The sequence below is a fragment of the Melospiza georgiana genome, chromosome 1, assembly GCF_028018845.1.
Source record: "Melospiza georgiana isolate bMelGeo1 chromosome 1, bMelGeo1.pri, whole genome shotgun sequence".
NCBI lineage: Eukaryota > Metazoa > Chordata > Aves > Passeriformes > Passerellidae > Melospiza > Melospiza georgiana.
In genome coordinates this window covers 64,171,496-64,315,674 of record NC_080430.1, presented here as the reverse complement: position 1 = coordinate 64,315,674, position 144,179 = coordinate 64,171,496, and the positions used below count along the sequence as shown (strand labels likewise).

Genomic DNA, 144,179 nt, shown 5'->3' with positions numbered 1-144,179 from the left:
GGTCAGTGCAAGCACAAAATGCCTGCTTCTCTATTCATTCCTCTAGCTCCTGACTAAATGCTGAGTCAAGTTGAAGGGCACAGACCATATTCAGACCGTTCATCACCACTGCCGCAACCATTTCTGGCCCTTGGTTTTGCAGGAAACCCCAGGCAGCAGATTCTCTGGGTCAGTTGTAGTTCTCTTGAAATTAAACACCAAAATCTGAATGCCTAGAGCCACTTTAGAGGACTTCTGAATGTGGTCCTGACTCCTGTGAAGGGTCTTTGGTGACCTGGGGCTCAGGGACCTCTCTGTTTGCAGAGATGCCGTTGCTGGCTGCAGTCTGGGCGAGTCAGAGCCACCAAGAGCTGTTTTGTTGAGGTCCAAGACCTGAACACACACCCTCAGCCCCATTTTCCCCTGCTGTGTCAGCCAGTATTTATGAGAGACAGTGGGAAAAGCATCCTGATTGACAACCCCCTCAGGGAAGGAGAGGAGAGCTGTATTGTACCAGCAGTGAGTCATCCTGCTCAGATTATTTTCCCCTCCTAAAAGGCTAAAGATACTTCAGTGATGTAAACTCAGGCTGGAAAAAAAAATTTAGGATGATGATGAAGATGGTTTTAAGCCTTCACTACTGGCCAAATGTGTGATTTTTTTGGGCAGTCAAGAGAGAAGTAATGAGACTAATGGCCCCCCATGTGATTGTCCCTACTTGGGGTCCCCTGTCTCCCCATCACAGCCCCATGCCAGGGACCAAAGCATGCAGAGTCAGTGCAGGGCACACAAAGGAGAGCCACACAGAGGCTAGGAGAGATGCAGTGTGGATTGTAAAAAAAAATTATGCCCCAATAATAGAGAAACACACAGACCCTTGGTTCGGTTCACAGGCTGCAGTGCTCTAATATAATTATCCTGATTTATTTCAAGGAAAGGGTCACTTTATGAAGCGACTGTGTCTAAACTTTGTTCAGATAAAAGGCCTTTAACAAAAGGCAGGCTTTGGGAAAACAAGCAAAACTCAGGCTGTGCACTCAGTAAGCACATTTTCTAGTTTTCAGTCAAGAAGTCATTGGCAGTGTCAGTGCTTGAAAACTGCATGGCTCAGACATTTCTAAACCCTTTTAATCCATCACAAAGGGCTCCCTTGATTGTTGCTTTGTTTTTCTGCTGCTGCCCTACAGTATGGCTGCCAGTGTATATTCCTGATAAGCAGTGAGCTATGCAGATGCTGCTAGGTTTCCCTGCTCTCTGTTCCACTCAACCTGCCAATGCCTGTGTGAGGGACACAATCATGTGTCACAAACAACCAGAGGCGGTGACACTCCATCCTCCTCTTGTAGCCCAGGAAACTTAAAAGAATACAAGATTAATTTCCATGGGCTGCATGGTGCCACCCATAAAAGTCCCTATTGCTGTGAACGGGAAGTTCTGCTTAAAACCTGAGGACACAATGAAACCCCCACAGTATTAATGCCATTTTAATTCCCCCTGGATTCAGAATCTGGCATTACTAATGCAATTAATTCTGGTAAAAGAGAGAGAGCACCAGCCCCATGCATCTGAATATATACTTAACACACAATCCACCCTGAGATGTATGGGGGAGCTATGTCTCTTTCCTTGTGTGACAGAAACCTCAGCACAGCCTGTTCTACTCAAAAAAGCACCACGAAAGTCCAAGGGATGCATTCAAAACCATCAAAAATGGAGCAGGTCTCATGGTAAAAAATGGCTCTCAGCACAGCAGCAAGGTGACAACCCAAGTGAAACTCTGTGTGGATCCCCTGGCAGACCTGGGCCACGCCAGGTACAAGCACTTGCTGGAACAAGCTACTAGGGGAACTAAGGGACATTTCAGTTTGCAGCAAACAGGCTCACATTCACAGTTCTGCTTCACCTCTGAAACCTCTTTTAAATGCAGTGCATTAGGCAGCAGCCCCATGGGGGATTGAAAGACTCTGGGGCCCTGGGGTTGTCTGAGCTCGGTGCACTGCCAGGAAAATACTAGCAGAGAAAACATCTGAAAAGAGACCAGCGTGACAGGCACCCCACCAGCAATTGTGTGCATTTATCCCAAAAAGGAGCATGGATAAGAGGGGGCTACTGCTTCACCCCAGGTGCAGATTTTGATCAAGAGTCTGGGAAACTGAGCTGTTCAACTCAAAGCTCCCCCTTTGCTCACTGCAGCAGGTACATATGCTCAGGATGCTCAGGCTGTCCTTTATGGCTGGCTGGAAAATGTTGTGGTTTTATCCGTAGGACAAGAGCACCTGCTGAGATTGGCCATGAACCAGTTTTTCCTTCCCCTTTCTCCTCGTCCTGAGAGGAAAGAGATTACATTTTCACCTACAAACATTTTTTTCCCCCAAATCATGGCTGCACAAAGAGAGGAAAAGCAGAAAGATGCTCCATATGAATTAGGGTCCTTGCAAATGTTTCCTTTGACCTGGGGACAGGGGAGATGTACTCATGTCTGAGCTGCAGGACAGAGGACTGATCAGGGAGTACAGCAGGAAAGCAATCAGGGATGCACAGAATCGGGAGGAAGAGCAGAAGATGAGGGTAGGGGGAGAGAAATGAGGAAATGAATACAATCTGCTGATCTCTGAAGATCCTGGTGAAACATGAATGGGCCCTGGGTTAAGGAACATCTGTGCATGGTGAGGGCTAGATGATACTGGGAATAAACACAGCAAAGAAGATGAGAGTGAACACATGCCTTATGTTCAAAATCCAAATGGAAAGACATTTACATGTCACTATTTTAATAGCAGATATTAAACATCTAACATTAACAACAAGAAATAGACACCCTATCAATTTTTAATAAATACTAATGACCTCTTATATTAAATTTCTAAGCTTAAAAATATCATCAATATAAAACACTTTCTGAGACACACAAAATCCTTACCAATCTGTATTAATGCCACTCATTGCAATACCTGCAATGTCAACTTCCACAGACATTTTTTGTTTGTTTGACTCCCCCCTGGCATTGCCATATGCCTCTCCCCTGCAGCTGCTCCTTCTGCAGCCCCATCATTTCCAACCAGCCCAAAGCACCTAACAACAAACACCACAGAGGTGCTCAAACCTACACAGCTCTTCACTGCATGACACCTTACCAGCAATGGGGTATAGGAGGGTTAAAACCCTGATGTGTTTTATAACTTACAACCTTCTGAATGGCTGCAGAGCAAACATCATATTTAGGAAGAACAGCTGGTCTTTACCTTTTCATTAGTAACCAGCAGCCTCAGCCTTTAGTCCATCTTTTGTTTTGAAGCAAGAGGATGTATTAGAGAGGATATGAAAATGTTACCAGAATCACTACAAGCAGCACACAGAGAAGCTCAAGTGTGTCAACCCCCAAATCCTTATCTTCTCTCACCTTTGAATGCTCCTATCTTATTTTTCACTCTGTCTGCTAAATGCATTTACCCCATTACAGCTGCAAGCTCTTTCAGACAGGGGCTGCGTCTTCTTCTATTGTACTCCTCTTTCAGACACCCAAGGTAAGGTGAGCGCTTAATTAATATGAAGTCACAATGATATGAAACAGCACACAAAAAATATTTCTCCAAAGAATAGAAGACTTGGCAGAGTAAATCTACTAAAAACGTAAGATTTTCATTAGGGTTTGTTTTTCTGGTTTTGGAGGAATATTCTGTACCACAGTGTATTGCCTGGCCTGACCAATGAGTATTAACTAGAATAAAATGGTATTTTTAATTTCCCCTGACAATAATTGGAGCAGCCTATGATCTCAGCAACCCTCTGGGTATATTCCTAAGGTCAGAAAAAGAGTGTCACAGCCATGTTGCTCTTTTATGCCACTCCCTACACATCTTCGGGGAAAGCTACTAATCCACTTAAACAATTACCTTTCAGAGGAAGAGGCAGAGGACTTTGTACGAGGATACCTAATAAACGACTCAGCCTGTGAAATATTTGAAAAGCTCACAGAGCAAAGAAGTGGAATACAGCTATTATCTGACATGTAGCACCAATGAATAAAATCGTCACCAGACTGAAACCGCTCAGTATTTTTATTCATGTCTGCACTGCAAAGTGGTTGAAGCCTAAAACTAATGAAGGAAATAATATGCAATTCATCATGGTGTAGAGAGAGAAAGGCAGATGAACATAACTCCTGACTCGTGTCACGTCAGTGCCTTTCAAACTTCTCTTTGTGGCAGCTTTTGGGAAGGAACCATATTCTCTGTGCCACATGCCAGCTCTCTTTCATCCTGTGAAAGAGGCATGTCCCCAAACCCTGCTCAGGCTGCGAGCAGGAAATCCTCTCGGTTTCTTACTGCTCGCAAGGCACATGCATACAAAATAAGGAAAGATAATCAGTAATCATGCCTAACTTTGAGTTAATGGGGCATAACACTGGAGGCGGATCACTAAGTAGCTGTTCCACATAGTGGAGCTGGGAGTCAGATGCAGAATGCTGCTGTGCCTGGGAAGGGATGATGGGATGCAGTTACAGCACCTGCCTGTGCTGGGACCACATTGCCTCAGCCCAGCTTGCCTGGCTCTCCCAGAGAAAAGCTCGAGGCTGGGAAAAAAGCTTCATTCTTTGTTGTCCACCATGGACTTTGCATTTCTGCTAGGGGGTGAAAGCTCTTTCTCCTGTCTTCCTGCATTCTGCACTGGGAAAGTACTGGAGGCAGGAGGGACTGTGACTCAGTTTGGGGCTCTCGGGCTCAGACGGAGGGGACCCTGCAGAGGGCAGGTTATAAGAGTCCCGTTTCAAGGGATGTCTGCCTGCTGCCAGCACACAGTGCTTGCAATCAGCTGAGCAGGGGTCACTGCCCCAGGGGAGGGATCGCACCTGGGGACAGCACTGAGTAAGCTGGAGCATTGGGTTTGCTGCTGGTCGCAACTTCACAGCGCACACACACACTTTAGCTTTTTCTGTCTTAAATAGCTGAACTTACTGCTTTGCCTGGGTATTTGGGCACTGTCAGTGGGCTTGCAGCTGCAGATTGGCACCTCTAAAATTTCAGTCATGATTTCAGTCAATTTTCACATTTCCAGAATGGAGCAGTACCTCATAAAGCACAGATCTAATGCATATAACACCAATTTGCTGAATGTCAGTGTATACTGACCTTCTATTACAAACACTGGCAGATGGCCATTCCTTTAGTACTCAAGAGTTGCTTGAATAGAAAATCAAGTGATGGCTTAGCCTGTGTTTCGCCTCTGCATCAGTGCCCATAGCAACACATAGTGGTGTAGCTGCCTGAATGCAATGCCTCTGCCACCACCAGCTCCTTTCCAGCACAGCAAAGCCATTGGTGATCCCATGGCTACGATATCCAGCTCTGTCAGAGCTGCTAAATAGCAGGAGGGACCTTCTGGGAAGAGGATGGGAGCACGCGGGCTGCCAGGCAGGAAGCCTCAACCCAGCCATCCCGTAGAGCAACTGCTGCCTTGTGGTGCCACTGGGGCAAGGAGACACAGGCAGCCTGGAAGTAATGACTTCCAGAAATGGATCGTAAGTACAATCTAATGGCAAAGGAAAAAACTGCCTGAAGAGCCAGAGAATGCAGGGCTGGATCAGACATCAGTTCTGCAGCCTTGTGTGTGTGGCCAACCTCTGCACAAGTACCAGCTTCCTCCTTCCTGTGTCCACAAAAGCTGTGCAGGTATCTTCTAATAGCCCAGCCCTAATGTATTCAAGGTCTTTTTCCTATCCACCCTACAAGGCCTATTTCCAGAGCAGAGAGCCTGGCAGTGCCCAAGAACAACAAGTGTCCCAGTACAGGTCATGCACACTGTGTGTTGCTCCAAATACATTCCTTCCCTTTTCAGCATCCCTCAGGTCTTCCCTTTCAGAGCAGCCTGCACATTTTGGAAATTTTAAGTGTGCTGTGGGTGTTTTGGGAAATTGGATGTAGCATGGTGAGTAGCCAGATGTCGTGGCATCCTGCACTCCTGGCTTTTTCCCTCCAGGACTCTGCTTTCTCCCTCCCATGGGGAGGTGCTCAGAGGTTCAAGGCCAAAATGGATGATGCTCCATGCATCCAGCTGAATTCTCTCATTTAGGGGTGCAATCTGCATTTCTGTGTGCCAGAGCAAACCTGTGGTTGAGTTTGTGAGTCTGCTGGAAGGGCCACCAGAGTCTTCCAAGTGTTTTTGGTTGGTTTGCAGAGATGCTCAGGACCTCAGGGATGTTCCCTGCCAGACTTCTGGTTCTTTTAATAGGCTGTGAAATTTTGGAATGAAACTGCTTAAGCCTTCTGACAACACAACACATCTCCAGGTGCCTTTCTCCACAACAAACATCCATTGTAGGGCCTTCTTCCCTTACAATGAGGATTAGTTTTAACCCTCACAGCAGCCTAATGGAAAGACCCTGCTGCACTTCAAACGCCAAACGCTTGCTGAAAGCTTTCCTTTGTTAGCGCCTCCTGCTTTAGTCACCACCAGCTCCTGAAAAGATTCCACAGAGTTAATGTTTCCACTTCTTTTAATTCGCTCTCAGTGATGACACAGCCATAACACAGCTGTGTTCCAGCTCAAAGGAGCCGAGTGTGGATGCTGCCCACTGCTCCTCGGCCCCGGCTCCCTCCCTGGCTCCTGAGTGGGGCTGGTGCTGTTGGGAGGATACTCTGACATTTTCCAATCTGGGGTGGAAAGTTCTTTTAGAGGAAGCCTCTTCTGTTTTATTTTTCCCCCTCATTATTTCTTCTTCTTTTTTTTCTTTTCTTTTCTTTTTTTTTTTTTTTTTTTAATTTGACATTTTCTCTGTGAAAAGCTGACCTAATTTTCTGGGAATAATGTAAATGGTTATACACTCAAAGCATTGCGCTGGAGAGTTTATAGATAAAGCTGAACTATTTTATGGTTCAATTATCACAAAGTACAGGGGATCCCTGTTGCATTAACACTTCATGAAGATATTACAGTGGGGGCTTCCTTGCTCTTTTGCATGTAAGTTAGGATTTGCCAGTAAAAGCTTCACTGCAGTTCTGTCACTACAAAATCCATTAGCCCTGCCAGTTGTAAAAGACAAGTTAAAGACATTTTCCTCAACGACTGTATCTGGTGTTAGTAATCATACCAATTCCTTGCCCTGTTCTGAAGGAAGTTTTAAATTGTCTATTCTGATACACAAAAGATAAGAGTTATTATGAAGAAGAATTATTCTGGGACAAGAACGTGCAAAGAAAAGGCCGTGAAGCAGTGGCAAAAAGGGTTGGCAGTGACACAAGGGCTGTGGCAGTAGCTGGTGCCATTATGCTGCTGGGCTGGTGTTAGGACAGGGGTGTCCAGGTCATCCCGACAGGAGTGGCACACAGGGGGCAGTCCCTTCCTGCAGCAGGATGAGGGACACGCCGTGCTGGCAGAGCCCTTCTCCCTGTTGCACGGGCTGGGGAGAGGACTGCAGGAGACTCCCACCAGCTCCACCATGCCTGTGCAATCATCTCGATTAGGCTGTGGTAACCTGTGTGTCAGAGCAGGGTGGAGTGCACCAGGTTCACTCCACCAAAGGGCCAAGGTAGTGTTTTGGGTTCCAGCCTTAATGAACTAGATTGAAAATGTGGGGCAGGAGGGATCAAATTGTCTGGCCTATTCTAACTTTTCAAGAGTTTTATCTTTAGGGAACTGAGCTGTAGAAATCTCTGAGACCCTGCTTGGGTGCATTTCCCTATTGACCAAACCAGGTGTGCAGTTCCATGGTAGATTTGCAGTTTCAACACCACATTTTCTGACATTTCCAGTTTGTTTTTTTCCCAAAAGAGCAAGGTTTTTTTCATTTTTTTACTTCATATGTTTTGTCAGTCAATGCCTTCAGCAAGCTGGACCATGCGGTGCTCTTCAAAGGAATAGATGTACCACAGTGATCTTCCCTGGTGGTATCTGAACCAGCAGCTTTGAGTGTGGGTTGGGTCTGGCTTGCAGCTCTCCAGCCATGTCTGGCTGCCGTGGAGATTCGGCTCATGCTCTGGAAGGAAATTGTTCATCTGTTGCTGGTGTGTGCTTTCATTTCTATAAGAGTCTAATTAGGTTCAGTGATTAGGAGTGCTAATAGGCATAACAATCCCTCAGAAATTTACCTTTCAGAAAAAGAAGGGCAGCAAAAATACCCAGCAAAGGAAGAAAAGGAAAGTGAGGAAAACTTAAAAAAAAACTCAAACAAAAAAAATCCTAACCATTTAATGTGGGATAAAATAAATAAATAAATAAATAAATAAATAGCCACTATGCAAATGCCTCTACCTGTCTGAGATTGTTGTAAAGGCAAATTAGCTAATTGCTGCAAAGTGCTTTGAAAATGAAAAGGGATATATAAGAGGTGATTATTATTATTCACAACAATCTGGTAGGTGAAGGCATCTGTCTATTTTGCTTTTTATGTCCCCAGAGCTTTCCCAAAGCAACATTAGAAGAAAGGAAAAGACCTAAAATAGCAGAAGAACAATCCCAAAATGGAGAGAAAAGGCCTGTGACATTTGTGAATAATAAAAAATAATAAGCTACAGATCAGTTTAAAAAATACCATCAGGAGTTTAGGGTAAGAAAGCTACACTGAGGTGTATTTGAACTGATCTTAATGGATATGGAGATCATTAGCAGTGTGCTGATACTGCTGAACTGACACGGAAAATATTAATTTAAATAGGAATATCTTACATTAAGTCTATAACTGCATTAAGATGCAAATGAGTCAAGCTTCCATGCCCTATGCTTTGGCCCTTTTGGTACTAGGCAGGGCATCTGTTTTATGTCAAAACTTACACAAATTACAAAGGGTAAAGTTTTTATCCCATCACAGGATCTGATGCAATTCTGCAACCTAAAATGTTCAAGGATGATGTAATGAGAGTTATAATTTAGCCTGAGACTAAAACACACATTTATCTCCAGAAGCTGTAGAATAGCATCCAAGCCTCTGAATACTTATATTATGTGTTAACTCCCCTTGCACGGGCAAACCCCAGGGAGCTACTCTTGTGCTTATGCTAAGTGCATGCAAAAGTGCTAGCAAGATCACTACACTAATTTTCAGCATCAGAAAGTAAAATAATGCCTATACTGAGGCAAGACTCCTGATAAGTCTGTGAACTACAGCATTTCATAGCTGTGGAAGAATTAACTCATTTTTCGCCTTTTTTTTTTTTTTTTTTGCCTTCTTCTCAATTATCACTTGCTCTAGCTATGAATCACTTCAGAGCTCATTCCTTAAAGGTATCCAAAATTCCCTCAGGTGTTTTGACATAATTCTATTACATCTTATTTCTGTTTAATATCAAATTTTTTCCTGCATGTTTAAATAAACCTGGAAACCTTTTTAGGGAGCACAGCTTAATGGGGAACTAAGAACAGCCTCGCTGAATGTCACCATCTTACACATGTTTTATTATTAATGGTAATTCATGCAGAACCAGCCACTTCACAAGGAGAGACTAAACACTTACATAAAGCTAGGTGCTTCTCTCTGACCTTAATTTGTTTCTGTACTTGAACACTGGATTCCCTTTCAAAAAATAATTATTCCCATAAAGATTAAAAACCAATAACCCAGTCTCTTTCTGTGAGAAAAACAAATGGAAAGGCTTGAGTGGGAATGCTGGAAATACTTTCTTGGTGGCTCTTCCAATAAAGTACATTGTAAGAGGTCTTCTCCTGGGTCAGGATGTGTGTGTATGGAGAGAAGGGATATGGAGGATGGAGCCTGTTTGTTCCTGTGTGTTTCATGGCATTTTATGTCTTGTCTGTAATACATTTTCTTACTGCTTCTGCTGTAAGTTGACAGGATGTCAGGGACGGCCTTCCAGTATGAAAAGCAGGCACCTTCTGCTGTTTGATATCTTCTACCCAGAGTGGAGAGACTGTGGGGTGTTCTCTCATTTCTGAGGCAGTGGCCCATCTATCCAGGCAGGGGCACATCTTGGGCTTTGCCCTCTGCCTGCAAGATCCACAGACCTACAGGCGCTTCTGGTGGCTCATAGTCTCTCCAAATTTGCCTAGAGATGCAGGAATAGTAAAAGAAATAGGGACAGGTTAGCTGAGACAAGATTTCCACCTCACCTCTTTCAAAGTTGGTGTTTGCTTGGGTGATTCACACGCCCTTCTGAGTGAGCAGTGAAAACACTCATTGCAGTGGTCCGTGGTGATTCCCAGCACTGGTCATGAAGGACACATCATTTCAGACAGACACGCAGAAATGGAAGGTTTGGCAGGAAATCCAGATATGACTTAACTGAAATATCTACATGTCAATAAAATCTGGATATCATCAGTTCTTAAAATGTTTCTCCCTCCTCCCACCTCTACCATAGTTCTTTCCCAAATAACCAGTTAGCTAAGTCCAGGGATCGCAGGGAACTTGGTCAAGTCAGTGGCAAAGGAAGGGTATCCAAATAATAAGTCTGCATGGAGACTGTGTTTGCACCATTTTTTCCTCTGCTTTTGGAAAAGGTGGATGTATTCACTGTGGGGAACAACTGCAAAAGGAAGAATATTAAATGACAAAGGTGCCAAAAACCAACAGGAAAGAAAAGCAAGAATTCTTGGATTATAACAACTTTTCCATAAAGAAATGTATATAAAAATCACAACAGTGCATGATGGCTTTTTTGGTCCTTTGGTATTACATATCTGTTGGCATAAAAAAGAAAGCTGTGATATAAATCTGATGCTGCTTGTCAAGACACTGGAATATTATTCTAATGAGGCATCTACTATATCCTTTTCAGAATCCAGACATCCATCAAAGCCAATGATTGAAAGGGATAGATTCGACTTTATATTGCTAGGCACTGTATTTTTTGGAGAAAAGTATTACTATTTTTTTGTTCTTTTTCAGGAATGCAAAGCTGGAACTTGAACAGGAAAGAATCTGACATTTTGCAAGTACTGGAAGAAGTGCTCCTAGATACATCTTGAATTTTCCATCCTAACTTTGTGGCATAGTCACAGGTGTCTGCTCTGAGCATGCAGCGAGTATTTCTTGCCTTGCTAGCAATTAATGAGCAGTACAACAGCATTGCACTGACATTTATCTCTCCAAAACTTTGCCCTTCCACATCTAACTACACCCTTTGGGTGGTAAGTAGGTTTTTATTGTGTGAGGAAAAAAAAGAAAAAGGAAATTGGAGGGCTGAGCCAACACAGATGCGCTAAGGACAGTGAGAACTCCCACTGAGGGATGCAGCATGAGCAGCACAACCAAAAAGTCTTGTGTGGCAAGCAAGCCTTCATCTAAAATTCTTTGGAAACTGAATAAGCAGGATTAATTTCCCTATCAATCACAGAATTGGCTGGGTTGCTGAGCCCCATAGCCCAGGTCCTCATTCCTCACCTGGTCTCTCTGGCTGTGAAACTGGAGGAGCACGCAGCTTCATGCCTCTCTCTTCTCACCTGCAGAACCTGCTACCTATCCACCTCACAGTGACATTACAAGGCTAATTTAATCACAGCTATAGGGGCCTTCTGAGACAGCTGGAGAGAAGGTGCTGCAGCAGTCACCATGCCTTTTGTTGTCATTAGAAGTGGCATTTGAGTGCCAGCTGAGGACTGCAGGAGCTGCATCCAGGCATCAGCTGCGGCTATATGTCATAATGACCCAGATGATGAGAGTGACTGAATGGGGAACAATTTTGGTGACCTGCAAAAGAGCTACATTAAAAATGCAAGCTCTTGTGCAGCCAGAATTTAATTCACTGCCTGCAGAACCCAAAATCTTCTCACATCTTCTCATAAAGAGGAAATTAATTAATGCTTTTTCTTCAGAAGTGCTTTTGCTTTTGAACAAACAAACCGAGAGAACAAATGAGACTGATAAAGTTTCTTGGAGGATCATACTAGGAGGATAGAAGGCAGCAGAGGTGACAAGGAGGCTTCCAAAACCCAGGAAAAACGTTTTGACTTTCCTTCTTCTTTGGTCTCTTTACCCTTCTCCCCCTGCTCTTGCTATTTTTGAGAGCAGCAGAGCCCCATGTCTCTGGCACAAAATCTTTGAGGTCATCTTGTGAAAGTGGGTGGCCTTATCATCCACCCACTGCAGCCCAGTTATCCCATCCACTGCCTCCCATCCCACATTTTCCATGATTGAGGAGCCATAGAGAGGCTGGAGTTTGTTTCAGAAAGTGGAACAGCACGAGGACCCATGCCTATGGCAGAGACAGCTTGGAGACACCTTCCCACTTCCCTCACCCAGCTTCTTCCATGGGATCTAACAGAGAGAGCTGTGTGAATAAATATTGATACTAAACATAGTCAGGAATGAGAATTCACGATCTAAAATTACACAAATATTTGGGAATTTAGACACTATAACTCAAGTGGCACTTAATCTCCAAGTGCAACCAAAAATATGTAACTCCTCGGTTTACTAGCAGTGTCAGCTCCCCAAGTGTGGAGCTGAATAATTTAGAGTGGAAGAGAAAAAGAGAATGGCTGAGCATGGATTTTGCTGAAGAGGAGAGGAGCTCCCCTTCAGATTCATTGGTGACTTTTCCTGGCTGGATGGGGAAGGGAGGCTCCAGGTCACCTTCAGGACAACCCCCATAAATGCAGAGAAAAAACAGCCACACACGCATACCCCATGGCCCTTCAGCCTCCTGACTGCAGGCTCAGGAGAGAAAAGAGGGGCACGGAGGGAGAGGAATGGGGGGCATGCAGGAGTGCATGGTGCTGTAGCCTTCCCGTGGCCGGGGAGGCTGCCCAACACCTGCCACCAGCCAGGCTCAAATCTGAGAACTACAGCTGTAGCATAAAGGCGGATTATCGCCCATCCAAACCAAATTCAATTATCATATCTATGCTGCTTCTCTATTTCTGTAACTGGAAGGCTATTATTAGGCTCCCTCCCTCTCTCCCTCCCTCTCACTCCCTGTTTTTAATACATCTCCAAGTAATGCTGCTGTAAAACATTCAGAAAAGTAAACATTAGCTTTAGGCCATTTGATTATCAGTTTTCCAGAACACTTCGTTCTGCCCTGTGTTACTCCATACTCCTTTAATACCAAAAAAAAGAGATGGACTGAGATGAGTTTAATGAATCCACACTATAGCAATTCCTCTCTCTGTCTCCAGTGATGGCTCTGGCTCTCTCTCACAGTGACAAAAAAAAAAGCCAGTTTATGCTTGGATGGAAAAGAAGTGAGGAAATAGGTTTTCCCTGTGGGGAAAAGAAAAAAAAGGATACTAAATTTCCTCCTGTCCTAATTGCTAAAATATCTCTTAGCAGCTTTCTATCTGTACCCCCATTAATGACTACGTCTTTTCCCATGCTAGAAATGGGAGGTGGTTGGGTGGTGAGAGGCTGAGTGTGATGCAGTCCCTGAGATGAGGGAACCAGTCCTCAGCATAGGGAGTCAACATCCCAGAAACACATTCACTGCTGGTGACCTTTCTGATGCTGTTCATTTACACCACAAAGGGCATTGTCTTTCCCTTGGGGTCTCAGGACAGGGGTGGGACAGGGATGGATAGCCCTTCACACCTCCTGCAGAGCTCTGTGTCTTTTGTGCCAAGGGCTGACGCCTTAATCCAGTGAGAACCTTGTGGGTTTGTGGTATACTTCTTTCTTCTGTTAAACACACATTCTAAGCAGGAATTGCCCCTCACAGGCATGGTGAAATAAAGTCTCTACACCTAAGCTGTAGGAACACAGAAATGGAAGTGTTAGTAAGAGATGAGTTAATCCTTTGGGCACGTGATACACCTTTGATGCTTTTTAACATGCCCATGTGTGAATAAGACAAAAAAAGGGCAAAATCTTTGCTCAGTTCTTGTGGGGTTACCATAATATATGTAATTAATCATACTCTTATACCCCAGCTTTTTGGTTGTAACAGGTGTTTTTAGCATCACAACCTTTATTTCAAAAGCTGCTGTATGACTTAAACACCCTTATCTCTATCTTCCACACAAATCAGAGTTTCATAGATAATAAAGCAGTTGGGCAAAACTATGAAGATTGAAGAGGTAGAGGTACTTCTGTACTCTTGGGAATTAACTAGGAGCAAAGGGAGGGGCTCTGGCTTCTGTGCTATGAATTCCATCCCCCATTAGCATCACCGGTTCAAGACATGACTCAGGGCCACACAGAGGTTGGGTGTGCTGAGGTCTGGGGTGTCACTCAGCTTACAGAAACATCCTTCCTGGTCCATAATTAAGAGAATTTGGCTCACTGACCTATCTCAGATGAATCTCTCAGGCCACAACCCTGAGCACACAGATTTCTGCCTCTTGCAGTGACTGGCACCAAATACTCCACACCAAGGGAGGTGTGAGCCTTCTGCCTCACAGACACAGGAACCTGCTCACTGCAATGGGCAGGTGTAAGCTGTGTGGGAAACTGAGAAGATGAAAACTTAGTTATTCCCTGCTTCATTCTGCTGAGCTGCAAATATTGTGCAAATATTGTAGCCAGCCTTTCTTAAAATTGATTTTTAAAGCTTTTGGATAAGATTCTTATTTACATCATTCTGATTGTGCAAAGGGACAGAACAGAGCCAAGTTTTTTAATTAACAACTCATATAGCAGAGAATTCAGCCTGAAATGCAGAAGTACTTCCTCTCTCGTATGTTTTGGCCACGTGCAACCATAACACCATATAGCATTACTGATAGTTGCATGACCATGCACCAGAGCAAAGTCTCCTGGGATGCTAATTGGTCTGTAGGATTGGTGCTTGACACCCTGCTCATGTCTGTAAACTAGGATGAGGCCTGGGGCTTAGCCACACACCATTTGTTAAATACTGGAGTTTCTTCATTTCCTTTGTTTTACTAGCACTGATTAAAAATTTAGCAGTGATGCTGTGCAAAGGTGAGCCTGCAGGCACCGCATTAGAGAGCCACCTTCGAAAACAAAGGCACAAAGAGCAGCTGGGGGGGAGATAGGGATGTGGACCTGGATCTTGGCGGCAGCAGAAAACACCCAAGGGAGACACAGAAACCATCTCTTGGTGGGAGAGGGATGGAGGGAGAGAGAATTGTGACAGACTTTGGAGAAGAAATGAAATAACTGAGAAATGAGCATTGTGAGCTGACCTGCTCTGAGGGCTGAGGGCTGGGGTGGGCTTCACCCAGGGTTGGGGCACCTCTGCTGGCCCTGCCACCTGCAAGAGGGCACTGGCTGGACACCCTTCCACCAGCACTTAGCCTGGCACAAGGTGGGCTGGTGGGCACTGGGCAAGGAACAGCCTGTCCCACAGGTGTCGTGTCTGGGGGTGAATTCATGCTATTTTCCTTAAATCTCAGAGCTGTTTCAATTTCACGTAGCAGGAGAAGCCTAACAGCTGGTGTAGTTTTTCACTTGAGCTGTTTAATGTGGCGTCTGTGACTCAGTTTGCACCAGCAAAAATTAGGGTTAGGCCAGAATCAAACCATCCTTGTAAGCAACAACTTCAGGTCACTCCTGAGCATCCCTGCTGTGAGGAGGGGCTCAGACTTGTTCAAGCTGCTACTTCTCTATCTGGCAAACATACTGAAGGAAGTTTGTTACCTGCTAATGCAAAGAGGACAAAAAAAAAAAAAAAGGGAAGAAACACAGAAAAAAAAAAGGGAAATAGGGAAGTGAAGTATCTCAGTACTGTTATTTTGCTGTGATGTTTGTCATCGTCCAGTTTCCTTGCTGAGAATGATAAGAGATCACAAAATTGCTAATTCTCACTGGTATTTTCTCGGCAGCATTTCCTGCAGAATGCGAATGTCTCTTTTCTTGTAGGCAGATGGACAGAGCCTGCAGGATCACATTTACTGGAGAGAAACCAGCTTTGAAAAGTTTCAACAGCCGGCATGGTATCTGGTCCATCTCTATTGAAATGAGTTCATTATCATTCATTTTTTGCCAAATGCCAATCAGTTCTTAAATCACTCTTGAAATTAGGATGTTAGGGAAAAAAAATCTAAAAGTCTCCACAGATACATTTTCAACATTTGCAGGAATATTTTAGAACTATTTCTCCAACAGTTGATGCTATATAATTAATGTATAAAACAAAACAGACACAACAGACCTTCCAAAAAGTGGTGGGATTTTTCATTATGTGGGTGCAGAAAGAAAGCAGCAAAAGTTCAGCAATTCCTTCACCTACTCATTTGCTAATGTATCACATTTCAGATGAGATGGAAATTTATTATTTTGAGAGACTGATCCTCAGTACCCATCCATTCTTTTTTTTCAAAGGGCTACACAGTTTTTCTGCAGAGATTCTGATTTTGCACTCAGAAATTTATCTTCTTCCTAGGGCTGGTCCTCTTAAACAAGTGTTTGTTAACATATCATGAAGAGACTCACATTCAGACTGTCATACTGTTCTACCAGATTAAAGTATTTGCATATTTTCCTGCAAAATAAACCCATTGTCACAGTGGATTGATAGGAAATAAAGAAGGCAGAAAAATGCAGATTTTAGCATGCAAGCCCATGTCTTTCACCTATTGTATAATTGGTTTGTGTTAGCTGATTAGTGAGTATGATGGCTTGGGAACACAAAGTTTTGCCACTCCTTCCCGTTTTAATGGTAGCAGATACACAAATGAAATGAAAATACTCTTAACTGTGTGCCTTAAATAAAAACTTGAATTTTAGCAAAAGCAACACCCCAGTGGATACAAGGTCTCCCAGTGTATTGTTCCACACAGATACTAACAAAGGGAAGGCATTAAGTGTCCGTGTGCTCCATGTCCCTTCCCTGGCTCATCTGTGAGTGCTCAGGTTCCTTATCATGTTTGACAGCCACATGGCACCTCTGACAGACACATGGGAGGTCATGTCTAAATTCATCCTCTGAATTTTTCTACCTGGGATCAATAACATCACTCATTCTTTGGGTGTATCTATGTACAAATACACAGAGGCAGCAACCCTTCACTGATGGGAGCCAAATTTCTCCAATTTGTCCAGATTGGCTGTTGGAGCCCAACAGGACACAAGCCACAGCACATCTCCAGCTTAACATGAACCACATATTAATGTAGGGAAAAGCTATGAAAATTCTTGAAAGGATATTGATTGTGACACAAATGTCTGACTGAAGATGCTGTGATACACAGATGAAATTACTATCCAGGCTACTTTAAATGCAAGGAGCATTGCCAATAGCCAAAACTTTTTGTCCCTAAATAAATGAGGTTAGAATGGACTTCTTCCCAAGTGAGCAGCCTCATGCATTTTGGTTTTTATTGCTTTCCTTCTCTGTGTTCTCTTTCTTGTTCTCTGTGATCTCTTCTTTCTTCTTCTTCTTCTTCTTCTTCTTCTTCTTCTTCACCTCTTTTTTTCATCTTTTGGTGTCAAGCAAAATAAAAGTAGATAAACCATTAAATAGGAGAGAAAAGTATAAAAAACCATGAGAATTTTTTCACAGCCACCACGACAATTTGGAAGAAAAAAAGGCCAAAACATTCTCTTTTGAAATGCTTGAGAGTAAAAAAAAAAAGAATCCCATCCGTTTTCATTCAACCCAAACATTTGCACTGATTAACGAGAAGATTTGCAATTCTGTTCAAAAGGTGTAATGCAGGCTAACATTACACCTCCGTGGCATTGGCTTTTCCACAGTCACGATGAGAGTTTTAGTCTCCCTCCCACAAATATTCAGCAACAAGAGAAAATGGTTTCCCCCCCACTCTGTGCTTTGTTTCCCTCAGGTGTCACATAGTTCTCCTTTGTTTTAATCCAGCAGTACCTGCACCCATCTCTGTGCCATCTCTAGTGTCATCTCACTTCCTCATCTGTGCTAATAAGGAACATTTAGGAGCGGCTCCGGTGCTGGCACTGCATTAATGAAGCACTAACATTTGTCAGGAGAGAGACTCAGCGATGTTGACAAGTGACTTTGCTGATCAGAGGAGCACAGTTGGGTTGGAAGGAACCTGTGTTCTTGAAATGTGGGAGGTGAATTATCTCAGTATTCAAAAAAATAAACAGAGACAAGTTTGATGAGTTTAAATTCACAGAAGAGCTTTTTAATATTTCCTGAGGTTCTAATCAAAGAAGCATCTTAACTGGTCCCAAAGGGAAATGAAAGATGAAAGGAGCTGACACTGATGCCCACTCTACCTTGCCTGGCTGCTACCGGGTGTTTTTTTTTTATTCTTTTCTTGCTTGTTACTAAAAATATCTCAGCGGGTAAGAATTAACAGTAGGATATTAATGCAAAGTCACAAATAAAAATCCATGGCAAAATGTAGCATACCTTTAAAATTTTAACATCTAGAAATTTTAAATCGAGGAAATTGACATAGATCGGATGAAAGAAGATACAGCACCTCTAGCTTATGCCAACTAAAAATAAGAATTATTAATGAAGCTGGGCTTTCTTCTGCTGTGCACATTAATTATTTATGATAATAATACTCCGCACTGCCATATTAAAGAATTTTCTTCACCCAGCTTCCCAGAAAACTCCATCTTCTGAAACCCTCAACATGTTAAAAAACACAAAAGAATGAATTCCTTTCAGTGTATTTATTATACTGGAAGATGAATATAGTCTTGGGTTATTAAACTGGAATGAAAAACACATCTTATTAGAACTTACATGGTGATTTTTATTCTCACTAGTTTCATATAAACTTAATGATGCAGACTGCATTTTTATGCTCATCTATTTTAAAATGGTGCCTGGAGCAAAAGAAGCTTCCATTAATGCCAGTTTGGTATTTCAAATACAATTTGATGTAATTTACTTCAAATATATGTGAACAGAGAAGGATAATGTTGAGAGTATTTGCTGGATTCAGATCTGGGTTAGCTTATGGCAGTGATTTGTTAAAACACAAGTTTTATGAAACAGAAGAAAAAAAAGAAAAGGAAAATGAAAGTGTTTTTCAAAATATAGGGTAAAATTAATATCTTCATAAAGATATTGAGGGGGAAATTTATTTTGAATTGTCAGAGTTTAAATAATTTGTTCTGAAAATAACGTTGTTATTATTTAGAAATAAACAAAAATGAAACTCATTTACTAAGAGTATTGGACCACATTATTTTAGAGCTGTTGTATTTGTTGTGATCAATCTAAAATAGACTGAGACTGATTTTTTTACATGTCTCCATTCATTTATTTCCAATCCAAGTTTCATGTAGCTGTACCCTTTGTTTTTTCTTATAGCAGAGGCACTCGTACTTGAAAGCACACAGAAGCATCTGCAGAATGTGGGATATGGCAGGGGCAGGGGTCTCATGCAAGGAGAGGAGGTTTTACAACTGAGGAATGCATACACAAAAAAACACAATTCATGATAAAAAATGTGTGCTTGAGAATGGTAAGGGTCTGTGTGTGTGAATGTAATATCCTACTATAAATTCACACTGTGCTTCTACACAGAGCACCACGCTTCCAGGGTATCTTGCTGTGTCAAGGGACAGCATTCTGAAGCAGAAAACATTGCAGCAGGTGCAAGGTGCTGGTTCTGCTCTCCTCCTGCAGCTGGGATCCCCTGGCAGGGGTTTGCATCCCCTGCTGCACTGGGACACCCATCATTTCCACAGGCAAGGAGAAAACACAGTTATTGCCTCCCTGCTTTTATTGCATTTCTGCCTGTGTGTTTTTCTTCCTTGTTTTTTCTTTTCCAGGGGTTTGCAGGGAGGGAGGGTGAACCTGAGATCAAGTAAGTGGCTTAAGGGTAAGATTATAAAAGCATTGGTGAGATGTAGGCACATGACCCCTGTGAGGAGACTTTATGCCTAGCTCCTCTAGGGCATTTGTTAAGGCTTACTCCTCCTTATGAATTTCCTGAGCCTCTTTCACACTCTGTCCTTCTGAAGATAAATGCTACCCCTACCAGAGCCCATGGCACTGTAGCCTGTCAGCAGGTGGTCACAGCTCTACCCTCTTCTCATGGCTCTGCTGCAGAAAACCCTTGAAATTTTGGCAGCACCAGTTGCCCCGAGTGGGACATCTGGGAATGTGGTGAGCAGCACCAGTGATGGACAGGCATCCCCTGCAGGGCAGTGCCTCTGAATGGGGGGCTACACAGTGCAGGGTGGCCAACACAGCCCACCACCTCACTTCTGCCTGGGAGACTGAAGAGAGCCTGCCCCAGAACAAGGACCCTCATCCCAGGTGGATTAGAGCTCTTTCTGGTTTATTTCCATGAAGTAAATAATCAAGGACATTTCTAAAGGAATCTGATGGAAAAAAATATTCCTAATTGGTTTTTAGGCAAAGATTGGACAAAGAGCTGTTTCTGGAGGAAATGTGTCACAGCACCATTTCATAAAGCAACAGCAGCATTATGAATGTGTTCATAAGCTTCTGCATACACATAGAAATTGTTATAAGCAAAATGAATGCCTAAGAAAATTAATGAGCATATTTAGTATTTAGTAATAGACTGTGTTTCCTCTGCCTGGGACAATGCACAGCACCTCATGAGCTATACCATTACAAAGATTTTAAAAATCATAAGCATTTCAAAGCCACATGTTGGATTTTTTTTTTTGTCTTAAATCCAGGCATTAATGCTTTCAAACCAGCCAACCCCATTACCTGAAATGCAAATCTTCATTGGTGCAGTTCTTTGTTTAGACAATGGCAGAGGTATGGCCTGTGCTAGAGAGACGTTTAGTGTGCACTGGAGAAAGGTGTTAAGAAAAATCATGGTATTAAAAAATAAAAAGAAAAATACCACCTGCTTGTTTAGTTTGAGATTTCATTTTTGTAGAAACTGTACCCATTTTGACCCTCATGAGTCAGTGACAGCACATACAGGCAAGGAGCAGGGGATGAATCCTGTGCTGGGTCCTGTCATTTGCTCACTTGTGGTCCTGACAGTGAGGGCAGTTCCTGGATCAACAAATAACCACTGAACTGTGGCAGATTTTCTGAATTCGGTGATTACAGAGTCTTCGAAGTCAAAAGGAGATCACAGCTTGGGTGAAAATGCTGGTGGAGGTCAGCTGTATTAAAAGTGATTATGTGTTAGTCCCTCACAGCTCTTGCTCAAAAACCAGGCAGTCAGCTTGAGGGATATTTTGACCTTTTCCACTTTCCATCTCTCTGTTTCTGATAAAACAAACAGGATGACCTCTGCAGCACATGCTTCTCAAGCTGGTCTTAGACTGACACATATACCAAAGGCATGAGACCTTTCCTTTCATCTTTTCTGAAATGGTCAGGTTTGAGATTGCTACTGGAGAAAACCTTTCCTAGAGTGAACCTGAACACATCATCACTACCCTATCTGATATTTAGAAAGCACTCGTTCTCACAGGGCAGACTAATAGGTACTTTGAGCTACCTTTCAGCTATCAATGAGTTTCTCTACAGACTTCTGGATCCTGAAACAGGTACAGCACCTGCAAGATGGCTTTTGTTGCTTTGATTTTATTTTTTAAAAACAGGAAAGAAAAAACAATCGAATAAAACACTGCATTCATGAAAACAGTCCAGCACTGTTTCACTCTAAATCAGCTGTTGCTGATTAGATCTTTAATGTAATGGATCAATGTCTCAGCTGACACAAACAAACTTCACTGCCTTGTCTCACACCAGCTCAGGTTCTGGTGCAATGTCTTTGCCAACATCATAAACACTCGCTGGATGCTTCCAGTGCACTCAGCAGCTAGCACCTGCTGGGCCACACAGCAAAACATACCCACTGGCACTCACTCCATTTCCGGAAAAATCAAGGCAGTTTGAAAGGAAATAAAAAACCCATGTAGCCTGTATATAAATAAATAATATTAAGCCTTACTTTGTCTGTAATTAAAGAAAGGAATTCTCTACAAAGCATCCACACACAAATGACTTGATCATTCAGTATGCTTTTCTAGCTTACTCTGATCCTATATGTTGTCCCATCCTTCCAACAACCAGCTCCATTGCCCACCAGGCTGGTGGCAGCAGGTGCACAAGCAGTTGCTCAGTCCCATATCGATGCTTCTGTCCGCTGGAAGGTGCCAACCCCATCCCAGGCTGGCAGGGAGATAAAAGGCATAAGAGACTTCATGCACCAGGGTTTTCTGGGCTGAAATATGCAGGAGAATGCATATCCATACATGAAGATTGATGCTGCACTCTGGATCCATCTTCACTTTTTCCACCTCCTCTTGCCTAGCTGTCATGTTGGAAAATGAACTGGAGAGCAGAGGGCAACTGCTCTTGGGCCTTAACAAATGCAAAATATAGAAAGACTTGAAACTTGTGGCACTTCCTTTTGCCTTTACAGTTAAAATCCCTACTATGAAGGGGCAGAGGTGACATTCAGGTATTGGAACCCAGGTAGAAGTCTCTTCTTCCCTCCTGGAAGATAAACAAAGTGAGAAGTAGGGGAAGTGAGAAGTAGCAACATATCACTGCCAATTTATGGCACTTGAAAGAAAAATCTAATCCATGATTTACTCATTTAAGTGCAATTTCAGTTCACCTACAATGTCATGACCTTCTTGATGATAGTTTTATATGGCATGTGGCATAGACAGAATGAACCTCTTGCATATGTAGAAATGGGTTAAAAAATGAATGTTCTGTCCACCCTACTTTACTACTGCTGTGATTTAGTAAAAGACTAGTTGCTGTCAGATCCAGTAATTTGAGTCTCATCTTACAACGAAGTATATATGCTGATGAAAAGCTGCTTTAGCAGCAGAGAGACTGCTAATTGTTTGATTATACAGGTCTTCACATTAATGAAGCACTATTCCATGGATTTGGAGCATGGCGTGCAACCAAATTACCACCCCAGCACTCAAGCTGTGAAATCTGATTATTCATTAGCCAGTCAGTGAGTGGTACAAACATCTTTTCTTTTTTCAAACCGTCAAAGGAGAGAGACTGCTTTTTTTTTTTTTTCCCCACTCTTCCCTCTAAGAATATAGGGGTTTGGACTTTTGTCAATGATAGCAGCTTACTTAAGAATTTAAGGATAAACATGTTATGTAAAGGGGGCCTCATTTTTCTCCTAAGTGTGCCCTTCTTGCATAATTTATCCCTTATGTTTACTTAGTCCTGGCCTCCCCAGAGCCTGTCACTAACAGACAATTGTGGTGGATTTAATGAATTGAGAGTAGGCTACTCCCTCCTTAATTGACAGGAGTTACTAAAAGATAAGGGGTCAAAGTGGGGAAAGCTCACAATGTATCTTCCTCTACCTGACTGAAGATGGATGGTGGTGAAAGTAATTTTCAAACTTATTTCATCATCATTGTTTTATAAACTTGGATTTTTTTAAGGAGTAATTTCTCTCTCACATAAACAACGCGATGGAGAAAAAAAAAATTGGATGTTATTAGCAAAAAGGTCTTCCTTCCTTCCTTCCTTCCTTCCTTCCTTCCTTCCTTCCTTCCTTCCTTCCTTCCTTCCTTCCTTCCTTCCTTCCTTCCTTCCTTCCTTCCTTCCTTCCTTCCTTCCTTCCTTCCTTCCTTCCTTCCTTCCTTCCTTCCTTCCTTCCTTCCTTCCATCCATCCATCCCCTGCCCACAGCTGACCTAACCTGACAGAGATTCCAGGTACAGCCAGCCTGTTTTGTACAGTGAATGTAGCTGGGTTCAGTTACAAAATGAGCGGTGTGGAAATCCTTCCTCACATGGTGGAGAAGTACTGACATCTCTAGCAAATGGGATTATCTGTAATGAGATTACATACAAAGAGATTAAGATGTGAACTGACACTCCTAGGAGATACAAAAGAGGCTCCTGAGACAACAGAGAAATGAGGTGTCAGAAGCAGAAGGTGGAATTGCTTCCTTGAGAAGGTTTTTCATGATAATGATAATGATCTTACCCGTATAATAGCGCCTTTCATCCAGAAAGATCCCCAAAGAGCTGTACAAATGCCGTACACTAGTTCTTTTCAGACCATCATGGAAATGCTTCCACCTCTGGTCGGAGTACAGCAGCTGTTTAACCACACACAAGCTCACCTCACACAGCAGTGCTGGGCAGGAACTATTAAGATAAAGGCAGATCTCAGGAAAAATTCTGGACACCAAAATATAACTACATAAATCTGAAGTCTGAGTCATTCCACAAAACTGTATTTGGGATTTGAGTTGCCATTTCTTTGCTTTTTTTCCCCTTGCTTTTTGCTATTCACGCTGACATGTTTAAATAAGAATATTGAATTAGTTTTTCAAATGTTCATTAAAAATGCATCTGTTTTCTTCCTCAAAAAATGTGCTGGAAAAATAAAAGACCAAAGCAAATATGAAAGAACAAAGATGTCGAAATTTTGGTTGAAGCTTCAACCCTATTTTAGGTTGCATCTGACTGTGCAGTGCATCAAGTGGCCATTGCCAGGCAGATGATAGACAGATGAGACCTGTGCATGCCTGATGGTGGACGCAGTTTTATAAACAAGATATCTCAAATTTGAGTGACAGGGCTGTGATTGAAGCCACCCAAACCAGTGCAAACTGAGGAGAGAACTCTTCCAAAAGCAACCTTTGAGGCTGGGGTGCTTCATTTTTCATCTCACAGTACACTATGGTACCTACTGAGCCTTTTAACTTCTCTCTGTAAAGCTGCCTGGCAACAACTTCACATGAAAAGCCTCAGAACACAGGCAGTAGGTGTTGTCCAGAAGAAAAAAAGTTATTAAAAAAACCCTTCTGTGCCCGCTCATAGCTCATCAGAAGAAATATCTGTGCTTCAGGCATGGCTTGAAGACATGAGTGCAGCATAGGCGCCTCAGATAAAGCGCCTCTCTCACTCTCTGAGTGCTAAATTACCATCCTTGTTCTTAGTAGATTTTATTAGTCTTCTTGTCAGTCTTATAAATGGAGTTTAACAGGAAAACAAAATGTATTTAGACAATATGGTCTATATGGCTTTGCAGCTAAACAAGTCTCACTGTCAGATTCTTTCAACTCTCTGGCAAAAAGGAAAATGAGACGCTTTGCTTGCTCCTCCGCTCCCATGTTTGCTCTGCCAAGCAACCACCAGCACCAATGCCCAAAGGAAAACTTGCTTTCAGAGAGGGGGCTTAGTACTAACCCTGGATATTATTCTCCTCCCTCCAGCCTTCAAGTCAAGCAGCCTTAAGTCAAGATTGCTCCTTCACTGTTTGCCAGGTACCAGGGGAACTGCTAACTGCTCACTACAGACCGTGGCACATCCTCCAGTGCCTGTCTCTTCCCTGTGAAGGAGCCCTGGGTCCTGGCCTCTACCAGCACCTGACAGCCCTGCCATGACTCCACAGCTCTGAGAAAACCCCTCTGTGGCCCAGTGTCCCTGTCTGCAGCATGGATAATGATGCTACTTATCCTGGTAGGGGTGGCTTTTATTTCTCTGTCAGTCACAGCGCACAAAAGAAAAATATGCATCTTTGTAGCATCCCTCAGGCATCACAGACTGTTAAAACCAATACAAATTACAACTATTTCACCCACTGCTGCTGCCACTGGTAAGCTACCACTAACATCCTGAGAGCACTGTATGAACGGGAGATCTCCTTTGCTCCTCTACATTTGAACTATATCCTCTCACCCTGGATGAAAACTCACAATTTGTTGATGCTAACAATGCTGTCCTCATAAATTAAATAATTCTATCTTTTTAAATTTTTTTTTTAACCTGAATTTTTTTTTGGGTACTAAGATTAGTTTTCTAAAGACACTTGCCAGTACAAGCATGTAATTTTAGGCTTTAGGGTCTTTTTCCTCTACCTTTATAAGATTATATTGGCAAAACCCCTATGTTTGTCTCACTTGTCCTGAAATAAAGCTGCTTTGACTGATGTGGTTTGGTTCACATGAATGGCACATCCAGACTCCTGACATTATTTCTTTTCTGCCACAGGCTGTAGCTACCCAAGGAAAGTTTTGCTCACCCAATCATCCTGATGAGACCCACCCTAGGATATGTAAAGGGCTAAAAAGTCTGGCTCTAAACTCCCCCATGGAACTTCCCCATTTGGGACTTCTCCAGGAGGAATTAGGTGGGGAAATCAGCCTCTTGCCTGATTCAGTCTGGTGAGCATCCGAGGCAGGATATATAGCACAGCCTCTCAGCCAGCTCAGGTGCACCATTACCTGCCCCAGTAAGGAGATATTCCTGTCAAAACCTATCATCCTGTCTCAGAGTGGACAGGAATCCATTACTCACTGAAGAGGGTCCTGCTTATCACTCTTGCTCTGCAGCATTCAGTAATTTTGATCTCTGTCTGGGCTACCAACAAGCACTTCCAGTCCAAAGCAAGAAATGCAGCAGCTTTCATCACCCGCACAGAAGCTTTCATTTTAAAAATAATGCCTTTCAATGTCAGCTTGGCCAACAGCTGCTTCTAGAAGATTAGAGCTTTTCTCTGCCTTCTCTGGCAACCCAGATGGATTTGTTTGCCTAGTTTACATTGCACTGCATTGTTCAGCTATCTGTAAGCGTGATCAGTGCTGGCTTCCAATATTTCAAAGCCTGTGGCATCATCATCATCTAATACCAATTATGGGGGAAAAAAGCCTCTTCCAAGTAGCAGCTGTTGAGTTTGGGAGGGGTGATGGGGTACTCTTTGTTCTCTCACACTTAATCAGCAGGATGAGAGGTATTGGAGCTCACATGACACAGCACTTTTAGGACAAGAGACTACATCTGGTCTATTCTCAGGATTTTCCTGGGTACCTATCCCAACAGGGTCTGCAGAGGCACTACTTCTACATCAGGATGATCATGGCTTTCCAGGATCATACAATATAGCAAAACTAACTTTTCCTGGCTGGCTCCACGTGCTTTTCATGTCAGGTTCACACCATACTACACGACATCCCGATCGAAGTAAATTAACTAATGCACAATTGTTTGAGAAGAGAAAATTACTTTGGAGGTTTCAGCAACCTTTTCATGCTTCTGTTTATCCCTCCAAGCTCTCTTACATGAGCAGCATGTGCTTAGATGTCTTCTGCCACACATTCAGGGAGGACAAACAAGCACAGATTCTGCCAGGTCCCCCCAGAACTTCTGTTTTTCTGCCTCCAGCTCAGCAGCTAAGTCAATATATTAAGAACCACCATCAGCAGTCTGCTTTTTTGGAGCTGCTGAGCGCCCACAAGTCCCAGAGATATCACGTACAGATGCTCCCTGCTCAGCTTCTTACCCAAAAGTTTTCACAGCTTTATTATCTTGCTTCTTCCCCAGTCTGCATTAGCTTGTGGGCGTTGACATGTGTACTTCACTGCAGAGAACACAGTCCAGTCACTCTGCAGACGCAATCCATGACAGATCAAAATGCCTGTAACAATATGGATTTTCCTTGCCTTCAACTTATGTCACAACAAAGCTCTTCATGAGACATTTGGCAGAGATGTTGCTCAGTCAAGAAAACATTTCATAACTTGGGGACAATAAACAGCCCTATTGCATATGCTGCTACTTCTTTGTTTTGTTTACAAGACATTTAACACAAGAATATCAGCTTCTCTGTGATTCTTCATTTTTCTCATTATTTCCAGATGTTAGAAGCAATTATTTCTACCTGAAAATCAACTGTTTTAATGCATATCCATGCAAGGCACAATATATTTTGAACAGGCAAAGGCAAACTGCGAGGAAAACACTCAAGCATTGGAGATACAGACTCTAAATATGTGCAGCTCACAAAATGAGATTGAAATTTTGGATAGGAATCAGTGTTCAATCTGGGGTATCATTTGCACCACCAGATGTCATGAAACTTGCTATTCCACATTCCTTATTCTGGAAAGTGCTACATCTGGCTCAGGAACACATCAAAAGCTATGTCTACACAGCGTTTTGCAGGCAGACTCAAGCTTGATTTGACCACACTCCAAACCAGCCAGGAAACATGTGGCTACACCAGTACAGTGCCAAACCTCAGAGAATCTGCCCAGATGAGAAAAAGTGTGTACGAGAACAGTCAGAGCTCAGAGTAAGTGTCAGCTTCCCTGCAAAAATGTGTGGTTACAACAGGCTCAAATTTTCAGGAAACCTCCATGGGGTTTTTTGTTTCACTTTCTCCATATACGTGGCTGGTAGCTACAGTAAAGAAATTTTCTTCTCATAAATCAGTAATTTTCCCTAAAATTCTTTTCTACAATAACAAAAGGTGTTTTTATGGAAAGCTGTGAGAGCTTGACCAGCAAGCACCTGATCCATGGGAGCTCTCTTAGCAAGACCCACAGATGGGAGAAATCCAGGACATACAACCTCAGTTCAAAACAGTGGGAAGAATTAGGGCCTTTGAAACTCTTTGTCCCGTAGCTCTCAATTATTTGCTGAAGTCTTTCAGATGTTTTGGAAGCAGATGCTTTTTTTCAGGTGTTCAGGTAGTGTTTCAGGTTGGTTTCTGAAAAATCATCAACAAGTTACACATAAGAAGTTGGACTGTGGTGAAACAAAACAAATTTGGTTTGGGTGATCTATTCCTCATCATAGCTAAATTACTATTAGTCTTTAAAAAATGTATGCCAAAACTCAGTCCCACTAGTTTAATGAGACTGAAAAGTTATGATTTATGCAAGCTCAGTTTCCACATAATATCATGCAGACTGCATCTATTTATCACCTATTTCATGTGTTTGCAAGCAGTTTGAGTTTTCCTTTTCCTCCCAGATACTGCATTTGGACAGAAGTCAAAAGTTTATTTAAAACATGAGAGAATCTCTGTAGAAGCAGAGAAGCAAAGTCGTGTCATGTCCTCAGTTTTGTCATGCAGTGAAGCAGCATCCAGGCCTAGAGCAGATGGGAAATCTTAGTTTAGGCTATTTCATGGAGTCTGCTCAGGCTGCTGATGGGCTCCAACAGCTTGAGATCCACCTGATTTCTGATGATCCTCCTGCAATACTCCCTTTATGGGAGAGATGAACTTCTTCCAGTTCCATGAGTTTTCCAAATGCATGCCAAGCACTTTGTAAGTTGCTAGTGAAGAAACTGTGACCCGACCCAAAACCGCTCTTTGTATGAATGCAAACCGCGGAACACCAACCAGATGGATGATGTTTGAAGGACTGTAGTGGAGACATTTTGGCTTTCCACAACAATGAAGCACAGCCCTTTTGGTCTCCATGTAGGGAAGTCAACAGTCTGATCTCCCCACCTGTGTTTAGAAGAGCACTTTTGCCTCGTGAAACGAGCTTGGTGTGTGGGTTTGTTTATGCAGACTTGAGCATAACTTTTTTCCTCGGGTGAGAGCTCTTTGCCCAGACTCAGACAGTACAAATGCATGTGATTTACAATGAATTCAGTGGGAAGTCAGCATCTGGATCTGCAGAATTTCAAATTATTGCTTAATACTGAGAATGACGTGCCTCAGCTTTTGAAGTGTTTTGTGTGAGATACCCAAAGGAAATTTTCAGACTACTGAGTTATCATTGCTGAACTACTGCAGCTATTATCTGGCCTAACATTTCACTGTAATGAGGTCATATTTAAGTTACCAGCAAGGAGGGTCTTGCAAGATCTCCTTAAATCAAAGAACACCAAAAACAGCTCCATATTTTGTCACTCCAGTGGTGGATTTTGCAAGTAATCCATTTCTCCTCCAGCCCAACCATCCCCAGACACTGGATAATATAACTTGCACTTATCTCTGCCTTAAACTTGCTACCTGCCATTATTACACTTGCAGCAGCATTTTATTGATCAAGCCTCTTGGAAATGTGACATTCCCAGATAAAATTTCAGCATGACAGAGGCAGCATAAAGGAACTAGTCATGCCAAGGCAGAGCAGTTTTGTTTCTTACTTATGGAGTCACCATTAACGTACTACTGTCACCTCTCTCAAATTTAAGGGCCCTAAAAAACAATGGCAATGTGTTGCCATAGAGAAGGACTGTCCAGAGTTCTCTGGGTGACACTAAACAGTCCATGTCTTTATTATACTGGTGGGAGACTTCTCCTAAGGCAAATGAACAATAATTGCTACCAGTACCAGCAACATCTCAGCAAGCACCAAAGATTAAAAGAGGCATAGGAGACATTTGAAGACACAGATGGTACAGAAGGGGAATTTGACCATCCTTTACAGTCATTTTCTGGCATTTGTCTCCAAGATAGGGGGAGCAAGCATGCCCGCAGCTCAAAACTGTTGTCTCAGGCCCAGGTGAGTGGCACAAAGGGAGATGCAATGCTTCCTAGCCCCAGGACCATCAATAAAGTACTGAGCTTGGATTTACTGAACTTAAAGCATCTTAGAAGTGGTAGAGATTCTGTGCTCTTTCAGGAACTCCCCAAGACAACCAGAAACCCTCTCATGCAGTGGAAGATCTCTTGAGGTAGGATGTCTAGGAAGAGGACAGGGGCTTTTTACTTCTGCCTATGAGGAAAAAAAAATGGAAAGACCACTTGAAGGGCTCCTTTACTTGTCTCAGGCAAGTAAGGAGTGAGATCCTGTTGAACAGCTCTCAGCAGAAGACAGCAGGAGTCATACGATAACATATTACAGGTCCATCTGCTCCCAAGAAAGTTATGTTCAGTAGGTATTTACAGATCTAATTTCTCTCTTCAGCTCTTTTTCATCAGGATAAATGTTATGAACTTTAAGAGGTATGAAGTTGAGAGAGTGGGGGAAAAAGAAATATAGATTAATTTCAAGGTAAAAAAGTACACTCCATCCTCAATTCACTCAGCTTAAGTACTTCATGAAAGTATGAACAGCTGGTGATATTGCATATTGCATCATCTACACCATGGTAGGGAGGTAGAGAGACGTGGATAATAACAAGAGGCTTTGGGACTTAACTGAGAATTAGCATGACTTTGTGAATATAAGTCAGCTATCTTAGTATAAGGGTAGATTTTTTACTAAAGTTCTCACTTTTTTATTTGACTTTTAGTCACAGTGCTGGTTATTATAATTTCGTTTTAAAGAGAAAGGCAAGTCATCTCTCCAATAGAAACAAGAACAATGCCTCTTACTGGAGTTCCATGAATCCACTTCGATGTCACTTGAAAGACTCCCGAGGAGTCAAGCTGCTTGGTTTCTGTGAGACAGCCCAGGAGTCTCTCTCTGTCCAGCTCACGCAGCTAAGTTAAGCTCTTATTAAACTCAGTTGTTATTTTTCTAACAGATTCTTAATTACTGTTTTTTGAAGCAACAATCATCCCACGCTTCGCATTCGCTTTGTTTCTCCACCTCTTCGTGCGGTGCAAGCATGTGGGCAAAGCGTGGGAGGCTCCAAGAGCCCAAGCAATTGAAAATTGATGTGGCGCTTTAAAATAAAGGAATGATCCTTATTATAAGAGGGGAAAAACAAAGTAGCACACTGAGATAAACAAAGACGCACAGACAATGCAAGGAAAATAATATTAGCAGCTGTTGAGCCAGCCGTTAATGATCTGTTTTATATTTAAATCTATCGCTTGAATGTTGGAGCCAGAACACCAAGGAGCGAGAAAGAAGCTGGCAGCAGCCATGCACTTCACTTTTATTGCTCTGACTCCAGTCATTGATGTTGACTTTTTAAGTTATCTGTATGAATTTTTTTGTATGCAAATGGAGTGCTGAAGGAAAAGCAGCGCTGATGGCACTGGGAGAGGGAAGGGCTCTCCTCACAGACCAAGCGCAGCAAACCCCTGAGTATTGTAAATCAAAGGCGACTCCAACGTTGATGAGGGAGAGAATGATGCATCTGACTCCATTGATATCAGAAGGCTAATTACTTTATTAAATTATACTATGTACATGTTTTCTAAGCTGAATCTGCCATGCACTCACTCTTGCTCACAACTGCTCACACTGCACTCATCTCTCATTCTCTTGGGACTGTCCCGTGACAGTCCAACACACACACACACACACACACACACACACACACACACATTTCTTGGCCCTGACAGGCCAAGGGAACAAAACATCCTCACTTTGGATAAACAGTTTGCATATTGCATTCTACTTTAGCACAACACAGACACAGCAAGAGAGATAAGAATTGTTATTCCTTCTACTCTGCTTGTCTCACAGCTTCTCTCTGTTCAGAAGGCATGTGAATGCCACACCTGAGCATTGCAGCTCTTCTGAGGAACAGCACTCAGAGCTTGTAGGACCTGGACCAAACCCTTTGTGCAAGAACCATGCAGGAGGTCAAAGACATCGATGAGCAGCTCCCTGGCTCTATTTTGGCTTGGCAGGCAGACTGGCATCTCTGCTTTTGGGACCTGTGCAGCTCATGCTGGATGACAGGCACAAGAACTGCTTTTGTACTGATTCCTCCCCTCAAACCATACCTCAGTTTTCGGCAACAGATTACACCAGACATGTTTATTGCAAAGCAACATGATGGATAAAAACTGGAGGCAAAAATCCTCCCTCATGCATTGTTCATTCAGGGTCAAACATTCAATTGCAAACCTGCAAGCAGCCACAAAAGAACTAAATGTCATGCTATATCTCAAGATCAAACCTCAGCTAATTTAGACAACACCAGAGAGGGCTGGATCTCGTTTCACCCTACTCCAACACAGATCCTCTCCTCCTGCACCCCTGTGAGGAGGAAACCAAGTGCTTGAGTCTGCACAGGGCTACAGTGCCCTTTGCTCAAGTTCTCCCCCAAGGCAGGGGGACCTGAGAACCTGTCACATCCTGCAATATTGCACCAGGTGTTTGGACTAGACGCATCCAGTGGAGGCAGTCAGCTTGGCTGCTCTTCCAGGGCTGAGTTTCTTGGTTTATTCCAGGTTTCTTGCTTTGAGTTTCCTCTTGTCTTGCATGAGATGACTTCCCTGTCCTGACTCACCTGCTCCTGGAGCAGCTCCTAACTATTGGCCACATCCTCCTCTTCTTTATATTGACAATTTCATTTGCATTCCCTAACAAACGCAGCACTTCTACCTTTCAGGATATTTCCTGCTTATGCTATATTCAGTACTTTGGCAAAACCTCATAAATCAGCACTCCTGAGGAACAGACACTATCCAGACAATCCTTAGGTAACACAGCTGTCTGCTTGCTGTCAGCCTGACATAGACATGGAACAGAAAAAAATCAACCTAAATGGAAAGGGCATTGTTCTGACATTTTCCCCTGCACTTCTCAGTATCCAAAGGAAGAGTTCTAGGCTGCTTACAACTTTTGACTTTGCTGCACACTACCTGGATCAGACTGCTGCTGCCAACTATCTTCTGTGCCTTCAGTGGCAGAGATGTCCTCCCTAGATCATTTTAGGATCATTTAGATACTGATTCTCCATGAAATTATTGGATCTGTCAGGCTGTTTGGCTCTGACTGTCATAAAAATGTCATAATAAACTATTATGCATACTAATATTTCACTCCATTGTACCACCTATGCAGTTGCTTTTAGGTTATTTAAAAACAAAAACTTGATCAAATTCATTCCTGACCTACTGATTTTGAATCAACATATGTGTTTCAGTTAAGGCAAGACAATTTCACCCAAGACACGGTCTGGATGCAGAAAGATTTGGGGCAAGTTCCTACATGCCCTACTCCACTGCCTGTCCAGATTAACCACCTTGGGCTTCTGTGCAGTCCTGAACCAAACAAATTGGATCCAGCATGAAGTCAAGCACTTTATAGTTGCTCACCTTGACACTACAGGTACTTTTAGCCATCTCATTGAAATCTTGCCACTGAAAGATACCAAGGTTGTCTTAAAAAAACATATATTAGCCATTACATAGCTCCCATCCTGATTTAAATATGTATTGATGCCAGTAACAACCCTGATGTTATTGGTCCAGAGTCTTCTTCAAGTTAAAAGTAATTTCAATCGCCTGGATGGAGTAATCTTTCCATACTGATCTTCTCCCACTTTACTGAAGGTACCTCACTTTTCAGAAACAAGAAAGCCTTAGCCAGCTTTAAAAATTCTTCTAGTCTGAATTACATATAACTGCTAATTTTAAAGTATATATTAAGTTTTAATGTTTTTTAGCATTGAGCAACACCACTTCTGACCTTACATGTGTACTCCAGCAGCATAGACAAAACAGACTCACAGCTCTTTGATTTCCCCCTTTCCATAGCCTACTAGATGCCTGTGTTTGCAATTATCTCCCAGTGAACAGTCATGTAAAGTCAAAGGAAACAGAAAACAGATCTGTGATTTGATCCTTGCAGTCACCACACTTCAACAACACATTGCATTGCAATTCACTGTTGTGGATGCTAGTACTTGGTTGTGAACAATTGGGACATTACTGCATCCATTATTTATTAATAACAGAAGCGTGTATCCTTTTTTTCTTCCCTTTCTTTCATCTCCTACCCTTTTTATGATAATTAACAAGGCAATAAACATGTAAAACTTAAAAACCACAGAAGTGGAAAACTGATAAAGGCCTCTGAAATGATACCAAGGAAAAAAAAAGAATCAGTGAACCAGAAGAACATATAAAGTTATTGCCATTGAGCATTGCAGAGAGCAGAAAAATTGCAATAATAATAAATAACGAGGTCAATTAAGTTTTCTAGCAAGAACTGAATCCAAGGTGAGCTCAGCTAACTTGAAAAACCAGCCATAGATATAGAATGGTTTGGGTTAGAAGATAATCTAGTTTCAACCTCTTTGCCATGGGCAGGGGTGCCATCCACTAGACCTGGCTGTTTGAAGATTCATCCAGTCTAGCCTTGAGCACTTCCAGGGATGGGACATGCACAACTTTGGGCAACCTTGCAACTGTCACAATAAAGAATTGTTCCCTAATACCTAATCTAAACCCACCCTCTGTCAGTTTAAAGACATTTCCCCTTGTCCTGTCACTGCCTGCCCTTGTGAAAAGCTGCTCTCCTACTCTCCTACAGGCCCGCCAGGTACTGGAAGTTGCTGTAATGTCTTCCAGGATCCTTCTCTTCTCCAGGTAGAACGGTCCCAGCTCTCTCAGCCTGCCTTTGTGGGAAGTCCTCCAAACCTCCTCTGATCATCATTGTGGTCCTCTTCTGGACTGGCTTCAGAGGTTCATGTTCCTCTTATGCTGCGACCCCAGAGTGGGGTCTCAAGAGAGTGGAGTAGAGGGAGGGAATTGTCTCCCTTATCTTGCTGGCCACACAGAATGAAGTTGGCTTTCTGGGCTGCAAGCGCTTATGGCTAGGTCATATCCAGCCTTTCATCCACAAACACCCCCAATTCCTTCTCCAGAGGCCTGCTCTCTATCCATTCATCCCTCAGCCTGTATTTGTGCTTGGAATTTCCCCAAACCAGGTGTAGGACCTTGAACTTGGCTTTTTTGAGCTTCACGAAGTTCACACAGGCCCACCTCTCAAGCCTGTCCCTCTGGATGGCATCTTTCCAACATGTCATTGGCATTCTTTCCAACACGTCAACTAGCCACACAACCTGTGTTAGCATGTAAGCAAAAGGAGAGGTTCCTTATGCTGGAATAACAGATGCCATTCAGGTTTAGGGAGAGGGGAAAGAGACATATTTTTTCAGGCACTCAGACATCCAAGAGTGTTAGCAGCTGTACCCAGCATGGAGAGGCAGCCTGTGCTCCCTCAGCAGCAAACATTCCACCCAGCCTGGCTCACAAGGACCAGGTCCTTCCCCACCCATGTGCTTTGAACACTGCTCTGAAATTAGCAAAGCACAACGTGAAGAGGTGGAACAGCAGCATTACCCGGAGAGTGAGGGGGGAAATTCAGTCTATGCTGTGAAAATAGAGACAGCCCAGAGAGTACTGAGCTCTTGAGTAATTCTGCTGTGATGAGCATTAGCTTCATCTGTCTGATTAGCTACTGCCCTGCCACCCCATGCCCAGGTGAACATGTATTAGCACACACAGACATGTGGGTACACACAAGCCTCTGCATCCTGCCAGCTGAAAGCAGGAGCTTCTATATAAAGTACATACACCGAGGTCTTAAGTTCAGTTTAATGAACCATCATGACTAAATTTGGCAAGACTTCCTGTCTTGCTTCTTTTCTGTACCTCAGACTGTTTTGATCCATTTGTGAGAAATTTAGTTTTGGCAAGAGGAATTCCTTTTTCACTGCCAGTGGTTAATCTGCTCTGTGACACATTCATTCAACCAGAGAAAATCCAATATTGACATTTGTACCTTGGGGGGAAAAGAGGTTAAACACTGGATGTAAAATAAACTGCTGGACTGTGCCAAGCCTCTGTGTAATATCTATATCATGTATAGGCAAGTTTCTTGCCCTTAGAATGCAGATGCAGCTCCATCACATCTGGATTGCATTATTATTCCATATAATTGGTCAAATGGATGCTGTTTGACAACATCTGGGAGTGTCTCTGATAGCTCAACTCAGTTGCTCCAGCCTCTTGGTACTCCACTGAGAACAGATGGTTCACATACTGCTAAACCTCTTTCTTGTTTCCACCTGCTAAATAGGATTAAAAGGCAGCTTAAAGTACAGTAAATACTCTCACAATATTAATTTTGTCTATAAGAAATTACTGTCTTGGCCACAAGAAGGTTTGCAGTTCCTGGTAAAAAGGAGATGGTCTGTATGGCCAGGTGTTCACATGTGGGAAGGACTGACCCCAAGAGCCCCACTAAAACATCTTGTCAGTGTTGCTCATTTTCATTACTGCTGTGTCTAAGAATCAGCCACGAAAAAAAATCCCATTGTGCAAGGCAGTGTGCAAACACAGAGTGTGCTGAGACCCTGGCTCCAAAGAGTTCAGAGTCCAAAGAAGTCCTCATTGCCCTCTTCCCACCTATTTTTTAATTTGATTTCTAGAGCTGGGTTTAAAAGTCCTAAAATCTGAAACCTTTGCATACCTTGTGCAATGCTTTTGTCTGGGAACAGCCTCACTGACTTCAGGAGACCTGTTTCTAAGATGCATGTGCTTTTGGTTTAGGCACACATATATATACTGTTGGATGTGTATGTATAGCCTGCATTTCAGATTGTAGCAGGCATAAATGTTGGTCTAGAGAATATTTCACAGAGGAAGATCAAAGCGTACAGTATTAAATTCTCCCTCTCCAAAACTAACTGTGTTTGATCTTGTGTTTGTAATGTAGGGTGCAGTGCTGCCAAAAATAAACAGGATTTCTCAAAGGTCATATGTTTTTCAACAAAGGCAGCAATATAATATTGCAATAATGATCAGAACTGGCTGAGATTTAAATCTTGATTAAGTATTGCAAAGTGTTTCTCTTAACTTTTAAACTTTGGAATGACCAACTGACTCTTTTTACACTTTGTCATTAAAAAGAATATGGTGGAAAGGTTGAAAGTAACCTGCCATTCACATTTAGCCAAGTTTAGACAGAAATCTGAGAACCAGACAGAGATGGAGACAAACCACTACTGCTGATTATTCTGACTGCTGACAAATAGAAACTAAGAGCTTTCATAATCAATTAACTTTTGAAATGCCTTATTTCCCTTATATCTAGAACTTCAAAGAAATGATGGCATCACACAGGCTGCAAACATCCACTGCTTGCCTAAGAAGTTCTTTACATTTACTGAGGCCAGTGAAGCCCACCCTGATCTTTGCATAAGACAAATTTAATAGAGCAAGAAATGGCATCCTGACAACTATGTTTTCCTGATATAGTCATTTTGGTAAAAGAAATAACAGAGAAAAGCAAGGTGAACATCAGAGACTGCTAAACTCAGATGTGCAACTAATGATTGGAAAAAAACTTTTTACAGCTGTAAATTTGAATTCCAAATAAGGAAATACCAACCACACAGAGCTGAAGTAATGCAATAGTCAATTTGGGGGTTTTGTCCAACCAGAAGTATAGGCATACCTTTAATAAAGAAATCGTGGCCAAAAAAGCTGAGAGAAATCACTCAGAAGTAACACCCAAAATCAGTGAGAGGAAAACCACTGACCATTATTTACCTAGACAACAAAACAGTTTTGAGGAAGTATCGTACAAAAAGCTGATTCATGAGAGGATAACTACCATCTACTCAAAAGCATAATGTTTTCATTCTCAATCGAAACGCATTTTACTTGATTACAAAAAAAAAGAAAATTTAAAATAAATTAGACTCTGTCCTACAAAACCTTCACAATAGAAACGTGTTTCAAGGGATTGCCCTGATGATCAGCTTGTTGTAGCTCAAGTGAAGACATCTGTAGCAACAGAAAGAAATAAGACCATGATTTGATCTGCAACACATACAATGGTGTGAAGATCAAAAATTTAAGAAAAACTTTGTATATGAAACCAGGTGAAATAAAGTGTATGTAGGCAAAAATAGAGAGAAGCAGTGGATGCATCTGGTACTGAGGACAAAATCACAAGTCCAGAACAAAGCAGCAAAAACATCACACTGGTTAAACATGGATGAGACTGGTAGGGTACTAACATCCTGTCGTGGCACTTAAAAATGACGAAAAGTTGTGTGCTCTGCTAGACATGGGATGTGAATCAGCAGGAGTGCTGTGCAGCAAGGATCACAGACCCAAGGTCTTGTGTTTGTGGATGTTAAGTAACCACACATATGTTTCTGAGGGACTATGCAAGCAGCAGAGCAGACAGCACATCCCCAAAGCTGCCCTTTTGTTAAACATAAAATTATATCAGGCAGTCAAAATCACTGCGCCACAGTGTAGGCTCAGTCACTACATCCTTACCTACTGGCAAGGCCACAGCTGGAGGAAAAATCCCCCTAAATCACCCTGGCACAAGCCAGCGGTGGATCAGAGCTCTCTCCTCTTCACTTTATAGTCTCCTCATCACTTTATTGTCTCTGAAAGAGATATTTTTGTGTCCTTTCATCTTATTTCCTCTGGTTTATATTCACAGTCATGTACAGCTTTGTCAGTGAGGAATGTAAATACATATACTTTTGTGTATATTTAGTTTCGCTTCTACCAGAGATCAAGGATTTGGTTTCATCAGAAAGTTGTCCCAGTGCCATAAAGGGCCAAACAGCAAAGAAATGATATCTGATCCATCCTGTATTACCCTTTAATCTGGAGTCTATTCCATAGACAGAGAAGGTACATTAACAATATTATCAGGGTGAATCTGTGCTCCTAGGTACTCAGCCACTAAAACTTCAGTCTTTAGAAGAAAGAGGTTAATATCTATTATTATCCCAGAGCTCCTGTTAAATCAGATGCAGACATGGCTTCCATCTACCTTTAAGGTTCCCCTTCATGTGCAGGGAGCATTTATTATCAGCATCGGCTTCATAATCTTGGGATGGAGGCTCATCTGGCTCTAGTGTCTTCTTCATCTTCATTAACTCTTAATTTCATTATCACCTGTCCTGGAATGACCCTGGGATCACTCACTACTTCTTTCTTTCTCCTCTGGGAAATGAATTTCTGGTTTTGTTCTCAGCTACTGAACTGCTTTTGTGAGCCCTGCAGCAAATAATTAATATTAGCAGTATCCCCCTCATCTCTCACAAATCTGGGTGCCCCACCCCATCCTAAAAGCACTGCTGGCTCCTTGACTCATCTTTCTCTTTCTGATATACGTGTTTTTAAAAGCCTCTGGAATATTCCACTTGGCTCAGTACTCTCATTTCATCCCTCGTGTGAGCTTTTCTCACTTTTTTTTTTTAAATCCGTTTATTAACCTTCCTATTCCTCACCTTCCCTTCTTGCATTTGATGTTCAGCAGCTCTCAGAAGTCTTTTGCATTACATAAGGACCAATTTTTCCAGTTAATTATTCAACCCCTTCTCATGCTTCTTCCCTCCCCCCCAAACAAAAGTGTTATGAAGGTGGGCTTGGGATGACAGGGCATTGCTGGATTGAAGAAACAGCCTGAATTAAAAGTCTTTTCACAAAAGAGAGGTCTTGACTGAAAGTCTCAGAGGGCCCCCCTGACTGGAGGGAAAAGTTCCCTAAAAAGCAGGCACACCAGCTCCTCTCCCTGGCAGCAGCAGAGGACATTGTTATCTGATAAGGTAGCAGGGCAATAACATTTTATTTCTGTCCAGCACCTAATGAACGGGGCTGTTTGGCACAAAACAGAAACATAAAATGGGGGCAGAATGACAGAAACATATAGTGGGGAAGGAATGACAATGGCCAGGAGAGGAGAGAGAGAAGGAAAGAAACCTTTTCTTCAGCTCTGTGTCTTTGATGCACATCTGAGGTAATAAATGGGGATTTTTGTGATCTAGATGCATTTTAATAGATTTTCACTCATAACTGCATTGGAGAGGCTGCAAACTTAGATTCATGTATGGCTTCACACTGCCCCTTCACTGCTAGCAGCCTTGGGAGAACAAAGTCTCCACCGTGGACTGCTGCTCCTGAGGAGCACACGGGCTCCCTGAACAGAAACAAAGAGGAAGAGCGGGATCCTTTGCACAAACAGGGGGAAAATGGAGCAATTGTGCTGCACAACATGAGGCAGGAGTGGAAGTTCAGTGGCTGGCAGCAACCCGCAGCCACAGATCTTTGGAGAAATAAATCCTGGCACCAAGAATTTGGGAGAGTCCAATAAAAAAACGTGGAAGCAAAGGCAGAAAACTCTTTCCTCCCGGTTGTGTACATGTGTCCACACATCCAGCATATGTTAAGCCTTTAAATGAACATTTGGCCGTGAAACAGTAGCTATGGCAATAGGCAGGCACGGATTTATGTACTGTACATACATATCTCGTAGAAAAGCTCTCTGTTTCTGAACCGGACTGGCAGCTGCTTGAAATTTTCCCCTTCCCTTTCCCTAAGGTCTCAGGTGTGGGATTCATGAGCCAGTGTCTCAGCTAGAACAGGTGTCTATCGCTGTGTAAATAGCAATTAGGCCCAAATTTCAGACTTTTTTCAAATCCCTATCTGAGGAAAAGCCCAGGAATAAATAGTTGCTGTAACGGCCAGGGGTATTGTGTAGCATTATAGCCTCCAGCTGGGCTATTACATACTATAGACGGGTGAAGAATACAAGCACCTGACAGATGTGTTCTGTTAGCTTCATTAGAAAAGAAACAAAGAAACTCCTCAATTAATAGCAGTGGAGCCAAAGGGAAGGGGGGTGCGGGAGGGAGGAATCATAGCCTGTTATTTAAACAGAGTCAGGGAGCCTTTCACTGATGGCTTAATATGATTCATTAATAAAAACAGCTTTTTGAATGCCCAGTTTAAGTCAAAAGAAATCACTAGCGTGGGTTTTTTTGTTGATGGTGGGTATTTTTTCCCTGCAAAAGAAGGGCAAAATGACAAACTAGAGTTTCTGAATTCATTTTGTGTGAGACTGCTCCTTCTCAAAGCTGCCTTTCCCTGGGGTATTTATCCCTCAGGGTGGTGGCACAGTCATCGTGAGTTGACAGGGTCATAGCGAGACTTTGGATGAGAGAAAGATTTGTAGGGAATAATATGGAAACATTCCATGTAATAGGGAAACATTCTGTGTCTCAACTAAGAAGGTTTAAGGATTTTAAGGTGTCAAAATGGAGCTCCTCATTATGATGGAAGTCAGATGCATCTGGAAAGCCACACCTTTTTATCATGACAAGTTATTCCTGTTTTGAGGGCCTGAATAAACAGCAAAGACATGTAGAATTTAGTTCTCTGCACCACTTCTTTAAAAATTATAGACTCCAAATCTCTATTTAATGCAGTTTTAGTTAAAATAAACTGAAGTAAAAACTCTACTGTACTGCAAATCCTTCTAATGCCCAAGTGCAAGATAGGGTAGAGAATCTTGCAGGTAGCTATAGGAACCAATTTCCTCCTCCTAGATGTAAGATGAAGCCATCACCACCTTTTTATGTCTAACAAAACTCAAAGGTAACAAAATTATTACACTGCAGTTCTTACTGCTCTCACTGGTGGTGGCTACAAGCACTGTCTTCCTGGAACACATTGGAAAGAGAGGGAGGCCTTTCAAACACTTGCAGTTTTGGGGGGCTCCCAACATGAAGCCGTCTGCACTGGAGGATTTAAAAATGAAGAAATTGCTGCAGCACCTCCATGAGGTGGTGAAGATTAAACAGGAGGGAAAGAATAATTTGGCATCTGAGAGTACAGAAGGAGCCCTGTGATGGAGGTGGCCACCGCTTGCATCTTTATCTGCCAAGAGAAGAGCTTGCAGGATTTACCAGGCTCCATCTGGGCAAGGACATGGTGGTGGTGTGGCTCTCATGCAGCAGTGTAGATCCACGTGGCCCAAGTGTGGTGTTGACAAAGCTGCTATGCTCAGTTGAAGGGTTGGCTTGATTAAATTTTTTACAGAAAGATGGAGAAGACCAACAACTCCTATCCTCTCAGGTATTTCCCTGCAAGTGGTTTTCCATAGTGCATTAAATGCTGTTTTGTCAAAGCCTGCCTCAAAATATACCAAATGATGGGTCTTTCATCACTTCCCAAGGGACAGTTGTCCATGGCCAAATTGATCTAGCTGTCAAGAAGGATCCTTTTATATATTCAGCTAATTTTTCCTATTCTTAATTTCATCCCATTACTCTTAGTTAAACCCACTTCTATTGTCCTAAATAATTCACCTCCCTCAGGAATTAACCCCCTCCATGTATTTGTAGGCTATTCTTTTGTCCCACTGTAGTCTTCACTTAGTGAAGCTATCTATATTTAATTCTTTTAATCTCTCTTCATAAATTAGTCCCTCCAGCCAGTGAGGGGAAGGGCATATTTGAGACATTGTTCAGTGATGAGCTAGGATACTCTGCTACAGTCGGGATATCTAGAGCATGGAAAGTGCCTAGGGGAAGCCTAAACATTCATATTACTTTTTTTTCTTTCTTTTCCCCAAGAATTTGAAAGGCTGTAGACAAAATGATATTTCTGAAGGAGGAAAACATTGCTAAAGATCTCTGTTTAATTCTCCCTTTTCTGTGCCGCTGTTGTAAATGTCTGCTTTGTCCTCAGTTAATAACCTCTATCACCAGCTGGCCAGCTCTTGCTTATAAGCTTTGCCTTCCTTTACACCCTAGCCCAGATTTTTTATATCTGCGTGAAAAGCAGGAAATCAGACAGTGTAAAAACAGGTTAAACTCTGAATGATAATAAACAAGTGCGCTGCTGCTTCGGCATGCTGGGGGTTTTGCCATCAGGCTTGAAGAAGCTGTTTACTTGTGATAGTTGGTATACTTGTGAAAAAGTTATTGCTTTTCTAATGTACATAAATTCCTGATGAAAGAGATAGCAGCACTATCTTCTTACTCCACAGACAGAATCAGACAAGAGCAGTACTCTTGCCCTTCCCACCCAAAATTAATGGCTTGGAGGACTCAGACTTATGAGTTAGATGTAAATTAATGACTGGTTTATTTGAATTGTTAGTTTCCTTCCTAAGGGTAGTTTGTATGATAGCAAATTCTCCCTTTAGGAAAAACCTGTATAATTCTGTATAATTTATATTTATTTGCTGAAAATTACTCTCTGTTTCAATCAAGCTCCACATCTGAAGGAAGTGAAGTGACTTACACCAGGAGATGAGGATAGCGTAGTCTTTGAACCATGGTTTGCGGCTTTTTGGAAAAAGAGTAGTTGTTGTTATTTCTTGTACTTTATGTCAATTTTCCTGTGTAACCTTAACACTCCTTTACCAGCAAGTTGAATTTTATGTTAAAACTTACATCCTGACACAATCTTAAGGTAACCATCAGTATTTGTTAAAGGGACTATAAGATTATTTGACTTTTGTGTTGAAAAGAGATTTTCAATTGCTTTAAATACAACCAAAGACTTGGAATGACTGGGCCTGTGCAGTGAAATAATTTAAATATCTAAAAGAGAAATGCAGAATCCAGCACATGAACCAGTGCCCATAATTGGCTCTGATACTTCAGCAATTTATTTATTTTTTTCTACAGCTGACTTAATACCAAAAAATTAATTCAGTACTTGCCAAAATGCCTATTGCAAAAAAAGTCAAACAATTAATATTCGGGTCATACGAACCTGAGAAACATTAGAGACCAATAAACGAGGTCTTCTGGAGGATATGAAAATAAACAGACCCCTATGTTAATGTGAAACAATTCAGCCTTTGAGCCTCTAGCTATTATTTTTTCTTTTTGCATTGTGGCAACACATAGGATCGCTTCTGGTTATAAATGCTGTGCAAGCACGAAACCCAAAAAAGTCCTTAACTTTAGAGTTTTTACACTAAGGAAAGCAATTGGAACATGAGAGAGCTGGGTATGTGTGTACACATGTACAGGGAAAAGGGGCATCAACCACACGCACAAGGTGCCCTATGAGTGCCTTCTTTCTCTCAAGGATCCCTTCTCTTCCACCACAAAGCCCATTTGTCTGCTCAGTGACCAGAGCAACCTGGCTTAATGTGGCTGGCAGTGGCTACTTCTAGAGTCAGGAGATGTCCATGAAGAAGACTTCATCCAAAACTGAGACCTTCAGATCCTTTCCTCGGGAGTGTCAAGGTCGAGATCCTGACATGGCATCTCCACATATCAAAGAGCTTTGTTCCAAAAGAAGAGAAAAGTGCATATTTGCTTCTCTTGCAATGTTTATGGGTCAACTTGAGTGCAAAATGTGAATATACACAGGCTGGAAACTCTATGTTAATCTCCGGGTTTGTTATATTTTCTTCTTTCATCATCCTGCATTGCAAATTATTCTAGTTCTATTTCTCTGGTGTATTAAACTAGTGCATTGCTGAGTCTCAGCTCTCCATTCAGGTTCTGGCATCAAAGCCTTAGGCCAATTTTATTTCATTTGTATTTGCTGTCAGAGTAATGTCTTTATTCTAAAATGCCCTTCTCATATCAACTTCTCAGGTGGCTTGACAAAAGTAGAAAGTGTGAGGAAGGAAAAAACCCTCCCCCACGCTGCAGTCTGCTGTATTGCTTTTATGTTTTCACCCCCTCTGAGGGGGAAAATGTACAACACACATAGAGAAAATGGAGTTCAGGACGCCATTTAACAATGAAAGGGATATTTTTCTAATCCTAGCTACACACTCCACCTGTTCTATTTTATATATTTATATTTATATTTATATTTATATTTATATTTATATTTATATTTATATTTATATTTATATTTATATTTATATTTATGCTTGTGTTTGTGTTTGTGTGTGTGTGTGTGTGTGTGTGTGTGTGTGTGTGTGTATTTTAAAAGCCCACACACAGAGTTTTAAAAAACAGTCAAGCTGCTGTTGCTCTGGGCTAATTTATTTTCAACTGCAAGTGGCACATTTACTCAATTACAAACAAAATTTTAGTAAAGCAGAGTGAAAATCTATCACATCCAATTATGATGACAATGCAGTGCCATGCAGCTGAGGGTTAGGCTGGGACCAGACATGTTTTTCTTGAGGCCATCAAGGATTGTGCTGGAGCTTTTTTTATGCGTGGGTAGAAAAGTGATTTAAGCTGAATGACAGGAAGCCCAAATCATTTTGTCATATTAAAGACTGTCAAGGACCCACCTCAGGATGGAAGTGTTTTGTGTCAGATATAAAGCCAGAATTAGGCAAGGTAAGGATGGCTGTGAGCAGGATATTTTAAATGTCACAGGACAAGGGGAAGCATAAAAAAGTTTGTCTGCTGGTTTTGCACATTAAACAGTTGCGGTACCTTAAAACTTTTATTCTGTTTAATATTCCCCATTGTGTCCAGCAAAAGGCACATTGCATTTTAATAGATTTTAGTTGTGAAAAACAAATGTGTCCTACCTATAAGATCACACGCACCTAAATATACGTAACCAAACATTTTAAATTCCCTTGCATGCATACACATCTGCCTGCAGCAATCCATGCATTGGTGACACTGAGGACACTGAAATTTCTGAGTCGTGTACTTTTGCAAAGATGTCAGTAAGCAGTGCCACCTCGCATCCCCTTCATGCTTTGCTTTCAGAAATTCTCACCCCTTTAAAAATAATAAAGATTTGGGTGGCACAAAATATAGGCGTTTCCCAAGCACAAACACATGTATACATGTTTTGAAGGCTACTCCCCATTAAGTGCTTTGGTTTTGGACAGTTTAATCTGTGTCCTTAATGGTTTGAGGCAGAACAATGGGTTTCTCAATTTAGGAATGGGCATGTTAAAAGCAGGGATCAGATGAGACCTCTGTACCAAAGCAATGAGTTCCACCAGGGTATTTCAAATAAATCTAATCTACAGAAATCATGACTACAGTTTGGATCCCAAAATATGTTGTGCCTTAGGAATGGAGTATTTCAGAAAGCAGTCAAACAGTTCCAGTAATTCAGCATCAGCAGTCAGGAAACAGAAACCTCAGTTCACTGCATTGCTAAGTGAATGCAGCTGATTGCCCCCTTGCAAATGGTGACGATTTAAATTCCTCAAAAATTGTAACAGCTTCCAGTAATGTTTTACTTTGACAGCTCTGGGACAAACTTTTTCATTCATTCACTCTTTTCTCTGAAGGTTTATGTCAAAATTAAGGATGAGTAAATCCTTATTCTTTCCCTGCTTTCTTTTGCTTTACCCCACAAATCTGTTTTATTCTTTACTGGAAAAACAAGTGGAGGTAAAAGAAGAAATAAAACCAACAGAAAACAAAACATTAAAGGAGTTCTCAGTAAAATAAAAATGGAAAGATTCTATAGCAAAAGAGGACTTTTTTTCCTCCCATTTTAGCTGGGGAGGAGCAGAAACCTCTCTGCAGTCTACCAAGATATTGCTCCCTGAATATATATTCATATTTTAGATACTATAGCGACAGATGCAAAAGAAGTGAGATTTTTTTACAGCAATCGGATGACAAAAATTATGGGATTGAATAAAATTTTCTTTCCTTGGGTATGCAGATACAGAAATGTAGCATGCATTTATAATACTCTCTCTTTACATATTATTCACACAATAAGGTGTTTTGATTTGCTGCAAATTACAGAAGATTTTAAATACTAATTTTAAGAAACTTGCCCTGACTGGCTCTATCACATACACAGACACACACACATATTTTCTACACAGTTACTCCTCTTTCTAGTGATCCTTATAGGAATATTTGCTCAGAACTCTGAAGCCTGAGAGGATGCATTGAAGGGTCACTCCTGTAGCTACTTTTAGCAGGGTCATACAGGGGTTGATATCGACATTTTTATGTTTCTTCTCTGGCCTTTATGCTTCTCTGTGTGCTGTATTTAAGGCAATAAACCTGGAGTGAAATATAGAAACCACAAATTCATTTTTGTCCATAGGAAAAAATACCCTATGGACATTTCTTCACACATACAATATAAGAGTCAGAAGCCATGACATTAAATTAATTCAGTATCACTGTTTTACTCATGTCAGATCAAAGTTTGAGAAATGGTATCTGGAAAATGGGATTTTATTTTTGTTATGACACAAATCAACAACCACACTCAGCCTGAAGTCAGTTTAACACAGAGGAAACTCCTCATCTCCCAGGCAAACACATACAAATTAAACATTCCCAGATCTGAAGTTATGAATGAACACCAAAGTGTTTGGAAGTTAAATCTAATGTCCATCTCAATCCAATGTCCACTGTAGAACTGTCTCTGCCAATGTTTACATTTTAGTCAAGACTACTTTTGACATTTCTATAAATAGTAAACAGCCACAGGAGCTATTTTCTCACCTACTTCAGGAGAAGGAAGAGTTTTTGAAGAAGTGAATATTCATAATTTGGACACAGAATTTCACAAAGTTAGGTTTTTGGACAGGCAAAGCAACAAAAAAACAAGCTTATTGGCTCTCCACAATGCCCAGACAACATCTAAACACTCCTGGGAAGCAGCTCCCAGACTATTTACACTGCATGAGTTCTTCACATCTGAATGTTCCTGTTACAATCCAAAATAAGGACCTGCTCTGGGACTCAGTGGAGAAAAAGATACCAGAGGGAATTGTGAGTGATGGGGAAAGGAAACTACTGTGAGGAAAGCATCTAGAAAAGGGAAGGGGGTTGAAGGGACACCAGGCCACCATCATAGGCTGAGGGAGAAACATGGAGGTGGTGCTGAAGGAAACACCTGGAAGTTCCTCAGCTAGGAGCTGGCTTGAGGCTGATGTGGTCCAGAAAATAACAGGAGTGGAAACAGAAGCAAGGCCCACCAAAGGTGTAATTGTTCCCAGGGAAGGGCTTAGGATAACTATAGCCCACCATGGAGCTTGTGCTAACACCATAACCACCAGGTTTCTGTTCTCTTGGAAAGCAGAGAACAGAAAGTGGCTCCCTTCTGCAATGGAGCCCCCCTCCCCAGGGACTCAGCAGAGTCAATGTGACCCTGGGCAGCTCCATCAAACAGCCTGGCCAGCACCGCTCCCACAGGGGGCTCCCTGCATGCAACAGCCACCCAGGTTAAGAAAGGCAAAAGGCTCAGATGATGCTGGTTCTGCTTAGCCTGATCCTCCCATCAGGAAAAGGAGAGGCAGAACAAACACTGGTGAGTTTATCAGAAACAAGAGATGATTTATTGAGAAAGCGTTCAACAATTACTTCTTTGAAAGAATTTGGAACAAGGCCCCTTCAACAGTGCCTCTTACCATCCGCTCCAAAATTAGATTGGCAAATCCCTCCTGGCATTTTCCTACCAGGAAGACTTTCTACTCCATCCATTAACCCTGAGTCCCACGTACTCGGTACAAACTGACCGTCAATGGTATTGACAGACACACTCATCAGAGCTATTTGCACAACAGGAAACAGCCTCTTTCAGTTCATCATTATGTAATTCAGGGCCATGTTATCAGAGATATGAGAAAAATTTCGATAGGAAGAGAGATTGAAAAGAACAGGACTTCTAGTTTAGACAAGTAACAAAAATGGACTTCTTCATGTGACAGTAAAAAAAAATCTACTTTTGAGTTATCTGCTGTTTCTCATAATGAAAGAACAAGAGATTAAAAAATGAAAAGCATTCAATTGAAAACTGATAAAAGGGTTTATTTATTTCTATACTAAATGCAAGTAACTTCAGGACCTAAATGTCAACTGATATGACTGAAGGCAAAAAAGGAATTCAGTAGGATTAGAAATTTATCTGGATATTAAGAATATATATCATCACAAAACTAACCTGCCAAGCTACAATTTTTTCTCCTGCAGTTAGTAAATATAACAAACAGCTTTTTTGAAAATTTTGAGGTATTTTGAGGTAGTCACCCTGAAGATTTAAAGGGACTCATAGAAGATCACTGAAAAATGAAATTGTACCACACTTGCTGTCTCATAATTCTACCTTACTGGCAATCTGAATCAAATAATTAGCTGATAAACAAAACAGACTGGAAAACATATTTGTTGACAAATACTGTAATATTCAAACTTCACTCTCACAGTTCATTAGCAGAAAAACCACTTGGTGAAATAAAAAAAAAATCAAATCTACATAATTTAGGGTTTTCCATCATGCAAAGTTATTTAATTATTTTAAAATATATTTACCCCACTACATTTAGTATTAGGATTATGCATGCTTCTGACTTCAGGGCTACCTTATTTTAGGATGACCCAGCAAAATTTAACTTGTCTTTCTAATAAAATGCTTGGCTGGTGGGTCCTGCAGTTTTGCCTTTGTAAATATGTGCCAAATTCATCTTCCAGCCTTGAGCTGACTTCCCCCTAAACTCACGAGGTGAGCTACTGCATGTCTAACTGATTTAAATTCAAAGTGAACAGCATGTATCCTCTGCAATCTGCATCTTTCTTGCAGCTCATGCTTCCAAAACACGACAACTTCGAAACACAGTTTAAAAATGGAGGAAGCCATTGTAAAATATATGCTGCAGCTCATTTTACATGCCCAAGCCTGTGAAATACCTTCACTAATCTACTTCATACTTTCCACCTAACAGTTCTACCAGATTTGTTAAAAAGCAGATATGCAAATTATAGGTAGAAGAGAGTTTCTTTCAGGAAGTTGAACGTAAGGGGTAAATAAGACTTGATTGTAAAAAGACATTAATTCAACTGCAACGGCTTCATAATTCAGAGTATTAGATTAATGCTCTATGAGCACATTATCTACAACTTAATGTAAATGCTGTAACAAACTGAAATTCAGAGATAGAGACTGTTCACGGGTTTGGCTTGGACCCCATCCACAGAGGCTTTATTAATCAGCACAGAAAGTTCAGTCTAACCTTTGCCAGTCAGTTCAAGGTAAAGAAGCTTCCTGAAGGATGACATAAATGCCTTCCCTCCTCACAGACATGTAGCAGCTCCCTCTGCTCTAGCCATAGGGCTGGGTCAGACCTTCCCACGTCACCTCATCACTCCCGATGTGCTAGACCACCCGAGCCATGACCGAGGCATCGCCACTGCGAGTGTGAGAGCAAGCCAAGCTGAAAAGGAGTCTGCATCTGTCACATGGGAAAAATCAAAGGCCAAAGCTCTGCATCACTGATGATGCCCCCAAAGCCTTGCAGGACACGCACACACACCACAGCACAACAGCAGAGACATTCTCAGGCTTTGCCCTCTGTCCCATCCATGCCAGTCAGAGCTGACCACATTCTCATCCTGCATTCTTTTACTTTTCTTTAGTCCACCACTGACAAGGAGAACAGCTGAATCAGGAACAAGGAGAGAATTGCTTTATAGCAACATTACAAATGTTAACCTAAAGAAACCAACAAGCAAAAACCCGTCATGGCAGTAATAGTGATGAAGCCACAGCAATTTATCATAATCCCATCTAGTGAGACAGGGAATTTTTGTCAATATGTTTCATGCTCAGAAAATGTACTGCTCAGCACTTTGACACTATACTAGCCAAACACACTTTTTTTTTTTTTTTTAATTATTTTTTTTTTAATTTTATGGTGGAAAGGTTATTTTCTTTAAAAGCACATCTTGGATCCAGACCAGAGTCCTCCCATAGAAACTTCCTGACTCATTCAGACAAGGACGCATGGCAGTGTCCACATGAATACAGTGCACTGGGAGAAAGCACCGAGAATATGGACAGAAGTCCTTAAGACAATTTTCAAGGACATTTACATGACAGAATACTAGGAACCTTTTTAAATTAATATTTCCACTGAAAGTCCTTGCAGATCTGGCACCGAGAAATGTCATTATATCCCAGTACAGGTGAACAGTGGAGACAAGTACAAGACCTCCATGAGCAACCAGTATGAGCAGTCCCAGTGATAAGGCAAATCTATTTGTAGTAAGGAGTTATGAAATAACTTACCTACTTCAAAAATATCTTCTGAAGGTGTACAGTGGATGTGTGAGCTATGCCATGGAGTGTCAGGTTTTACACCACTGGCAGAGTGCAGCTCTCCTTCCTCTTTTTACAACCTCAGGGTCACACACCTCTGTGAGAACCTCGCAAACCTCTGGTCTACTCTACATTTCTTGCATTTACCCTTCTCTCTCCAAGGTCATCTTTCCATGTCTCTCACAGCTTCTATACACAACTTCCAGCCTTTCACTCTGCAGATACTTTCATCTTGCATATCAAGCTTTTTTGAAAATTTCTTTATTATTTGATGAACTGAAAAGTTTTGTAAGATGGACTAACTTTCCTTCTATTGGCTGAAGAGTGATTTACAAAGGGGAGTTGATTTTTTAAGTTCCACAGAGTTCCAAGACACATTACTTCTTTTTCTTTTTGCTGGATACTCTACTAGTTTCTGTGATTTATTCCAATTATTTCCATGGATGTCCTTCACCTTTTTTCACTAATTAGAATTGGGTTTGACCTATCAACCTACCTGACTTTATCAAGTTACTCCAAAGTTCCTCAGACTCTTCAGGAGCTCTGAAACCTAAGGGGTTTTGTATTAGCTCAAATATTATTAGCTAATTAATGAAAAATGAAAAATTAATGAAAAAAAGTAACAGCCTGCAAGAGAAGAGCATTAAGCAGCACATTCCCATGGAATGAGGGTCAAAAGGCTACAAAACCTGGAGCCAGTCTCAGGTCAAATTTAGCAGTGGCTGAGGCAGGCTTACCACTCACTCTCAGTTTCACTCCAGTAACATCTAGTGATGTTGTTCTATCAGTTACCAGGAACTCTAATGACATTATTTTGCTCTTAACCCTCACTGAACTTGAGAAGTTCTTTCACCCTCCAATGGCTCAAATGAAGGGAAAGGTTTTATTGTGCAGCTGTGCCGGGAGACACCAGGACAGAGTGGTTTGGACCAAAGACTGTGAAAAGCTGAGAGTGTGGAATTTACTCGACAATGAAGCATCACCAACTCTCAGGCAATCAGCATCAGCCCTGAGAAAGCACTCCATGCCCTCCTGAAAAGGCTGTGGGACTGCAAGGGTGAGGCCCTGGGGATGAAGCTGCTGCTGGCCCGCACTGGCAGCCCTCAGTGGGCTAGCAGCGTGCCACAGGAATACTTGTGTGAGACAGCCACAGCCTTCAGAATAGGAAAAGAAAGAATAGAAGGGAAGCGGTGTAAAATGTCACATCCAGACAAGAGAACAAAACAAAGGGGTTTTTTCCCCCTTACGGCAGGGAAAAAAAAAGTACTCACAGGAGCTTCTTATCCTTTCCTCAATCATTATTTTTTTTTATCCTTCTCAGGTTTCCTTCATGCAGGGAAATAATTCTCTCTCTGTTGACACCTATGCAACCACAGATGTGTCAGCTGACTGGATGGAAAAGGAAAAAAATATTTACCCCCAGCATTTCTGAGATCTGCTGCATTGCCATTACTGCCGTGATTTATCGGGGCCTATTACACATTTTTACCTTACGCTTCTCAATCACACAAATGATTTTCTCTCCACAAACGAAAAACACTGGCAAGCTGCTCAAGTTTGAGGGAAAGAAGCCAAAGGGGAAATGAGAAAAGTGGTCTGTCTGACTATTCATTGTGTTCCCCACCAACATCTCCTTCAAAAACGGGAGCAATAAATACAATGAGGGAGTCAATGCATCCAGACCACTGCTGATGGATGCTGAGGGATGCGGAGAGCGGCGCGGTACCTCGGGCATAGGAAGCACCTCCACAGCCCCTCCTCGCCCGCAGGTCCGCAGCCCCGGCTCTCTCCCGGCTCTCTCCCGGAGCCCCCGCCGGTGAGGGAGCGCAGCCGGAGGGGGCGGGGGGCGATGGCTGCAGAAATGCAGCCTCAGCAGGGAGACCGGGCTGTCAGCCTCCAGAGCACTTCCCTGTGAGGGAGAAGATAAGAGGGAAAAGGTGAATGGGAACACTTGTCACAGCAGATGGCTGCTTTGATTTGCAGAAGAAAGCGGGAGGGGGGCGGAAAATCGGGGAGGGACGGCCGTGCCTGCCCGCCCTGGATGATGCACCCATCCCCTGGATGCTGCACCCATCCCCGGGATGCTGCACCCATCCCCGGGATGCTGCACTCACCCCCGGGATGCTGCACCCACTCCCGGGATGCTGTACCCACCCCCGGGATGCTGTACCCACCCCCGGGATGCTGCACTCACCCCCGGGATGCTGTACCCACCCCCGGGATGCTGTACCCACACCGGGATGCTGCACCCACACCAGGATGCCGCCCTGCCCGGGCACCCCGGGACTTGCTGACCCTCCCCGCAGACCTCGTAAGATGAAGTGAGGGGTTCGGCCTTATACATTTTATTAACGCGATGCTAATTAGCTGGAAAGCCACACATTGATTTTCTTGAAAGGATTCAAAGATCAAATAGCCATGAATAGAGCTGGCAAAACCTAATCTACTAATGGATTTAACTTAAGAGAAATATAAAGCTCAAATAAAAATATGATTATTTGGGAGCTACATAACTAGTACTTATCTTTAAAATATGTTCACGGAATTTCTCTATTCCACTGAGGTGGAAAAAATACAGTAAAATTTTTTAAACGTGTTTGGCCAATAGGTCTAAATAATGTCTCTTCTCTTCTCTTCTCTTCTCTTCTCTTCTCTTCTCTTCTCTTCTCTTCTCTTCTCTTCTCTTCTCTTCTCTTCTCCCTCTCCCTCTCCCTCTCCCTCTCCCTCTCCCTCTCCCTCTCCCTCTCCCTCTATGTCCCAAATTCCCAGGGCTGGACTCCACAGAGGGTGCCAGGAGGCTGCACAGCTGTGCCAGGGGATTGAGGAACATGTGTCCCACACTAACCAGAGCTAGCAGAGGCAGCACAGGGATGCTCCTCTCTCCCAGCAGCACATCTCCACCTGATGTAAGCCATCACCAAGCCCAAGATCCCTAGCCACAGGCAAGGCTCCCACTGCGGCATGTGCTGTATCAGCAGAACGCAAGAAAAATGGTCTAAAATACAAAGAAATGAGGCTTAATGGGAGAAAGAAGATGTCAGACAAATGCAGACAGGAAGGAAATATGAGGGAATAACAGGAAAATAATAGTCAGCTGGGCAGGCAGTCACTCCAGCACACCCACGAGCAGTTGTTCAGTCTTTTATAGATACCATTAGGAAGAACAGTTTGAAGGCGGGTTGGACAGCAATAATAAGGCAAGTTTGGATTTGGCTGCAGGGGATGCATCTTGAGCTCAAAATGCAGTAGGAAAGGAAACAGAGAGGCTCTTGTTTTAAGCTTTAACAATGCAACGGGGAAGAAAACACAGAGGCCGTTGTTTGAAAATTTAACAAACGGGTAATAGACACCAGAAAATTGCCTGACTGGAGGTGGAAGCAGATATTTCATGAGTGCACAGGAGATGGTGGTGAATCAGTGATGATCTATCTGGGGAACCAGGCCTTGAAAACTTAGGTATGTAACTGATTTCAAGGCAGCATGGGAAAACAAGTAGGTGGGAGAGATCCCTCAAGACTGACTGGCCACAAAAAGAGGCATAGAAAGCTTGGGATATCTGGGTAGGTGGGTGGCCTGGTAAACAGCATGCTCCCAGAGTTTCACAAGGTCACAGAGCTCAAAAAGAAAACTTTAAAATCAAGGCTACCAAATTCATTATGCAGAAAATTACACTGACAAATCACATCAGTATTCTCCTAGGGATAAATGCAAACTAGCAGGCCTTAACCAAGGTGCAGTTTGTGCAAGGAACAAAGTCAAAGCTGGACAAAATCAAAACTGGTATTAAGTGAGCAGAAATCTCAAGTGTGAGTCTCCCCTGCCATTGTATTATAAAAAGGAGTATAAAAGCTGCCTTCTGGATCTCTCTGCAAGCCATTTTCTCTCAGTGACTCAAGACGTGCACAGTTCTCTAGTAAAAAAGATCATTATTTTAACTGTCAGCAACAGCCTCAGCCTGTGCTGCCATTCTGTCTCACACACCAGTTACAATCAAAGCCGTCCAATTTGAAATTAGCTGCCAGTCCTCAGGATGTTGGGTGTGTCAGAACAAAATCAAGCAGGGCATCCCACAGTGGGCTGGGTATTCAGTGCTTCCTGAACACAAAGGAGCATTGTCTCCATTTCAGTTAAGACAATGAACAAATCTAACTTTACACCAAACCTTTCACATCCAGGTGATATAATAAGGTGGGTTTCTATATTACTGTTCATGACATGCAATCATTCTCCAAAAACTGGAGTTTGCTTCCTGTGTTTGTCTGAGCTTCCATGTGTTTATTGTTTCATTGATGAAACTCCTTTTAGTGACGAGTAGCTTCCAGATTGCACAGTTGTCAAAACTCTGAGGTGCAGGGATTTTATTTATTAACCCCAGCAGCACAATTGCTCTCTGTCCCTCAAGAAGCAAGACTGGCTGCACCATCACACAGCTCCAGGACAATGCACTGCTCCAGGGTGCCTCAGCAGGGAGAAGTCACTTTAAAAGAGTTACACCAGCCTAAAATCTGAGCAAGGCAGGGCAGATTGGATGCACTGGGTTCCTGATGATACAGTTGTCACCTTGTAATGTAATCCATCTGTTTGGCATCCCTTCCATATATCAGTCTCTCATAGTGCAATATACTTGGGCTCTCAGTACAATTCTTGGACAACAGTAAAGCTCCAAACTCAACTTCCCCCTTTGAGCCACTATTTTCCTCCCAAAAATTCCTTTGGAAATGTTGCTGCAGTCTTCCTCACTCCTATAACTATGGCTAAAAGTGAATCCTGGGTGTGATAGCCTCAGCAGGCCTCAAATAGGTTTTATTCACTGCAGCAAGGAGACTACCACCTTTGAGACAAACTCTAGACAGAGTATCCCCAAACAGAAAACTTCACAGCACTTATAGACTGCACCCACCTAGTTTATGGTCAAGAGGTTCTGCCATGTAAATAAAAAAATACATGTATTTTGATGTTATTAGAGGGTTATTTCATTGGGTTTGTTTTTTTTTTTCACAGATGGTTTGTGGTGCTCACAAAGGGACCATCACAGTGCTGGAAAACAATGCCAGGAAAATGCTCATGTTGTTCAGCAACTGTGACTCCTATTTCATGGGACTTCAGGTTTTGCAGACATTTGGCTTTCTCAGGCTCAATCTAAATCCAGGTTTTGGAAGACAAGAGCTGACTGCACATGAAATCAAAACGATAATGGTGGCAGGAAATAACTGGGGGAGATGGCAAAAGTGGTGCTCGCCATCTGGATGGAGGGATGCCTTGCCCTTTGTTGCCCGGCTGGAGAAGGCCTCCTGGATTTCCAGATGCTTTTGAATGTTCCAGTGGCAGCAGGAGCTACGAGTGTTTATTTCCCCTTCTCCTATCTGCTTGGTGAGGAGATTTCAACCTCTTGTCCTGTTGGACTGTGTCACCATTGTGTGTGCTTTTCTCATCTCCAGACTGGATCGCTGCCATGTGGTCTGCTCAGCTCTACGTCTGAGGACCACTCAGAAACTTCAGCTAATTGCAGTATGCAGCTGCCTGCTTACATATCCACATTTCAGACACAAACCATAGAGCGCAGATGGCACACAGGCTGCGCCAATTTTCAGTTCATTTCCAGGTGCAATTCGGGCCTTAGTTTCTGAATCTCCTTGTGATTTGAACCTGCTCGTCCCACAGAAACTGCATCTGGCCACGAACACTAGGTCCACCATGGAGATAAGTTGGTGCCTTTGAACTGGAAGTCCTTGGAACATTTGGAAATGGCTTTGGGTTTTATTTCTCAGCAGAAGAAGGCCCACACTCTTGAATTTGCTTTCTTGTGTGGCAAACCTTCAGGGCACATTGCAAAACTTGTCTCTTTTGTTAAGCTTTAGTTTAAAATATTGCGGTGGGCTGGGAAGGGGAGGTTTTGATGAGGACACTTTTACTTTCATTGTTGTCATGGCAGTATAATTCAGTAGGGAGTATGAGGTTTGATTTGTTTTTATTTTAACTGCAGCTAACAAAATCTAAGAATGTGCAGAGCATAAATGAAATCAAATAAATAATTGCAATTGTTTCAGGCCAGGGCTGTTTACTGGAGAGCCAGGGAAGGAAAGACAAGAACACTGTATTTCCAGAAATGATTAAGTAGATATGGCCAAACAAAAGGGAGTTAAACAGGCAACCTCCCTTAGCTCAAGTTATGGGATGCCACTGATAAGTTCCTTGCAAGGGAATCCTTGAGGTCTCATGTGATGTGTCCCTCAAGCTCATATTGAGAGCTTCCTACAATATGTGATTGCTATTGGTCTAGAGAGAAAAGGACAGAGATACTGAGAGGAAAAAGAAAGAAGAGAAAGAAGAGAAAGAAGAGAAAGAAGAGAAAGAAGAGAAAGAAAGAAAGAAAGAAAGAAAGAAAGAAAGAAAGAAAAGAAAGAAAGAAAGAAAGAAAGAAAGAAAGAAAGAAAGAAAGAAAGAAAGAAAGAAGAAGAAAGAAAGAAAGAAAGAAAAGAAAGAAAGAAAGAAGAAAGAAAGAAAGAAAGAAAGAAAGAAAGAAAGAAAGAAAGAAAGAAAGAAAGAAAGAAAGAAAGAATGTTTTATTGTTTTAATGTGGAAGGGAAGGGAAGGGAAGGGAAGGGAAGGGAAGGGAAGGGAAGGGAAGGGAAGGGAAGGGAAGGGAAGGGAAGGGAAGGGAAGGGAAGGGAAGGGAAGGGAAGGGGAAGGGAAGGGAAGGGAAGGGAAGGGAAGGGAAGGGAAGGGAAGGGAAGGGAAGGGAAGGGAAGGGAAGGGAAGGGAAGGGAAGGGAAGGGAAGGGAAGGGAAGGGAAGGGAAGGGAAGGGAAGGGAAGGGAAGGGAAGGGAAGGGAAGGGAAGGGAAGGGGAAGGGAAGGGAAATAAGCACTAATAAAGCCTGGGGTACAAAAACAGAACACATCAAAAGAGATCCCTAACCCTTTGTCAAAGAACTATTTTCTCCTTTTCCTCAGATTTTAGTCTCCCCTATGTGTAACCATCTCTGCCCTTTTTCTCAGGCTCTTTTCAGCTGGATTCGAACATCGCAGATTAGAACGAAGCAGTCACACTAAATAATTCTTACAGGGCAGAAATTAAAACTTCTGGAAAGAAGAGAGGCAGATTGCTGAAAATGCCTGATGATAGAGCTGATTCTGTTGAAAGGCACTTGCACATACATGCATAGAGACATGCACAGGTAAACAGCTAATGATCTCTCAAAGCATTTCTTTGTGTAACTCCACAGTCTGGAAATACCTCTAATCATTTTATAAACACCCTTTTAGCTAGACACCTCTGTATATTTTTATTTAATAAACCAGCTATAATTAATGATTGCTTTTGGGTATGCAATGGTAGTTGTAGTGTTTCAATTTCTGTAGCCAGGTGTGGCAGAGCTTCTTGCCTAGAGCTTACAGGACAAAACCATGGACAAAACACAGTGCAGAAATCACTCTGAGACCCAGGAAAGGAAAGAAACACAGGGGCCCCAAGCATGTAACCAGGAAAGAGCAGGGTATGACAGCTCTTTGGAGCTGCGCTTTCTTTACCTTACAAAAGCTTTGTTGAGGGAATCTCCAGTGGTATAAAAAGGACTGAGACTTCCCTCAAACAGGCAGCAGAAGGTTTGGTCTTTTTTCCTGTGATGAGGATTGGCATAGTTCTGGGAGAAACAGGTTTACACCATCTGCTTCCTCCTCTGGTTCAGAGGAGAGGCAAAGGACAAGAGTGCCATGCACCATTCTTGGCAGTGTGACCTACAGGAGACCAATTTAAACTTCTGCCAGTAAAGTGTTCATCCTGCTGGATCATCATGTCTTCTGTCATTGTGTACAGGCTGTGTCTGTAACCACTTCCACAGAGCAGGGTAAAGGTTTGTATCTGGGGCTTCACCTCTTGTGTTCCAGGCCTTTTCAGTTTTTCTGGGAGTTGAGGAACACCATTTTATTATTATTTTGGGGTTGGTTGGGGTGTGTTGTTTGATTCTCTTGTTAGCTCTCTTTAAATGCTGAATATTTTCTCAGTTGCACAAACTCCATTGCCAAATGTCACAAGTTAGTTGCCAATAATCTCAACATTTTCAACAGGTTCTTCCTTACAGTTAGCTTCAAAGTTGGTTTTCTCTTTGAACTCCAAGAAGAAAAGTCTGGGGTTTTTAACTCTGTTTTCATATGTGCAGCTCTCCATCCTAGGGAAAGCAGTGTGATGTCTCTAACTCAAATTCACTCAATCATAAGTTCACATCCTCCAAGTCCAGAACTCAGTGGGATGAAAGGAAGCAAAAAACCACTGCAAGGTGGACTTGTTAAATGAAGAACAGGAAACCAGCTCTACATTTTGCAATCAGAGTACATCTCGCCCATACAGGCTTCTGTGAAAACTTCCACAGCGGTACCCACCAGCAGGACAAAGGCAGGAGGCATTTCCTGCACTGAGGGGATTGGCACCTGCACAACACTTAGGACTGCAGCTGAGAAACAACAGCTACCTGACAAAGTCACTTTGGGTGCTGGCTGAATCACCCTCTCTAGCAAAGCAGAATTGGAGAGGCACTGCAGAAGGGAGTGCTGTTGTTCGAAAATCCAGAAGTCCCACTGTGTGCCAAGGCCCTGTCAGGAGAGCACAAAGCAGGTTAGGACAGGAGGCTTTCCTGGGGGCAGAGGACACTGCTTGTGATGCAGGCAGCTGGTACAGCTGGGCTTGCCAAAGCCGTACTCCTGCACCAAAACCCTGACTACCACCCTCGAGCAAGAATGGACTTCCCCCCCTGGAAATATTATAGCTTTGGCAGGAGAGGACCTTGTCTGGAGGTTGGTATGAGTCAATCGTGAGGGTCTTTTGTGTGTGTGCACGTCCATGTGTTTGTGCATTTACCGGGCGTGCTGTCAGGGACTGATTTTCAATGATGCAAGTCTCCTCGAACTGATAACACTCTAAATAACAGGTGAGTGACTCCTGGCAAGAAGGAGATTGTCTGACCTCATTGTTTGCCTTTTTTCCCCTCTCTTTGTTCTTCACAAATAAAGGTTTTTTAATAAACTGAAAGGTCCTCCGCTCCTGCCTGATGATAAAATGAAAGGAACCAGTGAGGTATGGTACAACGTGGCAGCAAAAAAAGAGAAGCTCATCAGAAAATAACAAAGGTGCAAGTTAAAGATAAGGCAGCTGTCAGAGATTAATCCTGCTGGCCTGATTGTTTTCTTTAATACCAAGGCCTGCAATAGCAAGCGATAAGTTTGCTGAGTAATTTGGTTTTTGGTGAGGAAATAAAATTCAGGTAGGCCTCATAATTGATTTCCTTTTCTTTAGTTTTCTAAACATTAAACAAAACAAAACAAAAAAACCCAACCTCTGCTTTGACTACACTTTCCTTTTTTCAAATTTGCTCCAAGACTGTGAGCTTTCCCCCAGCCCAGGTCTGCAGGAAGGCAAATGCAGGGAGAGCAAAGCACCCTTTCCTTCTCCAGCATCCTTCTGGGAATACTTTTGTTTCATCCTAAGGACTAACTGCATCTCTTGGACATAACAAATTCAACCCATTTTTTACTTCATTTTACTGTCTGAAAGAGGGCAAAATGTGAGGTGGTGGGAGAAGGAAATTTCTAAGGAAAGTGGGTGCTGCCTGTCACCAGTGGGTTACCCGGTACCTGGACATGGCACTGGTCACCATCTGCAGAGGGAGGAAGGACAGTGTGGTACTCCTGGGGCTGGGGAAGAATCATTGCTGTCAGGCTGTGGAGTTCATCCAAGGGGGTCAGGCTCTGGGGATCACACAGCAGCACGTGGGGCCTCCTGCCATGTGCCTGGCCCCTGTGGAAGGAGGAGGAGCAGCCAGCAGGAGGGGTTATGTGCCAAGCTGCGCTGGTGAAAATCCACTGCTCACCCAAACCTTCCTCCCTTACCCTTAGAGGTGCACACAGCCAGCTGTGGGGGCCAGGCACCCCACATCCACCAGCTCTGGGAGGAAGCAAGAGAGAAGAGAAATTGAGGGAGGGAAATCTCTACAAATCAGGAGGTTTGTCACAATGAGGCAGAGCCACTCTCAAGTGAGAAAATGACCCTGAGGGAGAGACAGCAGGAGTGTGAGTGTGCATGTGTGTGTGTGTGTGTGCACGCCTTGGTACACGTGTGTGTGAACAGGAGACAGCAGAGCCTTAGTTATTGTGACAAAATAAACAGCCCCCGGGATGCTCATCCAGCAGCTAATTTCTCATCTTATCTATTATGTGAATGAGATGGGAAAACAGTTTCCTGTTTTTCACAGATATCACTAACACGAAAGATACAGAATAAATTCCCTTGAAGGCCATGCAGCCAGATCCAGCCACAGACTCATTTGTTTCAATGGAATGAATAAATGCAGTTAGGGACTGCCCATTGTTGGGGAAAAAAAGTCTGTGAAGCTTTCTATAGAAGCAAACGTGCTGCCACCACCTCCAAAACAAATGAAGAGCTTGGCACACACTTTCTCCTCATCCATTGACAGCACACATGCAGGATGAAGGCTTTTGCAACACACAAGCACACACAGCTAAACCTTGCCATTTCCCTTGTTGAAAACAGTTATTTCTGGTGTTATAACGCAGCACCAGTGCTACTGAAAAAGGGAACCCACAATGAAGGACTTCTCTGCCCCTAGGGAGCTTTTAAGGGTCTTACACCAGGTGAAAGAGCAAGAAGTGATGGGTGTGCTGAGCCACCAGCCCTCAGCACACCAAGCGCAGGGTGAGGATTTGGAAAGAGTCCCATGCTAGGGTCAAACACAGGGACCAGACCAGCTGTAGTAAAGCCAGGCTGTCATGAAAGGAGGCCATACATCTCTTTTCACAGAAAACCCCATGGGAACAGCAAACAAACAAATTTCTGTGTGTGTCCACCAGGAGTCAGTGGGTGCAACTACAGCTATACAGGCCTCTGACAGAATGGAAAGTGTCATGTTAGCACTTTCCAAGCCAATTCTGCCCATTTTGTGTTGATTTTCATCTCTTTACTTTTCCCAGCAGAGGGAGCACCGGACCAAAGTGCTGAGAGGCAGCGACCCACTTCAAAAGTTTCCTTTGTCTTGCTTTTCCTCCGTCAAAGGCACAAATGAGAGTAGGGGGCAATGGGAGGAGGACCCAGCCTCCTTGCAGACTGGGCAGCTTCTCAAAGACCAGTCCCAACCCAGCTCCGGGCTGGAGGGAGAGCACGGCTAGGCAGGAAGAATGGCTTTTGACCAGGTCCGGGTAGGATATGCACAGCTGCATTGCACCATGCACAGCTGCTCTGCACCATGCACAGCTGCACTGCACCGTGCACAGGTACCCCTCTGTGCAATGGGCCCTGATCTCCACTCCCCATGTCCCATCTGCTTCCTTCCTTCTTAAATTTTAACTCTTGTCTCTCCTGCTCTCATTCCTGCCCTAGAGGCAGCAGGAGCTTTCTGTCCTGCCTCAGCCTCTTACCTTAAGCACATCTTCTGATCCACTGCAGCTGGGGGAGAAGGGATATGAACCTGTCCCCTGCAGTGAGATTGGGTTTCACCCACAGCCCAGGCGAGTACCAAGTGTGTCAGGCATCCCTGCCTGCTGCCTTTCTATTGCTAGCAGAGGATGAATCCAGATGATGAATCCAGATGATGCCCAGCGTCAGAGGCTGGATGAAGAAAGAGGTGGGTAAATAGCTCACAGAGAGAGGAAACTGGGAGAAAGAGAAGTTGGGAAGTGGCGGAAGCAAGACCTGAAGAAGGTTAAAAGAAATGAGAAGAGACAAGTCTGGTACTTCAGTACAGTAAAAAGAGATGCTCCAGTTACACTGCAGCAAGGCATTAGAGTAGGAGAAATGAAAATAAATTCAGCCTACAGTCCTAATGAAGTAAATTCCAGAGTGGGCTGAGACCTTAACTGATACAAATGAGGATCATTATCTTCACTCTGCTATCCTGCTCAGCACAGGGCAAGGAGTGCAGAGACAGGAGGGGACAAGCAAGGATGAGATGCAGAACAGCCCTGCCACCCTGCTGCTGTCCTGCGATGAGGAGCCTCATGCAGGGAGCCAGCAGCAGCACTCTCTGTGAACTGTGCAGTCCAGCAGCAAGCCTCAGCCACCTTGTGGCTTAACCCCAGCTCTTGGTCCAGTCAGGAGAAGGGCCTCTGGATGCCAGGCTGGCAGGAGGAGTGCTGGGTCTCTGGAGGGATGGGTTGTGAGCAGCTTTGTGTTGTTCCCATGTGTGTCCTGACAGGACATTGGCAATAGCAGCCACCTGTGGGAGTGGCTTCTTTGGTTTCAGCTGTCTTCCTCTGCCTGGCAATGCCCTCTCAGCTGTTGGGGTCAGTCCTGGCGCCCTGGGGACTGGGTTGAGCACTGTGAGATAAGAAACAGCAGGTACAAAACAAAGTGCTTTTCACCTGCCCATGATTACTCTTTGTCCCCAGGGTGAGTGAGGTGGGCAAGGTTTCGATGCTTCCTTTTTTTACACAAAAAAACCCAAACAAACAAACAAAAAACCCGACCAACAAAAAAACCCCCAAAATACCAAAAATAAAAAAGGAAAGAAAGAAGAAAAAAATAAGAAAAAGGGGAAAAAAGAAAAAAAGAAAAAAAAGGAAAAAAAAAAAGAAAAGAAAGAAAGAAGAAAAGAAGAAAAAAAGAAGAAGAAAACCAAACATGCAGTGATGCAAAATATGCAAAATAGAGCAACACGTCTGCTCAGCAAAGCAGGTCTCTGGGTACAAACCTTCCCCCCCATCCTGTTGGTGGGATGCAGAGTCCTGGATGCAGCCAGAGAGGTTTCAGTGCCTGCTGAGGCTGTGTGTGCCCCGCCAGGCTCACCTGGGAGCCCACCTCTCCCTCTCAGCAGCCATCCATCTCATCCATCTCCTCCTGACAGCAGCACGTGGCCACTCTCCCACAGACCCGTGATTTATGTGGTGTGGAACTCACCACCATCAGAAATTAAAATGACCCCCAACATTAAACCTGGAGCCTTGCTGCCCTATCTCCTAACCTTGTCTTCTTGTGATCCCTCCTTCGGCTCCCTCCTCTCAAAAGGAGCAATGAAAGCTACACAGAAATACAGCAGAAGCTTTCTCTTGGTAAGCTCCATCACCATATTTACATGTTAATATTTCATCTCATATTTAATACTGACATCGTAAATCCCTCTTGGCTTGTCTCGGTCAGGTATGACATGTAAGTAGGCAGTGACTTAGTTTCTGAGTATTTACCCCTAATGAAAAGAGCTGGAGTCCAGATAGGTCTGAGAAAATAAAGATACATTAAGATAAATTTACTGTGTCATTAAATCAAACTCTTAACAGGATGTTTCATTTAACATTTCTCTAAGAGCCAGGCAAAAGCCTCTCATCCAGGCTCAATGGAAACATTTACCTTGTATAAATGTCTCTGCTGCAGGTGCAGGGTAGTGGCAACAGAATTTAAGAGTGAAATTCTAATGCAAAACTGAAGCCTTTACCCAATTTAGTCTCTTTAGCAATGATCTCAATAAAAATCTCATTAAAAAGACACTGGAGTGAAATCAAAATCAGTTAGGTGCTTTCAATCCAGAACACATTGGCATTTTGAAGTCAGAATTTAGAGTTTTGAAATGATATTTGAAAATCTAATGTCAAAATGTTTTTAGGTGGTTTATTTTGGGGGTTGTACTATTTGTATTTCTTATCAGGATAGCTCTGATAACTGACATCAATGAACACCATAAAATTGTAATAATTAGCTTCCAAATTAAATAAATGACCAAGTGATCTACTTCTGAAATGCTACAAGGCAAATTTCCAAAAGTGAAATTTCAGAGAAAATATTTAAACAAACATATTTCTGGTTCAAACAGGGTAGAAATAACAGACCCAGTGAACTGAAAACTCAGTCTCAGCCATCTGTGGTGGAGGCTTGCATCTGAGCACTGCTCCCAAGCAGGCAGGCAGCATGCTTGCTTCTCTCTGAAGGTGCAGGCTGGGGTGCATTGGAGTGAGAGGTCCTGCCTGACTTCTCCCAGCTTGGTCTCTGGGGCTGGAGGAGAGGGAAGGGGGTGCAGGAAGATGGACAAGAGCTCTAGCAATCCACTTGTTAAAACAATCCCACTTCAGTGTGCAGGACAACAGCATGCACAGTGTGGTTTTTGCATGCTAGAAGACCAATCCAGACTCTCATTTTCACCACCATGTCACAGCAAATGAGTCATCTTCAATCTAAGCCAGAGCTGGAGACAGGAGTTGGACCAGAATTCACATGAGATTTTGTTTATCTTCATTTTTCTGAGGCTGGACCACGGAGGGTTGGAGTTGGGTGGCAGGTTTGATTTTTGCACCACCACATTTGTGTAGGTGTAATGTGGTTTCCTCGACTGCTTCACATTTGGGTTAGTGACATTTTGACTAGCACAGTGAAACATAAACTCCAGATACAACATCAGACAAACTCATTTTGCCCTGAAAAACCTCTTTTCTTTTTCTGTGCTCTGTGGGGGAAGCCATTCACAATTCACAATATTGTGGTAGAGGTGTATGATCCACAGGGTTATGATAAAGGTGCCAAACCCTTCACAAGCCAAGTACACCTTGTGTCAGGTCCACAAGTGTCACAGGTGAGGTGGTATCCCTTCCCTTTCCAAAGCAGTGGCAGCTGATTTCCCTTTCAGCACACACACCTGCTCAGCACATGCTCCAGGGCAGGTTGTATCCAAATCATCCAAAACTGCAGCTTTGAGAAGACCCCACAAAAGCTACATCTTTGCCTCATCTAGGGAGGAGCTGCATTATCCACCTCTCCCACCACACTCTGGTTTCACCCAGTCTGGCTGCTGCGCCAGGAGCAGGCAAGAGGACGGCTGTGGCTTCCCTGGAGCTCTTTCCTAAGGAACTCATTCCACCCCACAAGCCATCTCAAAATGAGTCTTGTCTGGCAGGTGCCCCTGGAGCAGCTTCAAAGGTGCCATGCCCTCAATTCCCCTCTCCTTCAGGGAAGCAGGTGGATCTATGCTGCCTGAAGGTCTCACTCTTGATACTGAATTTCACTGCTGAGGAATTTTTGGTAAACCAGGTGCCCAAACCAAAAAGGTCACAGGAACAAAGATACAGACATCCCAAATATGGTCCTCCTCTCCTTGGATGCGATTTTGTTCATTTAAATACAATTTTCTTTTTTTTTTTTAAATCTGGAACAAAGATGATTTCAACACAAGGATACCTGTATATATAGGTATACCTAACCAGCACCAAAAAGAGAAGGAAAGATTGGCTTTGGGAATGACTGGCTAAAACCAGAAAGACCCAGCATTGCTATTTTATTTGTTACAATCTGCATGATTTTAGGGGGGACATGGCAATTAACAAACACAAGAAGACCAGAACTCTGCCCTGAGGAGCTGGTTTAGCTTAAATTAGGCAGACCAAGCACAAACAAGTCTGGATAACAAGAACATCTAGAATTTAAATAGTAAATATTAAGAAAAAAATCAACTAGTGCTCGAGGCCATAAGTCACCCTTTAATTGACAGCAGTTCAAAGGAAAGTTTCCCAGGGGTGAGCCATCTCATAACTACCTGCTGTGGGATTCTCCTCTATCCCCTCAAAGCACATGGCCTTTCCAGCAATTCCTGGCCATAGGCTTGGATCTCAGGGCTCAGCTGAGCCATCTCTGCTGACATCTGACCTCTCCTCTCAGGTCTGACCATGCAGGTTGTGGGTCCCCAAAAGATGTTGCCAAATGGGAGAGAAGGCTGGTGGAAAAGTGCACCCAACTGCAAAATACTGAAGAAGGGGTCAGGGTGGAAAAGCCTGAGCCACTCATGACTCAGGACCTGGACAAGGACACTGGAAATCTGGATTTCATCCCAGCCTTGACCTTGGACAAATTCCTCTGTCTCCATTTGCCTGCTCCCACTCCCAAATGTCATCTGCCTTCATCGCGCTGTTTATAAAACTCTTTGGGGAAGCAACTGGCTCTTGCTACACCCTTGTGCAACACGGCTCACAACAGGGTCCTAGTCCTCCCTCAAGTCTGCTGGCATGGATCTAATGAAAAAAAAAATAAAAGTGAGAGGAAAAAAAGGTTTAAACACTTCAAAATCTGTTAAAATATTCAAAGATGGGCAACCGAAGGGAGTTCAAATGAACCTCAACTAAAGATCTGATTTCCAGTGTTGCTACTAATTATTGCAAATAAAAAAAACCCCAAATCTGGCTTTGAATGATCAATGAATAATGGCTAGGACACATTTTTCACCCAGGAACAATGGAGAATTTCACATTGAATACATTTTAGTTGAAAAAAAAGGACATTTTTCAGGATTTTCCCTCCTTTTGGCAAAAATTTGCCATCATTTTAACAAAATTAGCACTGAAGTTACTGCTGAGTGGTTTTGCTCTCTGAAAAAGAAAGCCTGCTTTCAGTAAATGAAATATCTCAAGAGTTATTCTGCTAACAAATTTCACTAAAGGCTACTATGGCCTATTTCACAAGAAATTAAAAAAAAGTCTGTTCTGGTCCCTGCACAATGAAAATAACTTAAGTTCAAAATTTGACGAAGCTGTTTTCCTGAATTGAGGCCTGCTCTATTTTTCACACAGTGTTGACAAGAGCAAGACGAGAAAGAAATGCAGTTTCCATCATCTATTCAATCTCTGGCCCCTCTAACTATTAGCAAAAGCGCCTTTTTCACTGGTATTTTCTTGTTAAATAGAAACTCTTCCCATAGAAACACAACTCAAAACCATCAAATCATTTCACAACTGACAGATGGTAACAGCCATCCATGCAGCCCTCAGCTGGTTTTAGCCAGAGAAGTGGAGGCAAGGACTGCTGTATCATGATCAAACCCTGCACACCTCATCCATCCTTTAGGATTTCCTCTCTGAAATCGAGGCACAAAAAAGCTGCAGTCATACAACTCACTGGTAAAGCCATCTTACACCCATTGCTTTGCTCTGCCTTGAAATTAATGTTTTAACTAGGAATTAATAATTTTTTTAATAGGGATGTAGGATTCTCTCTTTCTGCTTCCCCCAACTGAATTATCCAGCACACAGAAAAAGGTGAGCAGCACGGTGAGAACAGTCAAAGGCTCAGTATGGTTTTGAAATCCATATGGTTTTGGATTTTTGGGAAATCTTTCCCACCACAGGAAAGATTTATCAGCATTGTCCTGTTGTTTTGTAAAATGATTTCTTTCAGAGCAGGCAAGCCAGGAAAAAGCCAAGGGGCATAGGGATGAACAAGGCTGTGTGGAAACCTACCATTCATTGTCTGTGTGCAATGTTACAGTTTCAGCCTGGCAAGCTACTTACAGTCAGTAATGGTCACTCACCAGCCTCTTTGGAAGCAATTTGTGGCCTTGGTCTCGTGTCTGAGACTTCAGCTAACACCAGCCCTGCCAGGCTCAAAGCTAAGTGTCTAAGCATCCCAAGGGATGGACCAAATGAAAATCCTGCATGCAAGGTGTGAGGTGCTCCAGAGGGGAGCAGTGCATGAGGGGAGCTGCCCCTGCTGCTGTGCTGGCTTTGTGTACAGAGGGTTTTCCTTTCCTTCCTGGGACTGCCCACCCAGCTGCAGCTGCCACACTCACGGAATTCCCAGGAGATGGAAAAGCAGTGCCCTACAGAGAGATTAGCTGGCCATGAGCCCTCAGCCTCCTCAGGAATATGGCTAGAATGGACTTTGGGTGCCACTTTCAAGGGACCTGAAAGAAAAACAAACATTTGCAAATGCTTCTTGCTAGCATTTTCAGGTCAGAAACACAGGCAGCCTGGAACACACATAACATTGCAGAGCACCCTTCACACCATGCCACCATCCCTTCTGTACCTCACTTGCACCTCCAGAACAGCCTTCATGTATGTGTGCAGTGCAAAAGAAGTTTGAATTAAGGAAACTCCCATGTAAACCACCCTAAGGAAAATTCCTTCCACACACTGATGATTCCTAGCTTCTACTACAGCGACTCTCATGAAGCTGTGACATTCAAGGAGGATTTGTTTGCAGCACTCAGATCTGGACAATTTTTCTTGTGAGGTTTATTTTTTTCCCTGCATTATTGAAATGCCTGCACTGTACTCCTGCCCTTATTTTAATATTTGGGGCACAAAGACAAAGTAAGCAAGGAAGAGTCCATCATGATGTGGAAATAAAGGGCAAGGAGTGATAGGAAAAGGGAGAACAGTTTTAAATTAAATGGGGAGAGACTTATGTTAGATGTCAGAAAAAAAATTATTTGCTCAGAGCATGGTGAGGTACAGGAACAGGTGGATGCTCCATCCCTGGAAGTGCTCAAGGCCAGGTTGGATGGAGCTCCAAGCAACCTGGTCTGGTGGAAGGTGTCCCTGTCCACAGCAGGGGGGCTGGAACAAGATGATCTTTAAGGTCCCTTCCAACCCCAAAAATTCTGTGATTCTTTGAAATAAAATATGAAAAAGAACACATGCAAAAGGAAGGGAAAACCAAACAAAACACAACCCTAGGTTGTACAAAAGCCTCTATAAATTGTCTTTGGGGCTGAAAGAGAAAGCAATGCATTTGCCTCAGGTGAAGGAAAGCTAAATCCATTTATGCGCAAGCTGCAGGATTTTAGCCATTTCACTGATACAAAACACATCAGCATTAGCAGCTGGCAGTACTGGGAATACCTTCTCATCCCTGACCTGCTAGCGAGCTGACGGTCTGACCGCTTTTAGGCGCAGAAAGGAAACATTCAGGATTTATTTTAAATGCAGTGGAGAGCTGAACACTTCTACGTTTACTTTTGGAGAGAAAAAAAAAAAAAAGACAAAACAAAGAAAAGAAGGAAGGAAAAAGAAAAAAAAGAAAAAAGAAAAGAAAAAAGGGGGAAAACGAAAAAATTAAGAAAAAAGGGAAAGAAAAAAAGAGAAAAAGAGAAAAGGAAAAAAGGAGGGGGAAAGGAAAAAAAGGAAGAAACAAAAAGGGAAAAAAAGGAAAAATGGGAAAAAAGAAAAAAGAAAAACAAAAGAGAAAAAAGGGGAAAAAAAGAGAAAAAAGAAGAAGAAAAAAGAGGCAGGAAAGAAAGAGGAAAGGAGCCCAGGCCCTCGCTTTCCTTTGGCTTCGCAGCCGCCCCTGTGCAGACGGCGCTGGGCTTGCAGCGCCAGCTCGGAATTCTTGGGGGAGCACTGCCCCCTGCCGGGCACTGCGGGCACTGCGGGCCCGCCCCGCCCGCGGCCCGGCCTGCCCTGGGGCCCTGCCCGGGACGGGCGCCCGCAGCCTCTCTGGGCAGCCCGTGCCCCTGCAGCGCCGCTCTCACAGGCAAGAATGGCTGTGTAACAGCTCATCTAGACCTACTTTGCTCCTTTAAAGCCGTTGCCCCGTGTGCTATCACTGCATGCTTTTGTAAAAAGTCCCTTTCCAGCCTTGAAAAGTCGCTCTCCAGCTTTCAAAATGGAGTCCAGGAAGGGCCAGCTTTTCATCGCGTCAGCCCCATTCCCTTCCCCACAATATCACGTCTGAACACTTAGCAGCACTTGAGTTTACTAACTTAATTATGGTCAGCTCCCTCAGAGCGACCAATGGATGGACACATGGTCATTTCCCCCCACTTCTGCTGAGCCATTTTTTAACCTAAATACATACAGACAGCGTGGTGCATCTGCCGGAGGGCAGCGGGCTGGGAGCAGTGGTACCCCTGAAGCACAGCCCGCTGCTCAGGGCAGGCTGGGGGTGATGTCCTCCAGCACTCTGTGACAAGGTGGGCAAAACCCTGCTGCCACCAGCTGTGACAGCCCAGTCAGGCACAGGAGGCCTGGACTAGGAGCACTAAAGCAAGAGCTCTGAAAAAACCCGTTTTCCTCTGAGTGTTTGTGTGTGTGTGCATGTATGTGTGTGTGTGTGTGCAATTTCCATAATAATTGTGTCTGTTGTCTGCAGACATGAATTCATTACAGCAGGAGGTAAGAGAACAGCCAGCCTCAATATACATTTCAAATTCCTTACTACAAGCCTTGATTTATAAGGCACAACCTGAAACACTGACTAGCTCGTTGCCTCTCAGTGAACTGAATTTAGCGTGATAGCTGAGAGGACTGAAAAACAAATGAACAAATTTTCTTCTTGAAACACTCCATCTCCGTATTTTTCATTTTTGAGAGTTGCTAGCTGTGTCCTGGGTATCCCCCTGCCTCCCCCACTCCACCCCCCTCCTTCCTCCTGTGCATGCTCCATCGGCACTTGCATTAATCCGGCCCGAAAGTACTAAATTGATTCACAGTAACACAGGCACCCAGGGGCAGAATATTCCAGGAACAAATGAATTAATCATCTCAGAGCCTCTGTGCTAACCCGCTGCCCAGAGTGGTGGTGAGGGGCTCAGCCTGGCCCCTCAGCCGACCACGCAGCACCCACAGCAAGCATCCCATCTGCTGGACACACACGTGGAGGCTGCCAGGCACGAGCCCATGTGAGACAGTGCTCTTTGAAGAACTCCAGCATGGAGGAATTGGTCTAACAGGGAATCCTGCAGAAAGAGAGAGGTCTGCAGTCATTATGAATGGACCTTCATGGCAACAACAACAACAGGAAACAGAAAATAATGTTTTGCAATTAGGGCCCGCAGCTGCCGCAGCGCCAGCGCGCCGGCTATACACAGGTGCAGCTATTACAGCAATGAATAGCACACGCTAAAGGTGCCATCCACACAGGCAATAACACCAGGGCTGAAAAGGTATTTCCATTTGCAGCCTGATGCTGGGAAGGAAAAAAGCACAATAAGTAGGCTGTCTCTCAGCCACCCAGGCCTCAGCCTTATCTGGAGCACCAGCTGGGCAGGTGGGCACTGGCAGAGAGCTCCTTTCGCCATCTGACTGGGGAAACCAGGTAATGTCTGAGTCGAGACCATGCGGCTTCAGCCAGTTGAAAAACTGGCAGGTTTTTTGCTTTCTTTGTTGTGAATAGAAAGGTTTTAGCAGTTTCTTCCTGTGCTACTATTTAAAACACCCAAAAGGTTTTTGAGAATAGGGGAAAGCCACGAGTCTCTCTTCTGGTCCCTTTCACACAACACTCTGGCAGTGCCACTCCACCAACTTCAGTGGCAGGGTCTCTTACTGGTGGGAACAAGAGACAACCAGACACAGAAAGAATGCTGTGGGACTCATCCGTCAATATTTTGCACTTTCACCCGACCCCTGTCCCTGTGTCAGCCCCATGCAGCAGCAAGTGGGCCTGGAAAATCTGACTCCAGAGGTTCCCCCTGCCTCAGTTATGCTGCTTCTGTGACCTCCTGCTGGTGCAAAGTGGCTTAATCTTGTTTGGCTTCATCGTGATGTATTGCAGCTCTCAACCACTCTCCAGTGGCATAGATCTGTGATCCCAGAGGCACAGCATGGTTATTTCTCTACAGTCTGCTTTGACCCCTAAATCTTAGAGATGGGTCATAGAAAGAGAAAGGGAATCACAGACTTACCAACCCCTTGCAAGCAAACCAAATGTTTTCCAGACTGTTTTACCACATCCTTTCTTTACACACATACTTTCTTTCATCAGAAAGGGGCGCTGTTTCAAAAACACTTTGCAAAGAGCTGAGAGAAGGGCAGAATAAGTGTTAGCCAGTGCAATCAGGCATCCTGCCCCAGGATGAGCTTTTATTTTTCTGATCTGTAGGCCTGGTGGTGAAGACATGGTGGTGAAGACGTCTAAATCACAAATGTAAGGCTAGCATCAGGTTTACTATTTTCTCATGGAGGTCTTGGTCACTGTCCACAAACCCACAAGCATCCACAAGTCACAGACCCCGGTGCAACTCATGCAGCTATCACAGGTACAAGGGTGTCCTCATCCCCCCTCACCTCTGCCAACTCTGAGCCCATGCCAAGCTCTGTGTTGCCACAGAGCCACATAGTTTAAAGCTAATGTGAGTAAACAAGTCCACCATGAACTGCACCCTTTCCACTTGCACAGACACAAACCTAAGCTTTTATTAATTTTAAATTTTTTGAACTTTGCATAGGAAAATCAAATGTCACCTCGGCCTCACTGCTACCCATCAGCTTCAGCTGGGCTTTCTGGAATGAGCCAGTTGAGCATGGAGACACGGGTGTGAGGCTCAGGACTGCCCTGCTGGGATTGCCTGACCCAGCACAGCGTGGGACGGGGCTGTGACATCCCAGACTTAGCTCTGTCCTCTGACCCAGGATGGAAGCTGAGGAGGGGTCCGGATGTTTTCTGACTGGTAGTGCCAGGAACCCACTGGATGCAGGCAGGGGAAACAGCCACCTCCGGCACCAAGGCAAAAGCATCCTCCAGATTCCTGAACAGGTCCCAGTTCACCAAGGTAAGCAGAACCAAGTTCTTTTTATAGGCCTTAAAATTGAGGAAGGCAGTAAAATTAATTTGAAAACTTTGCAGGAAGCTGGCACAATGAAAACAAAAGTGGATTGATGCACTGGCTGGCATACCCTCACTCTGGGAAAGAGCTCAGGCAGCCACTTCCAGAAAAGCTGGAGCCTGCTGGAAGAGAGCACAAAACAGGAAACACTGCTCAAAGGAAGCTCACAGACAAAGTGGCAATGTGGAAGAAATTATAATCATTAATACAGCGCCTGAAGTGTGCAGGGGAGCCACAAAAGATTGAGAAAAAAGACCCAGAGATTTGATTTTCCACTGCCCTTCATCAGCAGCAGTCATTTTATACCAGCACAAAGCGGGAGTGCAATCTTCACAGCACAGAACAAGTGCACTTTCTGTTGCCTTTCTCTTTATTTTCCTGCTGCAAAGCTCCCAGGGAAAGGGGCAATCAACACCATTTGTCCCTGACCACTGGGGCTTGGAGCCTAAGCTAGGACAGAGACCATAAACAACAGACAAAGGGAGAGGGAAATCACTGAGAAGAGCTACCACATTTATCTCTGGCTAGGATGGTAGAGACAATAAGAATAAACTGGGTACAACATCCACTGACAAGCTGCAGAAAAAGCAGAGTTATAGAAAAGAAAAACTTGTTCCTTCTCTTAATTTGATTGTGCTCCAGAGTTTTGCCATAATCAGTCTCTTCTAATATCAAAAGCAAACCAAATTAGAGCCTTAGATAATAACATTTTAAGCCTGTAGTTCAGATTCAGTCACTTCTGTATATCCATCATAGCGAGTCAGCAGCAATAAATGAACGAGGATTGAAAGACAGGCATACAAAGCAGGTATGTAATGTCACCAAGGCCAACCAGCAGCTTTTGGCTGTAGCACCAGCTTTCAGCAGACCAACACTGCACTCTCAGGGCGTTTGAGGTTTGTCCTGTGAGGTGCCACCACACTTCAGGTGCTATGGTTTCTCCAAAATGAAGAGGGTTAAGATTTAAGTTCTTGGTTCCTGCTCTCTGAAAAGCTTTGGCTTGAATTAAGAGGTGTTTTGCTCAGGTTTACTGTGGACGGGAATATGTTTCTGCCAGGTCTGTCTTCAGGTCCTTGGTGCAGATGAGCAGCAAATCAAACTGCTTGTGAGATTTTCACTACTAGTACATTGAGAAATTTAAACATACCTAGGTGGCATGTAGGTTTACAACAATGGGCAAAGGGGCATGTGAGGTATAACTTCCCCTGAGTAAATTAAAGACTCATATATTCACCAATTTTTATTTGCTACATCAAGTCCAGAGCAGAGGACATTTGCATGATTTGTATCTCTGTGACAGGGGAAGTATGTTTGGTCTCTCTACACTCTGGCTTTATAAGGCTTCATAAAGACATGAATATGTCAGATGTATATTAGTTGTATCCTAATGTGTATATATGTTCTGTGGTAATGTTTGGACTAAGCTTCTAACAGAAGGGGAAAAAAAAGGAGGGGGTAATGTTCAAAGGAATAGGCCCCTTTCCCCTAAACCAAAAGCAAGCAAACAAAACCAGAAGAAACTTTGTGGCTAGATCCTTTATTTTGTTGTTTTTAAAACAGAGAAGGAATATTTTTTTTTAAATCTGGATATCCAGAATATTCTTCCAGCTCAGAAATATTTATCTCCTGACTTGCACTTTCTTGCAGCAGTCTCTGAATTCCTTTGAGCCATTAAAGGATTTTGTCCTCAAGTCATTCCCATTAGGGGAATATTCAATTTAGAAACTTGCCTCCTGCTCAAGGTTTGCATGTGAAATTCACAGTTAACATCCCTCCTCACTGAGTTTCAGGTCAGTGCCCTAGCCACTGAAGAGAGAGAGATATTTAACAATTAAATAGTCCTCTAGGCTACATCCGTATGAGGCAGTCCAGGAGTCCCTCCCAGCCCGGGGCTCTACGTGCACTGACTGTTTTCACTCCATGCTGGAATGGTATCACCCTGCCTCTCCTCGCACTCCCCATGCCATAGGAAGGAAAATTCTCTCCAAGGGTCAGGAAGGACACATAGTGCCCTCCTGTCCTCAGGGCAGGCGACTGGGGTCTCTGGCCACAGAGCCAGCCCCACAGCTGAGCACTGCTGAAGAGCTGGGCACAAGCCCCACGGTTACCTCCTGGTATCTGAATACCTTGTGTAAATCTGTCCATTGCTTCAGGCACCCAAGAAGTGGAGCAACCTGAAAGGCAGGAGGATGTAAGGATGTATTTTTGCCCGCTCAAAGACGACACAGTTCTGCTTGTAGAAAGCGAGATATTTTTCTATTCTCAGGCTTTTGATATTAAGAATTAGCTATCCACTTTCCAGAAAACAGGGAATTAGTCTTTCCAGACTACGTGTTTAACAGAGAAGAAATGAATCTTCATGAGCTCAAGACATATTCCCTCTTCTTCTCTTAGCCCCTCACCCCCTGCCTCATATCTCTTCTATGCAGTTTTTCAAATAGTTTAATAATATTCACAGGGACATTAGATTAATTGGATTTTAATTCCAAATGACTGTGAAAGCAGAGAAGTGAGTCACCAGTCCATGCTAATGAGAAGATCTATTAAGGACCCTTCTCTGATAGACACATAGAGTAGGGTTATAAATATTTCATATTCAATTAATTGAATTTTGCCCCCTGTTATATGATGCTGCCCTGGAATGTTAATCAACTGGGACCAGAGAGAGAGGGAGAGATGAAGAAAGAAGGGGGGAAAAAATCTAAAAGAGAGTCTTTAAACAACATCAGAGCAATTCCATCCTCAAATCCTCCCAGTTCACACAGTGCCCTGCACATCAGAGCAGAGGCTTTCATACAGACTGCATCTGGTTACACACAGTGGATAAATTAATGTTAATTAATCAGACAGTCATTTTATGGAGAACTGTGCGCAAAAGGTTATTCGAGCCCTGCTGCAAATAGATTTATAGGTATAATTGCCATGTTGAATGACCCTCTGTACATGGGCTCATTAAACTGGCCATCAGTCAAGAAGTCTAATTGAGGAAGGCCCATATCGTGCCGCGGGGACCACGCGCTGGCTGCAAACAAACCCACTCCGCAGAAGCCAGCTCTCTGAAAGCCGCCAGTAATGCCACTTCCCATCCTCTGGGCACTTGTGCCACTGCCACTCCTGCCAGCTGAAACTCTGGGCAGGAAGGAGAGAGGAGAGCTCCCGCGCACATCATCGTGGCTTTACATCATTTGCAGAACACACCGGGGGACTGGGCGCAGCGTGGAAATGGTCTTATTGACAGCTGCGCTTTCCAAATGCCTCTCTGGCCTTGGCAGCTGGGAACAGCTTGGATGCACAGGCTTCAAAGGCGCCAAGATCAGAAGGCAAATATAAAGACACTAAAGATTCTTGATGACATTTCATATTTCAAGAGCATGTCTTGATTTCATTGGAGTGGGAGGAACATGGGAGAGTCTAGGCCAGGAGCCGAAATGTCCAGGCACAGACACATGCCCCGAAAGCAGAGCAGCTCATGGGGCTGCAGTCCTTCCCTCAGTGCCACCCAGGTCCTTCAGCTATGCTGTGGCAGACAGTCATTTCCATGGGGGTTGTGTCCAGCCCTGCGGGTCCTGGGTCCAACATGGAGCCCTCCAAAACAGCAGACAAACCTTGCCGCCATCCCTGGCAGGAGCCACATGAAGCCATAGGCTGGCACTGAGAAAACTTGCCTTTTCTTCTTCTTGTGGCATGAGCTGCCTGCTCACAGTCAATTGTCAGAATCTCTCTAAACCTCCAGTCCCCACCTATGCAATTATTTGTTTGAGGATTGCCCCTTATTTCACACACCTGAGGGCCCTGCACCCTGATTTACATGCTGAGGGCTGCAGGTGCAATTCTCTCTCACGCATGCTGTGGATCACACACGTGTTCCCAGAGTGGAGATAAGGAGGAAGTACATGGCATCCCCCCACTACCTCAAAGTGTCCTGGGCAGCCACTCACCAGGCCAGCCTGGGGGCCTCTGGGTGTCAGAAATGGATGGTTTTTGTCTAAGCTCGTTCCCAAGACATCTCCCAGGGAAAATGCACCATCTGTTCCACTCTGGAAGGTGTCATTTAAGGGTACTTGGGGGGAAAAAAACCCCAAAACATATCAGAGTAACAGACATGTAAATCAATTGGAACGTGTTCACATAATCTCTTCCAATACTCATGTTACTCACTTCTTTTAAGGTTTCCCTTAGTGGTGTATCAGCCTGATCAGATCCAAAATGGCCACAAAATACCATCTTTCTCAAACACAAATTAAAAATTAAAGCAGAAAAACTAAAGTGCACTAATACAGAAGGCATCAAGGCAAGCATAAGTATGAACAAATAGGAAACCCATTTGTCTCAGAGCAGTGGCAATGTCACTGTCTGAAGATGTTTCTGATGAAGAGGGGTTTCCATCCCTGGACAAGACAAGGGTTGCATAGCATGTCTGGGCTGTGGCAGCATTTCTCTTCATCCTGTTCCACCATGACTGGCTTGGCCTCAATGTGTTCCACACTTTTCTAAGTATTGGTAGGCACAGTATTTACCTGTACACCATCTGAGAGAAGGATCAGGAAAACTGACTGTGAGCATGGCATGCTCCTGGATCAGCTGCCTGCCATTGATGCCAGGGCTTCAGAGGCCAGCTGCACAGCCCCTCATCTGGGTGCACAGGGAGCCATGCTGCAGCAGAACAGCCTTCAGGCAAGCCTGGGGTCTCACTTTCAGAGCTCTTCTATGGATGGACAATAAATTGGGTCCCAAGGGCATTGTCAGGGCACTTCTCAGAACTGATATACCCTCATCCTGTGCGCCCCTTCTAAAGACCATATTTGAGTTAGGAGAATGAAAGTGTGCCACAAGTTCTTAAGGCATACAAACATCATTTCTTACAGGAAAGCAGCATTTCCTCCTGTAATAATAGGGGTTTCCCCCAGTTTATCTAAGGTCTTCCATTTCTCCCATTCTCCTGTGCAGCACACCTGTGTTACCTCAGACCTGAAACCCACCAGCTGCCTGGCACTATGGGCGTCTGGGCTGCTGCCAAACCTTTGCCTTTGCAGCGTCCCCCGCTCGGCACAGGAGGAGAATCTCTCGAGTGCTCGCCCACAGAGGGCACCACTCGTAAATGGATGCGAGTAAACGCGCTGCCACTTCACGTCTGGGCAGCACAAACGCAAACCCTCCATGCATATCATTGCTGTCATCTGCGGGAAGAAGGGGAGCAGCAGGCGGATGGCGCACAAAAGGAGGCGATTTTACAGCGCACACTGAGCACTCGCGCTCATGCTGAGATGTCAGGCAAGGCTTCCCATTCTGTATCGCTGTGCAACGCCTCCAGCCCCTGAGAGCTGAACTGCATCGGCTCTGTGACATCAGGAAAGAGAACGGCACCTCAAAGGAGAGCTGATATTTCCATATGCAGCCATGCATGGCTCTTCTTCTTGGGCAAGGATGAGGAGACACACATGCTCTCCCTCTGTCCACAGCAGGTGGACTATGGGGATTCTACCCTTATACATTAAAGACAAGTTTTTATTTATTCTGCAGCCAGTAGATAATTTTTCTGAAGTCCTCAGTTCAGAGATAAGAAGACAGAGGGTTTAAACATGAGTCACTAACCTCACCGATAGGAATTTTGCCCCTAAACTTCCTTGGATGTTGGGATTTCAACTTGTATTTCTACAAAATCCAGATCAGGATTGCTGGGCCTGCTTTTACATGTGTAGAGAGGTAAGTTTGCAGCTTTATGCAAACATCTACCAACAGAGTAAAAATCTACAGCTTTCTCACCCACCTACTTCATTTTAAGTGATACAAAAATCCCAGCTATGTGCAATGTTTGCATACAAAACAGAGCAGCCAAACAGGGAGAAAAAAATATCTGCCCACCTTGTATCCCACTTCTGTGCTGCCTCCATTGCTTGGCAAGCTCCAAGTGGACATGCAGTAATGTACCTAGGACGGGGGACAGCTTACAGGACAGTAAAAATATAAATTGTGCATTCAGTTCACTGAAGAAATTGCTGAACACTTGCTTCTTTAAATACCAGACCCATAGTTAAGTTGAAATGAAGCTTTATTCTTTATTCAGTTTTCTCTTCCAAGTGCATCTCAACTTCTAGTTTAGAAAAATCAAAATATGCTGAAAAACAGCAGCTAGAATATGCCTTCAATCCAAGGCGGTAATGGTGGTGGTGTCTTTTTGGTATTGTCTATTTAAACTCAGCCTTTGTCCATCCAGTACAATCTACCTTTCTCATTTCTGTGTGATAGTCCTGTATTTCTTTCTTAAAAGCCATCAAAATTGTTGCTCTCTTCAGAATCTCTCTAGATGCTCTTGAGTTTTTTGCAGCACTAAGAACCCAGAGAGAGATCAGAAACTAATAACATGTTGGTAATCACCACCATGTATTTTGATCACTGAAACACACTCTCAAATTACACTAGAATTAGAATTACCAGAATTCAAGTTCCTGACATCATCTTTTTCTAACCTAAATCTCTACTTTGGCTCTTTGAATTACATACTCCTCTGCAAAGTAGATGCACATTGCTAGCATGAATTTCCTCTAAAGAGTAGCATCTGTTTGCAGTCTTTCTATAAAACAAAATATCCCCCTGAGAAGAAGAAAAGGAGAGGAAGGCTCAACACAACAGATTGATCAAGGTAACCTCAAAGCTAACAGCCTTTTTTTTTCAAAGGAGTTTTTTACAGCCACTTATATCCACTCTGTGTTAGCTTTGCAGGACTGCCACATTTGGCTAGGTTTGCTGCCTAGTCCATAGTAACATATTACAGCAAAGATTTTAGGTAATTTTCTTCTTTTCCACCCAGCTTTAAGACTAATTCAACCACCAAGTTTCCCTGCAAATGCCATGTTTCAAAAAGCCAGTTTCAATTTTGGCTCATGTAACATATGACATTAAATCTCTATGACTGGCTCTCTTTGATTCCCAGGGCACCTGTTTTCAGGCACAGGTTCAGACTGAGAAGGCAACATGACAGGAGAGTAACAGTTTTCTCACTAGCCCAGACTAATTCATCACATTGTAGGAGCTGAAACTACAACATAAGTCAATGGCATTACATATAAGCAAGTTTCACCTGGGGAAACACTAGAAGAGAAACCCCTCTGGTCATACCTGGCTTCTCTTGAATGTGCACAGCTCAGGAAGCTGCAGAACAGGGCACAAGCCATGCAGGAGATCTCAGGCACAGAGCAGCAGGTGCAGACCCCCAAACCCCTTTGACAGCACTCTTTTTCCAAAGCAGGTGCTAAGGCCAACCTGCTGGGAACATTTGCCTTCCTCACTTTTGCCAAAGCCCGGCGTTTATGTGAATTTTGCTGGCTCTGGCAGAGCTCACACTGCTGCTTTTTTTTTTTTTTTTTCTGAGAGGCAATTGCAGACTGGCTTCAGCCCACAGGATTCCAGGGCCGGCAGCACCCAACTCCCCATCCATTTCTGGGGATGTGCCCTGGTTCCCTCCCACAGGACATTGGAATGGCACAATCAGACCTCAAGGGAAGCATTAGATGCCCAAAATGCAACTGAGGCTGGTGCCACAAGGAGAACACACATACCATGACAAAAAAAGACCAGCCAAGTTAAGGGCAAAGCTGCCATGAAAACAGACAGGGGTCACCTTGTCTCTGTTTCAGCAGGAGCAGGACGGAAAGCTCAGCTGCTGTAAAATCCAGCAGACCTGAACATCTCCCCTCAGAAGTGTGATTTCACCCACCCACTCACCCGTTTTTCACATTAGACATTAGTGATCAATAATGCCAGGCAGTGACACAAAGCAAATTGTTTATTCAGATCAATCTTTTAATCCCATCTTGCCCTTTAAAATAAATTAGCAAATAAACTCTTCCATGAACTATGTTCTAAATCATAATGTGGTCACAGGACAAAAAATTCCCATCAATGAAAAAAAATCACTTTTTTTGGAACTGTGTTGGTTTCATTGATTTGTTTCTTCTCAAAACATGAAGATTCTGCAAAACTCTAATCTGACACAAAAATCAGAATGCAGTAAACAGCGGGTTCTTTCCTCAATCACACATTAGTTAAATGTCGATAAAGTAATACCAATACATTAACAAAGGAACTGCTTCTACAAAATCCTGAAAAAACATTCCTGGAAAACATTTTTAAAAAATGCTTCAGTTGGTTTTGATGTGTGGTACCAGTCTATTTTACTGGGTTAAGTGGATTTAAGAAAAAAAATTATAAAAAAGCCTGACACAGCATTTTGCAGCAGGTTATCTCGATGCACAACAAGCGCTTAGGAATCAAGCCTCAAAACATCCCTGTAAGTCAAGGACTTTACAAGCAGAGAAACTTGCATCAACAGTTAAGTCAGATGTCAAGATCACACAAGGACTCAGTCTTGACTCTTGTGGTGATCACAGTATTTTGTAGAGAATGATTTATTATGACAGTGATAATTACTGTTCAGGTTTCCTATTAGTGTTACCTGCTGGAATGTAACCCCTCCTTAAGATGGGATGTTTTTGAGTACAACAGTCTGATCCACTAGAAAGCTTTTTCAGATTTAACCCATAACTGCAGGTTTTAAAACACTAACCCTATATGGCTCCTCATGCATTTTGATACCAAAAAGGAAGTGCTGCATCACTAAGACTACAAAGTAAGGCTGATGTAGCAATGAGCACCAGCTGTGTCATTAGAGAAGCACAACTCTACAGACCACAGGCTGTATGTCCCTTCTTTTACTCTAGATTTGAGTTCCCCCTTTTGTCCTTTGTTTTTCTTTTACTTGGCTTTAAATTTTGGCTTAGCCAGTTATCACTGCTCCCAGACAGCGAATCCCAAGGGACTTGTCTTGCCCTCATCACCAGCAGGTGTCACAGTGAAGGATGTGAAGTACCTTTGCTGCCCAGCTCAGGCTGCAGTCCCTGCTCCGCGGTTTTCCAGGGAAAGCCCCGCTCCCCCTTCCCCTGCTGGGGCACGAGTTAGTGCCAGCACCTTGAGCAACCCCATGCCTGTACTATTCTACTTGCACCATCTCTCTCCACAGCTAAGAGATGAAAAGTTTCCCCTGACAGCTGCCCACAGCACCAGGCTATCAGGCAGCTGGTCTAACATTTGCTAGCTGCTTTCTGTCCCTCTCTCTAATCACAAGATCATTTGTTGATTAATAGTTGTGTATTTCTGTAAAAGAGAAAAAATGCCTCTCTGTGAAAAAGTTTAAATATATAAAAACACTTCATAAAAATATTTACTATAAAAATTGAATGCCCCATGAGCCTGTAAACGTTGCCTGTAAAATCTCCATTATCTGGAATAATTTGAATTACAGTCATTCAGGCTCTTCTCTGCCCTCTCCAGTAAGAATTTAAGATAGCCAAGAGAAATGCCACTTGTCTTGTACTTTGATCCTCCTGCAACCCGTTTTTCTTCCTTTTTTTTTTGTTTACAATTCAACAGATTGATTTCCCAATGCTGGCAGTTTTCTTTGGAGGCATCATTTGTCTTTGTTTTTAATAGAGTTCAGCATGGCCTGATTCTGAGCCCTTCTTACAGAGTGGGTTTGAGGTCTGGCTGGTAACAGGAGCAACACCAGGATGCTTAGAATGTGCATGTGAAAATACACAGACCTGGGAACAAAAGCAGAAAGAATATTATATTTTTGTTGGGAAAAACAGGAATTCTGCAGTCCCAATATGCAGAATTTAGTGCTAAGGAATGAATGCAGGATGTATGAACCTGACCTAGAAAGCACAAAAATATACCCTTGAATTTCACAAAGTCTTGGAATATGATGTCTGCTGGCATGGATGAAAATGCTGCTGTGGACGATAATAGGGCAAGGCAACCATCAGCAAACCCTAGAATCCAAAGTCTGACAGCTCAGATAAACCCATCTAATTCAACCCCAGACTTATTCAGCCCATCTCTCTTCTAATATTAGAATTTACAAGGCCAAGTTGTGAAGAAATATCACTCATGGTTCAAGAAGAATTTTAAAAAGTGACAGAAAGAAATAAATTCAACGAAAGTGCTGAGATCTGAAATAAATCAAAACACTCAACTTTTAACTGAAGAAGGTCAGGTAATGACGTTTACAGAAGGCTTGCATTTTTGAAGGTAACTGCTCAGAGATATCTGTATTTGGTATGTTTCTAAACATCAAATATTTTTATTTCAAATAATTCAGTATACACAAGTTCAAAGAGAAATAAAAAATACTTAAATCAAATAGATGAGGTTCTGGCAGCTTGGGGAAGATGGTGACTGGGACCAGTATGGTCCAGCTGTTAAACATAGCAATGCACATTTCTGTGGTCTCATCTATGCTTCTTACCATAGTTTTTAATATCCTTGTAAGGTGCTTAAGACCACTGCTTGTGGTGTGAAGTTCTCCAAAAATTCATGCCATGGTCCAAAAGCATAACATTTTCTTGCTTACAAGTCTCTAAGTTCAAATGTTAACTATGTTCAAAGTTAACCAGGGCAAAAGTCACCACGGCAAAATTATTAAGAAATGAAGCTAAGAAAGATCTGGAAAAATTTTTACTCCATCATAAGTTTTCTGTGTTGAAATCAAATGTTTCAAGAAACAGGAATAGAAAATGTTGAAATTCAGCCTCCTGCAAACAGACAGCAGCTATCTTGACTACCAGCTTTGTGTCTTTTATGTTGGTGGAGGGAATTGACTTTCTTCTGAACCAAAAGCTGTCACTCTATATTGACAGTAAAATGAAAGAAGAGTAACGCCATGTAGTCCTGTTTCCCTTTTCTACTTATTTTCTCATTTTTTCTATTTCAACTTGGTTTTATTAGAGCACATTCAATGTGCTCTGCAACACCAGTGTTTTCTTATTTTTAAGGAATCTAGGGAAGTACTCCCTTTGTAATAAGAGAAGCATACTTTTGTAATGAAAAGCACACTGATTTCAAGGAGCAATGCTCTGCCAGGAGCCCTCCACATCTCCTGCTGCTCCATCACACCTCCCCTTATACGCATTGAGCAGCTGAAAGCCTGGTCTTTGCTCAGCACCTCCTTCCTACTGCCAACTCACATTATTCTTAACCTCTTCAGCCTTGGCTACTGCTAGTGGTTGAGGCCCAGCTGTTTTGGAAATGGAAACCCACTATATGAAAGGTCATGTAAGGACATAGAATGAGAAGAACAACCAAAGTGCTCTGCCTTGGCATTGTTATAATCTCATTACATTACAGGAGTGCAAAAGTCACCTCTTCTACTTTAGCAAGCATCATGTCTGGGCTTCTTTCAAATTTGATGGAATGCTAACTGCCTTTCAGCATGGTTTGGGTTATTTAAAGCAAGTCTGTTGCACCCTGGAGAGTAAAGTCAAGGGCAGGGGACTCACTTGTAGAACTTTATGGTGGGCTCCACAGCCAGCATGACGAATGGTGCGACCGTGTAGCACACAGCCAGCTGAGTGACCGCCCAGGTAACCACGTCGTAGGCTATCTTCAGAGGCACTGGCGAGAGGAAGTAATGTCTGCAGTTGTTCCTTATCTGCAGGTCAGGGAAAAGTAAGCAGAAAATCATATAAACATTTCTTGGGCAAAGCCACACAGACACACAGCAGTGCATGACTCTGTTTACCATCAGCATTAGTATCACAGGAAGGTTTATTCATCAGTTACAAAGCACTGGGAGCAGGAATACAGACATGTACGGACTGGCATTTTCAAGATCTCACAGTCAACCAGTGGCAAACAGAGAAGTGGCCCCCAGTTTGCTCTGTCAAAACCACAGGTGTAGACTCTCTCATTCTGGATGTATGGCACAATATTTTTTGGGAGGAAAGCTGTTCCTCCCTCCTGACTTTCATTTCTTACTGGTTATCAACAGTAAATCAAAGTTACTTTAAATTAACAAGTAAGTGCTTATACCTACAAGTATGTGCCATTCCCTATAGATTTTAAGTTAGTTTAACATCTGTGAAATCTTCACACGTGAGAGGCAAAGCAACCTGCTCTAGCAATAGTGTTTAATACCGGTCACTAGTTTAATTCTCCTTTCAGATTAACCTGGTTATTTATCCATAGTCATATACAAAAGACAACAGTGGTGCTTCCCAGCCCAGCACAAGTGTCTGGTTCAGCCTGAAAGATCAACAGTGATAAATTTAACAACAGTGAGACATGAACCCTGTTCTGTCTTTGGTGACTGTATACAAAATGAGGCCCATAAACACCCAGACCATTTTACTGCATCAATTGCATCCACACAAAGTGTTCAAGTTTCAGCTAATCCTCAACCCACAGCAGCTTCTTGTGCAAGACTGGGCCCAGAGTTAATTACAAGCCAGCATACAGGCAACATGACCCAGCAGAAGTCTGGAATCCCACAGGACCTTGAATCCCAAGCTGATTTGACTGCATGGACATAGCTGGTGGCACCCCTAACTATACATCCTGAAGCAACATTTCCTCTGACAGTCAGGGACAGCAGTGCATCATGTCCAGAATTGGTGTTGGTTATAACTGCCGGGTACTTTGCAATTAGCATCAATACAGAACAGAGTTTCAGTGAGCATCAAGCCTGCAAAGGCATGAAAGAGGGCTCACAGCAGGGAGAAACTGCTTGACCATGTGAGGGTGCAGCTGACAGCTGGATAATGTCTAGCCTTAGAAGAGAACAATGAAAGGTACATACTGCTCTGGCTGCGAGTGTGATAAGGATTCCAGTGAGAAACGTAAAATAATATCCAGGGTAGATACCATGCCACAGGGCCGACAGGATAAATGTTAAAGCCGTGGGGTACCAGGGAGCTCTGTCATAGCAGACACTGCAAAAATGAAAACAAAACAGAAGAGGTTGAACAGTGGCCACTGTGCTCGAAATCCTTCTGTTTCTAAGGTCTCACTTTGTTTTCTTAGCTATCTTATCTTGGTTTAGTCACAGACTAGGGCATGAGACACTCTCCATTTAAATGGAGGTTTAGATGGAATGAGGAAGCATGCTTATATGCAAATGAGTTCCCAAAGAGTGCCAGTACAAATATTTCTGGTGCTCAAAGCATTCAAATCAATAATGGAATAAAGGGCAGGCAAGACTTTGTTCACCTTTACATCTCTATCTGGAATCATACGTTACCCTTCCAAACTGTGATGACAGATCAAGAGCAAGTTGAAAGACAAATAGATGTGACCCCACCCTTCACTCTAGTGAAGAGAGGTATTTTTAGGCACAGTTATCTGGCAGATGCTGGGAACAACAGGGAGTGCCATAAACTATTGCAAAACAGGGGATTCCAGCTAACTTTAGCAGCAAAAATCTTACTCCCGAGATACAAGGATAACAGTTCAAGAAAACAACACCCAGTCTATTTGGCTATCTGAAGTTTAAATCAAATGCTGTGCTCCACAGAAACAAGTCGAGATAATAATTTTTTTACCAGGAACCATTTGAATAATGAAAAATAGTAGATATTGACTTTTAAGATGTATAGATTTAGTTACAATAACTACAATAAATCTGTGTCTGCATTTCAGACACTATGTCAACTGTATGCTGAGCTTTAATCACACCACAAAGTGAAATGAGTAATGAGACACAGTCCAATCTACAAAATTTGGACTTATGCTACTATTTATAATATGTGCCTTAACAGTCAAAGGTTAAAACCAGATCCTCTCAGTGCTATAAGTATCTTCCCCATATCCTAAACAAGGACTGCCTGGCAAGCATCTTAGGGTAACTCCAAACCAGACTACACTGGGGCTCTGAAGATTTTGATCTTATTTCTCATTGAATTTCTGGATCCCAGTGACACAGCAAGACTCACCTCAGTGTGGGGAACATAACATAGCAAAGCAAAACAGTACAGGAAAGTTAATGGAGGGAAACCACAAAATGCTATTGCTTTCTATTATGGAAATTTTGAAGAGTTTGTTTATGACTTTGCTGCTCATATATAAAATAGGAGCATTTTACACTTGCAGCAATGAAACTTTACAGCACCAAATACTCTTGTATTGCACCAACTATTACAGACATAGGAAATAAAGGAAGAACAAGAAACTTTACATTTAGGAGAGCTACCAAGTAGTGTTTTTCCATGCCATGGAGAGCTTTTGGATCTCACAAGCACATAACTGTTTCATTACTCTTACCGTTTCAGCCAGGCAGCTGTCTGAATGTTCCAGTTTTCAATGTACATTTTAAAACTTGTTGCAGTCTAAAAAAGAAATTCACATGAAATGTTAGCAATGAAGCCTGTAAAATACTACTTGCAATTTAAATTAGCAGGGAGGTACATGGAAAATATTAATTCTAGCAGCTAACTTTTATGATGACTGTGCCACAATCCATCATTATACTAATATGACTTGGGAGGGACATTAAATAGGCTGATTACTCACTGCTAACACTTGGCACTTGCTCTAAAATCTCACTTTGTCTCATATAATTAAATACAGTGTTTGGTTACTTTTCAAATAATGGGCAATCTGAGAAGTTTTCTTGTTTTATATGCTTGGCCTTCGTTTCAGTTCATAAACAGCTTTATTTCTGGAAGAGATATCTTGCCACCCATTATGTAATCTGGACTTCCCTACAGTGGTACTAAAACAAAGTGTTATTAAAAAAAATATTATTATTGTTACTATTTAGAGAAGGAAGGGGGAAGACTGAAAAACATGGGCAAAAAAGTTAGGACTAAATTTAGAAGCCAATTCTTGGCCCACTGGTAAGCTTGACAAACCAGAGTGGACTCCAGTATCCTGAGAGTACCACCAATACCTCCTCCTCTGAGCTCCCCCAGCTTTAGGGGACTGCTGGACTCTATTGTTCAGCATCAGTTCCCCTACTGCTGATCAACTTCCCCTCCCAACTCCACCTTGGTCACTTGCCTGCTGGCAGAAACATCCAAGGACACCCTGGCCACGTGGGAACATGATTCAGTGACACCACAATATTATGCCATATCAGCTGAAGGGAAGGGATGGAAAAAATGACTGAAAAAATGGATTAAGGGCAAGGGCTTCCAAGGGGATGTGCAGATATCTTTGCACTTCCATGCAGAATCCCTAAAGCTAGCATTTCATCCTCTGCATTTAAAGAGTTAAAATGATTAACAATTCCCAATGCAGCACTGCCACATTTTAATTGCATTACTGCACCACAAGAAGCCAAGAAAAACACAGTTTCTCTTCCAACTAATATTGTCACTCTCTTTTGGCCTCCTTTAAGTTCCCCCGTTACATTACCAAGAGAGGAAGTAGTTGCTGGCTGTCAAAACAAGCACGCTGCCAAGGCTTTCAAGTCCCCCACGTTGGCTTAGCCGCTGTCATGTTTTAAGGCCCACACAACCCCTTCCATGTGCTTATCTTCTCTACAGATCAGACAGTCATATTTAGCACTCAAGTTGCCAGCTCTGAGGTAATTTTACACATGCAGGTGGCTATACCTGCTGCATATATAGACTGTATCTGTATAGCCTGTACAATCACACTTCAACTGCCAGCATTGCTGTTGGCACATAAAGTGATGGTTCAAGGCTTAGCCAAAGCCATGGTCTCTGTAGCCTCTCTTTCTCATTGCAAACATGAAAAAATCAGACAACACCCTATTTTATGCTCTTGGAAACAATTTCTGATCTCTTGCCCATGTGACCTATAAAGGAAGTAAGCTTTGAGAGGTGGGTAGAGAGGAGCAAAGGCTCCTTCATTTGGCTTGACTGAAGAGTACTGGCTGCATTTTACTTTCCTGCTTCAAACAGAAGCTGCCTCAGCCCATCAAAGAAACATCTCCTGCCCCAAAACTGAATAAGATATAGAATCAAGATCTCAGAGTGTTATCTAGGGTGTTGCTGTCATCAAGAAGTGTAAAGCATTTCTGGGCTGTGTATCCTGTACTCATCAAGGACTACACTGAGGATTAATCATGGTTAAAAAAGAAAAAGAGAAAGAATGTTGAAAAACAGGGATTGCATAGACTTCCAATTTTGGCATCTTCAAAGAAGAATTACAGGGGCTATTTCATTTTTGAGAAGAGCTATTACAGTACATTCACTTAGTCACAGATTGTTCAGCAATAAAGCAATCAACTTATTTTTATCTGTGATTACTTTTAAAATCACAACTAGAGAATTACAGGGGGAGGCTTCTCCTCTTTCCATAAAAGAAGCCTTTAGAAAGCAGTCACAGACACATAAATATTTCCACATCTCACTGGCACTCACAAAATATTCTTCAGGGCAAACAAATTATATGGGCCATCTTTTGCATTAGAGACACAAACACAAGTAGTTTTCAAAAGGCTAATGGACCTTAGAAGTATGCAGCAGTCACAAGGAAGGAGTGAGAGCTGTATTGATCAAGAGTGTGGCTCCCAGCATGGTGTTCCAGACCAGCACCCACCTAAGCTCTGTGTCAGCTCCCACTCAGGTTGCTTGGTTGGTACCTGTTATGTCTCCTAACCTTGCTTTTCTCCCTGTACCAGAGGCAGTTCAACCCTTGCACGTGTCTGTGCAACTTGTGGCAGCCTCTTTCACTACCACCACTCATCTCAACTGGGCTACAAAAGTGAAAGATTGTTAGAAGTAAATAAACAGAACACACCACAGATGGTGAAGAATCATAGCTGTGAACAATTTACTGACCCACTGAGCTCAGCCTCAATCTACAGTAATTGACTGCTCCTTTATTAAATATCTTATATCATTATTTTTAGCCCTCACAAAACTATTTAGAAATACAACCTGAATACAGAGCATGAGGTAGCCTGTGAGACAGATGCATTTTTTCTGTCCAACAGATAAAATACAAAACCTCTTTGTGCCAAAGAGGAGCAGCCTGGTAGCATAGATTTCCTTTCAGTAAAGCCCTTACCCATTACCATGCCCATTTCTGTATAATTATGCCAATGCAGCCACTCCTTTATCTCACCTCAATGTTCCAGATATTCAAATTGGACAACAGGTCCCAGCGGAAAGTGCCTTTCTCATCAACTCCACTGAATCCATAACCAGCTGCATTGTTGACTGCATCTGCTGCAATGTCAAAGCAAAACAGGTCAAAATCAGACTGCTGGAAGAGACATGTTTTCTTACAAGTCAGTATGGCACTAAACAAACATTCAAGACAGCTTTGTAGGATTTAGCAACCTCTCTTCCTAGGAGAAGCTGCTTCTTTGCAAAAGGGCATTACTATAAGGCTACACAAGAGTAATTTCCTCAAGAGGAAAGACTTGCTACTGCTTGTGCAGAAGAAATAAAATAATAAAAAACCAACTAATATAAATCACTTTTCCTATTATTTGGGCTTTATTATTCATCTGAGACAGATATTTCCATAAACTGAATGAGCAATTTTCTCAAAAGGGCACCTGGATGTCACAGCATTTTCCAGAATTCAAAAAAAACTTAATATCTCAAAGACATGCTTATTATTTCCATTAAGAGTTCCAACATGGCTATGTTAATTAAGACTGTCATTCAGAATTCTACAGACAAAGCCTTTTGCTAATCCTCTTGCCGAGTGCCTCAAAGTGCCTCAACATCTCTATGAACCAAATATTGAGTAACTTCAGTTACACATGTAGCTACCTTAAAGCAAGTAAATCTTGGATAAGAGCAGGCATTACACACTGATGCACTCTTGTCAACCACCTCCTCTCTCAGAGTGCCTGGGAGTCACCTCATCACTGGGTCTCAAGATTCTGATTTCAATGTGCCCCTGCTAGAAATACCTACTTGGGGTACTAAGAAAACAGAAGGGAGAATTCATGATTGTTTCCAGATCACTAGTGTTGCAGCCAACACTGAGGATCATTGGAACAAAAAGGGAAGCACAAATACAGGTTAGGCTTTTCCTTCCAGGTCATTTACAAAATACAAGCCTGGTTATTCTTTAAAAAGGTCAGCATTTCTTCCCCAAGATTTTACTTTGTAAATGCTGTAAGTACAGGCACAAGCTCATGGAGAAGCCCTAGTGCACAAAACTAGGGAGGAAACCTAATTATAAGCAACAACAGTAACAATAAATAAATAAACAAGCAACCTTCTCTAACCTGAAACTTCCTGTTTTGTTTTCCACTTTCTTAAATGAGAGAGATTTTATTGATGAAAAGAAAGCTCTCCATGTTTTTAATTTTCTCCCTGTTTAAAAAACACTCAAACAATAAACAACAACCCTGCCTGAAGCTGGCCCAGAGGATCCTGCCCAATCTCAGAGACTGGAGCTGCACATAACCCAGAACAGTGCACTCCTGGATTTGCTCCTCCTTGCTCCAAGGGTAGCAGGGACCCCATAATTAGTGTTTCTCGGCCAAAACCAATAAAGCAGGAATCATGGGATGAGCAATAATTATATAGTATCCCCCTTGGCCATTTGCTTCCCGGGCTGCTGTCTGCAGAGCACGGGGTTGAGGCACAGGAAAGTCACAACTGTGCGCCCTCAAGCTGCTCAGGAGCACGAATCCCCTCAAGCTCCGCAGAGCTTTGTTTCCTGCAGTCTGGAACTGCTCGGGCTGTGCATGGCTTTCACAGCTCCTTGCTTGGAGGCACTGGGACCCAAAGTGGTTTCAGTGACAGCTGGGAGTTTGGTTTGCAGCCGTGTTCCCAGAACTATCCAGCGAGAAGCCGAATTTCCTTGCCATGGATCTGGGCGGTGCAGCTCCCTCCCACACAATGGCGTGCCTGTCCTGTCCTGAGGACGGGAAGCGTTTCTCGGCCCGTTTCAGCAGGGTTTTTGTAATGCGCTGGGCCATGCCACCGGGAGCAAAACTGGGAAAGGATAAAAAAAGGATAAAGTGCCTGCTGTTCTGCTGCCTGGATTTGGGATGTGAATAGATGAGGCCTCACCCTCCACTATGCAGTGCATACTTTTCTGCTAACGGCCTCATTTGTAAGACGTTTCTTGAGCCTCTGCAGCCTGCTCTTGTCACAAATGCAAGTTCAGTTTATCTCTTTAATAATGGCCTTCCAGTTAACTATAATGCCAGAAAAAATGGAGGCAACAATTTAACATTGGATGCCACAAAAGTAAGTTTGTGAGCAAGCCATTCTTTATCTCAAAGCCTTTCCCATCCCACACAAGTCCTGGCTGCCTTCCCTGAATCTGACAGTTTTATTCCCAGCAGTTTAATCGCAGCCTTGCAATGAATCTCCCTGGCTATTTCCAGCTCAGTGTCACCCTGCTCAGCCTCAAGGTACGTGCATTCCTTGCTGGACTTCCAGGATCTGCCCTACACACAATGTCTTGTAATACCAGCAAAAAAATCCAGGAGATTTTCAGCTTGGCCTGAAGGATTTCACTCCTCACACACAGACGGTGAAACATGACTTGTAAAAGATGAAGGTAAAATGCAAAAATATTATTTTGACCACCAGTCTGACTGGCTTGTAAAAAAATTTGCTTCCCTCTTCAGTTACTTTTCCTCTCCCTTTTCCTTGCAGACATTTTGATCCTTCCCAACACTTCCTTTGCTCCCCACAGTTCTCCAGTCTTTTCTCTGGACTGCTCAAACCCAAGGTGTATACAGGACCCCACAGTGCTTTAGAGGCAAAGCTAGCATCAACCCCTCAACAAGCACAGGGCCCACTGCCTAAAGGAACACATCTCCCACATCAACTACTGGTCTAGGGACAATTTTATTTCTCCCCCATCCCAGCTTTCAGACCTCCTCCCCCATTTAGGAACTTATTTGCTGCACACAAAAGTACATAATATAGCCAGACTTACCCAACGTCCATGCAAAGTAATACTTTGGTTTTGCTGCCTGTGTTACAACATACAGGTAACCAAGTCTTGACAAGAAGGGAGTTTCATCAAGAAATTCGTTATCAATAATATATGCCATAGGAAAGTTCTTGGTAAGTGTCAAGAATAAAATGAGAGATACTAGTGTGATACACAGCTTGTACATCACTGCTCCCTAAAAAACACAAACAATGAAATATGCATTAGAAACATTTGCTTAAGGGGAAGAACAAGGCAGTGCTCATGACATACAAAAACAATGGGCTTCAAGAACCATTAAAGTTACCAGTGACAAAGTTGATACTAATTAATTTAGAAGAGGTGACCAAGAGAAGGCCAGAGTCACAGCTCTAGTTTAATTTGGTTTACTGAACTACCTATAGATAGGTAGGACAATCACAAGTCAAAATCAGTGAGGAACTTCATGACAGACTCTACACCAGTGTGCAAAGATTCTAAAATGGGAAAGGAAGCAAACCAAGCCCTACAGTGGAAAGCAGAAATCTTCTCTAAATGTACTGTCCCCTCCTGGAACTAAAGACTGGATTCCTCCTGGAAGCAAAAATCACTGATATTCTGTGCAACAGTAGGTACTACACAGCTACCGCTCAGAAGTCTTGCTAAAAAATCACTTGTCCAAAAAGCATTGTGTTGTTACAGCACATTGTACCCACAATACAGGGTATGTGCTCTGCCACACGTTTTCTATTCCAGCTCCCTAGCTTCCTACACACCATTACTGACAATCACTGCAGTACTTCAAAGCTTGTTTGCAAATACACACCATGGGTAAACCCTTCTTGATCCAGCTATAATTAAAAAGTAATCTGTCACTTGGATACCATGTGAAAATTGACTCATTCTCAAAAGGCTAATAAAAATGAAATGTAGTATTAAAACTACCGTATATTTTTTTACCTTTTGACTTTTGATCTGTTTTTATTTATTCTCCAAATTCTGCAATAAAGTAATGTGAAATTATTTTTTATGCAGATTTTAATACTCTCTCCTGATTTGCATCCTCCTCAATATAGGCCTTCTTCTGACCTCAGTCAAAGTAATGTAAATCAGAACTAGCACCACTAGGGTCAATAGAAAGACAGCTGTGTGCAACAGGAATCATTACACAAAAGTACATGCTCAACTTCAGAGGAGACATTTTGCACACATTCACAAAGTTACACTTTCAGTGTCACCTGAGAGAGAGAAATCTGAACCTCATGCTAAACTATACTGCTTTACAAAAAGGCTATTTTCCAAGAACGTTTTAAGCAATATTAAAAAATATAAAACTAGACTAGTGTAAAAACTATGTGAAAAAATCACCTCTTGAGTCATCTTAAAGTGTGTAAAGTGTACTCTTGCAACGCACCTTGCCAGACTACAGTTTCTGATTAGCAGTGATTCATGTACTTCTAACATCTCCTGCACTGTGGGGGAGATTTGACTTTTTTTTTTTTTTTTTTTTTTGTTTTTCTGACATTTCCTCTTCTATCTGGAGCTGAATTGCAACTTGTCACTGTCAGAACCTGCAGCCCATTCCCATTGCTGCACAAAGGACACCCATTAACAGCTGACCCTTTTTGCATGCCAAACCCATTTGGCAAATTTGCCAGCCCCTTCACCCCTGACCTTGTGATAAAAACAGCAGCCACTGGCAGAAAAAACTCACTGTAACCTTTACTGGCAAGATAACCCAAAACTGGTTTTTCTTCTTAGCTTTTAATTATGAGAATGGTGTACAAAGCTGTACTTTCCTGCCCCCTGCAATCAATCTTTGTCATTTTAAAACTTACAGTTGGAGAAGGATCAGGAAGTCTGTCATAACCCTTCTGCTTCCAGTTCACTTCTAACAGTTTCATGTGCACATGCCTGCCTTCAATGAAGGCGATATAGTCCTTGTAATTGCTGCAAGGCCCTGCTATGATGCTCATAAAATTGAGGAGATAACTTAAATACTCCAGTAAAGAAGGTCTTGACCTGTGAAAAAACAGCCACACACAACACAACAAATTAAAAAAAAAAATAAATTAAAAAAAAATAAAACAAGGTAAAGCATATCAAAGGCTTTCACCAACATTTTTTGTTGCACTGTCTGCCTCAGTCCTCACCCTCCTACCCATTTTCCCCCGACTGAAAGCTCTCTAGATCTGTTCTGGGGAAGATAAAACACAGCCTGTCATATTCTGGTGATGTCTGGTAGATGGCAGTCAGAGCAAAGGTAACATCAAAGTGTTTAAACTACAGGTGAGCTAATGCTAGTGATTTGAAAAGTTGTAATCTTAGAAACTTCTTAGCTAAAAACAGTAATAAATTTGTCCATTTTGGACAGATCAGCAGTACCAGGAGTGAGAAGCTGGTTATTGGTTTTGGACATCTGTCCACGATGTCAGGGACCATACTGCCTTGTTGTACAAACCACAGGGCAGGGAGTCTCTGAAACCAGGGCTCTCAGTCCTGGGAGGAGCTCTCACCCTCCCTTCAGTTCAGCCTTTCAAAAATGGGAAGTATCACGTGAGACATACAGGAAGAGAATGAATAAGCACTCTCTCCTACTGTTCAAATAAAGGAAGTAATTGCCTGTATTGCATCATGAACAGGAAAAGGAAGTAGGGGGGAGGGGAGGAAACATATGTATTGAAAGATGGCTGAAGATGAAAGTCATAGTAATATTTTTCCATTTTGCAAGTGCATACCCCACAAGTTCCTTCTGGTGCTGTGCATTTGATGTATAATTAAGAAGATCCACTACCTTTGCTACAGATCATTACAATGCAAAGGCCTCTCAGCAGTAGTGTAATTTGTAAGTTGTTAGGCTTGGGGTTTTTATGTGGCAAAAAATGCCAACATCCAAACTGTGCACTGTGTTCTGCACTGCATTAGAGTGAGTGCTCTCCACAAATGTCTTAATTGTTACCATTCAAGTAAACATGGAGGCCTCAGATGAGAACACAAACTTGGGCACAGTGCTTGAGGGCTCTCCTGCCCAAGACACAGATGGACACGCATAACCAAAACACACTTAAAATTCTTTAAGACTAAAATAAATTTCTAGCTGAAAAACTAAGCAACAGTTAAACATTTTCTGTTGCCTACTTCTATTCTGAAGTGGAATTAGTTTGAATAAACAGTTAGATTAGCAAGGATTTTCTGCATTCACCCTACTGGTTATTGTAGATGTTAGTGCCTGAATGGTATGTTCTCTGGTGAAAGCATTTCACAGAAAGATGGAGCAAACAACTGGGGTAAGAGTCATCTTTCTGTCCTGCAAAAACAGGTCCATGGTGTGGGCTTCCTAGCCCTACAGTAAGATTAAAAATAAAGTCATTCATTTCAACTTGGGTTCTGCACATGGGTGGGTGGGGAGACATGAGCAATGCACAAAGGAATGTACAGAGGATGAGTGAGAAACAAAAACAGACCAAGGACAGGAGGGAGGACAAAAGGCTGTATTACCAAGGGGATTTAAAACTCTTCAGTTATGACTTGTCTGCCACTGACACTAACTATTGGCATCTTCTTTTCTATTATGAACTCATCTACTGTACAAGAAAAAAAACCAAGCCTGTTTAGTGAGAATTTGACTAGAATTAAGGGCCAAGTGCAATTAGAAATTATGCTGTGAGCTTTAAAAATAGACACTATTGGGTCACAACTACCTACAAGAGTTTTGCTTTTCAAGAAATGACTCCCTTTCTTTCTGAAGTACATAGGCAGATTTTCTGATGGCTGAATCTTCTACCTTGGAAATTAAGGAAACAATTTCCTTGGCCATAACAAGCATATCATGGTGAAAAGTAGTTATGGGTCTAAGAGTAATTCTGTAACATTAATTCTTCATTAAAAACAAACAAAAAAACAAACAAACAAAAAAAAAAAAAAACACCAAAAAAAACCCCCCAAAAAAAAACCAAAAAAAAAAAAAAAAAAAAAAAAAAAACCACAAAAAAAAAAACCCAAAAACCACTTACAAATTCAACTCCATGTAGCATTTCAATTGAGAGACAAACTAGGAAAAAAAGGGTGCTCAAAGAAGTGCTCTCTCCATATGAAAAATGAGAAGTTACATAATGCGGAGACCTAGGAGTATTAACATTATGGAAAGGGACCAAAAAAAATAAAATCCGGCATTCAGAAATTATGGCAAAGAAAAGCGGCACTTGATTTGTCAGACTCAAACCAAAATGGATTTTTACTATGCAGTGGATTGTTCACAGGGGAGGAGTAATTACTTGGAAAAATAGCACATCACAGATCAGATGAAGATAACAGCCAACAAGTCTGTATAGTATAGTCTTAGCCTGAATTTAAAAGAGTTAATACAGCAAATACTTGTTCTGTTGCACATGGTGTATATATTTAAGTATATTTATGAGACATTGCCAAGTACTTCAGTGCTTTACTGACCAGCACAGATGATAAAGGCAGAGGTCCTGAACTGAAGAAAAAAGGAATATAAGAGAGAAGGTATGTTTGTTTTAAGGAGGGTAATGACAGCAGCATTACAAAGAAAAAATTTCTCAAGCAAATCTTTTGGTATCTCATGGACTGGAAAGTAGCAGGAAACATTTCCATGGCTGGGCCACTATGTTGTCCCTGACACTGTAATGGAAAAAAAAAAAAAGAAACCCAAACAAAATAACAAATAACAAACAAACTAAACAGTCAACTTCTTTGGCATAAATTGACACAAATCACTCAGATAATTACATCCTTACTTTACAGCAAGCCGATTTTGCTCAGCAGTGAGTTCCTCAGCTTGTCGCCCTATGCCTGGAAAGAAAAGACACATTAGATCTTTCCAAAAGACAGACAGTAAAAGCTATTCCCAAAGCCTTATGCTTGCACCCCAAAATAAATTTCTAAGGCCATAATTTCAATTTTTTTTTTTTGTCACAGATGGTTTTAATACATCTCTATCCCTAACTTCTATGTCAAGTTCTACTGTACCTCTCTACCCAGTTCTCTAACTCATTCCCCCTTTCTCACCCTGGCTACACTGTCAGGAAGAGCAGCCGTAGCACTCCCACACACACAATGGAAGTGGCAATGCCACCAACTGGCTGCGACCCCCAACAGCCTCTACAAACTTCGCTGGGCTAGAAAAACCTCTGTTGCCAGAAGCTGCTGGCTCATTTAAGCATGAGCCTCCCGCTGGCTCCTTGGTGAGAAATGGAGCATTTCACAGCAGGAGGAGTGGGCAGGGGAAGGCAAACAGGCACTCAGGGAACAGAAGCTCCACTGGTGTGAATGAGCAGCCGAGATGCCTGCTGCTGGAGCAAGCCTAAACATCCACATCAGCAATAATCTGGAATTGTCCAGGTCCAGACTGGAAGGGTGACCTCCTGTTGAGTGCACCAGACCTTTGGGGCCAGAGGTAACACACAGACTCAATGTCCCAGGAAAACGATGGAAAAATCTTGTGTCATGGCCAGTGGTAAACAAATACTGTTTATAGCACATACCTCAAACCCTTCAGCCTAGAGCTTTAGCTGCACATACTGCAAGGAATCCCACTGGCTTCAGCAGAACTACACGGGATGAGTCTCAGCACTTGGTGTGCAGCATGTGCACAGCTCCATGTGCACAGCCCCAGCAGATCCGGGGCTTGGCACCAATTGACACTACTGTTCTAAACATACTGGCCATAATTGCCAATAGAGACACAGGACCCACATCCTAAAACGGCTGCTGATAAGCTGCTCATTTCCATTCTCTCTCTACTGTTTCAGTTTGTAAATACTGGGAGGGCCTGAATTTCAGAGAAACAATTAGCACCTAATTACTTAAAGGACTGGGTATTTTTGTTTGTCTGTTTCCATTTACAGACAGCTGTGTTAAATTTTTACAAATACAAATTTGCCACTGATGCTTGAACAGCAAGCTGCCTTCATTTGATCAACTGCTCCATATATGGATGTTTGCAATGTAATGAGCCTTTTCCACCATCATTAATCTCTAGGAATTCTGGTCTGTTTAGAATGCTTCTGCCTCTGCTGCTGTCTTTTTCCTTTCTGTCTGGTCGTTTACCTTCAACATCCTAGCTGTGCACCTTGGCTGCACATTGCTGTGGAACTGCAGCAATACCTGAGCTGACTCAACTTCCAGAAGCAGATAAGCCTCAGCAACATGAATGCACACAACATGGTCAATCAGCCAAGCTTCCAGCTGTATCTATTATACCCAGATAAAAGCATTAGATTCACTTGTGCAAACCTGGCTTGCAAACAATGTCAGACCCCCGTGTGCCATCACCTAAATCCTTGTTCGCAACAACTCTATAGTAAGGCACTTATTCAGTCACCCACTGTCACAGACATCTTTTATGAAAAATCCTTTCCTTAGGATTTTTCCTCCTGAGAAGTTGAGAGGCCTCAGGAACAAAATGTAAATAATGATTATCTGCTGCTGTGGAATGCAGCAGGTGGATCTGTGATTGGCCCATGTTGGTTGTTTCTAATTAATGGCCAATCACAGTCAGCTGGCTTGGACTCTCTCTCTGAGACAGAAGCTTTTGTTATCATTCCCTCTTTTTCTATTCTTAGCTAGCCTTCTGATGAAATCCTTTCTTCTATTCTTTTAATGTAGTTTTAATATAATATATATCATAAAATAATAAATCAAGCCTTCTGAAACATGGAGTCAGATACTCGTCTCTTCCCTCACCCTAAGACCCCTGTGAACACTGTCACAACCCATAACTTGTAAGGCAGTGGGCCTCAGACTATCAGAAATTCACACTGCAACATCAGTAGGCACAAGCAATAATGCTACTGATGACAAGTGGCATTTTTAGCCTTTGCACTGTAGTAGACACAGGCGTTTTACTGGGAAATAATAGTGCTCTTTGTCACAGCACAGCACAAGACTGAAGACAATGTTATTTTGCTTGCAACTGTGCTTCTCTCTGCACTGGGGAAAAGCTACTGAATTCTATCTCTCACAACTCATGGAGTATATTACCACTGTATATATCAGTGCTAGCGTATTTTTTGCTAAATTAACATTAATGACTGAGTGTATGTATTATCAGCTCTTGACTTCTGAGAATCTGTAACAGCTTCAGAGAACTTAATGGAGATGCACTGTAGCATCTAAACAGGAGATATTGGCACTAGCTAAAATCCAAATTAGGCCCCAAGGAAGTAGAATACCCAAAGGGGAAAACAGTTGTCTCTGATATTGCAAAGACAGTTTGATCCTAGAAACTGATCAAAACTTCAAGTTTCTAATTCTTCCTCCATAAGGCATTTTTCTTCTTCACTTGGAACAATTTACTGCACTGCATTCATTCACTCCATAAATCAACCATAGAATTCACTGGTATATAAAGGCTGTCTTCAGGACAGAGATTCCTTTTCTTACCATCATGTAGCTGGCATGCAAGTGTTGTGATCTTCTGTGTAATTATCATCAGCGGACTATAACAAAGACAGAAACAACAGTTACATGTCTTGTAATACAAATTATTCCCAATTTTCTCACTGAATGTCTTTATGCCTTTAAAAGGCAAAACTGTATTAGCAACAAGTGGAAAACATCCAATTAAAGCTGAAGGAGGCACTCAGGCATAAGACAATTGCCTGGGTTCAAAACAACCCCACAGTAACTTGCACTGGAATTTTTAATTGCTAAGTGCACACAAAGCCTTATTTTATATCTCCCTATCGTGCAGCAATGCAAATTGTAGTTCAGAAGAAATCACACCACCAGGAAGCACCAGCTTCTGCAGCCCACTGAGCTTCTTTTCAGGCAAAGACCAAACTGAAGCCCCATACAATGCAAGTAGAATAGAGCAGTGCTGCTGTAACCCAACTCTGGCTCTTCTTACTGTTTGTTACTCTCCTATTGTCTGTCTCCTCAGTGCCCTAAAAAAATGTTGACTCTGCAGATACAGATGCTTATTTCCCCACATGAATAGCTCTATCAATTAGGACTGTGTGCAAATACCAGAATAGCTGTCAGCGCAGCAGTTTCCCACTTGGTTATTGACCATGCATCTGTGTTGTGAACAGCCTGTAGAAGCTACACCATCCAACTGGGAGTGTATGGGCATGTGGGATCTGGAGCCCCTGGAAAAAGGAGCTGCTTGTACCTGAGCCAGGCTTGCAGCCACCCAGCAGCTCTGGTGCCAGCTAAACATGCCACATAGAAATAGCCACTACTCCAAGTAGGGCCACTCATACTTCCCATAGCCAGCTTTACAGAGCTTCTTGCACTGAAGGCAGATGTGAGCTGCTGCAGCTAAGGAACGGGGAAAAAGACTAAACTCAGCTTGGTGGCATCAGGAGTTGGTTCCCACAAGGATAAAGGACACGGACAAGTGTATTTAGAGGAAGGTAAGAGGAAAGATGGGAGGAAAACCATGGAGACAACTGACCAGTTCCTCCATCAATGGTGGCACCCTAAACACGAAACCTGGCACTGAACATCTGCAATCTGGAAGGACCCATGGCAGGCAAAGCAAGGGATGAGCACCCCCTCACACTGCTGCTCCCCATCTCCCTGCCACGGGAGACAGCAGCACAGGGTGCCCAGATCTCTCACAACCACAATAGCCACAAGATGGGAATGGGAGATGAGGACACACCACTATTTTAAAAGCCCTGGTTGTGATGAATGTATGTAAAACCAGTCCCACAAAAGACATCTGTCTTCACTGAGGATTAATACAATGGGTTGTTTCTCCATTTGAGAATAAATTAACAACTTTAACCAGATGGAGGTTTCTGTTTGAACACAAATGATGTCTTCAACCTGGAAATGAAAACTTGAGTTTGTACACATTTATTTAACTATTTACACAGTTTGACCAGTATATGAAACTTTTTAAAGAGACATAGATGATTGTGCCAAACATTACAGCAGTTCATTTTAACTACTGTAATATATTTTCTGGAACACAATTAAAGAAAAAAGTTGAGGGTTTTTTGGTTGTTTTTTTTTTTTTTTTTTTTTAATTCAAGAACTATGTTTGTCTCACAGATTTCTCAAGGTAAAACAAAAAAGTGGAACTTACATTCTGTGAAGTCTCTGTCTAAAATAACAGTCAAATATTATGTTCTACAGACATTTTCAAGAGATTCTGGACCATCCTTAACTTAAATCAACCTACTGGTTACAATCAAATGTAAACCCAATGGCTAAGATAAACTGTTTACAACCTGATTATCCCACTAATATAAATCAAACAGATTCTCAAGATAATTCATAGATTGAGCATGGTAAACACACAAATATTGGCAAAAGACATTCTTTCATTTTAAGTGGTCTTTTTTTTTAACACTTAATATGGTTGATCTTTTCCAAGAGTCCACAAGTAATTCTGTGTGGGTAAATTGCATTTTCTACCCAAAACCAGAACATGCGATATCAGCCAATTACTTAATCAGAAACTGCTTTTATCATTTCAGAAGTACCTACTTGAACTGCTAATGAAAAAAAGTTTGCACAAAAAATTCAGAATAGGCTTAAATATACACAGAACTTGAATACAATTGTAATGGAGGAGTTTGTAAGCAGCTTTTCTTGGGTCACCTAGACTACTGATAGTAGCTAAGGAATGGACAAATTCAGCAATGATTTTCACCTTCCAGCAATATTGTCAAACAGTCATTCTAAACTTTATTCCAATTAAGCTTTCAAGAAAAGTGATTTATAAGCTGTTTTTACCATTATCTTCAACATCCTGTTTCTCAAAGTAGATTTTCCCAGACAAAATTTCGCTTTGCTTTCAAAGATACATAAATCCTAATCCTTTAAGCATATGAAAAGGCAGATTTTTTAAATCCTTAAGAGACACAGAGGCTGTCACTGAATGAAGCAGTTTTACTGCAATAAACACAATTTTTTTTTTTAAGTGTTTGACCATTTTAGCTTTATGGGGGAACATTACCACTCGTTTCAAATTGCTTCAATTTGTTGCATATGTTTCTTATGGCAAGGACTTCACGCCAACATTGAAGTGGGTAACTTTAAACCTCGGGCTCTGAGCCAAAACCGTATGACTTCAAGTGTCTAAATTTAGACACTTGTCTTAGACAAGGCCCCCATGGTAAACCAGAGAGGGCCAAAATGCAAACAATCCGAGGGCAGCAGGAGTAAAGCCTGCACTGATGTCATACCGCATATAAACACAGAGGAGAGAGGCTCTCCTCATCTATATTAGGAAGTCATTGCCTCATTGATGGCACATTGTAAGCCAACAGAACAAGTCAGCCTTTCCTGTACTTTCATCAGAAAAGATGGACAGTCTTTCTCCCTCAAATCTCCCAGCTACAGAGGAGACAAGGGATAACAAAAGTGACATGTCTGCCAGGGTGAGTGGGAAGGAGGCATCATTAGATACCTCCTGTTCTCCCTCCTGACATCATCATATTACATGACATACGCATTTTCCAGAGTGGCTGGAAAGTGGCCCAGCAGAAAAGGACCTGGGGGGTGCTGCTCAGCAGTCAGCTGAACAAGAACCAGCAGTGCCCAGGTGGCCAAGAAGGCCCATGGCATCCTGGCCTGTGCCAGCAATAGCATGGCCAGCAGGACCAGGGCAGGGATTGTCCCCATGTACTCAGCACTGGTGAGGCTGCACCTCCAATCCTGTGCTCAGTGCAATTCAGAGGACACTGAGGGGCTGCAGCATGTCCAGAGAAGGGCAATGGAGCTGTGGAAGGGTCTGAAGCACAAGTCCGATGATGTGTGACTGGGGGAGCTGGGATTGTTAAGTCTGGTGAAAAGAGCCTTGAGGGGACCTTATCACTCTCTACAACTGCCTGAGGGTGTAGCCAGGTGGAAGTCAGTCTCTTCTCTTGAGCTGCACCAGGTTAGGTGAGGTTTAGGTTAGACATCCAAGGAAATTTTTTACAGAAAGAGTGATTAGACATTGGAATGGACTTCCCAAGGAGGTGTTGGAGTCACTGTTGCTGGAGGTGTTTAAAGAAGGACTGGATGTGGCACTAGGTCTAGTTGATATGGTAGTGGTCATAAGTTGGATTTGACAATCTCAGAGGTCTTTTTCAATCTAAATGATTCTGTGATCTCTTTTTTACCCTATTCAGGAAGGTGGAAAACTGCTGTAGAGTGGCAATGAGATGACACACACTAAATCTTTCACGAGATAGTGTCAGGTACCAGCCAGCACTTCACACAAAGGGTAAGCAATGTTCCAGGCGAACAAGGAACATCTTTCTCCCTCCTCTCCTCCTGCCCACCATTCCCCTCTTACTTGATCTCAGGGGGCCCATGTCTATGCTGCAGCAAAAGGCAGAGCACAACAAAATAATGACATTATTGGAACTCTCTCTTAAGGGCAGGGAGTGGGGAGGGAAGAATCATAAATTCCTAAACATGTGAGTTTTGATTATTAAAACTTTGAAATACCAGAGTATCGAATTGCCATTTCTATTCAGCCTCTCAGGCAAGCTGTAACTTAAAACAGCAATAAAACATTGAGTTTATATACATGTTTATATTAACAGAAGTTAATACATTAAATACAGCACCATATCACATATAGTCAACTGTTTCCAACATGGTACTATTTTAACCCTTAGACTCTACTGGAAAAAGTCAGTAGTGCTAAAAATAAGAAGGGAAGTTAACAAAACTATAAAACTCCCAATGTCTTTTCTTACTCCCAAATTTTATGATGCACAGGTTTTTGGAGAGGAGCAATTAGGTTGAATTCAAAAAGAAAATCTGCCTACTACACTTGCACTTGCAGATGAAGCACAAAGACTTATCCCTAGGAAGGAAGCATTTGAAATAAAACACATTTAGAAGCCTAAGCAACTTGCAATCCATCACATTTGAACACCTACTGATTGCTTTGCAGCCACACGCTGAGCGGTGATTCCACACCCTCTCCACCTGTCCTATTAAGCACTACAGTTACAAACTACCACAGAAACACTGAATCTGATTTATGTGTGGTGTGATTTCCCCTCCCTTCCCATGTTTTATGTATTGGCTATGAGTTTAATCTTAGGTTGTAGCTGTGCAGTACCTCCTACACACAAACCATAGTGGTCAACTTTTAATTAAAAAAAAAGAAATCAAGAAATTGACGCAGGGACAATTTTATTTTTCAAGGCATCTAACATAAGGTGAAGACAGCTTTGGGATTCTGTTTACCTCACATTAGATGCCTTGAAAAATAACACAAGACTAAGATGGAACTGTTTACAGAGAATGCTCAACAGAGGGGTTTACTCCCCTAAATAAACCTTCCAAATGAAACCATATCAGTGAATATAATTTTTAAATCCAGCTTGCCCCAAGACAATAAATTTGCCAGAAGCACAGGCCAGTGGAAGTAGAGATGTTTTGTTTGTAGGCCACTGTGGGGGTCCTCACTGCATCACAGGCTGGCTTCTGCACGGAGCAAGTTTCAATGCTTACAAGAGAAAAGACGTTTTCCAAGCACAGTCTGCTTGACCTTAGGTAATCCCGTGGAGAAGTCTGGCACACGCTTGCTAGAAATAGTTTCCACTGACCTGATTTCCCTAAGAGAGGAGGTGGAGTCAAAAGGCTCATAGCAGACAAGAGTCCAGAACAGCAAACATGTATTTCAGGGTTACCTCTGCAGCTCTGAAGCCATGACAAGAAGTTCACACAGTCACACCCTGCTGTGACAGTAACCATTGCTGACAAGGGGATGGCCAAGCTGGCAGTGAGCTCCTACTTTTGCTTTCAACAGTAAAAGGAAGAGGTACTGAAGTACATCAGAGGAAAAACACTTCACTAAACACACTTGCCACCTCCAAAGCAACTTACAATTTCCTTCATGTGATGCACTGCCTCTGTGTGTGTCTGCGTGTGAGAGCTCCCAAGCAGTATTTCTTAAGGCTTCATGGTAGAAGTATTTCACTAAAAAGAGTGTTTACTTCTGGAGAAGTGTCCAGGGATATACTAGATGTGTGGAGCTCTCTAGTAGTGATTGCCTGCTTGAATTCTGCCTAGTTCCCACAGAGCAGCTCTTGCAGGGCTGCTGTGACTCCAGTGGTAAGTGATCTCAGGGCTGTTTCAGTGCACAAGCACCCAGCCAGGCAGCCAAGCAGCAAAGCAGGCATGGAAAACAGACTCACCCTGCACTGCTGCACTGCCTCTGGGGACCAGCTGCACACCAAGGTTCCCCAGCGCTGCAGGAACAGACACTGAGCAATGTACTGCATGTCATACATTTAGAAGACAAGAAAATAAAAATAACCAGCTGAAATTGCAGGACCAGACAATATTTCTGCTCTGTGTTTTCACATGGTAACATCTATCTTTGCTTTCATCAGCAAATGTATTTCCTTTGTGAAAAACGGCTGCTGTACTTTTATTCCTTCCTTTTGTGGTTGAAACAAGAAGCCACTGAGAGAGGAAAAGCCAGCAACAAAGCACTAACCACCCAGCAAAAATTCACTGCCCAAAGTGACACTTGTTACTGAAGCATCTGCTTATATATATGACTTTTTAAGGGCTCTCTTAACAATCATCCCTTTCTAGGGGTTTTGCTGAGAATGCTGCTGCTGCTCTGCCTTTGGGAGAGGGTGAACACAAAGGTGGTGTCTGGGGAGTGATGTCCACCAAAGCACTTATGTAAGAGCTACAGATTTGACACATGGGGAGGAAAACTGCTCAAGTCTCCCAGGCACTTCAGCTAGGGTCTCTCTAAGACCAACAGAAGATTGAAAACAGTGCCACTGTGTGTTGTGGGGATCTTCACAAACTGAGTTTCTCTTCCATAAGGAATGGCAGCAAGAATCATAGAATCGTTAAGTCTAGAAAAGACCTCTAGGATCATTGAGTCCAACTGTTAACCCAGCACTGCCATCTTCACCACTAAACTATGTCCCCAGGTGCCATAACTGCATCTTTTTTGAACACTTCAGGGATGATGACTCCACCACTTCCCTGAGCAGCTTGTTCCAATGCTTGGAAACGCTTTCCATGAAGAAACTCTTCCTAAAATCCAGTCCAAACCTCTCCTGGCATAACCTGAGGCCATCTCCTCTTGTCCTGTCTCTTGTTATATGGAAGAAGCAACTTACCCTTGCCGTGCTACAACCTCCTTTCAAGCAGTTGTAAAGACTGATAAGGCCCCTCCTGTTCTCCAGTCTAAACAACCCCAGATCTCTCAGCCACTACTCATATGTGAAAGAAACTCCCATATGCACAATCATTCTCTGACATTTCACTGAATAACCTGCAATATTAGGGAATTTTGCTCAGACACTTGAAGAATTCAAAGAGGAAACTAAAAAGCTCTATGACCCTAATCAAGCAAAGGATTGAAACAGACACAAGTTCCATACCTTCTGAATTTTATCTGGATGATCGTGTGCATATGGTATTTGGTCATGAAGGTTGCTACACTGAAACTCTATTACTACTTTCAAAAAATCAGAATCAAGATTCATTATTTTAAATTAGTTTTCCTTAAAGCTATCATATTGTTATACTCAAGCTGAGCCTGTGATACAAAGGGCAAAAACACAAACTGTATGATATTATTATGGTTTTTATAAAGTTATATAGGCAGGCAACTTACCAGCATAATCCTCTTAGCATAAAGAAGAAGAAATAAGAGAGAGAAAGAGTTAGGATTTAGTTTTTCCAGGTACAATGTACAAATGTCATGGCAAACCAAGTAAAATAAAGTAAAATAAAACACGCATGTTTCTCTCAAAGATTGATTTGAATTAAGGAGGAAGCGCAGGATTCAGTTATTGTATAATTAGCATTCAAAACAAATAGGATTTTTGAGGAAGTGCTAAAGAGAAAATTCCTAAATTACATCATCACTTATTTGAGAAATAATATAACTGAAAGAAATTTGATAACATATATACATATTTTTAAAAGTAATTAAAATGGAAGTGCAGCAAGCTGGAAATTGTTTTCCTTAAAACCTGGCAGTAGTTTAAAAAAAAACAAACAGTTTTTCCTTAAGTAAACTCTTAAAAAAAAAGAGTTTTTCCTTAAGTACTATGCAATGCATGAAAAACTCCTAAATCAATAAATAGCTGCAAGCAGCTTGAATACAGTTTTGACAGTGGGACTCAGTGACCTTCCCTTTGCAGGAGTTAAGAATTCACTAGTCACCAGCAGGTAAGAAGTCCCTTATTTCTTATTCTGTAACCTGGAAGTGATATGCCATAGCTTGATCTTTCATTTTCCAGTTTGCTTAAGATATGACTCAGAAGTTACTTTGTTCTCTCCATCTCTACCTGCATTTTATAAGCTCTGTTCTCAGAATTGAAGGGCTCCAAACAAATAGCACAAGCAATAGTAAAAACACCCCAAAAATGTATTTGCAAGCACACTTCAAAAGGGTTATGCATGCAAGTTATTAAGTGCACAAGGCAGGCCAAGGGAGCAAATGAGGAATGCTGGCTTTCAGCACTGCCACTGGGAAACACTCCATGACCATCTGGCTTGTCACTTCAGGGACACTTCTATTGCTGATGGCAATAGAACTGGTTATGTGCCTATTTGATGTGGATTAAAACTTCCTCCTTGCAACCAGATATCACCAGACTCATGGGGTACTGAAACCTCAAAATGCAAGCCAGCAGCTGATGGGCTTTTGTTGCACCTTAAAGATTCCCCCAAGTCCAGTGTCTTGCCTTCTCAATATATATCCCCAACCACACTCACCCAAAACTGTGGGAGGCCAGAGGGAGATGGGCACAGCTCCATGGCTCTGTCTCACTGATTTCTGAAATGCTGAGGGAGAACTTCAGTGCCATCCTCCCATCCACACCCTGTCCTAATGATTCCCTATTGCCACATGCAACAGATGAGGAACCATCAAATATGGGAGAACGAGCAAGAAGAGGCTCAGTTGCTGCTCATACATGGTAAAACTGTGTCCAGGGAGTATATTTTGCCTCTCTGGATCATCACATCTCTTCAGGTATGTGCAAAAACTTCAATGGGCACATATTGACAGCTGAAGAAGACAGGTTTTAAGATAGATTTATGAGGGTGATCTGGGTTTCAACACTTTGGATTGCAAGTTTTTATTGATACCACTACAGTATTTTTATTTATTCTTAGCTTTTAAAATATACCATGAAGGTGCAATTCATATCCATAGTACATTTTCCACTTGTTTACTACTTGGTAGGTTTTACTTCTGACTGAAGTTTAGGAATTGGTGTGTATCTTGAACACCAAGTTAAAATCAAATAACAGAGGAAGTTCAAGCATTATTTTTCCAGTACCATTATTATCCCCAAGCTCATCGTTAAATAAGAGTAGTTACTTTTCTATTAAGGGAGCAGAGAACACTACCTAATCCATAACAAACAACTACCATTCCTCTTCTTTCACCCCCAGTCTCAGCTGGCTCTTTATTAAATGTATTCAGAGAGAGAGAGCTAATATACCTGACAGTGCATTTCTGAGCACAGCATTCAGAAAAGCATGATCTCTCACATTTATCTCTCTGTCTCTTGCACACACTGAACTATAGCATTCCAATGCCATTTATAGCCTTCTTGGTGTGTCATGCTCTTTGAGGATATGCTTTTGTGTATTTAAAGAACTGCAGAAAAAATTACAGAACTAAATTTCTTTAAACATATAAGTTCCCATTACTGAAGTCTCCTTAGTAAAAAAACCTCAGGAGTTTGAGAGAAACTTCCCCTCTGCCACCTGAAGTTTAATTAAATGCTGAAACCCATCACCTCAAAGAGAGAGACACATGCACAAGGACAGCAAAAACCTTCATTCTCCTACTCTGTGCCTGCAAGATGAAAGAGACTTGGAAGAGTCATGTAAAAGTTTCTGTGCAAGTTTACAGAAATTTTTCCTGGTATGTTACTAATTACTGTGCCTTCAGACATTCAATTAAACAAGTGGAATACAGATTAGCACGCTGGTTTCAAATCACACAAAAGCACACCTTCCTCCCACAAACAAAGCACACAGGGTTGGTTAGCTGTCTTTATCTTTGCAAAGCATCCTCCACTGCTTCTCTGAGTGAAATCAGAGACCACAGTGTGTATGAAAACCGTTTCACACATATCACAGCATGCAAAAAGTTGTGCTGTTTAAGCAGCAGCCACAAGCTGGCTCCATGAGAGAACCAGTGCAGACAACCTGAGCTGATCTCTTGTCTCTGTGCCTGGGTTACTCCCCAGCTCCTCCAGCATCTCACCCCTGCCCAAATCCTGCCCTCACACCCTGGAGAGCCTGTGCTGGGAAACACCTCCCCAGCTGGGGCTTCAAGGTAAATCAGAATGGGGGAGAGGAGACACAGAGCTGACAGCTGTGCCTAGGAAGCTGGAAGGAGAGCAGCCCACCCGCCCCCTCAGGGCAGACCACCATCATCCACACAAGTCACTCCTACAGCTCCAGGGAGAGACTGCCCAACCTGCCCTCCCAGGATGCTCTGCAGGGAAACCTAGCTAGCTAACTAAGCTCTACCTTCCCAGCTGTACACCTTCCAGCAAGAGAACAGCAGAAACAATGAATCAGTGCAAAAATCATACAGTGCTTATTCCTTTTTTAAAAAACAAAACCAAAACTCAAAGCAACAAACAAAAAACCCAACCCAAAACAAAACAAACCCCAGCAAAACCCCAAAGAACACAACAAAAGCCTCAGAAAAAGCTTAAGGGAAACAAAATTGCAGGTGCTCCACAGATAAGATAAAAATTATTCTTACAATTATTGAAATCAACTAATACTGATTGACAAGGGAACCAGTTTGTAGAGTCACTCACCCGGAAAAGTCTGTAGTGAGAATGCCATAATGAAAAATGTATATTCGGCTTATGTGGCACAGTGTGAGATATCCCATGGCTACGACAAAGGAGTACCTAAAAACAGAACACACAGAACACACAGTTACCAACACAGGTACCAACAAGAACTAGAATCACTCAAATTGGGTTGGGCTTGTTTCGATTTTTTCAAATCAGATTGTTAAAAAGTCTGAAGCTATGCTACAAGACCTGGGGGCTGATGGTTTTGTGTACCCAGCTGAAACCTTACAGAGGTATCTCCTCATTCAGGGCGTAGAGAAAAAAATGGAAGAAGAAATAGGATCAATTCAAGTTGCAAAATTGAATTTTCAAAGTTCCCATCTTCACATATTATTTTGAAATTTCTGGTCCAACTTAAGTATTTGAAACCAGATGATACTGTATGTCATTCACTGAAGTTATCCACTGCATTTTGGTCTGTAAACGTTCTTTATTTACAACTCTTCCTCAGACCTAGCAAAGACTGAAATATTTCAAGCTTAAGGCATTCTCTCTCTCATAATTTCATATAAAGGCAGATGATGGCACATAGCTCAATCTTTTCAGCTCTCCATACTGAAGCACACCATCTTCCAGAAAAAACATAGAATCAGATAGTCTGGAAAGGTCCTAGAAGATTATAGCACTTGAATATCTGTATATAGGCCTTGCCCCGGTAGGTCCCGGTTGTTCTAAATGGGCTGCAGCTGTGATGTCCTTCATTGGGCAGCCGCTGTGGCTAATGAAGATAACTGGGATAAAAGGGGGTGGGCTGGCTGGTCAGGGAGAGTCTTGGAGGAGCCCTGATGTAGAAGCAAGAATAACACTGCTGTGAAGAGCTGCTTGTGAGAAAACCACCCAGAAGGTATGGGACTCTAGAAATATGATAGCAGCCACATGATAACAACAAGTGGTGACCCCAACGTGATAGAGACATGCAGCTGAGAGCTGTGGAAGATAGGACAGCCAAGAGCTATGAAGAAGTATGGTCTTTGAGTCAGGAGCTGTGGATAAGACAGCCAAGAGCTGTAGGAGAGCATAGCCTTTGACTTGAGGAGCTGTGATAGCCAAGAGCTGTGAGAATATGGCCTTTGAGCAAGGAGCTGTGTGTGTGGTATGTGGCCTTTGAGTCATGGGGAAATGCATGTATAGTAATGTGTCCCTTGAATCATAAGTAAAGTATATATATTGAGTTGGGGAAATATAAGTGGCCTTTGAGTCACAGTGAAAGATATGTATTGTAGGATATGTAAAATCTGTTCCTGTAAGTAAATGAATAGAGGGAAATGTAGTAGAGGTGGCCTTTGAGTCCTAGTAAAGTATCTGTATTGTACTTGAATATCTGTAAGTAAAAGGAAAAGGGGAAATATAGTACTTGAATATCTGTATATAGGCCTTGCCCTGGTAGGTCCCGGTTGTTCTAAATGGGCTGCAGCTGTGATGTCCTTAATTGGGTGGCAGCTGTGGCTGATGAAGATAACTGGGATAAAAGGGAGTGAGTTGGCCAGTCAGGGAGAGCCTTGGAGGAGCCCTGATGAAGAAGCAGGAACAACACTGCTGTGAAGAGCTGATTGTGAGAAAACCACCCAGGAGGTATGGGACTCTAGAAATATAACAACAATATGATAACAGCAGATGATCACTTCAGAAGCATTCCTTAGGTAGGATGTGATAAATTCATTCTGTGTTTCAAGATGGTAGCACACTTCTGTTGGACAGGGCAGTAGCATGGTTCTACCTTAATAGCTGAACAGTCCGAAGACTGAAAATATTGCAGTGTCTGCATGGGCAGATGCAGCCTTTCATACAAGTAACTGCTGCCTGTATTTACATGAGCCAGGAAGAGGATTCTGGGGAGGAAGGAACTGGATGGATGCTTGGAGACAGACTGACACATGAAGCAAATTACACCATGCAATAGAGAGATGGGACACCAGAATGAAAGGCTGGCACCACAGGGACAGGCCAGGACCAGGTCTGCTGGTGTCCTCCATAGCTGAGGTTATTGTTCTGTGGTATCCATGCAGGGCAGAAGAGGCAAAGACCAACAGACTGCAGTAGGAGATGGCATGTCCTGCGTGCCTGGTAGGGCTGAGCCTCGGGGGCTGGTCAGCACACATTGCCAAGAAGTATACTCCACAGACTCATGGCACCCACCACAGGGGAGAACTAAAGGTGAAATCAGACAAGAGGAGACAGCAGACAACTGAAAAAGAGCCAGGCCTTTGTCAAATTATGGCTGGTTTTAAAAGAAATGAGCTTTTCCTCCCTGGGGGCTAATAAGCTGCAGCGTGAGTGACAGTGATGGATCACAAGGCAACCTGCAGGTCATGTGGCCCACAGCAAACAGCTGGATGAAAGGCAGACTGAAGGGATATGACAGATTCTTTAGGAGATTCAGAGTAGAATTTATGGTATTTTATCTGGGTCAGGCATCCAGTCCTGCCTCAGCAAGGTCCTTGGGTTCCCCTCTCATCAAGGGAGAATGGCAAGCATCCATCCAAAGGCAAGTCAGACATGTAACAGCGAGAGACAAGATGAAGGATCTAAAATAAGCCCCCATGCTGAGGTGCAAAGCACTTAGACTGAAACAGGGGGCAAGCAGGGAGAGATGCACTGAGCTGCTGCTGCAGCTGGGAGCATTTCAGATGCTGGATTAATTCATCCATTTATAGGCCTTGAAGGCTAGCAGCTTCACCAGAGAGCAAACTAGCAAAAAATAACCATGGAAAAGAGAATGAAAGTTAAATTATGCAGTTGATTTAATTTGTTCTCTTCCACTTATGAACAGGTCCAGACCTTCAAGTGCCCTTGTTCAAGCTTACTCTCAGCTGGTTTGAATATGTTGTTACTTTGCCAAAATTAACAATGTGGGTGCACTTTGAATTACACTGCTATGGCTAGTAGACCACAACAGAAAAGTCCTAACCCAGTCCTCCCTCAGAACTCCTGAGGTTTTTCAGCATGTTGGATGGACATTTCACATTGACTCAAATCAACACTTGACTGTCTTGCAGCAGCGAGTGACATTACATGAACTGGCTTGATCTGTGTTTCAGTATAAAGCTGTTTTGTTTCCAAGGGGTTTCCCATGGAAGCTGTGTCCTTTTCCTTATCACCACTCCACCTTGTCTGGGAAGATGTAAATAACTAGTGGATGATTCCTTTGTACACTTGGTTCTTCTGATCTACAGCCACTAACTCCTGCATTTCCCCCAGTGACAGGCAGGGACAATGACCACGAAACCATAATACAAGTTTGTAACACCTTTTTATTTTGGTCTCTGGATGGCATTTCTTTAACAAACATTGTCCAATTGCCTTTCTTTTTTATGACATTATTAATAATCTCTAGACTTCTGGGCTTTACACTGTGTGAGAGGGTAGAAAAAAATACCTCATTAATGCCCTATCTTGCTGGTGTAAAATGCAAGTAACTGCTGTAGACAGAATTGCTTTTTATAGTTCACATTTCTGAATAATATTAGAAAAATCATAAGTAGGGTTCCCATTTAGATATTAGAGAGGGGTCTCTTCAGGAAAAAAAGGAGGATGAGAGGATTATCAGACCATCAGATTCTCAGACAGCCCTGGCCTTGAAGGCAAGTGTAGAAAGGGTTTCCATTCCCCAGCCCAGATTTATGTGGATTCTGAGCATTCAGGAGCAGCTGCAGAGACAGAAAACACCTGTCACACACCCAAACCATAAGCTTCTGCTTTAAGCAATAACAGTTCTGGTATTTTCTACTTTTTCACAAAGCCCAGTACCAAAAGCAAGACCTCATTTTGCAGATCACTAAGCTAAGCTGCCTCAGTGACCTTACTTGAACAACCTAACTCAAGAATAAGTGGAAAATACTAAAGGCCAAACAGCAATGGGGAAAACACATTAAAAAGGATTATAAATTGCAATCTGGAAGAATACAAGACCAAGGAGAACATGACTTCATTATGTTTAAAAAAATCAAAGGTTTGTCCATAAATTATTATGCTTGCAAAAGTCAAATTTTGAGGCCAGCAATTTCATAGGAAAATGCAATACATCAACCCAAAAACCCACAAATTGAGATTACAGCTGCTTCTGTAACTCCATGAACAAAGCTTCTGCAAGTAACTGGGAAAGACAAGAAGGGAAGGAAAGAAGAAAAGGTGGTTCTAAAAACTCCTCATGATTCTCCCTGAAAGCAGAGAAGTTATCAGAGGGGCAGCTGTAGACTTGCAGCCACATCAGCTCACCTGTGGATGTTGGGAATACTCGCCATGTTCATAATGCCATAGTTCATCATCACCAGGACAAAAAGATGAATGGAATACCTTGAAGACAACAAAATGAGTATTTAGATAATTTCTATTTTACCTGGAAGTGCTGGCAGTTCAGAGCAAGAGAATATTTTTTCCATGCAAATGACATCGATGTGATGTCATATCAGGCTACCAGTGAACCTGGATTACCACAGGGCATCTTTATAGCCTGACTATCCAACACGGACTGATACTTATTAAAAAGATATTATCCTTATGTTTAACTGAAAGAGTAGCCTGGCTCAAAGTGCACATTCAAGTTGGATACATCTTTTCCAGAAGAGGTATCTTCACAGCAGGCTGGTGTGGCCTTAACTTCCAGAACAAACATCACAAATTAAATGAAATACTTCACTTAAAAATACTTTTATGAGTCACTTTACTTTGAGGGTTTGGAATGGTTATGTTGGTTAGGATATTTTTTTAAGGTAGCATTAAGAGCCTTCAGATTAAAAAGATGTAATCCAAAAAAGCTGATGTGAAGTTTAAAATTATTTTTACCCAAGTCTTGTCTAAATGGTGACTGAATACTCACCATCCAAAGCAGAAGACAGCAAAGTATATTCCAAAGAGGGTGGCAAATGCGTGTCGAACAGCAGAGCTGGCATGACTGGGACTCAAGTAAATACGAAACCAAAACGCAGCCAAAAGTGCAAACAGTTGACAGGCCACAAAATTGATCTGTAAAAGACAAGCAAAACAAAAAACTGTTTTGATTCTTGGAGGAGGAGAGGGAGGATTCTCTCTGTTCTCAGAACAATTAAGAGCAGAGGTAAGAAAAGGGGGGGACATCATCAGAGCTAGGAATCTTTCCCTTCTCAGCATTCTCACTTGTGAACTCATGTGGTAACTTTCCTCGGCCAGTGACAGAAGGGATTAAACAGGCACATGTGACAGCCAAGAGCTGTGAGAAACATGGCCTTTGAGCAAGGAGCTGTGGGTGTTGTACATGGCCTTTGAGTCATGGGGAAATGTATGTATTGTACTTGAATATCTGTATAGTACTTGAATATCTGTAAGAAAAAGGAAAATGGGGAAATATAGTAGGAGTCCTAGTAAAATATCTGTATTGTATAAGTGGCCTTGCCCCGATCCTAGTTGTTCTAAATGGGCTGCAGCTGTGATGTCCTTCATTGGGTGGCAGCTGTGGCTAATGAAGATAACTGGGATAAAAGGGGGTGGGCTGGTGGGTCAGGGAGAGCCTTGGAGGAGCCCTGGTGAAGAAGCAGGAACAGCACTGCTGTGAGAAAACCACCCAGAAGGTATGGGACTCTAGAAATATGATAACAACAATATGAATACAACAGGCACACAGCCTGAAACAGATGAGGAAGGTCAGGCTCCGGCTGCCCCAGGGTACAGCTGGGCTCTGGTGGTTCTCGCTCTCCTCGGAGCAAGGCTCCGCTCTGCTGCCAGCCTGGCCCAGGAGCAGGGCACATCACTCCCTTTCTCAATCCTCTTGGCAAGGGGCAAGGGCCAGGAAGCAGTCTGGGACTGAAATATTACCCCAGCACCTGACTGTCCCCCACCCCAACACAAGGGCAAAATCAACAATGCTGATGTGACACTGCTCATCAGCAGTGAGAACAGGGCAGCCACCCTAGCTGAATTCCTCCATTCCACAGCATCTTCCACACAGGCCTTCCAATTCCCCGTTTTTTTGTGGTTTGAGTGCAAACAACTTTGCTCTGCCATCCAGCAAATACCTAAAGGAATATGCTTCTCAAATGTTCTTTGATTACTGCATGTGAAAATCAGTCTGGCCTCGCTGCAAGGAGGTATGGATGGCAGCGGGAGCACAAGACATGCAGAGGGCAAACAGGACAGGAGTAGAGGCTGCTCTTGTCAGACACAAGGACAAGCAAAAGCCTCAGTGTCCTCCCGAGCAAAACTGACATCACGCTGCCTTCTTCAAGTCACCTTCTCTTTGATGCCCTCAGCAAAAATCCCAGAAGTCAGAGGAAAAACAGATCAAAGTCACAGTCAAAACAGAGCCAGGAGCTGTCTCTAACAGAGCAAATACACCACTGGGATACAACATCCTTAAGTCCAGCCTGGACCCTGGACGGCTGGAGGTAAATTCATTTATTCAGTCACAGTGTCACAGTTCTTTTTTTTTCTTCTTCTTTTTAATCTTTTGGGTTTTTTTTTAATTCACCCTGAGCTCTTCAGCAGCAAGTCATCCCAGACCAAGCAAAACTAAGCAGGCTGCAACATTTAAGCAATCACTTGGATTAGAGGATTATCTGAAGCTATCAGTCCAGGACAGGATAATACATCTCACTCGGAAATGCTCTGACATGCTGGCTGTCCAGGGCTGGTTGGATTCTGCCAGGCTTCTTGTCAAAAACATTTACAATGTGTTTAACAAGATACTATAGCCCCAAAGTGCTTTTATTCTGGTGGACCACGTCCAATGTGGTGTTGGCTGTTCATGAAAATGCTTCCATTAAAGGTTTGTTGGCTCCATTGGTGCAGTTGCTCTATTTCAGTGATGCAGGCAGGCATGCAATAGAATAATGCAATAATTTAAATATTTAGGTATGTTGAATTCTAGTTGTTTGGAGCAGAGACAATATCAATTTATTTCTTGCTCATGCAAGCAAGCAGCATTTATAATAAACAGTATCACAGAATTATAACCAAATCAAGTACTTTTCATTTTTAGTGCAAGGTCTGGAGAACAAAAAGAACAAAAGAACAAATTGCACAGGTCTCACAAAATCCAGATGCTGTAGTAGAAATCCTGAACTTGTCTGTTGCCATAGAGTTACATTCAAAATGCTAACCTTGCTCCCACCCTTCCACAGACAGGGGTGCAGCAGAAAATGCTGAAGCCCCTACAGGGCTGCTCTGATTGCATCCTTTCCAAGCAAGTGGAAGAGCCTTCAGATTAAAAAGATGTAATCCAAAAGAGCTGATGTGAAGTTTAAAATTATTTTTACCCAAGTCTTGTCTAAATGGTGACTAAATACTCACCACCCAAAGCAGATGACAGCAAAGTATATTCCAAAGAGGGTAGAAAGTGTCATGATTCTCCCTCAGAGGGAGAAGACTGATGGGTGCCAACTCATCAGTGACAATTCAGTGAACCTTAATCCCCCCATCCTGCTCCAGCTTGGGGTCACACTGGCACATCCAGTGCAGCGCAACTCTGTGGCATGCAGAGCTTCTCTGATCTGGAGTAAAGAAGGAAAGTGCAAAGACTCACAGAAACTGATGTGGTTGGTTGTTTGAAAGACAATACCCCCTCTGTGCAGCACCACTCACAGAAACTTTACACCAGGAAAAGCCATCACGATAAGCAGGCATTTTCTTTTTACTTTCACTCAGCCCTTGTAAGCCCAGTTTGAGATGTTAAGGATGCTGGGATCTCAGAGGCTCACACACACAGCATAAGGAAAGTGCAAGAACCCAGAGCAGACACACTTGTAGCATTATTTAAACAGCTAAGGCAGGGAATGCCAGTGGCAGCAGCAGCAGATAATGTGGCAGAGACTTAATCACAAGCAGCTCAGCAGCCTCACATACACGTGCTCCTGCTTGCCTTGGCCTTTGAGTATGTGTTACCTTCGCTACCAACCATGCCACTGTCACACCTGCATTTTGTTGTGCAAATGAACCAAGACAATTAACCAAGACTCTGTGCTCTTTCTGCAAGGGTCAGTGCAAAGCCTTGTACCAGGCCAAAACATCACCCTCATGTTTCAATCAGTTTTTGGTTTCTAAGGGTTGTTCCTGCACAGCAGCCAAACATCACAGGCCCAATGCACTCAGCAAGCAATAATCTGGCAATGGACCAGACTTGCTCTGTTCTACACTGTGGAGATTCTCAGTTCAGTTGAAGAGAATTCTCCCCAGCTTCAGGCCTGGGAAACTTACAGAGGAAGAATGAAAACAATTATTATCTCTCTTTCTGTTCAGGTTACTTATAGACGTGTACCTTCAGAGTGTGCTATTCATAGTTCACCAGTACTACACAAGGGAATAGAGGGATGCAACAGCTTTTCATATAACCTCCTCTACTTAGTTATTTCTAGGTACCATTTTAAACACATGCAGTGTTCACATGCATGCACACAAAGGCTGACAGTTCATCTGACAGTGACTTTACTGCATTCCATTTGACATTAGTTTTATCCTTCATTCTACATACTTAAGGCATCCAAGTAAACAGATCCCTAAGAATTTAACAAATGTTGTGCTGCATCACAAGTGAACTGTCACACTTTCCTTCCTTTCCCTTTCCAAAGAGAAAAGGATTCATACTATTCCCTTTTGGTTATTTCCACTGTTGCTAAAAACACTTTATAAACAGAAAATTCAGGGCTTCTGAACACTGATGAATGGTGTCCAGGCAAAAACAACATGGAAATAAAAATTATATGCCAATTAACCTTTTACAGCATTGCAAGTCATTTGACACATGTTTTTAGCTAGCCACATCTCTTTGGGTTGCCACCAAAATTTTGCACATCTGCTTTCAAGATTGCTAGCAGAAAGGAAACACCTTTGCTTTTTACAGTCACTTTCTTCCATGCTCTAGAGAATAAGAAGTAATAAAATTAGGAATCAGAGCACATGATATGGTGCCAAAAGAAGACAGTATCTTCCTTTCATTTTCCATGATTAAACACTGGAAGACAGAAAGGCAGTCTCATCACAGTATTCTGCAATGACATCTGGAAGACTTGTGTCTGAGTCACAGCCAGCTGGAGACAGCCTTGCAATACAGAAACAAGATATCCGCACTTCTGGAGAGAGAGAAAATCTGGAACAGCTCCAGCGCAACCGAGTCGATCGTTATTGTTGTCTGCTTAATTAATCCTTTAATTCTTTATTAGTCTCAACTTTAAAAGGCTTGATGGATCCAGAGCAGGTATGAACAACAAAGGAAAAAAATAAACTGTAGTTCCTCCTCATATTCTTTCAAATTCTGTAGTAGCAATAACTCAGCAGTGATGTTTAGATAGCAAATCTGAGTTTTACACAAAGTTAGCAATCAGGTCAAACCAACCCACCAAGCACCCATGATGTTGATGCAAGAATAGCCAAACACAGTGGTTTCAAGATCCCCCTATTGGACTGTGCTGTAATCCAATCCCTCAAAGCACATAAAAGGTCAGTCCCATCTGTCCTGAGCCTTTGTATCTTCTCCCATTTTTAATAGGATGAAACCTGGCAAACACTGGACTGGTGCTGTGTGAAGGGGAAGCACTAACTCCTAGGGATTTGGAGCCACCTTTTCAGTCATCTCCATCAACAGGCAGGGCCTTTCACATAGCAAGTCATCTCCTCAACTTCCTAACCACTCCCAGAGGAAATCCATACAATTTTTTGCTCAGTATTTTATTTGATCCAATTAACCATATGCAAGTGGGCACTTCTAAGGGCAAATGCCAGCTGGCGAATCACAAAATAAAGGTTCCAAATACCTGGAGTTAAATAGGTGCATCTAAAAATTTCACTCTTTGCAGGACATGAGCCTGATGTTGATAACACTGAATAGGAGCAATTATCACTTTTTGTGTTGGGGGCAAACTGGCTCCATGGTGAAGGCTGGAAAGGAGGAAAAAAAAACCTCAAACAAAAGTAGTAACTTGTCAAATCCCTATAACAGGAAAGCCATGGAGCCATAGAGGATTTCCAAAGAGAGAGGTAAAGTGTTGCTTAGTACACTGAAAAATTACTGAGAAAAAATCCCACAAAAATCTGAAAAGGAGAAAAGAGAAAGTGCCTTTCCTAGCTAGAAATTCTTGAGATAGGAAACAGAAAATATGAGAGGAGACAAAATCTGACTATACACCTTTATACCAAATCATTACCAAGAGTTTTGGTCACTGCTTCTTGTAGTTGAAGGTAGGCTACTGATAACCCATTTCAGGAAGTTTCAGTTCTGCTCACCCCATAAGCCTTGCATCTGCAAATCTCCCTGTTTGAAAAAGTGGCAATACACAGTTGAGAGTTACTAGATCACACTCTAGGAAGAGATAGTTAAGTACAAACACATAGCCTCTTATTTTAGGGCTTTTAACCTTTTCCTTACAGTTAAGTATCAGAAGGAAATATCCTGCATTCAGTTATGACCACAAAAATACTTTATTTTCCCTCTATTACATTTTTCCTCCCTTAGGCTTGCAGAAAATTTGATCTCACTTTCCAGAAATCTAGGAGGATATAACAAATTGACCACACATTTCTCTCCAAACTCCAAATGCCAATTAAGTCCATTACCCAAATCAGACCATCCTCTGTAAGCAAAACTCCTGTTAATGCTGTTACTCTGGCAATCACTACAAGCAGTCACACTGCTAACTTGCCCCTTGTTGATGACAAGGTGCTGATGTGTCCTCAAGGGCACAGTCTGTGGATAAAATATAGGCATGTTGCACATTTACACATTCCCAGAGAGAGGTACAAGTGTGTTTGAGCACAGCTAGACTGTCAGAATATTCCCAGCCAGCATCCAGGTCCATGTCCACTTCTACATGTAGCAGATGATGCAGTCGGGTTAGAGATATGGCAGAAGATGCCTCTAATTTATTCCAGACCTTGGATTTACCAGCCAAATGAGAGAATAAAGGTTTAAATCTGCATTTCATTTGCTGAACAGAAGTGTGAGAGCAGAGGCCTCTCATGGTGGTTCAGTATAAAGATGAAGTTACATCTCATGGTGAAGATCCTCTGTTGCCATGTACTAATGAGCTTCTAAGCACTACTTTAGAAGATTGCTACAAGGTTTTTATCATAAATTAGACTTTCTCCTCTATTCACAGACTTAGCACAGACAACCAGACATCTCTTTTCAGTATTTGGAAAAGCATAAAGAACCTTGCTAACAGAAACTACTGCCAGCAGTAGCAGCTCAAGTCAAACCACTGTCTGTGGAGTACAACAGTGCTTGGGTAGTATTTTGGAAAGGGAATGCCATTACAAAGCATTCCACTCTGCCACAGATCAGGCCCATCTTCCAGGGTGATGCCTTTCTTCCAAAGAATAAAGCAAGAGCTACAGAAACGCAGTAATTTGTTTTCCATGTTTAAAAGATTATTTTGCACATATAACCAAAGACACCTGGCAAACAACATATTTAAGTTCACTTTGCAGGAGACATTTCTACTTTGATGTTGAAAAACAGACCTGATGTTATTAGAGCATTTCATAACATCAAAAGTGTGATATTTAGAAGGGGCGTGTTAAGAATGAGAGATGGAATAGTCTTTAATCAGATCTCAAAGATATCTGATACTTGCTGAAATTTCTCAAAATATTTTGATCTTCCAGACTATTTTTATGAACTATAAGGACAAATATCCTCTGCAGAGATCATTCAGCTCTACACAGGGAGGGGACAAGCACCTCCAAAAAGGAGGGCAATACCATAGAGACCATGTCAAGTTTCCCACTGCTAGAGTTCTGACCCAGGCTTCCATGGAGGAAAAGGATTTGTGTAACACAGTCCATGCAGTTCCCCTTACTGCCCACAGTGGTATTGCTTTGCACAGAGCTCAGTGCACTGGGAGCCAGCACAAAGAGGCTTTTATTTGTAAAGGAAGCAGAACTGACTGTCACTTGCAGGACGCTGTACCTTCTGTTCATAGCCAGGCCCTGCAGACTGCAAACAGCATGGATCAGAGGGGAGAAAAATTAACTTACATTGGGGAAATACTGATTCCACTGCTGACATGTCACATCTCCAGAACTATACAGAAACAGCTTATTTCTCTGACTTTGTGTTGTAGGAGTCCTATGGAAGATTTTTGTGGGGCAGAAGCAAAGGCTTGAAAACAGAATTTCTGTCATGGGAGAGACAGAGACAGAAAAAAAGCATGTATGCATGACTAATTAAAGATTATTGTCCTCTTCAGAAGCAACACTAAGTTGTCACAGCCTTGGCATTTTTTGTGCAGTTGGATGAAGAAAATGGAGTTGGTGAAGTCGAATATACAAAACTGACAGTATTTTGGCTTGTTGTGCTGTTTTCCTGGGTAAATTCTGTTTCCCTACTTACAGGGTCAAATATCCTTCCATGATTTAGACTGTAAACTTGAAACAGATGTTCTTTCTGGATTACCTCTATGAAACCACTAGCAGAATAATCACTAGCAGGACACAAAATATAATTTAAGATTAAACCCTGAGTCATCAAAAATTTTAAAGGAAAAACATTTAAGTCAAAAGTAAGCTTGAGAAGTCAAATCTACATCATAATGCTAAGTCACACTCCCATACTCTTACCTTTGATAAATTTAATACGTGGACCTGATCCATAAACAGCTCATTGTCAACAGCTCTCACATTGAGCTGTAATGGCTCCGTATGTTGAGCAGATGTTTAAGCAATGATCATTTCTGTGCAGCAACGTTCTGCCACTACCTGTACCTCATTAATTACTGCTCTCTCAGCAAGTGATGCCAAATGATGAAATTCCCTTGTATCTAAGATAGTCAGCACTAATTCCTACCTGTAATAGGAACAGCAGGAAAATCAAACAATCTGGAGCCTTAAGTCATCCTGGTGGTTCTTTTAAACCAGAATGCCTCTAGGTTATTAGAAGATCTGTCTTGCTTCTTCAGACTGCTCAGCAGAGAGGCAGCACACTAATTACAGTACCTTAAGTCCAAAAATACTTAAAAAGAATAATTTTGCATACTTCTGTGCAGGTGGGGTATTTCACAGTATTACGTGTCAGACATGTCTAAAAGCAGAACTACAGCTAGAAGGTCAGAATATAGAGAATAATTTAATAAGAAAAGGAAAAGAGGATTGAAGTGTTGTTATCCAAATAAGAAGTTTGGCACACCAAAAAAAAATCCCAACAAAATTAGCAAGCAAAAAATCCCAATACCAGAACTACCAGCCTTGCTTCTTCACAAAAGAGACCCTTGGATCAACAACTTTTGATAGGAAAGATGGCATCTTGTACCATCTGCCCTCTATCACCATATCACTCCATCACTCCAGCTCTTCTGTCAGGTATGCTCAGAAGGCCCCACTTAAACATATGTAAAGTTAGGAGAGAGATGCTTAAGTGAAAACTAACAGAAACATAGAAAACACCTACAGGAGACTAAGATACAAAAAAGCAGACACCTGAGTCCTGCAAAGCCTTCTCTGAAAGTCCCTAGAACTCTAAGAAGTTCCTGGGGGAGAGCACCACAGCACTGCTTCCCCCCTCTCTTTCTAAGCCACCTGCAGGGCTCAGCACCTATCTGGAGCTTCGATCCTTCCATAATCATTAAACACACCACTTCCCCACCTTTTTCTCACAAAAGAATTCTTGGGTAACAGATACTGACCCCAGCTAGTCTTTTCAGAAATGATGAATGCCCTAAATCCCAAACAGGTATTTCCACACCTCCTCTCAAGAGCACTGCTGAGCTCCCAATCCACAACACGGTGTCCCTTCATCCACCACAGACAAGGGATGGACACCACAGCACCAGAAAGGAAGCAGGACCAAGACAGGTCTCATTAGACATGATTCAGCTCACCAGCCTCAAGCACTGATCCTGAGATTTCAGCCCAGTTTCTACATGTGCATTCTTGAGTAGGCAACTTCAAAGAAGCAGCACTAAGAACAGCATCAACACAGACCTGATTTATCTCCCACGACATTTAAATGTTTAGTTTTTAAAAACTTAGAACAAAACACAGTAAGCCAAGCACCTTTTCATTTTGTCTGTGTAACTGATAAGGACACAGCTGATTTATTCAAAACACAAAGAAGGCATACAGACAAATGTTTGTCTACCCAACCACTCTTCTGTGACTTCAATGTAAATTATCTTCCCCAAAATACCAACGGGGCTTGCCTGAATGCAGAGATGGCAGGATCCTTATAGCAGTGTTTGTAAAGTCCCAGTTCAGCAACACACTTAACTTTCAGGCCAGATAAAAGCATTGAGCCTGCACATATTCATCAATTTAAAAATAAAACAGTACGCTTAAAGTGCAATCCGTCAGTAGAATTGGAACTGGCACATCTAAAATAACTTGCCCCATTCTTGCTGCTGCAATGTCTGTGCAATTCTATTTTCAGTTCCTTTTCTATAGAAAAATGTCAGTGGCCTTTAAAAAAACAAACCAATACAAACAGAGCAGTTTTGTTCTCATTCGCCCAGTGATGTCCCAGTAAGTGCACACAACAGAAAGAAACAAATATCAGTAAGGGGAAAAAAGTGCCAACTTGACAGGTTATTTTATGCCAAAAGAAAGTTGGTTTTTTTCCCCACTGTAGAAACTGTCACCACTGTGCTAAATTTAAGCACATTATCCTTGGAATTAGTGGCTTGATCAAAGACTAAACTTTTCAGACATTGCAATGGTATTATGTAACCCTTTATTAGGCCCTTAAACACAGAAAATCTGGAACATCCTGTCTTTAAATACCAAGTCATGTTCATAGGAACTTAAAACAAGGGCGCTGTAAAATTAGCCTATTAGGATGTGCTTAAAAAGTTTATGCATGGACTTTGCTAGAGAAAAGGATAGATTTTATCTGTCCTTACACTCATCTCGATAGCAGAGCTTGTCCATCTAAATTTCTTTTAATTCCAATGAGGAAAAAAGGCAATTCTAGGTTGGAATTCATCAAATTCTGAAGTATAACTCTAAAACAGGTACTTCTACTGTAAAAGTACTTTAAGTTTAGTAAGTTTAGATGCAGAAATGTACAGTGCAGATTTATAAACAGTGTTTATACTACACACACTCACTTTACCAGAAGCAAAAAGAAATCCCTGGACTGTGAAACTGGACTACATTTAGTTGTAAGAAATGAAGTTTTCAAAAATGACCCATAGCTTCTCATGCTTCAATTTTTGGTTTAACACTTGAGGACACCATAAAAAGGTTTTGTATTCCAGAAGCTGGTATTCTACACTAATTTCAAGTCCCTGAAACAGAACTGGGGTAAAACAAAACAAAACACAAACCTAAAACCAAATGAGCCAAAAAAACCCAAAAATTACAAAATGGGCCAGCCAGGAGAAAAGCAAACTAGCATATCTAGTGCTAGATATGTGTGGAAGAGTTTTGGGGTAACAATGCTCCCACACAATGGGTGTAGTCAAACACATTCCGTTTCCTGCTTCCCCAAGCAGGTGCTACAACCTCGCTTCTTCATGTCCTCTTCCTTGCCTAAGAAGTTTTCTGTCTCAGAAATGCACAGGAACAGCCCTTACAGAGGGAGTGAAGAGCAAAGCAAATGCTTCAGACAAGCACACAAACACAATATTGGGGTACATCAACACGGAAAGGTGAAGATCTATGTTGCTGTCTTATGCTCCAACCTAGCAAAATAAAGGGAGACCATACCCTCTCCAGCAATGCAGCCAACAGAATTTGGTGGAAGAGGTACAGAAAGTATTCCCAGCTACCTTCCACGGGCAGAAGAGGACACACAAAACTTTTGGGAAGCCAGCAGGGAGGGCCAGGGAAAATGTGCAGTGAATCTGCAGAGATTTTTTTTTTCCTTTAGAATTAATTTTCAGTCACCTCAACCTGATGCACTTTAGAGAGGTTTTTCACATGGGGTAAAAAAGAAGCATGGCACAAGGGCAGGAAATACATGCACAATCACATTTTTTGGCAGTAAACCTTAGTCAGAACATTTAATTGGGAAACTCAGTTTATACTTGGACAATTATATTTTCAAACATAAGAGATAGTAAAACTCACTCTTTTTGCTTCCAAAAACAATGAAAACTTTATATTTTCCAGCAGCTTGCCGAGTCACACATTTCCCCCAAGGCACTTGATTCTGCTGGCCAGCAGATTTTCTAGACAGCTATTTTCTTAATTTTTAGCCTATTTCCAAAGAACTTTGTATGTGCTGCTTTTTTTTCTTTTTTTACTAATTCAAACACAATTATCTTCATTTAATTCCTTTGCTATTACAGTGACCATGTGGAATCTGCAAGCCTCTGTTAACTGGCAGCTCTAGATATTCACTTTCACAACCACAAAATACTGGTCCTTCCTATTGTTTTACAGTTTAAAAGTAAAATTATTGCCCTTTTTTTCAATATATGATGTGTTTGTCTAGCCTTCATTTATGTGGGCTGCAGACTTATTTTTAATCCCTTCAGAACCATGGCAGGACAAGAAGACACCAACGAAATGTGCACAGTGACAATATCCTGTTGTGGCTTTTTTCCTCCTTCCTTATTTCTGCTCAGAATTTGCAGCATGCTTCTTGCTCCATGGTCATTTATTTTGGATGGTGAACCATGCAAAAAGACAAGAACATAACCCCAGCTGTTTAATTGTGCCTGTTACAAGCACCTTACATCTACAGCAAGTGTCTCTGAAAGCTGAACTTAGGAGCATGTCTAATTTTAGGCACTCAGCTTCAGACACTACTGAAAACAAGTTACTTGGAGATGACAAGTGCTCAGGACTTGGCACAAGTCAAGCATCTCAACCATCACTAAACTAACATATTTGGAAATCATCAGTACCTTTCAAAAAAGGCATGCTCTGAAGGAATTTGAGGGGTTGCCCCCTCAAATGAAACAAACAAATAATGATAACCAAAAAAACCCACATTTCCTAGTTTTCAAACTTAGCAACCAAATCAAAACAAAAACTAACAGGAAAACACACAGCATGATCAAGCATCAGTTGGTGAATAAAGAAATGCAAACAAACAAACAAAAAAAGATATATTTGGCTTTTGCTATAAATTAATTTTATTTGCATTATATTATATTTGAGAAAAAATATTTAATTTCCTGGCCTCATTAAAGCCTTCTTTACATATCCCCCCACTGGAGCTCTGTAGTTCTATTTGCATGCAGTGCAGCAGAGCTTTGGTTTATAACATTGATATTTTCCAAAGATAACTGCGATATGAGGAGGAAAAAACTCACTCACCTTTACCTAACCATGGTATTTTTGTATTCTTGCCATGCTTATGAGTCAGCAATAGCAGAAACTTAACTTGCTTTTCTTAGGCAACAGGAATAAGTCTCACTTTTTCCTCTTCAAGAGTTAGGGAAAAAAGAGAAGAATGTCCTTCCATTTTAAAATTATTGCAGTGATGGTGCTACTGTGCAGTGACAGGCAACTTATTATCCAAGAAACAAAGTACAACAACAAAATTCCAAAAACTCCAAGTGAACTCTTCTCAAAATACCATAAGAATTTGAACATAGCCAGGGAAAAGAAATTCAACAATCCTTTAAGTTGCATAAACAATTATAATTTCCCTTTCAAGCAAGTGCTTTACACATAAAGCCTAAAAAAACATGCTGTGAAAGAACTAGGACATTGCACGATCTGCCCAGCTGGCTTACAAAATGTATTTCCACTTCTCTATCACAAGGTTTTATACCCCTAACATCTGGGTATCTCAGAGGCACATTGAGAAAGCATTTCAGGTCTGATTTTTAGCAAACTTCATTATCTCAAAATGCACATGGTGTTCTTCCCACTGCTGCTGTAGCACTAAGGTGCAGATTCAGATGTGGGGAGGGTTTCAGTTTCTCTGGTGCTAGGAGCAATGAGCAGCACGGAGTTTATATGGGATGAGGGAGAGGAGATCCAGGAGCTGGAGGTGACCAGAGACCCTTTTGGGTCCCCAAAGACCACCTGAAGCTTCTCCAGGCCACAAGCCACTAGTTTCACCTGTCAGCAAATAAATGAGGCCCTCGTCTCATAGACAGAAATTCTCCAAGCCATTGCAAAAACACGATCCTAGACACAGCAAACAGGCACACTTGCCATTTAGGGTCTTCTAAAACTGGGCAAGTATCTCATCTTTAATAGGGACTAAGCTCAAACACTGAAGTGCCAAAGGAAAAGGAAAGAGAGAAGGCAGATACAGAATCTCTTTTCTCCTGACAATCATTTAAACACTAACTCAATCTAGGCAAAAAAATAAACAAGACTGAGGCCCCTGGGTGACTGAGGTAATGGTGCACATAAAAATGTATGACTGATAAACAGAGAGATAACAGACTACAGATCAGGATGTCAGAACCCTATCAAAGGATGAAGGCAGACTTCACCAGACACCTGCTGGCATAATCTATTCAAAGAATATATGCAGATCACGAAACTATCAAATACAGCATTAAAGATATGCAGCATGAACTGAACAGAGGGGAAGTGCTCAGCATATGGACAAAAATCCCCCAGCAGTTAAAAATCAGAACAGAAAAGTAAGAGGATAACCCAACAGGGGAATACATTTCAAAACATATAAGGAGCCAGTTACTTTTTATATACACTAATAAACAGAAGGACAGCTGCAGCTGGGGCTGCCTGAAAGTGGGATGTGAGAGAAGTGACCTCTCCTGGGTGTTGGCTAATCTTCCCTGCAGAGATCTGCTGCTTCCTGCTATATTATCACCATGTGAAGAAACTCAAGGAATAAATCCAGCATGAGTCAAGGTCTGGGAGGGGATGATGACTCTAGCAGAGCCAGCCATCCATAATGGAAGTAGCCATGTTTGGACTGTCAGCAGTGGTTTGGGATCCCAAAGGCATCAGCAACACCAGAGGCAGGGCTGACAGAAACCAGTGCCTGGAGGGGGAACAAGCCCTGAGAGGAGCCAGCAAAAGAACAGGTTCCTCCAAAAGCTTTTTCTTTTAAGCTTACCCTACAAATTCATATCAGTCATGTAAACATCAAAGTCCACTCTGGCCCTAGCCAAGTTCTTGGCCTTTGCAGCCTCCTGTTGAAAGGGTTTCACAGCCAGGTCTGGACCACATGAAAAACACCCCAATTTTAATCACTGTTGAATCTGCAGCCTACCACATGTCTCTCTCAACATGAAGAAACACTGGGAGACAGAAAGGAGTACGTCCTTTCTTTGTTTGACCAGAAAGGTTGTGAGCTCCCCGTCCCTGGAGGTGTTCAAGGCCACCTGGGGCTCTGAGTAACATGGCCTAGTGGAAGTTCCCTGGCATAAGGGTTGAAGCTGAATGATCTTTCAACATATTCTATTACTCTAAGGCCTAGATCCATTTCTTTCATGCCGCTCACAAACACTTCCACCATGATCCCTCTTAAAAGTCACATTTCTAAAGCAAACCTCTCTGTCCCTTCACTTTGCTTTAGCAGGTTTAAGAAAATAAGCTTACCCTGTATTTTTTTCTCTTTTATCTAGTTCCAGTTTTCATCCTGGTTCATGGCAAAGAACAGCTACAGTCATCTTCTCATTGACAAAACTGACCACAATGGAACAGAAATATAGTTATGTCACTCTGCCCTGAGCATTCTTTGTTCTAATCCTCATCTTATTTACTGATTAGCATCAGCAGAACACCTCTGAAACTTTCTTTTTCCAAACAGCTGAGTCCATTTTTCTCTCTGCAATGTTAGGTTTGCAAATTGGGAAATAACACCCTATCAGAGAAGTGGCAATAAAGGTAACACAAAATTAAAATCATATTCTCTGAACAAAAAACAAGTGTTTTCTCTCTCAAGAGTCTATCATGTTTCACAGTGTCTCACAGCAATATGCCTACACTTTCAGCATTCTTGTACAAAGTAGGGGAAACCCACCCATACTCTGAGTGCAGTGTTATTGTTGCTGTGGCAACTACAGACCACAATTTTTTGCCTCTAGAGAATTAGCATAAACACAAACATACACACTGAGGCAAAGACAACTGTGGGTCCTAATAGTGCCTACAACTCACTGTAGATGTCTAATGCTGCCATCAAAAACTGAATTTAATTTTTAAAAAATGAACTTTAACTTCTCAGTCACTGTCTCCATTTATCTACACTTTGTTTCCAATTTCAACACAGCATAGTTGGCAAAATATCCTGAGAAACCCTGACACATGAGAAGTGTAAATGTCAGACTACTTAAACTCCACTTGTGAGTGAGCAGAGTAATTATAAAACTCTCTCTAAAACAGATAAATTAGTGATCCATCAGCTGGAATTTGCTGGTATAAATACTTAGTGCAAACCCTAGGAGCCAGGGATTTGAATCTGCCCTCTGTGTGTGTGCACAGAAGATGAACAGCCACTGCTGTACTCTCTTTAACACTACCTCACACTGGTAAAAGGGAAAAAAACCAACCTACTTTCACCAGTTTATAATATCATCTGAGCCAGATGTAAGAGTTAAAAATTAAAACTTTTCTACTCAGCGATCCTTTAAAAATAAGAGGTTTTACTTAAAACCAATACATGAGCATGAAAATAAGCACAGGAGTTATTTAAGAAATACTGAAAGCAGGGGGTCCTCAACTGTTTTAGGTTTTGCCTTGTCATTTTGCCTTCCCCATTCCTGCCCTATCTGCATATCAGGGCCAAATTGCACTTGAGCAAGAAACCACAAATGAAGAAATTGCTTTGTCACAAGACCAGGGCCTATGGAAGCAGCAAACACTCACCCAGTTCATGACAGTCAGCCTTTGAAGTCTGTTTCTTGGCCTGAAATGGTTATTTAGTTTTTCTACTATTCTGCATGTAATCCAAATAAATTATTTAAAACAGAATTTTCTTGCCTCCCTTTTCCATCCCAGATGTCCCCAACCCGACACACTCACTGAACTTGAAGACCACAGAATATAATCTCTCGCTGATCAAAAATTTAAAACTTGCTATTCCATCGGGTTGCCAGCTCTTTGTCTGGGATTTAGCAGCCAGACACACTCAGGTCTATTTGCTTTTTGCTGAAGTCCTCTAGGCAGGCAGCTCACATGCTTTGGGACAGCTTCCCACCCACTACACTGCAGGGTGTGACATGAGGGCACAGGCAAAACTCCCATTATCCAGCCAGTCTGTCACCAGGTAAGCACCAAATCTTACAAGGACAAAGCAACCATAAATAGAGAAATGAAGGATTGGTCTTAAGTTTAGTATTTGTTTTGCCTCAGACCAGATAGCATGGCAACACTTATGCTACAGACTGATTGATTAACTTTATAAAAAAATTTCAGAACAATGAGTACCATTTCCTGTTAAAGTAGAAAATAAAAATAATTCCTGGCTGGGAAACTGTCTAGTTAATACCTAGGATTTGGGTTTTTAAAATGGTCTTCTATTTGGGTATTTTACTAACATTTAGAGGAATGATTGAGAACAAATTCTTTGGAAATTTGTAAATGATTCAACATATTTTATTCAAAAATATGTTTACAAGGGTTTTTCTCCTCACACTATTAAGATTGGTCTTTTAAAGCCTGGAATTTTCTTATCGTGAGGGAAGCCAAAAACACAAGAGAAATAATATTTCCACTCAAATCCATTAAGGGTACAACATACTGTAAGTAGACCCCATCCAAAAACCTTCAAAAAAACCCATTTATGTCAGAATGTGTGCTTTTGGCTGTGCACCTGTGCTCACCTGTGATTTTGCAAAAGCTGTGTAAAATGCTTTAAGCTGAGGGGGGAAAGAAGGACTGGTGAAGATAAACATTCCCAATCAAGGTTATAAGAAGGGAGATGATGCAAACTTGGGAAAGGACCACCCAAAGGCTTTCCCTGGGCTGTTTCTCTCCAGGGGCTGCTCTCTCTCTGTTGGCAGAGGCTGCCCTGGCCGAGCCCTGTGCAGGACGGGCTGGATTCCACCCATTCAGCAGTGACCAAACAAGCCTGACCAGTGCTCCTCGCTGAAGGAACCACCAGATGAAGGTCAGACAATTCCACCTTGTCCATCTCTGCACGTGCTGAAGTGGAGCAAAAACAGCTCTGAAGAGCTGAGGGCGAGGTGCCTCCTCCATGTGACTCATGGTCTGCAGGGCCTGAGGTCAGAGGAGCTGGACCCGAGGGCTGTGTGCCCCTCAGCAGCTGAGACACTGCAGGTCCCTGGGCAGCACCCTCTGGCCTCACATTCCCATAAAGGAACTCTGTGTAGGTGCTCCAGGGACACTTTGTGTCCAAAGGGTGCCCAGTGAGGACAGCAAAGGGATTCCTTCCCAAAGCACACTCCTGGTCCGAGCTGTATATTAACATAAACACTCTCACCACTATTAGTGAACTAACTGTAGAAACTTTTGCATCAGGCTGTACTTTTAAGAGCAGGCCTGAGTTTCTGGAAGATCTCCTTAATGACCCTCACTAGACTATCCAAGCATCCAGGAGATGAGGTTTGGTACCCTCAAGGTTATCTGTAACTACTGAGAAACACAGAGAGGGATTTTTTTTTTTCACTCCAAAGCAAAATATGGCCCATTGACACGTTTTAAAAATCATGTTACCTGTTCCTTGATTTTGGACAAGTAGAAAAGGTTGGATTCCTGGAGCAATGCCGAGCCCAGTGCTGCAGCCTGCCCTGCCCAGGGCCCAGCAGCAGCACTTTGCAGTTTGGCAAGGCCGCCTCCAGCGCTGCCCGTCCTTGGGAACTGGAACAGGAGCCAAGGAGCAGCCAGAGGATTAAACACCGTGCCAGGCTGGCAAATGCACAGCCAATCCCTAGGCATCAGGAGCTCCCCTGAAAACACAGAGCCAGCTCTGTGCTCCCCTAGGCTGGAGCCCAAGAGTCTTCATCACTACTTGAGATTTTCCCAAAATAGCTGCAGAGCTCCACTAAACCAGCGCTGGCATGATTAATGCGAAGGGAAGGTTTCAGGGAGCTTCATGCAGCCCTCCAACGTTTATTTTTCCAGATCTTGTTTAACACAGATGAGAAGGAAAGTGCTTAAAAAGGGGAAAATTGTAAGCAGCTGATTCCAGTTGCACTTTTGTCCCTTGCCAAATTAAAAAACTTAATAGGACAGGCTTTGTTTTCAAGGCAAGAGGGATATGGAAATATTTACACTCGTAGTATCAAGACATCAGCCATAAGGTTCAAGACTACAGTGCCAAACACAGTGAGAACATGTTGGAAAAGGCAGCACACATTTCCAAAGCAGAGGAGAATATGTATTTATTGCAATTGTTAGTGATAGCTGACCTGAACAGAAAAAAAATGCTTTGGAGACGGCATTAAACTTTGGAAGAAAGCATCACACCTCTGTCCCAGGAGAATACAGACTCCTGGACCTTGCACAAGGGACTGAAACAAGAGACTGGATTTACTGCAAATGCACTATGAACTGCCCTGTTCACAAGCACTTGTTTAACTGGGGACCCAAATGAGATTCAGCAAGTTTCTTCCTCTGTTTTTTACATCATGCCTTCTCCTTCATGGCATTATAATACGAAGCTAATGATTTCTTTTAAGGAAAACAGTTTTATAAAACCTAAGTATTCAAAAGTCAGAAAGGCTCAAAATTAAAGTTGGTTTTGGCAGTGCAAGTAATATTTTTCTATAAATGTGTTGAATTCAAATTTCATTTTTTCTTTTTGCTCCTCAAATAACTAAGATTTACATGGGGGTTTTTTTTTGTTTGTTTTTTTTTTTTTTTGCAGTTGAATGTGTTAGGCAGGGAGGGATTTAATGTAACAAATACTGCTGCAATTCAAAATGGAAATGTAGAATTTTGAACTGTAAAATGATAACATTAGGAAATTGCAATGCAGCATAGTTCATACCAACCATGACAGTTTTTTCCAGAGCTTCAGAGCAGCTTTTTTCAGTTAAAAACCTGATGCTAACCCCACTTAAATCTTTAATGAACTTCCATCTTCAGTTATCTTGCTTTGGTCTGTAACAAATTACCTTTCTTTCCTCAGCATTACATTTTCTGATGGCTCTATTGACAGCCATTAAAGGATCCTCAAAGTTCACAGACTAAAGTCTGTTAAGTTCCTAGAAAGTCAGTTTTTTATTTGACTTTACACTGCCCAAAAACTGGATAAGAAAAGTCATGCCAAGAGGCTTGTGGCTAACAGATCTTCTGACTAGTTAATCAGAAAGCAGAGAAGTAAAACTAAAGCCAGACAGAAAAAAAAAAAAGAGGTTAATAAAACCATCCCTGATTTTTGTAAAAGTTAAAATATATATATATACTTTTTTTCTTCTTTCTCCTTTTTAAACCAGTTTACCAGCATGCTTTGTGCAGAGAGTTTTTCAAACTTAAGGAATGGTGAAAAGACATTTTTCATACTCCAACTATCCCAAGATTCAGACGTGTCCCAGAATCCCTCCACAGTTTTCCTGAGATATGAGAATTAATTGAACACAGAGAGGCTTTTCATCCTCTCAAGATCATTAATCTTGTTACCACATATAGCACTTCTTTAAAAATAATATTTCAATGCTAAATTCAAAGATCAATCATCCATTGAAGAGATGTGCAAATACATGCTGACACATCAGTTTTTTTTAATTTAAACTGCTGCCAAAATATAAATATGCAAATAACCTACAACGAAAGAATTAAAATGAAAAATTTTTCATTCCCACCAGCAGACAAAGCCAAAATTAAGTTCAAGTGGACTTTTTTATTTTTCCTCTTTGGGGAAACATGGCTAGCCTCATCAATGAAAACACCAAAATTAAAATTCCTCTGATATAAACATGAGAAGATGCTCATACAGTTTTTTTTTGAGGGAATTTCCTCTGAACTTATTTCTGTCAAAGTTAACAGCCTTGGTACTGTCTGACAACAGGTCAGGGTAACAAGACCTGTTAAAATGTAAGGTTTGTTATACAGCAGTTGATCATTTGCACTAGGGTCGCTACTTCTAAAGCAATAGTAACCTGCAAATGAAGGGTACTACAAAATAACCTTGGGAAGTGAAACTTTTTAATCATGTGTCTTAACCCTCTGAGCCTGAACTACTTCTAAAGATGCCTAGAGCTTAGGAAGGCACAGTAAAACTACATATGAATAAACAATGCCATTAAATTTACTTTAAATGTGGCTTGAAACAGTATATTTATTTCTTCACAGTATTTTTACATGCACACACTCTGTTTACATAAATTACAGTATTAAAAGTTAAATGTTTAACTTCCCATATCTCACTGACTTTTGGTATAGGACTATATTCTGAAGTTGGGGATTTTGGGCATGTATAACAAAAAAGTATATACTTTGCCAAAAGTCATTGTATAAGGAAATGGGAGGGATGATATTCCAGCATCAATGATTTGGGGAATACATGCTATGGAAAATAATGCACCCCAAAATTCTTTTGCAAATGCTGCTGAAGGTATATCATTGACCTAGACAGGTATTTTTAGAACACAAGTCAGCTAAACTTCAAAGTCTGCTTTCCTGAGATATGAGAATTAATTGAACACAGAGAGGCTTTTCATCCTCTCAAGATCATTAATCTTGTTACCACATATAGCACTTCTTTAAAAATAATATTTCAATGCTAAATTCAAAGATCAATCATCCATTGAAGAGATGTGCAAATACATGCTGACACATCAGGATTGTTTCAGCATCTAAAGCAGAAAGCACCTTTATGTCCTTGTGCAGTGCTGTCTCCTAAACAAAATGTGAGCAGTCTGCCAGGTACACAGTGCAGAGAGGAGCTCCATCCTCTGTAATTCTGGGCTGCTTTTAAAACCAAGTCTCAATTTTTTGCCTAAGAAAACCACCAATGTGGAAAACAACATTTTCACAGTCATCCATGCTTCCCATATTGAGTGACACAACAGCTGCCTCTGAGATGACAAAACATTTTCCAAGTACCATTACCACAGCTTTTCTGCCCCAGCCATGAAAGGATAACCATTACAACCTTCATTTCTCAGACCTTCAGCTCAACACTTTTTCTGGTCTTTTACATAGAGTGAAATCTCTCTCATTGCACAGTTTTCATGGAAAATCATCTGTATAAAAGAAGGGACAAGTCCTCTGTCCATTTAACACAGAAACATATGGCTTTCACATATCACAGTGATCTGGAGGGTCTAAACTCCACCTCTACCTCTTGCTGTCCAGGCACATCCTGGCATTTTTGAAGGTTCAGGGCCAGCCACAGGGAGCTGCCAGCTGCAGGGAGCAGAGGGAGATTGGGGCTGTCACCCTCCAACAGGCTAAGCACAAGGATGCAGACACAGAGTGGCAAAGCAGAGATGCCTCCCCTGCTTGGGCACTGAGCAGAAGGCACAGAGAGCCCACCAGCACTGCACTAAGGGGCTTCTGTAAAACCAGCCCCTGCTCCACATGGATTCAGATCTGGCAAAGTTGTCTTTCATATACAGAGCTCCATTCTGTGCAGAGGAGCAAGTAACCAAACTTCTCCCCTCCTCAGCAATACACTCTCTCATTCTTGTGAGGAAGGGAAGCAATCCACCTGGCAGAAGAGTCATGTAGAAAAGATTGTATTTTGCTTCTGAGGGCCTTAGCACTGCAGGTCAGAGTTGAGACTCATGTGATTTGAGGGAACAGTGGTGGCACAGTGCTCCCACACATACCCACAATGTGGGTATATTCTGTCCCAGGACAGCAGAAGTCCCTGATGCTTGGCATGGAGCAGCATACTGCAGCGGGGCAGGAGGAGCGGGGGAAATTTTCAAAAGTATTGGTGGCGTAATCTCACAGGGACAATAAAAGAGGGGGATTTTCAGGTGAGGAAAGTTCTATTTCATTGCAGCTATGCTGCAGTTCTGTGATGAAGCCCAGAAAAGGGGGGTTCCTCCTGATCCATCACTGCCCTGTGCCACCTGAGGCAGCAGGATCATGGCAGGGACAGCAGCCATGCCTGCACACACACTGACACAGCCCAGGCACATCTGCACACACACTGACACAGCCCAGGCACACTCACACCTGCACACACACTGACACAGCCCAGGCACACTGACACAGCCCAAGGACATCTGCACACACACTGACACAGCCCAGGCACATCTGCACACACACTGACACAGCCCAGGCACACTCACACCTGCACACACACTCACACAGCCCAGGCACACCTGCACACACACTGACACAGCCCAGGCACTCTCACTTAGCCCAGGCACACTCACATCTGCACACACACTCACACAGCCCAGGCACACTGACACAGCCCAGGCACACCTGCACACACACACTGACACAGCCCAGGCACACTGACACAGCCCTGTGCCACACTTACACACCCAGGCACACTCACATAGCCCAGGCACACTGCTGAGCCCAGAGCAGTGGTCCCTGCTTTCTGCTGTGGGCTTCAGACACAAACCAGCCAACACAGAAGTGCCCCGCACCAGCACCCATGAGACCAGAGCCCAGGGACAAACACAGCACATTACCAGACGCAGTGAGGCGTCCTCAGGCCCAGAAGAGCATGAGAAGAATCTTCTCCACAGACAACACCATCTTTGTGTCACCTCAGCTGAATGGAAGGGCAAGATTTTCAAAGCTTAGAAAGAAAAACTGTAGCCTGTCAAGACTTCATTGTTTGGGAACTGAGTCAGCCTAACTCTGTACGAACACTGTGGCACCACAAACAAGCTGGAACAGTAAACGTTTGCTGCTCCTGGCTTTTTTGGTGCTCCTGTATTCATCAATCATGGCATGGAATACCTCGAAATAGAAGCTATCACTATTCATGTGCCTTCTCCTAATCTAATGGCTCACAGATAATTACAGGCCTTTATTGTTTGACTGTTTTAGTGTTGAGCAACATATCTCTCTTCCTGCATCAAAACCTGTTTTCTGTCAAAAAAGGGAAAACTGGCATGGTTAGATGAAGGAGTTTAATCTACAAAATGACATATTCCTTACTCAGCTTTAAAAACAAACAGTAGTAAAAAATGACACATAGCACCACTCACTCTGCAAACAGAAGAAAGCAAATAAATCTCAATCTTCTGTTGATATTTTACCAAGCACACCTCTGCTGCCCTGGTTTCTTAGAGCACAGGTCAGCTTCCTAGTAGCTTGGTGGAGTCTTTTTCTGGCCAGCACAAACTTCCAGACTGAACTTCCTTGTCGCTGAAAGAATGCAGGAAGGCAGCAGGTGCATGCAGGCACAGGGACAATAAAAGGCAGGGGGTAGGGGAGAGCAACGTTTTTCTGCCTGTTGAGGATAAAGTTAACTAGGAGACTATTAAAAATTAGAAAGCACCACCACAGCCTAAAAGTTATGATGCTGTGAAGGATTTAATGCAAACTTGCCCTCCCAGAAGACCACTTGTGTGTCTGTGTGCTCTGCCTATCTCCATATATGCACTTCGCGATTCCATCAGGCACTTGGACTAGGCTGGAAGCGGCTTTTGAGCTTCCCTTCTACAGTCCCGTAGCCACGAAAGCAGTGCTGGAACGTAAGGATTCCCTACAGGGCACCCCGCATCTCCCCACGCGGTTCCCAGGGCTGGACCAGCACCCGAGCTCCCGAAGCACTCCAAACTCTGCCCCAGTCAGCCAGCACCGTGACTGACAGCATCCAGCAGCATCCAGCAGCGACTTCGTGCGAGAGCAGGAGAAGCGCCAGGCATTGCCGGGAAAAACGAAACGCTTCCCCGGTGACAGCAGCCCCGACGCCCGCCCAACGCCGCTCCTTCCTACCGCTGCTGCGAGGCCCTCGGGCGGGCACGGCGTGACAGCCACGGACCCGCCGTCCCTCCCTGCCGGCCGAGGATGCCGCCGGGCCCGCGGCATTCCCGCTCCTCACCTGGTCCAGCGGGATGCCCAGCAGCGCGCTCAGCGGGTGCAGCAGGGTGGAGCCGGTGGTGCGGTGCGGGGCTCCGGGCGCCTCGGCCATGCCGCATCCCCCCCGGGCGGCCGCACGGCCCCGCCGCCACCTGCGCGCTCCCGCCGCTCCCGCCGCTCCCGCTGCTCCGCGCCCGCCCGCCCGGGGCCCAAAGCGGGGCGGGGCCGCCGCCGACGGCCGGGGCGGGGCGGGGCGGGCTCCGGGGCGGGCAGGGGGAGCGCTCGCCGCGCCCGGGGCCGCATCTGCCGCCGGCCGCCGCCCCAGGGCGGGCGCGGTGCCCCGGCGCGGTGTCCCGGTGCGGTGTCCCTGTGCAGTGTCCCAGTGTCCCTGTGCAGAGTCCCGGCTCGGTGCGGCCGGGCGAGCAAGGAGAGCCGTGAGCGGGGCGTCCCGGCCCCAGGCTCCTGCCGAAAGCACAAGCTTGCTTCTCCGGCACCCGGCAGAACTCGCAGCTTCCCCCCCGATCTTTGGGGTGTCAGAGCCAAAACAGTCCTAGGAATAAACAAACAAACAAACAAACAAACAAACAAATAATTATATAAATTTATTTATTTATTTATTTATTTATTTATTTATTTATTTATTTATTTATTTATACAGAGGCCCTTCGCGGGGGGGAAAAAAATGGAAAAAAATGAGCAGTAAGCTTTAAGTGATGAGTGTACATCGCAAGCAAAATACGGCCGTTAAAAAAGATATAGGGAGAGGGTTATTGCTTGGGTGTTTTGGTCGATTACCCCAAATGTACATTAAAACAGCATAAATGTAAACACCAAGTGAAGTGTCTTCAGGAAGGGTGTGTTTACTAAGTAGTTGCAGTCAAAATGACTGAATGGGATGCACTCAAGGATGTTTTGGTCTGGGTCACTGACAGCCTTCAATCCAAGTTTTGATTAAAAGAAGTGCTGTGGACATGGCAATAGACACTGGAGCCACCTGCTCTCTGTAGATTATTCTATGTATGCACCTTTGTATCCATCAATTTACAGATGTGTGTGAGTGCTGAAACTGCAGGCATTTGCTGTGTGCGAACACACACACTGAACACACAACTCATGTGCATATTAATAGTTTAATACTATTATAACATTAGTGATGGGAAAGTATTATTGGTTGTAGCTGAAATTTGCTATAATTTCACAAGAAAATATACCTACATCTAGTAATAACCTCATGAGAAGGGTGCTCTACCTTTCTATGCTATGTGAACACTGGTGCTTTGCAAAACCCAGCTCAGAATTCTTGAAGCCTTGTAGTAAAATGGAAAAAGTGGCCTAAAATCAACTGGGAACTGTACAGCTCATAAGGAAGTGGAGAGAATTTGGAAAATTCAAGAAAGCTCGTCTTATCTGCAGGAGGAGTGTTCTTACGCCTGCCCGGACAATGCGGGGTTGTTTTGCAAGGAGAGCTCGGTCAGCTCTGCGAGCTCTCTGCTCGGCTCACAGCTGCTGGCGCGCTCACAACCTGGAATATCCCAAAGGGTCCTTGTGGGCTCGGTTACACACTCTTCAATAGGCCGGTCGTTTTCTTTTCTCCAAGCAATTGCCAACTGTGGTAGCTGAAACTGTGGCAGTGGCTTAAAATGGTATTGTGCCATGCTGAAATGCCCTGCTTGTGCTGTGCAAGGGAAAATCCAAGCAAAGGCTGTTCAGTGGGGAAGGAGATTTACAGAAGTAACATTCTCTTAGTAGCATTTTAGTGGTGCCACTTTGAATGCATGTGAAAATATACACATGCACACACATACTTCATGTGGAAAAAGTAAGAGGTTTGGAAGAACTGGATAGCCGTGCATGAGAGTTCTTAACGTTTTCCATTATAAGTTGCTCTTTCCAGTTTAAAATTTGCCAGCCTGAAACTCTCTGGATGGAACTTTCCATGGGCTGTGTCTGCCGCAAGCAGGCTGCTTGTTGAGCCTTGGCTAAAAACATTGATCTGCTTTTGGGAACAGAATAAAAGTGATTTATGACACACACAGTACTGATAATATCAAAGCTTTTTTTGCACTGTGGAAATCTAGTACCTCTGGGAGGGTGACTTCAAGTTTAGACATGGTAGGTTTTTTTTGAATCAAGGAAATGCCTTTCACTGTGTTTGTGAAACTGCCCAAGAGCCATCAGCAGCCAGAGTTCTGGGAGGAAAGCCACAGACAATCCATGTGGATACTCAGGGCTCAGCACATAATATTTCTGAAGGCCATAGGCATTCTTCTGCCCTTCACATTTCCTCTGTGTGACTGGACTCCACCTATTTCTGCCACTAGAGGAGCAGGACGGGATATCCCCCAGCTCCAGGCACAGGAGCTGCGTGTCTCTCTGTGCTCGGGGCTCAGCCATCTGGGCTTTGTGCGGTGGTGGAAACAGCTGATCCAGAAAACAGCTGGAAGGAGGGAAAGACAGATGGAGAAAGTCAGGCACAAGAGCACAAGGAGGAAGGAGATGGCAGCTCTGAAGTGGGTTAGCACAAGAAGCTCGGTGAAGGGAACTGAGCAGAGCTGGCTACAGATACAATGGAACAGAGCAATCCTTTTACCTTGTACTGTCTCCATCAGGACTTCCAAGATGGAAATTTCATCGTGGATATCATGTTTAATAGCCACCCATAGGCCTATCTTACATTTCTAATATATTTTGAATTAGCTTATCTTTTTGACCTCCACAGGATCCCATGGGTTCTGCTGTTTAATTATGTGCTGCATGAAAAAGTACTTCCCTTGGTTTGCTTTAAAGCAGCTGCCTTGTAATTTCATTGAGGGCTGTCTTGCTCTTGTGCTCTGAGAAATAAACAAGTAATCATTGCTTAATCACCTCCCCCATGCTTGTCATAACTTCATATACCCCGAGCTGCCTCTTGTCCTCACTGAGGACTCCAGTTAATCTCCTACTACATGAAAGTTATTGGTATCTTTGTCCTTCCTTTTCACCCTATTCTGTTTTCTTTGAAAGGAGGAGACTGAAGTTTTGTGGCAATGAACTATGTTGTTCTACATTCCTTTACCAAGAACCTCTGATATCATCCCCAGTGACTTCAAAGTCTATTTTCTCAGAGGTAGTAGGTAATTTACAGCCTAATGTGTATGTGTAGTCAAGATTTGCTCTTTCCTGCTTACATTTACCAATATTAAATGCTAACACTATTTAAATTGCACCACATACAACATTGTTAAATCTGTTTCAGCTCAATAACAAAGCTCTGAATATGCTGAACTACTTCATATCCTTGCTAACTTGGTCATCTTATCTCCCTTTCCAAAACCTTAGAGTGTTCAACGGGAGAGATTTATTTGTATTAACTTCCAATTTATTCTCATCCTTTATTTATTTTCTTTTAAACAGCTAGTAAACCCAGGGGAAGTATTTCCTGTGATTCTGTGATTGTTTAAAGTTTTTGGGTGTGAAACCTTACCCCTTTCTTGTATCTGGAAATACAAATATACTTTGTTGACAGGATCACTCTTGGTGTTTAGAGGACACTAATAGATTTGTGATGTATAACTTCTGTACAATGACTATAGTTTTCCCATTATGCCATGGTTTTCTGTGCGTCTTCCATGCTTAAAAGACTCACAGCCATTAATAAGAGTACTTTAAAAGCTTACACTAAATTCTAGTACAGTCCAATATTATCATTTCCATTCATGGGAATATTAACTCCCTGTGAGCGTTACTTAACTTTTAAAATGCTTCCCCCTCTGTTCTCTTGTAAGAAAGACAGGATATATTTTTTCAGAAAAGCATATCAGACTGTTGGAAATAGAGATATAACTATTTTATCATTTACCTTACAACACTGACAACATGAATTTTATATCAGGTTCCATTTTTAGGGAAACCAACTGTTAATGAGTAACAAATAATTCTGAATTAAAATTAGAAATTAGGCAAGAAACATCCAGGTGGTCTTGCTAATAGTTTTCCTGTCTGAATTTGTGCTCATCAATGGCTTAACTGAGTTTTACTTGATAAACACATTATTTTGTTAAGCTTGTCTAATGTTTTTAAACTTATTTGCAGCTGTGAGCTTCTTAAGACTTTTTTTTTTGTTTGATTCTTAAAGTAACGTGCTATTAGAGAGAACTAGCATACAGATATGTGTTCTCTTTTGTATGAAGGCCTGTTTGATAGTAAATCTATTTTTAAGTAACTAATTTTACAAAGCTGGCAGTTTTGCAGCTCATAGAATTCTCCTGTAACTAAAACTTGGAAAAATCCCCGAAAGATTTGGTAGTTTTCCTATTGTAACTGTGAAAGAAAATATGTTGACAATGTAGCTGATACATAGTTATAAATGTAAGACTGTTAGTGCAGTTAAACTTGCTCAGGGAGTTTTTTAATGTCACAACTCAGGTTAGGCCTGGATTATTGGGATGTGTGGACTGTTCAGGCAATACTCAGCAAATGATAAGGGTTTTATCTGTTCACTGGCAATTCCTGGGAAAATGACCAAACTTCTACGTGTCTCCCTGCAGAGATTCCTAATTTCAGCAAAGCAATAAAGCATAGGCTTAAATCCTATAGGATTGCAGTTTTCATTGAATTTTAACTAATGCTGTGGTGCCTTGACATGTCAGAGCCAAAATAAAGTTAAAGTTAGTTTGTGTAAAACAATGAGTGAAAATAAGGAAAATATAATCCCTGCTCAGTTTCATCTAAAGTACAGTGAAACAAACCTGTGTGAAGAATAGAACAGTATGAGTATTCTGATTATTTTAAAATATAGGGAGACGATTATTGCTAGGATATTTTGATTGATTACCCCAAACGTAGACTAAAACAACAGTTAGATAATAAATGTAAATACCAAAAGAAGTGTCTCCAGGAAGGGTGTG

General features: G+C 42.6%; 1 protein-coding gene across 2 annotated transcripts; it reads right to left on the bottom strand.

Moving 5' to 3' along the window:
• Nucleotides 1–80,966: 80,966 nt before the first annotated feature.
• MBOAT1 (membrane bound O-acyltransferase domain containing 1) lies at nucleotides 80,967–139,410 on the bottom strand. Of its 2 annotated transcripts, XM_058025079.1 has the most exons (14): nucleotides 139,316–139,410; nucleotides 115,430–115,575; nucleotides 114,829–114,906; nucleotides 110,572–110,667; nucleotides 107,388–107,399; nucleotides 100,220–100,275; nucleotides 97,573–97,627; nucleotides 94,651–94,834; nucleotides 92,837–93,029; nucleotides 90,041–90,144; nucleotides 87,266–87,330; nucleotides 85,806–85,938; nucleotides 84,508–84,659; nucleotides 80,967–82,770 (listed from the first exon to the last, which is right to left on the bottom strand). In XM_058025079.1, exons 1-14 carry the CDS (start codon nucleotides 139,403–139,405, stop codon nucleotides 82,638–82,640), a joined length of 1,497 nt encoding a protein of 498 aa, XP_057881062.1. In that variant the 5' UTR covers nucleotides 139,406–139,410; the 3' UTR covers nucleotides 80,967–82,637. The 2 variants fall into 2 exon arrangements, with proteins under 2 accessions (XP_057881062.1, XP_057881069.1); XM_058025086.1 differs by lacking the exon at nucleotides 107,388–107,399.
• Nucleotides 139,411–144,179: the final 4,769 nt, after the last annotated feature.

Bases quoted from the DNA above. Each gene is read 5' to 3' on its own strand.
- MBOAT1 (XM_058025079.1), bottom strand. From the start codon at position 139,405: ATGGCCGAGGCGCCCGGAGCCCCGCACCGCACCACCGGCTCCACCCTG. The intron at 94,835-97,572 runs GTAAGGATGTAA...GTTTTTTCACAG, and splicing joins CAAAATCGGCTTGCTGTAAA to GTCAAGACCTTCTTTACTGG. The intron at 90,145-92,836 runs GTAAGTCTGGCT...TTGACATTGCAG, and splicing joins TTACTTTGCATGGACGTTGG to CAGATGCAGTCAACAATGCA.